The 144,179-nt window shown below is 42.7% G+C and overlaps 4 long non-coding RNA genes across 10 annotated transcripts; 1 reads left to right on the forward strand and 3 right to left on the reverse strand.

The window, feature by feature from the left end:
- Positions 1–3,733: 3,733 nt before the first annotated feature.
- Positions 3,734–18,385, reverse strand: LOC142039578 (uncharacterized). Its single transcript, XR_012652950.1, has 3 exons — positions 18,218–18,385; positions 11,157–11,247; positions 3,734–4,372 (listed from the first exon to the last, which is right to left on the reverse strand). It is a non-coding gene; the product is annotated as an uncharacterized LOC142039578 (long non-coding RNA).
- Positions 18,386–18,819: 434 nt separating this feature from the next.
- LOC142039576 (uncharacterized) lies at positions 18,820–105,165 on the forward strand. 6 transcript variants are annotated; one of them, XR_012652945.1, is made up of 12 exons: positions 18,820–18,952; positions 20,414–20,536; positions 23,767–23,841; positions 26,485–26,555; positions 29,326–29,552; positions 29,667–29,748; positions 47,668–47,759; positions 52,283–52,434; positions 63,911–64,000; positions 68,015–68,042; positions 99,496–99,657; positions 104,122–105,165. It is a non-coding gene; the product is annotated as an uncharacterized LOC142039576 (long non-coding RNA). The 6 variants fall into 6 exon arrangements; XR_012652943.1 differs by lacking the exon at positions 47,668–47,759; XR_012652946.1 differs by lacking the exons at positions 47,668–47,759; positions 68,015–68,042.
- LOC142039577 (uncharacterized) lies at positions 21,626–69,465 on the reverse strand. 2 transcript variants are annotated; one of them, XR_012652948.1, is made up of 3 exons: positions 69,141–69,465; positions 41,921–41,970; positions 21,626–27,171 (listed from the first exon to the last, which is right to left on the reverse strand). It is a non-coding gene; the product is annotated as an uncharacterized LOC142039577 (long non-coding RNA). The 2 variants fall into 2 exon arrangements; XR_012652949.1 differs by lacking the exon at positions 69,141–69,465 and adding an exon at positions 47,870–48,897.
- LOC142039579 (uncharacterized) lies at positions 74,999–76,434 on the reverse strand. Its single transcript, XR_012652951.1, has 2 exons — positions 75,876–76,434; positions 74,999–75,545 (listed from the first exon to the last, which is right to left on the reverse strand). It is a non-coding gene; the product is annotated as an uncharacterized LOC142039579 (long non-coding RNA).
- Positions 105,166–144,179: the final 39,014 nt, after the last annotated feature.

The raw sequence follows: 144,179 nt of genomic DNA on the forward strand, positions 1-144,179 counted from the left end.
TTTTTTCCTCCTATTGCAGTCATGAAAACAAACCAAAGCCAAGCCAGTTATTTGGTACTGCAATATTGATGCTTCTATTGGAGCGATGAATAGCAACCAAAATGCAGCAGATTTATGTGGAAGGCAAGAAACTAAAGGTAGTCAGTTCTGACTTGAACAAGTACAGGATGTCAAACAGTCAACAGTTTTTATAGCCTGCTAGCTAAAAAAGCAGAACTAAGGGAAGCTGATACAGCACACAAATATTATCAATGTATATTTTAGTATATTATCAGTATATCTTAGTATCAACTCTAGCTTAAAAATAAAATTGAATAACTCCTCCCACCTCTTTTCCCAGCTTCTAAAGAGTGTTTTGTCAGATGTTGATGCATTAACTAGACTGCTATATGAAATACTTTACAGGGAACTTGTAAAGTGTAACAAGCTCTGGGTTCTAACAGAGTTTGTAAAAGTTGTATTTCAGAAAAGCTTTCCAGATCCCTCTTGATTGCACTGGTATAGCTTGCACATAACTTTAAAAAATCTGTCTTCCCTGCACCTTTGGCATGCACACAGGAAGAAAACTGTGTGAACACTTTCAATCTGTACCAGCATTCTTTCTGCTTGAAAGGACACATACAAAATTAAGAAAAACGAAGAAGCTATTTTTCTAAGTTCTACAAAGTAAGTTTTATATTTCATCATAGTGGTCATTAAAATGTTCCTTTTCCCCTGATTTTATCACAAAAAATATTAACAGTCAGTCTAGTGAATCTACCAAAAAGAAAGCCAGGTCTGTCTTAAAGTACAACTTGTTTCTATATTAGTATTTTAAAAAAAATTTCATAACACCTTTTCAGATTAAAAAAAATTAATAATAATAATAATAATATTATTATTATTAATAATAATACTAATAAAAAAATCAAGACTCCCCCCCCAAGTTCTCCAATAAACATATCCTTAGATTATTACACTATTACCTTCAGAAAAGATTATCCTATGGTTATAGTTCAAGTTTACACAACCTAAAGTACATAGAATCATTGCTGCTAAAAGAGAAAATGGAACAATCCTTCTTTGAATAACAATACCCATAGAATAATAACTTTCCATTAGATAGCTGGTTTGTAAGATAGGGAAACAGGTTCTCCTCTTAAATATATTAGATTGCCGCCCCCCTGATGAAAATTAAAAACATAACAAAAAGGACAGAAAACTAATAGCTGATAATTTCTAGCTTTCTTAAAGAATAAAAATTAAAAAAAAAAAAAAAAAAAAAGTTAATTTTATTAAATTCTCAGAATTTAGCCCAGGAAGCAGTCACAGGCCTAATGTAAAATTTTGTGCTCTCCTAAGCTGGCACCCAGTCTTTCATGAAAGCAAGCCATGCAGGTGTTGCTGTTTAAATTTTCTAACCCCATAATGTACAGCAAAGCATTTCTTGTCCTCAACACAATACTTAATACTCAAGCAGCATTTTGTAGGAACCCTGGTGGTCTCTGCACAGGATCAGTTTCCAAAGTATTGCTGGGAAAGTGGAAAATACATTAGTCAGTGTTAACCAGACTGCCTTCCTAGTTGCTATCTTATCTGAAATTGGCAAATAATAATAAATAATAGGACAGTAATATAGCAATATATAATATAGCAATATATATATATATAAAAAACCCTTGGCCCAATATGTAAGTAATACTACTTGCACTACACAAAACCACAAATCTTAAATTTTTATTTTGTTACATCTCAGCATTGTATGGAACCACAATGCCTAAAGACAAAACCCAGGCCCATAGCTCAGAATGCAACCCTACTTGTAAAGGGCTAAATTTGCTGCATGTCTGCTTCCAAAGATTTAGGGTCAGAGTGACAATGCTATAAAATAAGGGTCAAAGCACAAAAAGACCAAGGCCACAGAACAAAGAGCTTTTCGTGTCCTGAAAGAAGTTGCTTTTTGTAAGCCTGCCTTCTGGCTTAGACAGTAAATTTGTCTTTTTCTTGACATCATCCCTACATGACTTCTATAAAATGCCAGACAACTGTATGACTTACAAAAGGTGAGACTGAACTGTTAGAAGAAATCAACTCAACTGTTAAGGGAATCCACTAGTTAACAGCAGAGGAACACCTCCTAGTAATTGCTACAGCTTTTCCAACCCTTAGCTGTATTTCTACAACTTCATTATTTAATTAGTCACTTCAGCAGATGTTTCAAGTGTCCTTAACACCTTTGGGGTGCAGATTACTAGTCATATTATCTACTTAGATTATTGTTTATTCAATGGTAGCTGAGGAAATATGCAGAAGCAGCAACTCAGAAGACTGTTTTAATCTTCTCCTCACCCCTCTGTGAAATATTCATAGAAGAGATACCATCTAATACACAGATGTGTATACTCCCTTTCAAAAACATTTATAGGTTGGTTCCCCACTTCCCCATCAGTGGGACCCACTACTCACAGAACTGAGCTAATGCAAAATAAAATGGTGCTTTCCAAGGCTGACACAGATTGCTAAGCAGTGAAGTTCATTTTTCTAGCTGCAAAATGAACTTCACTTACGATATGCTTTTTCAAAACAACAACAACAATAGTTTTGCCAAATGAAAATAACTTTATCCACTGAGAAAAAAAAAAAAGAAAAGAGATAAGGATGCTGGGTGCCTCTTATGGCTTTATATTAAGCTAGATTTTCAATATTTCACTAACAAGCTTAAAGTAAAACCATGCTGAATTAACTAGAAGTTAATATATTAAGAAAAAGATTTATAATCCAATACCTAAAGCTCACTAGTAGTAAAAAAAAAGAAATCAGAATTGTACTCAGCCCTATCAAACTGTCTAGTAAATATCCACAAACCAAATAGAAGGCATTAATCTCTGAACAATTAGCATGACTATTTTTTTTTAAATAAAAGACTAGTTGACAGGACGTTCTTTGAGCAAATATCAGTATTGCAAGAAGTCTCTCTCCATCATAACTCAAACCTATATGAAAGAATCAGAATTATTACTAAGTTGCGTACTATCTTCTTCAGCAGGTCTAAAGCATGACATTTTGAAAATCAGGTCTTCCTTACTTCAAGTAATTATTTTCCCCTTCAAAACAGATGGCTTCTGCCCTCAAAGTTACTATATTTAATCTTTTTTCAGTGCTACTAACTTAAAAGTTGGAACTGGAGATTCAGATATATGGAATTAGGTTAAAAAAAAATAATAAAAAAACTTACCTTTTGACTGTGGAGATTTACAATGGTTTTTGAGTTTCAGTGCCAGCAAAACAGAAGTTTTATGTTTTCAAAAGGAAGCAGATACCTTTGCTTTTACTCTGCATTAAGCTATAATATGTCTGATTCCTATTTTAAACATTAAATGTAGCATTTAAGAACATTATTTGGTTTTTTTCTTCCTAGAAATTTAATACAATCAAAAAATATCTTATTATAGGAGAAGCCTAGTGTAACATATGAAAGGCCTACTCCAATCATCCTACACTTTCTGAAGGAAACGATTACTCCTCATCTCTCAAGAAGCACTGGTACGAGTATACCGATTTTCCTTGTGGTGAATAGCAGCCCACAAGTTAAGGAACTGATGCAAACTGGCAGATTTCCCCTTCTAATTCTGAGTCATATGCGTCATCTTTTTGTCAAAAGCTGGGAAGAAAAAGAGTCTCTCTTCCAGCCTGCCACATGAAACCACCTGCTTAAAGACAGAACAGAGCAATACTGCAATATTGGTCTGCACATTGCTGGTACTTACACATTTGTTCTTGCTTTGTTCAAATAAACAAAATTCTGAAGACAACCTTAACATTAACTTAACAACAGAACTTATTTCTTTGATTCAAGGCCAAAAATCAAGCTGGTAAATGGAAAAAAAAGATGAGTCATGTTGGCATGAAAAGGCTTATTCTTAAAATTGGTAGTGTCTTACCTGCAAAAAACTAAGGATTCAATTCTGTAAAAGCTTACATGTATTACTAGAGTATTCAGCTAGATTTCATATAAATATTCACATTCTCAAAATCAAGAGTTCATCTGTGTGATTAAGACTTCTTTATCGCTGTACATGATTATCAACTAATTCCTCAACACGCACACCCCAACAAAATCAAAAACATCCCCTAAGCCCCAGAGCATCTAACAACTTCAGTGGGTTAAATTCCACATGTTCCTTTTTTTTTTTTTCTTTTGCGCACTTTGCAAATTAAGAAGCAAGAAAACTATTTTCTTCTTTCACAGATTCATCAACGTCAGTCATTGTTGGACTATATACAGTGTGGTGACACAACCTCTCTTCCAAAGGCTCCAGCACCGATTAAGGTTGGGCACATCATTGCCAGCAGATTACATATTTTCAAATTGCACTGGAGTTGCTGATCAGACCTGCAGAAAACAGGTGTAAATGTTTACTGTAACAATGCATTGTAGTACTTCTATTGATTTGTGGCACTGCCAGAGTGATTGTAAGTAACTATTCTTTATAAAAAAAACCCCTTGAGAGCAGTTAAAGCAAGAATAAGTTTTAGACATTTATAGTAAACTGTGCAAAAGAATGCAAAGATAATTCTACTTGATAAACTGGTACAGAGTGTTGGAATGATCATGCCATTTTAATCTTAGATTAGCTTTTTTATATGTAAGTACACATAAAATTTATAATAATATAGGATACATGTATATATAAAATTAGATAGAAAGATAGGTATAAAGACAGATACACACACTTATAGAATGCCCTTGTGTTGAAATTTGTACTGTGGCACAAGTATTTACGTGGCTGGGTGCATGTATTTCAATATAATGAGAGAATTTGCATTGCTAAAATAATAATTCTTGAGTGCTTTTCAAGAACCATGACATCACCATTTGCATTACAGGTTATTATTTACAAGCATTCAGGATGTTCTGTAAATCTATAATGAACATTGCAACTGTGAAAACTGTAATTTATTATATAATGCACTTAGATAAATTGTTTAAATTGTGCACAATATATAGGGATGATCTCTCCTCCTCAGTTTAATATTAAGTATAGCACCTGATTGCTCATCTTACTTCAACCACATATTTTTTTTTTTACATTCAATATATTATATTTTCCTTGATAAAATTATGAACAGAAAGTACTTGTCTGATATCTTATCCTGTTTGTGGTGTGTTTTTTTTTTTTTTTTAATGAAATGAATTATTTATACTATCTTATTAATTTGCATAACTTTGCAGTATTTTGTAAGAAATTTGTAAGAATATATTTTACTCACCATATATCCAATTTTCCTTGATACTTAACAAAAGGCATTTAAGTTTCAGTGCAATGTTACTTTACCTCCCAACCCCAGTTATCTTTCAGACAAAGGGTTCAATGTAGCACATGAGCAAATTAAAAACGAACAGAAAACACCACTGAATAAGCTATGCCTTTTTGACAGTGGCAAGAGCGAGTGAGGTAAGACACTGTGGAAGATGTTTCTTAACTTCTAATTCAGCAAAGCATAAGAACTGGCTTAACTTGCTCCTCATTCAGTGGAGCACTCAAGGATATGAGAAGCGAGTTAAATAAATGATTTAGGAGGGTAATCACAAAGACCAGCTTTTGCCTGGGGGAGACCCTGGGAAAGTCTCCATAGGCTCCCTCTTTTTCAACACAGGGCCACAGGCACCCGTAACTGTTCTGGGGTAAACTGCTGCTTTGAATTGCCCTCTAGTGTTAGCCTTCATGAATTCCTACCTCAATGACAAATTCTGTTCAGGTTTTACATAATGGAAAGTGGGTCAGCAACATAAGTTAATTAATCTAAAAATAAAACAAACACAAAAATTTGAGCAGCATTTGGAATGATCATTTTCAGGTCAGAAGACTGCGAGGTTGACAAATTAGGTATTACACACCAAAAATGCAAGAAGACATCCGTGTATCTAAATAGCAGCAACCCCCGCCCCAAACAACCAAGGGCAATAAATTTAAGAAATAACTGATGAACATTCCTGTATTTTACATTTCTGTTAGTTTCTTATGCAGTTTCACAAAAATATCAGTTTCTGAAACAAACACTCACTATTCACAGCCAAATTCACTGTAATTACAGCGACAGAGCTGGGATCAAAACCTTAATGAAAGTTGAGGAGTTGCTGGTGTAAAAACAGAACACAGTCTAGCAGTACTAATACCCTGGAAGAAATTATTCTCTCTCTGCTAATTCAAGTCTCCTAGTTACACTCTAAACCTGGATGCAAAACAGACACCATGCAAATGAAGATCCAAATTTTAAACCTGGTGATTCCAGAAAGAAAAGTGCAAGCATTTTCCTCTGAGTTTATTTCAAACCATATTTTATCTACTCTTGAATTGATTAGAAAGGCCATGAATTTAGGACTTACAGAAGCATGGAGAACATATTAGTAACACTTGGATATCATACGGGCTATGGATTTCCATATACATAGTATTAAAGATGAACATATGACCCTTTGTTTAAAAAACTACTGTGGTCATACAGAACTACAATCCCTAACTAATATTCACTCTGCTTGAGAGCTGAAACTTATTGTTAGACTTAGGTGATAAAACAGATGAAGAAAAATACACATCTGCTGCTTGTATAACCCCTGTGCTTGGCATTAAAAGCATCATTCTCCCTTCTCCTGAGAACCTGGGAAAAAAATCTTTTGGTTTTGGGGAACATGGGGACAGGGTAACCAGTACATAACCATTCTTTTTGATAAGGAGTTTTTTTGCCTGTGCAAGATACTGACATAAGTGTGACAGTATCAACAGAGAACTCTGTTCTGCAGTAGACTTTTGAATACATAATTTGATTTAGAGATAGACTTTCTCATAAGAGCCATTACAACATTTCACAACAGATGGAGCATCCTCCTTTTCTAATTCTTGATCTTGACTAAAATATGGACTAGCTTGTAACAGGAAGAAGTAAAGTGTTTTCAGAATTACTAAAGTGATAACACGCTTAAGACCACAGTATCTACTCATTCTACCAAGAGAAAATTTTGCTCCAGAAGAATACAGAAATTCTGATGCAAATGTTTTGATTTATCAGATCCACTGGAAATCCTGTCTAAATCTAAAGCTGACTCATATTATGCTATACCCACTTTGAAGAAAGAAATTATCAGTTAAAGTTGGGACTATAATAATCATGTTCATAATTACAATACTTTTGAAATGTTTATGTTAACTTTCATATTAATACTTAAATCCATTTCTTTCTGTGGGGAGAGGGGGGAATTAAAAAAAAAAAAAAAATCACTCTTCATATCAACTAAGAAGCAGATGGATAAAATAATGAAAATCTTTGCCCTGAAGGCTTAAGAAAACCCCACAAAACCCACTAGACAAAAAAACCCATAGGACACTCACAGGAAATAAAGAACAAGCTCTTAAAATTTAGTGGGTTAATGGAAAGGTATAAATATTTTAGAGATATTTGCACATTACTAAGATTTTTAAGTACTGCACAAATTAAAAAAATAGATATTGCTGATTTCTTGCTTTGAATACATTATCTTAGGCTAAAAAGCACTAAAAAAGTCTCTCAAAATATTGCTGTAAAATTTGAGAATAACATAACAGAAAAATCTTGTTCTCTGAAAAAAGAAGTCCTGCCCCCAACAAACTCAGAAAAAAATTTACTGTGAATATCCATGTATATAAAATAAATTCAAAATTAACAAAGCTAGAAACAGTGGTTTATTCAAACACACTACTCGATTAGCAATTGCATCTTCATACATGCCCCTTTCCATGTTAGTGTGCGAACAGCAGTCTAAAAAAAGGTGGATTAACGAGCCATCAATACAGTAGTTGAACATTTAAGAACTCTGATTACATTTCTCATTCCCCCACCCACAGCTTAAATGTATTGGTTTACATAAATTTCTACTTAGGTTTTTGCTGAAATAACTAAATAAACATATAAAATAAAAAATAATTTAAAAAGGGGCAATACCTTACTTTCATATATTTGCATTTGAGAAGAATAAGCATTTAAATATCCCAATTAGCATGTTTTAAGTATTTTTCCTGAAGAATTTGTATGTCATTTGTTTTACTTTTACTATTGCCTTGCAAGACGATTTTATCAACAGACAAGGAAAAATGAGGTGTAAGTACACCAGTCCTAAATCCTTCCTATATACATGTTTCATTAAATGCCTAATCTAATAATAAAAGTTAATGTCTATTTAAATCTAATAGTATACAAAACTCCATTTTAAAATAATGTTAGGGCCAGATCTAGTTTAAACTAACAAAATCCAGAAAATTCAGTTGTTTCAGATTTCAAAACTTAGAACAGCCATGCCTAAGATATCATAGGGTTTCAAACAATGGCTGATTTTACACGTGTTGTAATAACTAGGCATGGATTGCATTTATAGCTACATATCCCCTTCAGGAAAATTATTTAAGTTGCCTTTGGAAAGCAAGTGAAGTCCTTAAAGAAAGCATAGATGAGTTGACAAAGTAATCTGCAACAGTTCTGTTAGATGAGCAATAAGCATGCATTGTCAGCTTTCAAATTATGATTCGGTCAACAAGGTCTGTAGAGCCTCAAGTGTATACCTACAGTACGAATAGTAAAACTGGCCATGAAAAATTACATGAGAAGCACTTCAGCAAAGAAGTCTGTACATTTTTATCTTTCCAGCTTCATTACAATTAGATATTGCAAAATAGTTTACAAAGTCAAGCGTACAATTTGCAATAGCCACACTAACAATTTTTAAGGGGCCAGCACTGCAGCCCTTATTTCAGGCTCAACTTCCAACAACAACAACAAAAGGTAGTTTTGCTAAATAAGAACTACAATGCACAGGCTAAGAGTAAGAAAATAAAACAAACACACCCCACATCTTTCTTGAAAGTTTCACCTACTCTTTGGGTCATGAAACAGCCATGCTGACTACCAAATACAAAACAGTTCTAGGAAAAAAAAAAAAAGGGCCAAATTTCAGCATAAAAATGTTCTAGAGCCAATCAGCACTTAGAATCAACACTTAGAAAGTGGATTCTAATGATAACTGACAACTGCAGCACTCTTGAAAGATATTTGAGCTTGTAAATGAGTAAGACTCAATTACTGCATTACTGCAAAACTCTTCTCTTTGGACTTTATGAAAATTATTTAGACTTGTCTCAAAGTTCAACATACTTTAATATCTTTTTTTCATTAAAGGAAGTAAAGCTTGCATATAATGAGAACATGATTCTGCAAATCCTTATTCATGGTAGCGAGTCATTAGGGCTACTTGTGTATTTAAAAGTTTGCAGGATTAGCCCCTAAATTTAAAATCCCTTTGATTTACAGTTGTGAACCAGAAACCATATTTTGTTGCTGAATAAGATTCTATGAGAAATACTCTGAACTGGTGTCAGACCAAGGAACACTCCATCAAACTTTCACCTTTTAAATATGTCACAAGGGAGCCTTAGATACCTTTGCCTTGCAATATAATCCTGATTTTCATTAACAAGAATGTAATTTCTTTTGTACAGAAAAAAAAGAAAAAGAATGAACAAATTCAAAGTAGTGTTCTGCGAAATCCTTACATTCCTAAGAAAACTAGAAGAAAAAAGGAAAAAAAAAACCAACCCGAAAACAACCACCCACCCAACAGAAATGCAGTACATTCAGAGCACAGTTTCTGGACAGACTGTGAAATATTTATTTATTTGGGAGCATGTTAGGCATGTTACCCAAACACTGTTACAGCATTAATAAAAATACTTTCACTGTGATTTTTAATCACAGAAAGAAAAGATTAAAAATTAAAAGAATTACATACTCACTAATCACAAACTGCAAAGCTTATATAAAAGTTATGTTTCAGTCCCTATACTTTCTGTATTCAAAGTTTTGTTTCTCAACTGATAATTTTCCATAGGAGGTCTTAACTACCCTAAAATCATAGTATTATATGAAAAATATATTCAGAACATGTCTGCCTCAAATACTTCTATAACAGGAGGTGTATTACTGGTAAAAGCCAGCAATTCTTCAGTTACACTAGCCATTAGTTACAACAACGAGGAAATATGAAATTTACACCTCACTGGATTTGCTTGGTATAAATTAGCAGTTACTGGGATAATCTAAAATTTTGCTTTTTAAAACTTCTCTTATTTTATGGTACAATTACTTCCTACAAAAAAAAAGTGCTCTTGAAGACAGACAGATTTGATTAAGGATAAAAACTGGATTCCAGCTGAAAGCTGGAATTGCTAAAGTCACGACATGTTCATAAAATTTGTTGTACTGTAATATATTTTGCTGACGATAAAGTCTTACAGTTTTTACTACTCCATTTAGTATTTAAACAAATTTACTCAATTCAAGAGCAGTTACTATTTTAATTTCAATTGTTTATGTAAATGGTTAGTTAAGATTATTCATATACAACTAGATAGGTTATGATTACTCTGAATAGATTTCTCAGTTTCAGCCAAATTAGTACTTTTAGTGCAAACCAGGACTTGCAATATGAGTGTAGCATAGTCCATATCAATTATTTTTAAATGTTCACCGTTTTACTATGTAGTACCTATTTACCCACAGATAAAATAAGTAAAATTTCTGACTATTCTGGTACAGGTGAAGGGCTTTGAAGACCATTTTTTCCTGTTTTCTGCTTCTTTGCTTGTCAGGTAGCTAGTTTATTAATGCCTTTAAAAACAAATTTTACACAGTACATTGAAATGCACTCAGTTACCTCTCTGTTCTATTCTTTAACACACCCTCCCAACAAAAAAATACAGTTATTTAAAAATAAACACCATATCATCCATACTTTGCTTTTGGATTAGCAACATTTCAGTTGGAGTAATTCCCAAGACAAGAATATGAGAACAATACTATATGGAGAATTTATATAACTCCAATGATCAAGGCTGCTGCAAACTCAGCTTTTTATGCATATTTTTGGCCACTTCATTTCCTTCTGAGCACAGCTTGTGCAAATACTTTTACTTAGTCTTTTATAATTTTACAGAAGGAGTGTAAAGAAGAATTATTTTAACAAATAAAAAAAAATCTTGAACAAACCAAGCAGAACTGGCCTATTTTGAATAATCTGAATAAGTTATACTAGCATATACATTTTTTGAAATAAAGAACATATGTAATAAGAGAAATGTTAATATAATATATACCATGCTCATGCTCCATCAACCTTCCAGAGAGTTTTTCAATCACAGGAGTAAGCCGTTCTCCAAAATCAGCTCTCTATTGAAAGGTCGAAACCTGCAATAAAAATGTCATGTATTATAACATATTTCCAACACCCACAGTTTCATGGTTGATCCCCAAACATAGATGTAGGTCATCAACTTGACCCTTGCATTGTCTATGTTACAGGAAATCCTAATTTTAAAAATACTTATTTTTTTTAAGCAAACTGACTTGATTAGGAACACCTGTGATATGCCTCTTTATTATCAGAAGCCTCCTGAAACAAATCAGATTAGCATGTTTCTGCTTTCATTCTTCCCACAGCATTTTAAGCTGAAAGTAAGAGGAAGAAAAAAAAAGGGGGGGGGGAGTGGGGGGTGTTGTTCTCCCTCCCCCTCCCCCCCAATCTCTCCCTTCACCCTCAAGCAAACAAACAGGTAAGTGTAAACTACTTAATGGATGTGTGATTACTACTGTCATATTTCCTAAAATATGCTATTGACTGTTAAGTAACTTCTAGTGTTTTTGTTTAAGGAGCTTTAATTTTTTTTTGCTCTTCAAGCAGTACCATTATTCGCTTTATTCAAGTGTAGCCTACAAATACTAGCTACTTAAAAACATATAATGGAAATATTACAGTCATAATACACTCTGAGAGATTAAGTAAAATTTTAAAACCTTAAAAAAAAAAAAGCCATGAGACTAATTAGCCATGATCAGGTAAGAACAGAGTATAACTTGATAGAGGTAGTAACTATAGTCAAATATCTACTGGAGGAAACTATGCATTCACACAGGCAAATTCTTAAATTTATTTTGACTTTATTTTGACTTTTTCACTGTAGATGCCATGACGAGACACATCCTATGCCTAAGGAATGAGTAGCAGATGCCTAGATCAGGTCACCTGTTTACAAATATTTCCACAAGTTTGTTCTTTATTCTTTAAGTGTATTCCAGAAAATGCTAAACCCCCCCCTCACAGCTATGGAACTACAATAAGCATCCTGCTTTAACAAGGAAAAGGAATTTGTCTTTATTTTCATGTATTCCACACATCTTCTATTTCACCTTTTTAAAAAAAGTTTCTGTTCTTAACCCAGAAACACGAACGTTCTTCTGAAAATTCCGCCCCCACCCCCCGCTATGCTTATATTGAGACTTAACATACTTAATACTGAAACTGGACTTATAGAAAACCATCTAAAATGAAAATACAAGCTGAAGCCCTATTCGATGTGTAATTATCTTTTTCTCAGACCAAATCTTCAAGTGAATTTGAGTTAATCTGAAATAAAATAATCAGTTGCAACTAGATTCAAGGTTGAAAAGTTTATTAATAATCTATTTACTGTGGATACTCTCATTGCAGTGTCTGAAAACAAACTAAATAGTCACGGGGTGGGGGGGCCCTATTTCTAACAGTGGTTTCCTTTAGACATTAATAACGATCACTGAAAGTCACTGCTATTTTTCACTTTTAAGCAATATAACAATATCATCTTCAGTTTTAGAAGACATATCAGGAAGCTTCTAACAAAATGAAAGCTAAATGTACATAATTTGCATTTTCTACTGTTGTGTATATGTGGTAACAAATTTGTGTGCGTGAGGTCATCTTTATACACTAGCAACTGTTCATTACTGAGATATGGAAAAGTGTTTAGAATTATATAAAGTTAAAAAACATAATATTTTCTGTAAAGAGAACCTGTTTTTATTAACGATACACTAAAATATTATTAGATGCAAATATTAAAGTAAAAAATTGCCAAACTTTAAGTGTTAGCTGCACTAGAGCTCAAGTTCTACTACCCTCCTCTAATATTCATGCAAGCCTGCTGGAGTTCTCACACAACAACATACGAAGCTGAGATCAAAACTATTTCTCAGCTGTGGTACTATCAACTGCCTAGTGAATAGATATAGCCCAAAGTTTCTTTATTAGAATTAGAGTGTTTTAAAAACCTACAATAAAGGGTTAAAAAAATAATCAGCACAGACATTGCTTTACACCCTCTTAAACATGGGTAAATTTTTATACCTAGCTCATTCTAACCATTTCTGAAATTGTCCAGTATCCAAAATTAAGATATTTTTCAATAAAGAAATTCCTTTTGAAACCTAACTTATCTAGCTTGTTATGTACTAACACATCAGTTACCTAAAAATTCTACGTAACTCCTGCCAATAGTGCACAAACCAAAAATAAAATTGCAAAGCAACATTTTCACTGAGTGAAAAAAAAGTTGCTGGAAATCTGTGGCTACACATGTCCACTCTGTCTGATGTCCCCTTCGTCTTTGGGGGCATATCAATTTTTTTGTTTCCTATCTTCAAAATACATTACTGGTTCTATTAAAAAAATAGATGACTGTGAGAGGAGTCACAGAGGACTATGTACAAGAGTAATTTGGGCAGCCTGTTCAAACAAAATTTTCCAAGTATTACTGATAATAGAAGAGATCATAATTTTTGAGATCAGGTTCCAGTGTTAGATGTTAAGTGTTTAGAACTTGTAATAATATATATATATGGTAAAAAAAAATTTAAAATCTGTGGAGAACACTTATTGGTGTACATAAAGTTATTTTTAGTTTTAAAAACTTTATCATAAAAATACTTTTCTGTTTGTACACAAAAGCCTACAATTTCATTCCCTATTTCTTTCACAGAGACAAAACTAGTCCAAGATGCGCTCCACCTTTGACAGTTTGTAATGATGCAAATTGCTGGAATGACTTGCAATGGGCCTTTGGGTGTGGGTGGATGACTGTATCTACAAAACAGAATACCTGCAACATATTCGTAGAATAGAGTAAGCTTCTCAGTTCTCCCTTATATATTCAGTAGTTAATTGCTTCCCAATGCAAATAACAAAAACCAATAAGGACCTATAAAAGAAATGCTAACAGTTACATGGCTACTTTTTATGTAAAGAAAGGTCGTGTGCTTGTACACATGTAAAAGTGTTACAGAAAAGCATTGATACACCTGTTAGGATGGCTTTTGACATTCAAGATGGATGAGATGTGCACCTTCCCTACAGTGTTCGCAGGCAGGGTGTACATAGACAGGTAGTGTGTATGCAGTCCCAGTTGCACTTCACTACAGAATCTGACTTACTATTCATAAGGATAATTAAAGGAAATAAAGACTACAATTTAGCAGCAAAATTCTTTCCATGACATTACATTTTGGATGGAATAGTAAGAAGTTCAGAATTCCAGAAGCTAAGCAAAAAACCCAACCAAACAGAAAAAGAACCCCATGACACCTTGTTATCGTATATATAGTCTGCTTTTAAAATGTTACTACAGTAAGCTTCCTATATAATACTACCCTAACACATGAAAAAGTCACATAGATATGTAGTCACACTTTTAAATTACTGTTATTTCAGAAAATTAAAAAACTCCAGAGTTCCTCCAAGCTTCAGTAGATTTATATCTATAAAATGAAAGGGTACCTCTCAGAAACTTTCAGTATAACTTAATGGGCTTAAAAAAAAAAAAAAAAAAAAGACAACTGAAGCTTATTTGGATGTTTTTCCTAAGAATCAAGATAAAGGATTAGCCTGAAAAGAACAAATTAAAAAAAAAAATTAAAAAAAAATACACAAACACTCTGCTACATGGTATATCTAAGCAATATTCTATTAAGCATAGAACTTTAACTTTCACTTGTCGATATAATATAAATAAATATATATGTTTAGATCTTTAAGTTCATTTGATATTTCCTCCCAATGTAACTTTTCCAGGGCCAAGTAATCCCAGTTAATGTTTGACATTTTAACTAAGGTGAAAAATGCAAGCAGTTCTACAAGGGTCTATTTAAGCTACATGATTTTTTCCCCCCAAATATCTCAAAATAAGGAGTACATAAAATATTAGAAAGGAAAACCTACTTAACATACACTATATATTGGTATTAGATTGCTTACTGCTTTCATTTTAGCCACACCCACCTTTATGTAATTGTAAAATATGGGAATGGTGCAGCTGAGAAATAAAAAAGCTGAAAAGAGCAGTTTTATGTAGTCAAATAGGTGCTAAGCACAGATTTTAATTAAAATGAAAAATAGGTATAAATTGCATGCTGTTGAACATGACTGTCGAATAGTGGGGAAAAAAATGCATACGCACCTGTACAATACTGAATTATAGATTTTTTTTTTCCTAAATTAGCTATGAGTCAGGACAGTTATTTCCTTGAAAGTGAAAGTCAGTGTCTGTGAGTGCACTTCCACTGTTGAATAGTGTAAATCTCTTCAAATCCTGCTATTTCGAAGTATACCCAGCTACAATGAAACAGCTTTGTGCACATTCCCATACTAACTGTTAAAAACGTTTCTGAAAACACTCTGAAAGTAATGATGTAAATCTAAAGAAACAAGGGCTAAATTTCAACAGGGTCTTGCTGGTATCACAATTTGAGAGATTAAACTGAATTTTCTAGCTATCAGGGCATAAAGGTATAAATTGCAGAGGCAAACGAGGCAGCTATTCCCAGGAAAAAAGGTCCGAAAAAGTGTAATTTGTGTACTGGATTAAGAGGCTCCAGGGAAACTAAGGACTCGAGGCAGAAAAGCCTCCTTGAACTATTGTATTTCTGCGTTACACAGAAAATACCTTGAATCACAATCCAGTTGCCATGCTGGAAACGCTAAGTTTTGCATTTCACTTTAAGACTACACGCTCTCAGCCATGTACACAGAAATCTTTTGTACAGCACTTCTGCACCCCAACTCTTCTCTACGTCCCTCCTACGTTCTTCGGTTAACTCGTTATTTTCGGTGGCGAGGGTGCTAAGCGCAAGGCGGCCGGTTCTGGCTTTGAAAGCCGCGGAGGGATGTGCGGGGGGGTGGGTGGGGGGGTTGGAGGGGTGGGTGGGGGTGAAGAGGAGCGGGGAAAGGCTGTGACCCGGTCCAACCTCCCAGCCCCAGCACCGCGTCCCCGCAGGCAACCAGGGGGGGCAGCAGCCGGTCCAGTCTCCGCTGAACGGGCGCCTTAACGGGGGCCCGATGCTGCTGCATTCGCTGCGCATCCTGCGCGCCCCGCCAGCTCGACGGCAGCCCCCAGCGCCCGCCGATCCCACGGCACGGGGGAAAATATCCATACGCCTTCCTGCCTCCGGGAAAAAAAAAATAAAAAACAAAAATAAAAAACCCCAACAACAAAGCACCCCCGGCAACGAAAAACGGCCGGGCGGCCGAAAGTGAAGAGGGAAGTAGGAAGAGGAATAAAAAGTAACGCTAGAAATTGTAGCTGGGAAGGAGCCCGCTGGCCTGCCAGCGCCTGAGCTCACCGCGCTGCTGTGGAGCTGCCTGCCCCGCCGCACGGTGCTATCCCCGCCCGCCCTCCCACCGAGGAACCGCCGCAACAACAACAACAACAACAATCAGAAAAAAAAAAAAAAAAAAAGAAAAAAAAAAAAAGAAAAGACGTCTTGGGTGCGTGCAACTCCGAAACGCGAGCGCCCACGCCAAAGCCAGCCCCGAGAGGGTTAAACGGCGTCGTGGAGGAAAAGGCACCGTGTCACATATTCTGTGTGTGCGGCTGGGGGGGGGGGATCGCTCGGCAGATACGACTGCGAGAGCGATCTCGGCGCCTATCACAATAAGCACGATCGCCCTTATACAGCGACGTTTGACCGAGAGCTGCTGGCCACCGAGAAATGACATAGAAACAGCCACCAAAAAATAGCTAAGCCAATGACAAATAGCGACCCGGGTGACAGAGACGGAGAATTTTGTAGGCGGAGAAGAGGAGGTGAATGGCCAGCTCTGATCACAGTATTAGGCTGGGCTATCTACGGGGAGGGTATTTACTCGTTTTTGGGGTGTGTAGGAGGGGAGGAAAAACACCTACAAATAGCTGGCACGATTCAAATGGCCTCGGATTATGTTCCCCCCCCCTCTAGTTCAGGAAGGAAACTCGCGTTTTAACGCTAAGAGGGGGGAAAAAATAGCCCTGTGCAATACGCGATGAACAGCACTTTGGTCCTCCGTTAATACCCAAAGGGACAGAGATGATAAATGTGATAGCATGTGGCAGCATAACCGTCACCCAGGTTTCTGCTAAAGGCGGCTCCGATATCGTGACACGGGAAATTAAGCGCTTAAGTGGGAGGTGGAGAAAGCGCTTAAACGGAGAAGTTAATCTGCTAACATGGAAAGGAAACAAACGGAGAAAAAAAGCGAAGGTTGTCCTCTTATTTGGGGGGGTGGGGGGGGTGGGAGAAGGGAGGGGGAAGAGAAAGAGCGAAGGGGCATTAATCCGGGTTACGAAAACACGGGGAGAGAGGAAGGAGGAGGCGCGGGGGGGGGGGGGGGGGGGGGCTGGTGGCGAGAAAAGGGAGATGTGCATGGAAGTGGGGAAGTCATCCTGGCTGCTGCTGCTGCTGCAGAGCCGGGAAGCAGGAGCCGCCGTGTCCCGAGCGCTGCCCCGAAATTTCCACGGCGGAGAGGCGGGGGAGAAGGCGGGAGGGAGGGATCGGCGTGGGGGGGGTGGTGGTGGTGGTAAGGAGCGGGGGGGGGGGGTAGATCAGAGGAGAGCCTGTCATGTCATGTCACGGGGGAGCGGGGCGCACACCGGGGCCGCGGCGCGACCCCTCCGCTCCGGCTGTCCCGCGTCTTCCCCCCCACCCTTCCCCTCCTCCCCACCGCCTTCCCCGCCCGCCCCCGCTCCCCTCTCCCCGGGGCGGACCGCCGGGGGTGTAAGCGGGGCTGCCGGGATCCCCGCCCGGGCGAGATGCTGCCCGCCGCCGCCGCCCCGGGGAAGCGGGGTTACCTGCCGGAGGAAGGCAGCCGCTCCCACCCTCTGAGGCTGAGGGAAGCGAGTGACAGATCCGCCTCAGGAGCCAGCGGCGAGACCTGCCGCCGCCCCCGGGAGCGCTCCCTCCCTCCCGCCCGCCGGGCTCCTGAGGAGACTTTTCCCGGCGGGGTACAGCTCGCCCCCCCCGTTTTCCGAAGACGGGCTTTCCCCCGCCCGCCCGCTTCCCTCTGCCCCAGCCGCGCCCGGTCCCTCCCGGCTCTTACCGCCTAATGCCGGTGAGCGGCACCCGCTCCGAAGCGCGGCGCTGGTAGCGGCGGCGAGGGGGAGAGGAGGGGAGGGAGATGACTTTTAGCGGCAGCCGGGCGGGCGAGCGAGCGAGCGAACGGGCGGGCGGCCCGCCTGAGCCGCTGTGCTCCCCCGCGGCAGCGATGCGATCGGGCATCACTCGAAAATGGCGCCGAAAGAGCAGGGCTCTTCATTCAAATTCGTTAGAGCCAGCCCCGCTGCCCTGGGGCATGCCGGGAAGGGAAGGGGGGGTGGCGTGCGGGGGGGGGGGTGGCGGTGGTGGAGCGGGGAAAGGCGGAGGGGGGGGGGGGGGAGAGCGAGCGCGAGCCGCTCGGGCTGAGGCAGCGCTACGGACACGGCGCTCGCTGTCAATGCCGCCCCTCCCCCCCCCTCCCTCTTCCCCCCCCCCCCTTTCCCTCCCTCCCTCCCTCCCTCCCGCTCGCAGGCAGCGCGCGCTCCACGCCCTCCCCGCTAGCGCGCGCTCCCGCGCTGCCGACCCAACCGCCACTCACGGAGGGGGGGGGGGGAGGAGGAGGAGAAGAAGAAGAAGAAGAAGAAGAAGAAGAAGAAGAAGAAGAAGGGGGGGGGGAGAGAGAGAGAGAGAGAAATGTCACCCGGACTCCCGGCCCGTGGGGGGAGAGGTGGCGCGTTAGAGATTGGGGGGGGGGGAAGAGGGAGAGAGAGGGGAGCGAGACCTCCGCCGACTTGTCAAGGTAAAGCCGCCGGGGGGGGGCGGTGTGTGTGTGGAGGGGGGGTTGGGGGGGGGTGTGTGTGGAAGGGGGGGGGGGCAGCGCGTTTTGGGAAGGTAGGGAAAGGAAGCCGGCGGGGGGAGGGGGGGGGATGTGCGCCAGAGGACCTGAGGAAAATATGAAGAGAGCCTCCCCCCCCCCTCACCACACAGCCCCCCCCCGGCGCCTCCGAGGACCCCCGCGGCTCCCGCAGCGCTCAGGTTGCAGCCCCCCGTGTCCCCCCCGTCCCCCCCGGGGCCGAAGCCGGCGGGTTTTGAAGCGCTCGGCGCTTGCCCACACGGCGCGGAGGCGAGCCCGCGGGCCCGATCCCGCCTTGGCAGCCACCGATTCCCCCCCCCCCCGCCTCACCGGCAGCGGCCCGGCTCCCGCCCGCCGCGGCGGCGGCACAGACACCCCCCCCCCCCATAAGCCCCCCTCACACACACACACACACACCCCGTTGCCCGCCAACACCCCCCCCGCCGCCGCTCCCCGCCCCCGCCCGGGTTTGCGAACAGCCTGTGCGGTGCTGTGTGGGCGCATCTCGGGTCAGATTTGGGCCCGGAGTGCCGTACGCTGGTCATTTGAAAAAAAAAAAAAAAAAATTAAAAAAAAAAAATCTATCTCTGGGAGGAACTTGAGGGAGCGAGGTTCAACTCTTGAGAGCGCTCCCGCCTCGGCTGCTCGCAGCGCTTCGGGGCGGGGAGGCGGGGGGGGGGGGGGGAACGGTGAACTTTCATTTTCACGCCGCACACCCCAAATCCGCCGCCCTCCCCGCGTCCCAAATTGTGACTGACCGTCAGGTACCTGGCGGTGGGGTCAGCGCTCCTGTGTACCCCCCCCTTGCCCCCCCCGCAGGCGGGGAAGGCGAGGCGGAGGTGGCGAGCGGCTGAAAAGCGGCGGAGGGGGAAGGCGGGCGACCGTGCCGCCCGAAGCGCTAGCCTGCACTTGACTTTGTGACTGCTGAAGGATCCCGTCCCGGGAGCTCTCCTCGGGCTGTGCGGACCCCTGCCTTCGCGGAGAGACCCGAGGCATCGCTGCCAGCGGCTCCTCAGGATTTTTGACTTCAGTGGGGTGTGTTTTTTTCGTGTTTTTTTTTTTTTTTTCATCCGATACACTTTTAAAGAGGGAAAAGGAAAGCAGAGGCCTCAGACCTGCAAGCTCTTGTTCCCATGACTTTGGGGAGGATTTTCAAAAGTACATAATGAGAGTTTGGGAGCTCTGTTCCCACTGACTTTCAAAATCTTCACGTCTGTGAGCTAGTCCTCTTACACTCAGCTGGACTGCTTGCAGACGAAATGTTAGCAGGCTCAGGGCCTAATGCTTCTCATGATTCCACTGCTCCCTTCTAGAGCTGCACTGACAAAAATAAAAGCAGAACAAGTTTTGAAGGGAGAGGTAATTTCTCTCTCTCTTTTTTTTTTTTTTTTTAACCAACTGACACAGTTGAAAACAGCAAGCTTTTGGGCTCGAAAAGCTTAGACCATCATGGCTACGAAAACTACTGCTGCTGCTCAGAAAATATGTAATTCTGGAGCTCCTTAGTGAAAAAGTAGCACAAAGCAACATGTAAGTAAGCACACAGCTAATATTATGCATTTATGCTATTATATTTTCCTCAGATTTGAAGTTTCGTGTTGCTAAAGAAACCGATTCCCAAATTTTTAAACCAAGCTCTCACTGAAAATTAGCCAGATGAAAAAACTTCAGTTCGTAAAACATTTCTGTTAAAAAGGAGGAAATATAAATGATTTGTGGTGTATTTACATTTTTGCTCTTATTTTATTAAAATTTACTGTGAGTGAAATTTTCGAAAAGTGTGCCTTTCAGCTGAAAAGAATGATAGTAAATGTCTTATAATTTTTTTTTCTGAAGGTTATTTGCCTGTGGAAAGAGGACTTTGCAGTAGAAATAGCAATGAAAGCAGTAAAGAAAAATTTAAAAAATATGATGTTGCCGATACCACTTCCCTGTACTTAGGTTATGTATAGTTTTGCCCTAAAATAATTCCAGTTATTATTTTTCATCCATTCTTCCAGCCGTAATATAAGTTATAAAAGATAGCAGGTCGTTCTGCTTAACAGGACATGATACTCTCTTACGTGAATCGCAGTATTGTCCTTTCAGATGTCATTCCTAAGGTTTCATTAAGATTGTTGATAAAAGTGAAATTTTTACATCCCCTAATATATCTAATATTTGCTCTCAGTTTCCATACTTGATGCACACAGGCCCAGATCCTGTACAGACGGAGATGTGTAGTATTATGTGTAAGCACACTGAGTAGTTCTCTTCGTTATTATGCCCTTGTAGTTCAGACCTAAGAAGCTAATAGTGATATTACACAACCATTATTCTCAGTACTACTTAGGACTGCATGAAACATAAACCTAACGTAATAGGCTTCATTTACATCTGCCATTCATATCTCTTAAGTTAAATAATGCACAATTATAATAATTTAAGGATCAGAACGGGTAAATATTCAACTGAGTATCAGAACAAGTGAGAAAGGCAACTGCTATAGTCTAAAAATCCATGTCATATGAGGTGGGTATTGCATTCTCTGGCTGTAGCATCTGGGGGAGGATCATCAGTTTGTTTCCTCAGTGACTAGTGAAGCCAAAAAGTCACAGCAGGAACACAGCTGAGGACAGAAGGGAGAGAAAAGGATTTTGAGCCTCACCAAAAGTGATGTCAATTCTTCAGAGCGAATTTCCATCCCAAGCAACTTGGGCTCATCAGAGTGGTGGAAGTCTTATCTGCTGTGGTAGCAAGTGTGAGGTTAAGCTGCAGTGTCTATAATGGACTCCTTGCCTCCTACAGTTCTCATTACAGCACTACCTGAACACCTTCTAGTAGTGCCTGTTCTCTGTTACAGATTCCTCTCCTCAGAGAGTGTCATTATACTGTCAGAGACTCCCCTCACACTGTAGTAAGTGACATGACCAGCATTTGTCATATTATCTGTTCTTTTGCTACCAGGGGAAGGAGCATGTGCAGCTGAATGTTTTTGGTTTACTTTATCTGTCTTTTCTTCCATATACGTGTTATGTATTTACATTAGTGAGGCAAGGTCAAAGTAATGTGTTTTGTTCTTCAAGCAAAATGCAGTTAGGTTTCTGATGGCCCTTAGCTCCTAGGCACATTCATTCCATAGACTTGCACCAGCCCCGAGAAAGTTCTGTCTCTAGAAATGATAGCTTTCCCCGTCTTGTTGCACAAGTTCTTTTATGTCAGAAGAGGGAAACTGTTGGCAACTGGATCCAGTCTGGAGACCTAGTAGGCATTTCTTTAGGAATCCTGGATTTAGGCCCTGGAGGATCTTGACACTCTGAATTTGTAATTTAAAATTCTAGAGAAAATCAGTATAGAGCGGAAGAGAGGGACTTAACAATAACCCACATCCCCTCAGCTTCCTGTACTTGGAGTTTCCTATATGCAGCAGACTTTGTGCTTGGATATACTGAATTGCCTAGGTCCAGTTGAGAGGTGGCAAAACCAAAGCAAGGTACTTATCTGCCAAAATGGCACAGAAGCTCACAGCTAGTCAGGGGTGGTTAGAAAGCTGGAGGCTGTCTTCTGACTCAGGCACACATTACTTTACAAATTACCTAGCTATGTGTTTCTAAGATTTATTTTACAACTATGAGGATTAGAGGAACTTGTTGTAATGAAAACTGGCACCGTGTCATTACCGTGTAACTTTTTAGTTAGATTCTTTGGCTTGCCTGAGTACTTGCGTGTTTTTCCATTACCTTCATCTGGTCCAGTTCCTAGGTAAGTTAGACCAGTTGGAGGGCACCAAGGTACACCCACATCTAGTAACTGAAGTAATCTTTTCAGTAATTGCACATCTACATATTATTTTGGTATCCTGTGCTTGTATGACATATGGACATACAGCCAGTGGGAATTCCAAATTTTTTTCTGTTTATTTTTCAAATTCGAGCCCTGCCTTGCCCCCCATCCTCATCCAGCCTTCTAGATCCCTGTTATAGATACATCTAAGCCTCCCTTCAGACCTCTTCTGTAAATTCGATATCAGTTGGAGTTTAAAGTTTCAGTTTAATAACCTAGTAACTGTAGTTGAACGTCCTCTTCCACGTATGAGTTTTCTACTCCCTTCTGTAGCCATTCACTCTGTGATTTACCCTGACAAATACAGGATTTGGAATTCATTACTTTTGCAATTTCAGTCTGCTAGCAATGATAGAGGTTGTAATCTAGAAAGGATTGAAGTGGACAGCATTTACTATTGTACAGTGAAAACAGAGTTCTGAATTTGCCAGTATAGACCTGATCTAGGGATGCTTCTGTAGGCAGTAAGGACTGCCAGAAGTATGTGCTGGCTTAGGGCTTGCATCTGCTTTATTAGATTTCCTATAAACTTCCAGATGAAAAAAAAAAACAACCTAGCATTTTTTTTTACTGTAGACTACCTCCTGAGCGTTCAATAGCCGACTTTCAATTTAAGATTTTTTTTCAGCCTCTAAAATGCTCAACGTAGCATAAAGACTAATGGTGTAGTTGAAAGGTTGGACTCACTATATTTCATTCAGATCTTATAATACCCACTCTAACGTAGCTATAGGCCTGACTCATAATAATGAACATATCCCTGAGGATTTAAGAAAGATTTGTTATTAAACTTAGGTTCTGTGGTAAAGTTTTGCTAAAACGGCCTAACTGTAACTTCTGAATGTTTTAATATTTTTGTGGATTTAATGGTTGTGAAAAGTGCTGGCTTGGTATCTGTGAAAACTGAAGCTCATTCTTTATTCGTGGATTAATTACAGCAGAGCAGTTGCCAAGTGATCTTCTCCACAGCACCCATGAACTTCAGCCTTGAACTGAAGAGGACTCATCAAATGGTGAGAAAATAGAGTGGTTGTCATGACTATTAAGTTATTGAGGGGGATGACGTATTATTTTTTTCTTCTTAGCATTGGTTCTGTTATTTAACAGGTATTGAAGTTAGATTTTCATAGGGTAGTTGCTGGGACCATAACCTAACTTCTCCCCCTCCCCCAGTATTTCAGCTCTTAATTTCTCAAGCTTTGCTATCTTCTTAGCTGTCCTTGACTTTTCAAAAACAATTGTCAGCGATGCACTGAATTCATTAGCTAATTTCTTTATTGCTTGCTTTAGCCTTAGTCCTGTGCGTGTGCTTAACTCTGTTCACATGAGTAGTTTTGTCAGTAGCACTACTTAGAGGAGTGAAGTTCAGATACGTGGAACTGTTTGAAAGATGGAAGCTTAAACTTTGCAGATACTTATGCCTGCATTTAAATGAAACGCTACTGAAATGAATGCAGGCGTGAGGGATCTAGAAATCTGGCTTTAGCTGGTACTAATTTGTTTGCTTTTATGCTGCTCAATTTATTTCTTTTAAGACAGCTTGATGTAAGTTGTTCATTTGCTTCTCTAGTTTCCCAATTTCTGTGAAATTTTGAAATCTGAGCTTCAAAACATTTACAAAATTTTAGTAATGCTTCTAATTCTCCTGAGAAGAACAAAACAGTATTTTATTTAACCATTTTATGACAAGGTGACTGAATCTATAGAGGAACTAATTCTATCTCTAACTCGCTGCCTTAATCAGGTCTTTAATCTTACTCTAGCGCCCTACCTTCATTAAGTAATGATTCTTATATGTATGGATTTATTAAGCATACATCTTAAAAACAGCTATGGATAAAGGATGGAATATTGGTAGCAGGGGGTTATGTGTGTAAGAATATAGTTGTAGAGTGTTGATATTGGTTTCCTGGTCATCTAGATAGGGGACAGCTTAAAATAATGGTGCACAGAGTGATCCATAGTTCAGGAGACAGATCACAATGATCATAAGTTCACAGAATGCTGAGAGGTGCCCCAGACCTTTTTTTGGTATCTCAAGAAGCGAGTGGCTCAATTTCTGTTTTCCTTTAGTAACTGTATTGTAGAGTAAGGAGTAAAAGGGACAGAACCCTACTAGCAGCTTATGATTTCCACATTTTCTCCTATCTCTATGGTTGTTACCATAGAGATTGGAATACGGGATATTAACCCTCTCCCAGCTATTTACCAAATTGGGTTTGGAAGTGTAAGTGTGTTTAAATAGACAGGAGAGATGGCGAGCCCTTTATACCAATAACTGATCTACACCCTGTGTTAAGAATTACTTTAGCACTGTTATTAACCACTGAACTAATTTAACCTTTGCTAGGGTTATTTACCATTTCATGTATTAAAAATAAGATTTAATACTTAAGCCAGAAAGAAGCAGTAGTTTTGAGGCAGAGTGCGTTGAGATATAGCCCAGAGGTCATTTATTTTTAATACAGATCCAACAATCTGTTTCTTTTTTTTCTTTCTCAGCCACTTTTTCTTTAGTTTTCTTTTTGAGACCTGATTCTTGAATTAACTTTAAGCACTTAACTATTTACATTCTGCTTCATCAAACAATTAATCTTGTACTTAAGTCACAATACTTCCATGAGTATGGCTTTTGAGAGAAGAGTTTGAATCCACATTAGTCCTTTGCGTCTTGTACTTAACTTTGCCTATCTGATAACCAGTAGGCTGGATCCAGACTAGTGCCAAGGTGTGAGTCTGCATGTTAGCAGGGTAAGGAGTTGGGGCTCAGGTTTGGATGTGTGCTCGATACTACAGACATAGTGAATGATTACAAGAAGATTTAAATTTATTTTTTAATTTAAGCACTTTTTTAGTTGTTTAGCTGAGCAGAGTTTAGATACTCCATATGTTTAAAGTTAAATGGTTCAAGTTAACTGTCTTAAAGGTTTTCCTGAAGCGTTTTTGGAATTGATGTGATTCTTTTGCTTCAATAAAAGAAGAGCTAGGCCAGCGTCAAACAGTTTTGAAAAGCCCATTCTCATTGCTCTGCTAAGAAGATGATTTTGTTTCTTTTATTCCATCCACTTTTTGGTTAAATCACTTTCACTTCCCTGACTCTTCTTTATACCCACTGTTTCCTGCTAATCTTTCCTCTGATGTTCAGTTTTCTATTAACTTTTCCACACTGACTATTCTTTGTCTCTTCTTTTTACTGGAGTTTTGGAGAGGTCATTGTACTTTTTCAGTTTCTTTCCTTCTTTAATCAGTTCCTGGAATCCAATAACAAATAAAACCCTCTGATTTCAACTATGCCTTTTTGGTCAGAAACACACAAGTCAAAATTTAGTGCTGGATCGATAGAAAGCGTAAGCAGAGTACTGTGGATGCCATTTATAAAAAAGGGAACTGGGACTTGCATATTATTAAAAATTATTCCCTAGATTGGGATATCAGGATCTGGATCCAGGCAGTAGGATCAGGCTTTTAAGGTGATTCTTTAAAAATCACTATGCTTGTTCTTAAAAAAAAAACCAAAGCAACAAAACCAAAAAAAAACAAAAAACCAAACCAACCAAAAACCCCACAAAAGAAAAGTCCAGGTATACTGAATAGATTAATTAGACTTGATGTCAGTGTTCTTTTATTGAGCTACATATCACTGAACCTCTCTTAAGCCTTAGGAGAGACAGCACGGAATTGGAACAGAAGCAGGGGTCTCCATGAAGGGCAGTCAACTACAGCCTTGGTAAGTTCAAAAAATATGTATAAAATTTTATTTCTGTTAAATTTTCACCTTTATGAAGCAACATATATTTAGGGTCCTGTTCACAGTGGCAAAACAAAGCCAGTTTTATTGAAACAGTCTCTACGTTCTCTGGATTCATTTATGCCATCACCACGTAAAAATCTGTGTTTTATTATAGCTGAGTTTGTGGTGTAACTCCTGAATGAAAACAATAAGTGACATAAAATTCATTAGTTATTTTCACAGTGATTATGCTACAGTGTTTTCATGCCCAGTTTGTGAACAAAACAAGATATATAGGATTGTGTTGTCTCCTAATAACTTTTGCATCCACCGCTTAGTTTCAGCTGCATTTGATATAGAGAGAGAGGTCACAAAGTCAAGTTTCTACAATTTGAGTGAAACTTAGCAGCTGGGAGTAGAGAAAGGACTCAAATTAGTGCCCCCCGGGGTAGAAAAAGCTGCAGCATGGACTCGGAAATTTTCTGTTCTGTTCCACCTGTTGACTTGCCAGTCAGCGTGCTTGGTTGGTCTGGCAGTCAGTGCATGCGTAGCTCAGACCTAGCCACAATGTGAGCTGCCTCTTTTTCTCCTAGAAGTTAGAAGCTGGTGTTTTCTGTGGGAATTTAAGGAAATCTGTTTAGAAGGGAATGGGAAACCAGCCAGCGTAGTGCCAGCTTGGGATTACTGCACAAGTGCGTTGGTGGCACGCGCAAGCACGCTGATAGGTAACTAGACTTCATTACTTCTGCTAGTCATGAAAAAACTCTTGGTTTTGCCAGGGCCTTCTAGTCTCCCAAACCACTTGTGAATCATTCCATTTTATGGTAGTTTCTATACCTGGATTAGATGCATGTTGTTCCTGTCCACGTCAGAGAAGGGAACTGTTGAGACAGCTTCAGTATCTCATTTCTTTGACTGTTTGGATGTCAGCTCTGAGCTATTCCTTAGGCTGTCAAAATTGTAAACCTGTGTTTTCAGCTTTCCCCAGAAACTGACTGTAATTTAGACTGCAGCTATGTGTCCCTGACCCATCCTACAACCTACACTCTTGGAGCAGTGCAGGAAACATGCATTGTATTCCAATTAACTTCCTTTGTGAAGAAAGATGTGGAGCTAGGCACAGGGACAGAAAGCAATATTAGGATCTGGCTGTATCAAGTTGCCACATTACATTGCAACTTGGGAAATGCTAAATCTGTAGCTGCATGATTAAGGGCACCATGATTGTCCTGAAAGGTGTGGTCTGTCCATGCCTCTCAGTCAGTGAGAAATGCGCAGATCACACTTGCCAGAGGTACTGGTTCACTTGTTTTGCAGGCTCAGGTAGGCAGCGCTAATTTGGCAGATGTCTAATATTTTTAAATTTTCTGTGTAATGTCAGACGGGGGTCAAGATACCTTATATACTTTTTAAACAGAACTTAGCACTGTAGCACTGTTCCTTAGAAACAGTTGCATTTCTCAGAATAACAGAAGCCTAAGAGTCATGCATATGAAACATAAAATTTAAAAGCAGTAACATGAGAAGAAGCACTTCTAATTCAATATTGTAAGACAACTGCCTTGAAATTTTTCATAAAGTCTGAAATGTGTATTTTTAAATTTTTTTGTTTGTCCTCCTGCCCAGTTGAAAACCATCAACCTGGCAGCAAGGACTGAAAAACTGTGATACTCTTCTCCATTTTCTGCTTATTTTCACGTCTGTTGTTTCACAAAGTCAAAGCCAGTGAGAGAACAACTGGTCATTTGAAAAAAAAAAAAAAAAAGACTGCATTCTATTTTTATGGAACTTTTGGTTCTTCTGTTAGATTCTCAAATCCTTTCATTTGGTCCCAGCTTTTTCTTTAGAAAACTATCATTGTTTCCCTAATGCTACCTGTATTAAAGGAATGAAGAATTGTCTTCTGCATGTTTCTAGGATCTAGTGGTTGTTCTTATAACCTTTACCACCAGTACTCTTGCATAGTGTCACCAGTTAAATATTATTTCATTGAACCTATGGCTAACCTGTTTTTAAATGGTTTATAATATATAAAAACATTGTGACTTACAATATTTTCCTTTTAAAGATCAACATAGATGTGTTTTTAATAAGAACAGTAAGGTCAGATCATGAATATTAAGTTTTGTGTGAATAGCAAAGTGGTGGTATATTCTTGTTTAACATTATGTTGTGTGTTTCCAGTGCTTTAAATGATGTTCACTAAGAGCTTAAACTTAGCAAATAATTAATTATAGTTGATTTTCATAAGGATTTTTTTGTTTTAAAAAGCTGTCCCTTTTTAGTCTAAAAATGTCTAATACTAAACTACTTTTTATCATGTATTTTCGCCTTGGTCTTGGATGTTGCCATACGTGGTCAGATACTTTCACGATCATGAAGACCTCAATAAATTCACAGGCCTATGCTGTGTGCCCAAAATGGGTGGGACAGATTTTAAGAAGGCTTAAGCATTAGAAAGTGGCTTGCATCATAGACCAAAAGAAACTAGGGTAATTAATTTTTAGAAAATAATAATTAAAAAATTATATTTCAAATACGTATCAGTAAAAGCTCTCATACTGTGCTCTCACTACATGTAAAATCCAGAAGCAATTTTAAGCCAACTTTATTTAAAGAAGGAGCTGCGAATCCCTATAAATAATATGCAACTTAAAGATGTATAGAACTCCTTTATTATGTGCTAAATGCTGTAATAAAACAGGCTATCAGTAGCTTTTGCTGCATGTTACTAATTTAATTTTTTTTTATCCTGATATTTTTGCAGGTGTGTGGAGGAACAGGTTCTGTTCTCGCCGTTGCTACTCCCACATACGCGGACTCTGTTACTGATTATGTGTGGGTAGGGCCCTATTGAAATTCAGGAGATTCTGCAATAGTGCAGGGTTCTTTTTGTGAAAGTTCAGTTGCAAGATCAGGACCCTACTGTGACTCCTTACTGTGAATTCTGTCAGTGTATCATTGATTGTGCTGGAACCTGCCTTTTGGGATAATGTAAGTCCTGCTCTTCCCCCAAATGTACTTTAGACATGAAATAATCATAAAACATTTCTAATTAGAAAATTAGTATCATTTACATGCATTCTTTTAATTATGTTTTTTTGGCAGTACCAAATAATATATTCCTCAAAACTTCTTAATGGCACTGAGGCTTTGTGGATAGTTGGTCACATGATGAGAAAATTCAGCTGTAAGTACATTGAAATGATTGAATTTTTCAATAGTTAGTCTTTACTGATGTTGACAAACTAATAATGATAAAAAGGTGTATCAAGTGGTTTGACTTATGTCAATTGACTTCAGTTCTTTTTAGAAAATATATAAAATATATCCATTCAGGATTTCGTTACTCTTGGGTAATTCACCATGTGAACGTGGAGTCCTTCCGTACTGCTGTTAGGCAGGGAATTTTAATTTATTTGTTTTCTTTATTTTCAGAATAGTGTGTCTCTGACTTGCTCTGTATTTTCAGCCATAAACTTTCTGAAATTTATAGATCTATAAAAACTGTTTATACCACCAATATTTGTGTAGATATTGCACACTGATTTACTAACATAATTGTCTTGCTGAGTTGAACATTGAAATGTTAATAAATATACGCTTGCACTTGTGTCAATGTAACTTGGTTAAATTAAACTAAACTGAGCTGGCATTATGAGTGAATTTGATGATGCATGCTGATTAGCTATAGTCTTAGGCAGGAACTACATACTTTATTGTATCTAAGTACTTTGTGCTTAATCAATAATAATTACCCATATCATATGTCAGTGGATTCACCCAAAATAACTATAAATATCTATGCTTGGATTAAGAAGGAAGCTCTTTTCCTGTAGCTATGGGTACAGTCATTGCTATGAGTCCTATTTTTATATACAAATGAGCAAAAACTACACGTAGGTGTTTACCCTGTATAACAAAAGGGGTATTATAAACTCCATGCCCTTTTTTGTGATGCCATATTTCCTTTCTGGTATTCAAATACACAAGTGTTTTCAATGGGGTCTTAGTATCTGAAAAACGGAAGAACTGGAAATGTTATTGAATTTGTGAATAATTATTAAGGGGCTGTAGAGGTCTAGACGAGTTGTATGTAAGGACAATTAGACATTCTTTCCCATGGAGCAAGGACACAGATGATAATTGGTGAGTAAAGATTAAGGAGGATAGGATTTTTTTATTTTTTTTTTTTTGCTTGGCACAAGAGCAGCATGAAGTTTGAAGAAAGAGCAAGACCAAAGAAGAAATCATAAACTCAGATCAAAAGCAGACTAGAGAGTCCAGATAAAAAAAAACCAAACCAACACAAACAAACAAACAAAAAACAAAACAAGGAAAACCAAAAACCAGAAAATGGATGGCAAAAATATGGCCCAAAGGAGAACTAAATGCATACCTACTGGTATTTCTCATTGCACTGAATATGTGATAGATTTAAGTTTAAAACTTTCAGTAAGTGTTTTTCTATAATTTTTTTTTTCTGCTGGAGAGGAGTATATGGGCTTTGAAGAAGACTCAGTGACTAGTTGTAAATTACCTGTATAAATTGGAGACTTGAGATGACAGTTACAGCTAAGAACAGAGGACAATGCGTTATGTATGCTAAACTATGATTAGTGCTAAGCAGAAGCCATAATTTCTTCTTCAAACACAGAACTTAATGATTTTGAAATGTATCATCTTCAACAGAGCTCAAGACATAATTTCATTATGTTCATTACAGGATGGGAACTTTCGAAGTTCTAGTTTAAAAACAGTGACTCTTTTGAGATTTTGCAATATAAAATGAAATTGAGATTTTTCAATATAAAATGAAATCAAGATTTGAGAACATTGGATGTTTCATTTTGCATTAAAAAAAAAATCTCAATCAGCATATTTTGTATTTAGAATGTTTAGACCTAATGGTTTACTATTTTCATCTTTTAATCCTATGGGCCATATTTATTCTTACTTGCACTAAGTTGGGTAAAAGAACGAAAAGGAGAGGGAGATTAATGTGACTGCAAAAAAACCCCAAACACAGCCCTCTAGCTATGCCCGCCCTGCCCCAAACCAGATCAAAAGAAGTGCCTCAGAATAGATCTAGTTTCAGAGGAGAAAAGTGACATGCTAGTGAGTGGGGTATGAGGAATCCCCTGGGTGTTTCATAGGTATCCACGTTTTTCACTCATCACCACTGAGAGACAGATCACCTAGGTGTGACTGCTTCTCCTTCCTGTGATGGCAACTTCTCAGTACTTTTGAGGGAGATAACGTCAGGGCATAGCTCTGTCCCGCGTGCGGTAGCGCTGCTACAAATACTATTTGGAAGAAAAGGAACTCTGAATTGTCTCCTGCTGTAACCAGCTCTCCACTACTCACTGCTGCTAACGCCCATTGCTGAGCACCTGATCTGATTGTTTCTTTGGTTTAACTCATGCCGTGATGCCGTAAATGACTGAAGCTAGGAGAACAGCAAGAAAGCAGATACCAAGAGAAGGAGCTGATGTTGTGGAATGTAGGGAGTGGGCATTTGCTACACAGCTACACATTGTGTGGGCTTGGGAATACTTCAAGAGCTGGAATACCAAACTACAGCAACAGAAAGTAAGTTTCCTTTAGTGGCAGACTGAGGCGATAGCCCTGGTTCTATGTATTAAGAAGGAAGAGCCAAAGAATGTGCATTGAACATTCAGCATGTTGTAAGTTTAAGTTGTGAGATCTTCTCTGCTGCTGTTTGCACTTGGCTTGTACCTTGACTGTCCTGTCTTCAAGCTGGATGTAGCATGGTTTTTTTAATGTTGAATGAGGCACCCATCATATTATAACGTCACGAACATTGTTTTTCTTCAACCCTTGAAAGTCAAAACATGGTAACCTAGATAGCTGTAATAAGTTAGTAATAAACGTGACATGAAAGAATTTTCTCATTTCACAGTATTTATAGGAAAAACAATGTTTTACGTGTTTCATATACGTCCTCCCATCTTATTTTCCACTCCTAAGCAGATCTAATGCATGAAAATTTTCTTCAGTAGTGCCCTCAGTTCTTTATTTCCAATTACAACTATTGGTCTTTTGTTGGTAGTTTTTTTTCATAATTAGGTTAGGGCCCTCACAAAACCTCTCTGCATCCTCTATGAATGACACCATCATGCTGTCATTTGTTTTAAGCCATCAAATCTAGGCTAAATCTGAGTTTTGGGAATCTCTTTCCAACCCCTTAAGGATGGTCTTTCTTCTCTGTCAGATGATAATATTTTTCATCCAGGTTTTCTGTGGATCATGTCTTTATTAGAAAGTCTTTTTCTTTTGCCCTGACAAATGCAGTCTTGCCATGCTTGTTATCTAGTCAAAAAGTGCTACTCTGCTGTAAATACCAGTTTCCAAACTTACTCCTTTGGTATTTTCAATTTCCTCCTTCAGTTTAAAGCAATAAAGATAAGTTATCTGTCTTTATTTTCAAGGCCCATCAAGACTACTTCTACCTGATACCTCTCCTTCAGTATCAAGAGGTTGACTCTGGTTTTGATCAACATATGATGCCAGGTTCCGTCATTCGGTCGTTAACTTTTTAGACCACATTGGATGTTTTCTCCTCAGCTGCCTCTCATGTGTTGGTTGACTTCTTCATAAACAGAACCGTTTACTGTCTTCCTTTAAGTATCTTCTTAAAAGTTTTATGTACTGTGAAGCTTAAAACAATCCAACTAGGCAACAGTTACATTGCAGGTATATTAATACCAACGCCTATCACAGTAGTACTGTTTCACTGTGTTTGTACTCTGCCATAATTTCTCTGCTCTCTCTTTACGTAGAATTCCAGCACATCTACTTTTTGTTTTGTGTTTATTCATGGCCCAGCATAATGAGAAATGGTCCAGGGTGAGCACTCCCAAGATTTATGGTAATTCAAATAAATGATAATGAATACCCACTGGATACTGCAGTGTAGCTGCTGGATTCTGCTGTGCCTAATGTCACATCATATTTAACGCAGAAAGAAGGTGCTCCAGCTAGAGGCCTTACAAAAGGGAAGAAGAAGTGAGTTGCAGCCAACAGATAAAATGCTAGCCCTAGAGGCCTTCTCAACTGTCAAACCCAAGTCAATAGCTACTGGCATTGTGTCCTGAAAACATCCCTCTCTTCCCTTCTCCACAGCAGTAAGAACAGACTCTCCCTTCTCATAGAAGGAAGTAAATGCAAATATTACAAAGTTCTGTAGTGTGTGCAAAAGGTTAAAGGACTTTTTATACTTCTGTAGTATCCTTCTGCTCCTTAGTGCATTCCCTTCCTGACACAGCATCTCTTGGTACAGAAATCTTGAATAACCACAAGCAGTTGTTCCAGCCATACCGTTGGTCAGTACTTTTTCACATCTGATCTCTGCTGAGAAGGAACCTACACTAGTTTTGATTTGGGATCTCGGTACACTGCTATCTTGTAGTGCTCCATTTCCATTGTGCCTTGAAGCTAATGATTCTTCAGAAGAGTGGTAAGCATGAATTCTATCAGGAATTCCCCAGGTATGTCACCCTCTTTCTGGATGTGGGTCTGTATGTATCCCTTTTCTTTCTTTCAAAGGGACACTGAAATGTCAGAGTACAGATTATACAGAGCTGATAGAATGTTTAGTGCCTAGCTGATACAGGGATGGTAGACTGGACTATGCAGACAAATGATGCTGTATATACCGAAGAAAATATAGTCAAATAAGTTAATTTTATCAGAACAAACCACAAAACATAATTACAAATGGTTCTATATCTGAATAGGAGAAGTCTATAGGAACTCTGGACTAGTTGATGGAACGGAGACAGTGACTGTGAAATACTGTGGGAGACTGGAAAGGCTATGCAACGCGAAAGCTTGATTGTAATAAGAGTTCTTGGTTGTCTATATATAGACTGGATAAACTTAACAGTAGGCCACATTAGGCCACCATGCACAGGCTGTATTTTAGGTATCATCAAGAACTACTTTTTGAACAAACCAGTTGGAGAATCCAGAAGAAGGGGGACAGCCCTTGATTTAGTGTAGATTAGCACACAAGAAGTGACTATAGAAGAGCCATTCAGTAGCAATATCTCGTATCATACTCAAGTTTCCCGTACTTGTGGGAGAGAAAAAGATAAAAAAATGTCCAGTATTGTTTAAAAAAGAATTGCATGCAAATGAAGATACAGTTTAAATAAATCTTAAAAGAGACACTTTGCTTTCTGATTCTAACCCAAGTGAATAAGAATTGTCCAACACAACTGAACAGTAAAGGAAGTTACTAGAAATAAATAGAGGTTTTTCAAAAAGTGAAATCCAAACAAGCAAAGCAGAGAAGAGCACAATTCTGGCAAGTTAAATGTAGATCTATTGTAAGGCAGAACAAAAAGATTTTGAAATGCAACAGGCTAAAATCCTAGAAGCCAAACCCCATTTTTTTCAAGTGTAAATTTTGCTAGTGGGGAGGTGAGTTCAGTAGATAATTGCAGATAAAGAGAATATTTAAAGACAAAGCCATCGCAAAAAGAAACAAACGAACTCTTTGCATTGGCAAGGTTTATTACGGGGAGATTAGGGGCATCCCCGCATAGAAGTTATTCTTTATAGGGAATATTTCAGATTTGAAATACCAATAAAAGATTTTTTAACAAATTGATTGAATAAACAGTAACAGATTGTCGGGTAGCATGTTGTTCATTCAGTAGTCTGAGGGAAATTCAGAAATGAAGTTGGTAAGCCATGAACTGTGTTGTATAATCTATCACTTAAATTAGCCTTGGTAACAGAGGAATGGAAAGTAAGAAGTGTGACACTTGTTTTAAAAAGGATTCTAGGGATGATCATGGACTAATAATTCTGACTACCATGACGCACAAAATGCCAGTGAATATGATAAAGAACATAATTAATAGGAATGTGGATAGGTGTAGTAGGCAGCCATCATCTTGGCTTTTGTACCAGGTACGTCTTAGAGCTTTGCTAGTTATTTGGAGGAGTCGACAGATACACAAGAAAGGGTGACCCAGAAGTTTGAAAAAAAAGCTCCATAACCAAAGACTGTTAACAAAATGAAGTGATGAGTTATTTAAAATTCTTTGTGTATTAGTAAAGGGTTACAAGATAAGGAACCATATAGCAACTAATGGGCAGTTTTAACAGTGCCACCTCACAAAGATTTGTACTGGCATCTTTGCTGGTCCACCTGTTCCTAAGTGGTTTGAAAAAGTGCAGTGATAAAGATTGCAGATGATAAAAGGAAAATACTCAGCTGGAGTCAGACCTAATGTTGACCCTGAAGAGATGAGAAGGATCTCACAGCAGGACCTGTGGGGATCCAGGAGCCATGGCTGTCACAGAGGCCAGGTACCGCTGACCCTGCTGTTCAACTGTATCTATCAATCAGCAGAGAGAGGCAGTGACTGTGGGCTTACAGCAGCCATCACCCCGTAAGCTGTGAGCTCAGTGGGCTGTGGCCAGTCCTGCCGCTCAGGAAGGCAGGGACTTCTGGCTGTTCTTTCTAACCACAGCAGGGGCTGTGAAGCTTAAGTTGAAGAGAAGATTCTTTCTCCCTATTTCTCAGGGTTTTACAGCCCCGACGAGCTTAAAGTACAGGTTTTGGTCCTGGAGTTCCTGCCTGTTACAGGGGTGGAATACCACCGTTAAACTGATAGGTAGTATCTTGCTGCTGTGAGAAGCCAGGGCTCTCAAGCCATTTTACTGGTGTTTGCATGGATTTTTAGCAGCTCCTGCTAATTTTCTAGAATCATTCTGGACGGACTGGATGCTAGGAAAAAGTGGCAAAATGGTACTTGAAACAGAGAAGTGGCACTGGCATGCTGGTCGGTTTTGAGCATTGGTGAGAACTGTGTATGATATAGTAAAGGATGACTAAGAGGTATGGCATAGCTCTTCTGCAGGGACAGTAAATGGATCAGGATTCCTCAGTTTGGAATAATGTTGGCTGAGGACTAGGTAATGTGAGAAAGGTCTCTAAAACCATGAGTACATGGAAGTGTTTAATAGGGGACTATAGCTCCCTGTTTCTCAAAACAGAAGAACAAGGGGCCTTTGGTCACTATTCTGTTTAATTTAAGTGACCTTTAAGATGGCAAAAGGCTGCTTAGCACCAGTTTTATCTGCCATAGTTTTGTGGATACATCTTTTCAAGTGCACAAAACCCAACTGTTTACTGGTCTTGAAAACTCCACTTGTCCTGAACCAGCTGTGGCCAAAATCCAACCTGTGCAGAATTACGGCTTTCCTGTCAATAGAAGTTTGTAGTCCTAATTGATTGATGATAAATTTTGAAACATGAATCAAATGTAAACGGCTCCCATTTTCCTAAATTTGCAGATATTTTTTATCTTCTGTTCCTGTTTGTTCCTTTGTCTGGCAGTAGCAATATTATGGATGGGCAGATCAGTTTTACTTCCGTTGTTTACAAACCTGTGGGCAATGGAGAGTGCCAGTTTGCTGCTACTTCAGTAGCAGGCCCTAAAATTAATCCCACGGGAAATTAGATAAAGAAGCAGAAATATCTCACCAAGCAACCAGAACGTCTGGAGGGAGGGATGGAGTAGAAGACATCATTGTACCTTTGAAACAGCTGGAATGGTTTCCAAGCTGTGGTCCACAAACCTCTGGTGGACTACAAGGCTATGGTAAGTTGAACAGCTGTTTAGCTAAACCATAGTTAACAGTGTTTTAAATAGTGTTTCCAATTAAAAGTTTGATCAGATGGGGGTGTGGTGGGTTTTGAAAAATATTAAGGGCTGATAACGATCTGTTGTTCCAAAAATATGGGAACCACTGTTTTGGAGTGTTGGAAAAGGTAGAGAGCACTCCCCACTCTCTCAGCTTTAGACAGGTTGCGTGCCTCTCCTCCAGAAGCAAGAGGGAGAGGTTCCCAGAAAGGAGCCAGGCAGAGCAGCCTGGTAGCGTTAACCCTTCTGTCCCCACCACGCTCTCCCCAGTAACAGAATTGTGGGGTTCTTAATCTTTGTGTTGTCCTTGAGTATCACTAAAAGTCTTCGCTACACCTACTTTTCATATATACTCATGACTAATAGATTTAGTTTTCTGAGAAGTCATTATAATTTTTCAAGTCTTAGGTCCTCATCAGACAAAGATAAAACTTGTCAACTCCACTAGGTTAACATATATATCCATCTTTGAATTAATACCTGGTTTCTCATTGCCAGAAAAACAGATTTTAAAATTTTCTATTCTGTCATCATTTAACAGAGGTAAACTTTCGTCACAAGTATTAGTGTGTCTTACTACAATACCTGTTTATTACTTTTTAAAAAATTCCAATTCTATTTGACCAACTTCTTTTAATTTATGTCAGCTCCCTGAATGGTAATATTACATTGTAAAAATCTTCTTTGTCCTCATCTTGGGTCTCTTCCTACTTTTTTCTTCCTACTGAAAATTTTCCAGAATCATAAAATATTTGTATTATCAGTGCTTTTAGTTGCCCTTGACATATGTTACTTCCCATTGTCCTGAGTACCACACAAGCACATCCGTAAGTAATTTGTAGAGATGTTGTCTTTTCCAACATACAGTGCTTCTTTATGTTAGAAATTATGGTGGTGTCAAATCTGAGAAATGCCATATTATAAGCCTTATTCAAATGGTATAAATATGTTTATCCTGAAGAAATCAGTTGTCTAATCTAAAATTACTGTAGTGTACTTTATGAATTTTAAACAAAATACTGGAAACAAATGTTATTGACAATAGTGTTTTAAAACGAACTAAAGAAAGTCAGCAGGCGAGCGTGCTCTGTGTAACCTTTTTTTGTTCTGTATTTCTTAGTCGTGTGTTCTGATACATATATGGAAAATGAAGGGGTTTGTGCATGTTTCTGTATTGCCTTGCTAAATGCCTGTTGCTAACTTACGTGATTCTGAAGTTGTCTTTGCTCAGGCTTAAGCTACTAGCTGAATATGAGATCGAGGGGAATCTTTGCCTTGTATCAGAAAGGAATGTGTAAGGGAAGAGAGAGTGACTTCTGCTGTAGTGCGGATAAAGGTTATTTCCTGGTGTCATCTGTGAGTGACAGGAGAGAGGGATTCATGAGCCTAGGCAAGGCATGTGGGTACAGAAGCAGTGATGGGGTGTATGGGCAGGACTGGGGATGAGCGTTATGTGAACACAGAATTTGGAATAGGGATCGGAACAGGGTTTCTGTAAGAGTTGGAGAGATCACAGTTGGATCAATATATTGGGGTCAGCTGGAAGTCACTTTACCACAGAACATGGCTACAGCGCTCTGTCTGAATCTAGCTCACTCCACACTTGCCCTAGCTACTCCCTTCCCTCTGTTTTCTGGAACCCCAGCTTCTTCTCCAGTTCCTGCACATGACCCTTTTAAGTGGAAAACCTACTTTCCTGCTTACTCCAGGAACAGTTACACGCAAAGGTACAAATGGTCCCACAAATGCCTCCCATCTAAAGCTTCTCTTCTGTCCCACTAGACTTTTTTCTGCCTCCTGCCTATGGGGTTCTGCACTGGAGGTATAGACAGACAAATGAACCATAGAATAGAATCATAGAATCATTTAAGTTGGAAAAGATCCTTAAGATCACCAAGTCCAACTGTAAACCTAATACTACCAAGTCCACCACTAAACCACATCCCTAAGCGCCACATCTACATGTCTTTTAAATACCTTGGGCAGCCTGTTCCAGTGCTTGACAACCCTTTTGGTGAAGAAATTTTTTCTAATATCCAGTCTAAACCTCCCCTGCCACAACTTGAGGCCATTTCCTCTCGTCTTATCACTAGTTACTTGATAGAAGGGACCAGGACCCACCTCACTACAACCTCCTTTCAGGTAGTTGTAGAGAGCAGTAAGGTCTCCCCTCAGCCTCCTTTTCTCCAGACTAAATCCCAGTTCCCTCAGCCGCTCCTCATAGGACTTGTGCTCCAGACCCTCCACCAGCTTCGTTGCCCTTCTCTGGACATGCTCCAGTGCCTCAGTGTCTTTCCTGTAGTGAGGGACCCAAAACTGAACACAGTATTTGAGATGCGGTCTCGCCAGTGCCGAGTAAGAAGGGACTCAAACGAGATGCTGTGGAAGTGCTGGGTGCAAAATAATAACGCCTCTCCTTTCCAACATACAGTTTGCATCTTCTCCAAGTGGGACATCTCCCATCACTTGAAATCTGCTGATCACAGATGAATTCTTTTGTTCTTTTTTCCCCTCTTCATGTAGTACTCATGAGAATGTTTTTTTTCCACGTGATGAATTGTGATTTTTTAGATAGTGTTTGTCTTACTAAACGGCAGGAAAAAGTCTCATATGTCTAAAGCCTGGTCCCTTTAATTTGCATTCTTCTGTCATCTATGAGCTTCCTAAAATAAATAATTAATCCAGTGGATGGTTGCACCTATTGGTGATAAGTTGGAGCTTACTGACAGGATGATTGCTTTTCTTAATTATTATTTTGCAGATCCCTTAAAAGTTTTCAGGAAGACTAAAGAGTCTGCAGAAAGATTGAAAGCCGATGCCTTAGGGCATCCCCCTAAATGCAAGGGTTTTTTTTTAAATGCAGGGGTTTTTTTTGACACAGATCTTTTCGTAAGTCTTAAGGTTTTATTTAACAGTTTTCCTTCTTAATATATGATTGCATACTTATGTCTATGACTAAACTTTGCTAGCCAGAAGCATCAGTTCTGTAAACATTTCAAATTCAGTAAGGAGTAAGCCTTTCAGCACCTGACAATACAAATAGATGAGGTAGCAAGATCACCATAGCAATAATAAAATAAAGCATACTTTTTTGTTGTTGTTAGAGGGTACATTTTAATGGAAAACTATTTTGGTGTTTCTTTCTTGGGCAGATTTTTATATGGATATAGAGATCACACTTTTCCTTAGTCAATCAATGTTGGTCCCTAAAAATTGGCTCTACTCTTGTTGCTTGTCATACGTCATTTTATCTTTAAAGACTGCAGGAATTCATGATTACTGAGAGGTAACACCTTGAAGTTTTGGCACTATCTTCTACAAAGTAACTTATACTGAGCTGACTTTCTGTTATCATGTCAGTGAAACATCAAATGTTGGTACTATGTGTGAAACAACATTTGATATAATGAAATAAATCATGCAAAGATGGATTGTGTGTTTAGAAGAGCTGGCATCTAAAAATGTATGTCATGGGTACAGGTAATAAATGTTCTTTGTGAATTGCTACAGGAGAAGAAAGAATATTTACATGTGTGTACAGTATGCTAGTCTTAACTCTAGCTATTTTTATCTCCTAAATATCTTATCATAAGCTGGTTATAAAGTATTTAAAGACATGAATCATTTAATTTGTTGAAGCATTCAGTGCATGATTTAAAATGGCTACTAAAGGAGAGCAGTGGACGTGCGCTTCTCATAACAGCTAAGCATAAAAATAAGGTATCAGAGATAATAATACAGTTCCAAATCAGTAAGAATTGTTGTTATGTTTTGCTGTATGAGCCGAGCTCTTCACAGAATGGTGATCTCATTCTAAGATTACAGTTATCTAAATAGATTTTCATTGCTAAACTTTATTCTAGTGATTTTATATTTTTGTTGGAAATGAGAGAACACAAACACCTAAATTTTAAGTCATTTATCTTCAGCCATGCTAAAAGCTTTCAGGACATGGTATTTCACCCCAGGATGGGATCCATAGCCCTTTTAAATTTTGGAATTTCAGAAATTGTGCAGGTGAGTAGGAAAAAGCAAATGTGAAAGGAAGAAACTGAAACAGAGAGGAGGAAATTATTTTCCTTTACAGAAGGAAGGGAAAGATGAAAAACAATGTAATGAGTATAGGAGAAATAATAGGGTGAAAAGGGAGGAGTCAGGTAAGTATTTACACTAATATTTTGTATTTAGTGCTCAGACATGTTAAGCTTTATGCATGCATGGAAAACAGATTTGAGACTTCAGCTTTCTGACTAACTGCTGTGCTGAGCTGTACTTTACTCTCTGTGCATTTTTGCTTTAGCACAGTTGCTTCTAAGGAAGGCTTTAAATTGACTTTCAGAGCCAACCTGAATCACAAAATGCATTATCCTACTAGAAAGTGATGACTACCTCAACATTCTGTCTTCCCAAGTTAGCGCTTAAACCCCTCCCCCCCATTAGACATCAAAAAATCAAAGCCAGTTTTCTATATATCTTTCTTTTGTTAATTCTAGTCACCAGCATTTGGGGCACGGCACGGGCAGGCAGTAACACTTAAGAGTGGCAAAATTTTTGTGCAAAACCTAATTGTAATAATGCTGAAACTGAAAATCAAAACTGCTAATTAATCATTATTCAACAGGACTAGGCAAAGTCAATTCATAACCAAATGTAGCTGTAGAACAACGGATTACTTACATTGGCTTTCATTGCAGGTTAGACATCAGTGTGTGGATTTCACCCATAAGCTGTAATAAAGTAAAATAAATCAGGAAATTGGCAAAAAAAAGTTTAATTCAGTGATTTGTTCATTTATGTGCTTACTTACTGCATGATTCCCCTGAGTCTATATGGTATTATAGCAGGGAAATGATAAATGATGCACTTTTTAAACTGAGCACTACTTTTTTAACTAGTATTTGCATAGTGACTATAACTGGTCTTCATGAATTACTGTGCTAAAAACTTGTTTATTTTTAAATACAGAGATGGGGACCTCCCATTTTCTTACATTCACTTGGTGGTATGCATAAAACACTTTAACTGTCCACCTGAGCAACACTTCAGTGTCACTGAGCCCTGAGCTGATTGTACAGCAGAGTACCATCCCTTCCCAAACTGCCCCATTGCTGACTGGGGACAGAAAGAGTGGAAATGGGTGTAGCAGGGAGAGGCCTTATGGTGCCAATTCACAAATAATTTTGGAGTGGTAACATCTACTTTTTGGAAGGTAGTGTATTAATTTCCGCAGAGAGAGAGAGAGAGAGAGGAGAGAGAGGTCTGCATAAGAATTACACTATAAATTTCTGTGTGATAGGGTTCCCTTTCCTGTGCGGTGTCTGTGTCACTGGGCAGCGGTTTTTAAGGGTACCCAGTGAAGATACAAATGTTGAAAAACTGAGATAGCTGTACTCTTCATGTTCATTCTAAGAGGAAAACTAAATTAAATGCAGATACAACTTTTAGAAGTTCTAAATATGAGACTTCATGCTGTATTTTATAATTAGCCCTTACTGTTAACATTGTTTTGCATTAGTGTTACAGTATTTTGTGTTACATGACTCCATAATTGTTTAGATCATATAAATTCTTCAGTGCAAAATCGCATTTCAAGTGGACCAATATTTAGATTTTAAAGATATCTTTTTAATTACATTGTAACTGACAACTCTGTGTTGTCCTCATGTAATAGGCAGTATCAGGATGACTGTATTCTGAAGTAGTCATTAGTGGCAGACCATTGTATGCATAGGTTTCCAAGGAAGTATGAACTGCACAGTCCCAGGATTATGTCTCTCAGACTTTCTGTACTCGTAAGAAAGTGCAGACGGTGAACTGTCTCTTTGGTCTATATCCCAGCCCCCCGATCAGTGCCCGTTCCCATCCTCTTCTCTGGTTGTTTAGACTTTGGTCCTGCAGTTCTGTAAGAGAGGAGTCTTCTTTTTGCATCTGGGCTGGCAAGCTGGTGAAGGTGGTATGAACGAGGCTGTCCCCGCAGACCTGCTCCACACTGAAGCTTCCTGCACAGAGACTGGGCTGTACACCAACTTTAAAACCCGCCCTTCACCCATGACTCTTGTGTTTAATTACAGTTCTTTTAAAATAACCATTACAATGTAAGCGTCCGTGACTATGAGATAGGATTTCAGCATTTTTTTACAACAGTATTTACTGTATTGAGTAACAAATTACTAAACTATCAGCAGTGCCATTTTAAGCATCAGTTAAATGTGATATTTCCTGAATCAGGTCTTAATGTTGGCAATATAGAATCCCAGTGATGTCAAGCTTTTATTTTTACTTACAGCAGATAAACTTAAAGCCCCAGTAGTACATAATTAGTCCTACTAGAAAAGCAAACTTTCTTTTATTTGGGTCAGACTTCATTTTTGTTCTCAGTATAGTGAACACGAGTAATGTTCAGTAATAAAAATTATGCGGCACAAAGCTAATACATGTTCTGTACAGATGAAAGTCATTAGTTAATTTTCTTTGTTCAGAGTAAAGGAAGTTGAAAATGTGCTGTTTCTCGTATTATTTTAATCCAAACGTTGTTATCCGTAAGTATTCATCTTAAAGATAGGCTGCTAGGTTCACAAATACCTAGTGAACTTGACCAAATGAATTACATCTCGAGTAGGTGATTCAGAGTCTCAGATTCAGACCTTAGGACGGGATGAATCGCCCTCTGGAGGTGCCCGTTTCAGTCTGCTGACTTCACGGGAAGCCTGCTTTGAACTGACTAGCTCAAACTAAAAGTTCAGTGAGTGGCCTGTCACCTTAAGAGAGGAATAACTGAGCATTTCATACCATACTAGGTCTTTTCTGTAGACATCTCTCTTTTTCAGAATGGCTGCCTTATTCCTCACCTTTTCTGTCAGTGTTCTTGTACTGTTTCTAAAATGAATAAGCACAACTGTTACTGTTGCTGTTGCCTGTGTATTTTTTCTTGTCCTTTTCGATCTTGTTATCTTATCTTTCCCTGTTGTTTTTCTTTCTTTTTTTCCTGACTTTTTTTAGCTACCATCTCTTCTTCTGAAGCTTTTCACTTGCTACCTCTCTGACCATCCTACCTTCCATGTTGAGAGTATTGCCCTAACTTCTGATGTGGAAGATTGCTGACCCTGATACCATTTGATTTGATGCTGATACCAGTATTTTCTGTGAGAGATAGTACTGTAGTGAAGACAGAAAAAGAAGAATATGGCACCCATGGATTTTTTTATGGTTTTTAAAAGTCAAGAAGTATTGTTCTTCTGCCTTGATAGAAAATGTGCTGGCTTCCCAATGTACTTGTAATTTAAAGATGTTTGTAGAAATGTAAAATCAAATGTGAAAAACATAAAATCCATATTAAAGACATTTAAATTTAACAAAATATAGCATTAGTCTTTATTTTTAAAATTGAGTCCTACATGGCTCACTTGCAAAAAGTGGGAGAGATTTAAAAAGTTGTATACTGGTAAAGTCTGACTTCTTAAAAGGTGATATTATTTTCTTCTCCCCTATGGTAATATTTTCTTGATTTATACCTATTAAAGATCTCCCCTTCTCTTGAGTTATCTGTCTTCTCCCTTTTTTTGTTCCTTTTGTTAACCTAAGTTTCCTGTTCCTTTCTGCACTGGACTGTCCTAACTCTTTTGGTTCAATACCAATCCATTTTTCTTTCATGTGTGCATCCATTTGCCTAAAATGTTGCCTTAAGCATGATCATATATATTCAAGAATATATTTGCTTCTAAACACTGGATGGATCTGCTATTTTAGGAGTTCCAGTAAACCAGATGAGAAACGTAACAATTCAGTGACAGCATTTTAAGTTTTTTATGACATATGTGCCTTTATAGGATCAAAGTACCTTGCCTCCTACATCAATGGAATAATAATTATGGACAGAGATAAACATTCCTGTACAAATACAGACTTGTGGTACTTGTTCAGTATAGGAATGCTAACTTAAAAAGAGCATCTGAATTAAAGCAAACATCCTGCATTTGTAAATGGTATGGCAAAAGTTAACAGATTTCATTTGCAGATGAAGAGAAATGGTAATGGGAAGAGTGCTTTGTATTGATAGTAACAGAAGCAGTTAAAGTTTAAAAAAAAGAAAAGACATCTAGAAGACATACATCCATAAAGTCAGGAGAGTTTTTGCAATTCATGTTTTGTTATAGCAGAAATAGTAAATAAAATTTTCAGGGGGGTAGATACCTACATATTTTATTATCTATACTAAATGTTCTTTAGATAATCTGAATTCTTTGGATTGCAATAAAAGGAATGAATGCCAAGTACATGAGAAAACATAAATAGTGAAGTTCAGAACTTTTCGGTTTAGATGTGTAAAGTATGATTCTGAAACCTCTTCTGATACTTAGAGTAATTTGCAATAACAGTAATAATAGCAACTTATTAGAAAATGCTTGGAGGTGCGGCTGAGAATGTAATTTATGGTGCCTAAAAGTTTTTAACTAGAGTAGTTATAAGCAAGACTTTGTATAATTTTGAGCCCATTAAAAAAGCACCACCTTTGCCAGATTCATTTACTGAGCATGAGGATGACATTACAGACAGGGATTAGAAAGCAGAGGAAATTGGGAATCTCTAAACCAGTTACACTGATGATGATTTTTGGTGTTGTACAGTAGTAGCAGTAAGTATTTTGTTAGAATGAATCAACTGTAACTAATTTTGTAAAAATGAACTATATGAAAATTATCCACAGAAAAAGAAAGAAAGAAAGAATATTAGAAAGTATGTAAAACCCGTTAGGATTTTCTGGGGTATATCCTCAAATGGCATAAATTGGCATGCATAAAGTGAAGTCACCACTGCTTATTGAAGAGTTGTCCTTTCTATTGACTATATAATACAATACAGATCCTGAAATAGTCCCTTACTTAATACTTGTATTCATTTTACAGTAGAGTGGTTATGGAATAAGGTCTTACTCATCATGAGAAATAATACAATTCTAACAATGGCATATTATTGTTAGAAGGAAGTACATCAAACTGACTTGCATTAGCATAGTTTTAGAAAATGACTTTGGTTTTGAGAGTACTGTATTGATATCGCTTGTTAAGTTACAAAACTATCGCTTTTTTAATAATACTACTAATCTAAAATTTTGAGTTGTAGTTTGAAGTTAAAATTATTTTTACACTCAAGTTTATGTATTTTTGATTTGCAATTTTTGGGTGATAATGTCTCAGTAAAAAAAAAAACAGTTAAAATGTCTCTCTTTTTAATGTATGAAGAACAGTGAGGAAAGCATAGCTGAAAATACTAACAAAACAGGAAAGATTTTTCAGCAAATGAGTAAGTGTAACCATAGGGAAACACTTGCAAGAGGAGAATAAAGTTGAGTGAATATTGCTACATTGAGATGTGAAAACATACTTCATCTATAAAGTCCTGCAGGAAATAATAATGAAAAAATAGGTCTTTCTGTTCATAAACACAGCTTAGGTACACATGGTCTTATGAGGTGCAGTACCACTACAAATTCCATGAAATGTTCTTTGATCGCATTACAAACAAGTCTGGCTAAGACATAAATAGAATGTAACTATCTGTTGCTATATAAGGAAGATAAGGTGAGGGAAGCATAATTTATAAAACAACCACCCAGCTTGCAGATCCTGCAATTCACGTGGCTGGCAGACACAGAAATAATTTCACAAATGAAAATGGAAGAAGCAAAATCCATGAAGATTGTGTTGAAGGTTTGTTTCATTTGACTTTTCTAGGATTATGAGGATCTCTACGATTATGAGAGATATATACACACACACATATTATATGTATATTATACATACATATATTGATACATATGGAAATAAATGTGTGAAAAGCTGTGAAAGAGGAATTTGAGTTACGTGCAAGAAATGTTTCAAAATAAGCTACAGGAGGATATTATTTTTATAGTATTTAAAACAACTGGAAGAAGTAAGGAGAGTTAATTCAGTCCTGGATCTGATAGCGATCAGAAAAAAGAAAAGATACTAGATCTAAAATGAAGACCTTATGAATGTACAATACTTCTGGTTTAGTAAAGAGACCAGAAAAAGGGTAAACATATTGTGAAAATCACTGACAGAAATTTAAAGAGTTTGAAGAGTAATAGCAGAAAGCTGGTTCAGAAACAACATTGCAATAAACTAAGAGCAAGATTCTGCTGTAAATAAATGTTTAGTGAAGTATAAAGTAGGGGAAAAGAAAACGGAACTGGAAATGGGAACTTTAAGCTTGCCATCACGCAACGATACAATAAAAAGGAAAGCAAGCTCAGGCCATGTGACGCTATCTGAGAAAGCCTAATTATCCGCTTAGTATAGTTTTGCTAATATGATCTGAAAGTATGTGAAACTTTTAAAGTAACACTAGAAAGCAGATTTTTTCAAATTTCTTCAACTTTTCATTTTTCTCTTTGTTTCCAATAGAGTAATACTGAATAAAAGGAAATCGGAGACCACTGTCTACCAATCAGATCATTTATTTGAAAAGATAGTTGAAGAGACAGCAAACAAAAATGGTAATTGAAAATATAGAAAAGTATCTGAAAATATGAAGCGGTCCAGATTCTGCACCCCTGTTCTGCCCACTGGAGGTAGCCCAAGGTACCCAAAATCCATTCCTACTCACAGGCTGAGAATTCGTCCGCCGTGGGGAAGTCACGGTCAGCCTAACGCTGGTCTGTCCCTCTCCCATGCCAACAGCTCTCCTCCATTGCACGGGTTTGGTCATGGGAGCGTAAGAAGCTATGCCCGCCCTCCACCAATTTTCAGCTGCACTTAATTTCTTAGATGACATCTGTACTAGAAAACAGAATGGACCACAGCCCAGTCAAGGGTCGGTAGCAAATTACAGCTCGCATTCACCTGGCTAACCCGTCTGCTCTCCCGAAGCAGGGTAGCCTCGTTCCTATCGCCCGCTAAGAATAGTCCCTAACCCATGCTGTTCCCCAAACCTTGCCCTGTCTTACCTGAGTGCTTGTTGGCCTGACCAAAAGCATGCCAAAGAGCATGCTAACGGTTAAATGGCACGGATTATCGCACGGTAGAGCTCAAGCACGTGCCTGGGCCCTCCCTCTTCAGCTCAGTTACACGGATGTAACCTTATGAACGACATCCAGTTGGCAATAATTACAGCTGTCCTAGCCTGTTCTAAATTAAAATCACAATGGCATGAAAACCAATAATCTATAGGTATCTTTCAGACTACCGTTTTGTGAACAGAAATGTCAATGAATGTATAAACTTGGATGTAATGTGTGATTTAATGAAAAGGAAAGAAAGTGTAGAACATCTGATAAATCAGTAAATGAAGAAAGTCAGAGGAGGACAATAAAAGACAAAACAGTACTTATCTGATGTGGAAGTATTTTTAAATGGAAACTGGAAAGGCAGTTTGACAAGTGAATATTCTTTTCGAAATAAGCAAGGTTAGAATAAAGAAGTTGGTATATGACCATTTGGGTAAACAGATTTAGTTCATTACTAAAATGCAGTTTGGGTCCCACCTATGTGGACCTCCTTGCAGGATAAAAGCCTGAAATACAATGCATTTGCTTATGGTGTTTTATTCTGAGACTTTTGAGAAGGACCTGATGCTGAAGTGGGCACACTTCAATATAAAATAGTGACCTCATCGTGCACATGATGGCATAAGTGCTTTACTGAATATTTATACAGATGTCAAAAAGGGATTTGCAATAATATCTTGGGATTAACATAATCTCTGTATTACTTGGACAGTTTTCCAGTATGTGATGTAATTACTATGAGGTTCCAGGTCATATTTTGACCTAGTGAGGTCACTGGTTATTTTCATGATCATTTCTAATTTTACAGGTTGTAGAAAACTATGTGCAGGATGCACAAAAAGGGGAAATATAATTACATTCGTAGACTACTTTGTGACCTGTGATTAACTGCTTAAGTCTGAAGATAGAAAATAAAAAGGGAAGGGAAAATGTGGCAAGTCAGACACTGTTAGAACATAATGCGTGAGCATTCAGTTGAATACTGCCCTTTAAGTTACTCAGAGGTAAAGAGAGGCAATAAACTGCTCAAATAAAAACTATATGCAGATTCTGAAAGGGGGTCAGCTCCTCTGGTGAGTGCTGAGGACAGAAAGAACATAAATAAATTGAACAAAATTTTAGGATGCTATAGATCAAAGGAAGACGGCCAGAAGTTGAGAAGGAAGGTTGGGAGTAGGTGTTTGGAAACAATTCTTAGTAGGAAATTATTCTTAATGGAACACTGGGAAGCAAATAGACCATCATAACAACTATTCAGCAATAAATTTGCCTGTAGATTAAGTACTTGGAGAAGCAGTCCTGCAGAAGTGCAGGCAGCTTTTCTGGAGGAACTAACTGGCTATTCTGGCTTTACTGTATTGCCATCAACCGTATGTGCAACACAGTGGGGAACTACATTGGGAAAAATCCCTTCTGTAGTAGGAATGTACGATTCTGTACCTTCAGCTTGCTTTGGCTGCAGTAGAGTTATGTTCTTGCAAATAACAGAAATGTATTCTTGCAAATTATAGAAACTATGTTAAAAAAGGCAAGATAATATAAATGAAAAATATAAGAAGGTAGAATTATATACACATAGATGGAGAAAAACATAAAGCAAATCTGTCACATATATTACATATCTAGCTGAAAAAAAAAGTGTTCATTCTTATAATGACCTTGTAATTTTGAAATGCAAATGCATTATATAAAATTATAATATTAGGATCCCCTTGAGCATAGTTTTAGAAAATGACATGAAACAACCAAACAAAATATTTGAAGTTGTCCAGTTCTCTCTGAATACATTACATATTCTAAACCTCACGCCTGAACTGCCGGAACTGGTAGTTCCCGTTTTGAGGAAAAAAGTCATTTTAAGGCCTCTATGAAAAGAGATTCTGAAAAATGTTATGGCAGATAATGCAGGTACGACTGTCTGCTAGAGAAGTGTTCATAAACTGCTTCTCTCTTCATTGCGAATACATTCTGTGCCCATTGCCCCTGCTTAACGAATCACTTGTTGGGGATTTGCCTCTCTGTGTTTCCCGAGGAAGTCGGGGGACGTAGTTTTTAGGAGCTGCTGGATGCTAAGTTGGAGTATGGCAAGGAGGAGATGACTACATCAGGATTTTGGCTGAAGGGTAGAGGAATTGTAAAAAGGCTTTTCCGGCGATGGGGAATGGGTGGCTCTGAGCAGGAGTGTAATGCTGCTGGGAGCCCTTAAGCCTAATTACTCATTTAGTATATTGAGAGCACACCTAGCTATCGTGAGATTTGGGTGTTTTGCAGATGGATAGATTAACTAGATTACAAAGAACAACTACTAAATTTCAGGAATTCATTATGAAAGTACCCTATGAATAAACTGTATGAATATTAAAAAGCAAAACCAAACCGTAGAAACCACTTCTTAGAAGAACTTTCATATGCGACTGTGGTATAGTTACATAGTCTGTGCAAGTGAAGTAGAGCAAAGAGGCAGAAAATCTGGGCTAGATGTCATAAACCACTGCCCAGTTTTTACACTTTTGCTTTTTTTATTTTCCTCTTTCCAAGGAAATAATTTGGAGATTCCTGGGGTAAATGATCTCTGGTTAAAAAAAAGGTAAAGAGACTAGATTCTCTAAAGGCAGGCATTTGGAAATAAATGTGAAGACAGCCAGCCACTGCAGCATTTAGAGCACTTCTTTGATCTGCTGTTCTCTTACATCTTTTGTTTTACTTCTCTTGGTCCAGAATAGTTCTGCTTTATTCAGACAAAACTCACTGAAAACAATGCAGAACATGACATACTTTGACCACAAACTAATAACTGTGTAATCATCAAAAAGAGACTCCATAGTATACTTCAACTAGCACTGTCCTTCTACCTCCATTTCAGCAGACATTCTCTATTTTGAGACAACAGAGAGAGATAAAGGCTTTGAGTCAGATGTTCATTCTATTATGCTTGATTCTCAAAGAAAACTAGATTTATGCCTGCCTGCCCATCCATCTATCTGTCTACTTATTTATTAAGAATATTATACTTCTTATTTTAGCTGTTAAATGTAAAAGTTGTAGTATTCCTAAGTAGAAGGTATACAAAATCCCTGTTTTATCCAGTTCTTTGAAGAAAAGGAAAAAAATAAGAACAAGTGACTTAGTCTACATTCAAAGAAAATTAAGTGGTGTTACTGATTTCCAAAAAAGTCACTGAAGAGATGGACAGATGTATTTTGTTTCAAGGGTCTGTGGGGCCTGCTGCCCACGAATTCCAAATAACATTGATACTACCTAGTCTGACAGATGAAGCAAAATCAAAGAATGCTCATGCAAAATGGCCAGAATAAAAGTTATGAATAAAACTGTTGTATCTCTGTGTTAAAATAAAGTCTGGAAAAGGAAAATTATTTTGATTTCCAGGTAAAGGAGAATCCATAGGAGAGCACATGAGTGAAAAGGTTTTTGGAATGCAAGATGTATAAGCATGTTTCAAAAGAGTTGCATTTGTTTAATCTAGAGAAGACTGGGGAAAATAATCTGACATCTGAAGATTATTGTGAAGAAGATGGTCATCAATTGTCTTTTGTACCCAGTTGGGGAAGGACAAGAAAAAATTATCTTAGTTTACAGTAAAGAAGAACAGGCTACATATTTGGAAAATCCTTCTAAGTACAAGAAGTTAAAGTTATGTTAAATACAGTTAAAGACTGGAACCAGGTTACCTGGCGATGCTGGAGCATCTTCCTCACAGGCAATTTAGAACAGATTAGACAAAAAGTTTCTGTCATCACAATGCTCTTACATCTATCTTCTTTCATAATTGTTGGCCCCACTCAATAAATAATGTGGACTATAAAGAAGTAATTTGAAAAATAAATTCAGAATGTGGAGATGAAATTGGATAGTCTGAACATGATAAATCATCAGAAATGCAGGTATCTTTTTTTTGTCAATAGGTGTATGGTTGTATTTTGTATGCCTTTTTGTATTTCAATTTTCACATCTTTTAATTTTAAAGTTCATATACATATAATTTCTCTTTACAGATCATCGATAAGGATAAAGCATTTTAGCTGTTCATGCAAGCAGTACTATTACTCTGCTTCCGCTACTCGATCCTCCGGGCAGGAATCTGGTATCAGCATTGTCAAGACCCTTTTTCCTTGGCTTCTAATTCTATCTAGCACATGCTCTTCAGGTATGTATAGCTTTGTAAATATTACGGGGAAATAGTGTGCATTCAAAACACATGTAGTTTCTTTTAAGTCACATACAGATAACTAGAGTTTATTGTTTGACAGAATAGCTGAAAAAGTCTGATTCCTAAACAAAACCAGAACTTTGGTGATGAATTTTACTTTCCGTGGTTAACAGTCTATTTTTACTGTGATAAGTAAAGCCTGTTAGTAATAAAAATGCAACCTAGTATCTATGCTGTGATAATGGAACCCTAAAGTGAAATTAGTTGGTGATATTAGAAAGTATCACTTCTATTTCTGCTCCAAACCTCAAGATATTTTATTTTCTTGTACTCAAAAACAACATTAGAGGAAGTGTATGGTTCATGTTACCGACATTCATGGCCTTGATTATAATGTGAATCATTTGTGTATATGCTTTTGTTAGAGCATAAAATATGTAACATAAGAGAGCAAGGATATTGAAGGCATGAGGATCATTTGCCTATTCAGAATACGAACAGAATTCAGTCTATTCAGAATACTGGCTAGCATGTCTGTTCTTTCTAAGAAATTCAATTTGCAGGCTGATGAGAAAACCATTTATATTTATTACTGTGATAATCTGTTAGCTGCTTAAGGACTTACGTGTTCATATCAAACAATAATTAAAGTCTTCAAATTAAAGTGTTTATCTTCCAGTGGTTTTTCTTTTATTGGGTCTGTGACAGGAAGGGCTGTGAACATTTGGAAATGGACATTTTATTGTACCTTCTTCCCTCAAATTGTGTTAGAAACGTTTCAATTATTAGAAGCAGCTGTATTAAAAATGTGAATAGTGTACAGAGAATCAAGTGGCTTTCACTCAGTTAACCTCCCAGAGAGGAAGATTTAAGTAAGAGAAGTAGCACCCCTTCACTTCTGTAGCTTGCTCTGTCTTGTTGTTGTGATATGGAACCAAGGGGTTTCAGTATAACGTTTCTGTTCCGTACTGCACTTGAATCATCTAGATTTACCTGGCTTTGGTTTATGTTAGTTTTTTTTTTAAAGTAGGAGAATCTACTTGTGCTATTTGAGAATTAACTTAGAAAGAGACCACCAAAGTCTTAAAACCTTTATAATACAAGCCAGTCTGGAGAAAGATTGTTGTCAACTTGAATGGAATTATTCAGGAATATGAATCACATACCACTGCACCTTTATATTAATACAGTTTATAGAGAAGAAAAACAGTATAGGTCAGAGCAGCTTTTGGAGGAACATGTCTAGGAAATAACTTTAGAATGTTTAACTCACACTTTTTTACAAGGATAGGAAAATATAATTCCTGGATAGAAGTGAAATACTGCTTTAAAAAGGCCTCTGAAAGTTGAGTGACTTGACTTTTCATGAAACTCAAAGAAGTAGCTTATGATCCAAGATGTTTTGTGAAGAGCGAATCATAGTTCTAAATTGTGAGATGCCTTAATGACTTGAACAAATTGAGAAAAATGAAAGCACTCCTAAGGCTCCTTTTACTTACAATTGAAATCTAAGGTTGACTGGTTTTACTTTTCAGAACTTGCTTTTCAACACATATATTAATTTAATAATTTTTGTAATTGAACATTCACATTTATATTTATAGTTTGAAGTTATAAAATGCAAACTATATTTTCAGCTTTCCCATTTAATATTTTATCTAACAGTTTAGAAATAATTTTTGCTGACTAAAGAAAATATTTACTTAAGCAGAGGGGATTTATTATGATGAGAAATTTAGTTTTCCTGCATCTCTTCAGAGGCCCAATGCAGCTACTACAGAAATCAGCCCCCAGCAAGGTGCCTGTGTCTATTTTGGGTAGTATGATACTCAGAAAAATGTAGAGCTAATAATATAGAAGGACCTACCCCCATTTTCAAAGGTGCCAGTGAATTTATCATTTAATAATTTTGAAAATATTACTTACAGATTAAATAAGGACATTTGGAAACAGTAAGAATAGTGAAAGGGTGGTTAGGAAGAAAAAGAGTATATGCAGTTTGATTAAGTGAGGTAAACAACCATGTACGAGGAAACTGGAATGATATTTATTTAAGTTGGCAGGAGAATGTATAATTGGAGGTGGAATTGGGAAAACATGGTGTGCAGTTATTCTGAGTTATTCTATTTTAGCAGATGTAATAATGTTTTAAAGTGGTGGTAATCCCCTTATTTAACATAGCTGCAACTGGACTGGACAAAGTAGTAGAAACTGTACTTCAGAAACACAATCTTATGGTTGGATATAGGTTGGAAAGTGTGTTAGCCTTTAAGAGTGCAGAAGTTTTCTGGCCTATTTTGAGAAACAAGTAAGAAAATGTCAGAATTCAGAAAATATTCTCTGTGGAGTGCTAGAAAGTGTATTTGCATGTAGTTTTGGGCTCTCCAAACTAGTATTGTGATGTGCAGTGACAGTATAAAGAGATGGCTGCTTTCTTAATGCAGTTTGTGTGTGTGTTAATTCATATAGCCCAGTTTGCCATCTACGTTGGCCAAAGCACAGAGAGTTAACTCATCTGGGATGCTTTTGGCTGCTGCTTTGAGTGGTTGTGTAGTTGGATTTTGTTGCTGGTGTGTATGTGTCCCATGAGTGCAAGGACAAAATATATGGACAATTTGAGGAGTCCATTAGATAGTATCAGCAGACTACTACTTGAAGCACCCTCATGTCCACTCTCCTCAGGGCGTTAAATAGCAATGTGAGTACAAACATTCATCAGTTCATTATTTCCATCGTACCACAGAGATGGAAATAATGCAGTGTATGGACTGTGTGATTCATTTAACATTATATGTAATAGTATAATTAATTTCATGCAGTAAATTAAGTCTCCTTATGACCATTAGCAAAATACAGTTTGAGTTAACGTACTAGATATATCTCTTCATATATGGATAAAGGAGTCCTAAGTTACTGGGGTTTAAGATTTTCTCTAGGGTGATTCTTCAGAGAGCAACACATCCCATAGTAACATTTCTTTTTTCCAAGAGGAAACATACAGCAGGGGAGGGAGGGAGAAGACTTCCCTTGCACAGAAATCTATTTATTTCTGAATTCCACAAGTAAAGCTATAGTTATGATTTAAGACAGTGTCTGTTATTCAGTGACCTAAAAGCTGTGATTCTGAGCTTCTGGGACATATCCGTTACCAGGGTCCGCTTGTATTGGCAGGGAAGGCTGATGGAGCCAAGAGGAGCATGATTCCCCACACAGGTTGCTGCCCAAGCACCCAGCAAGGGATCAAAGATTCATCAGCAATATGGCGTGTCTTTGATTCGTGTATTTTAAAGTCCAGGGCCTGAAAAGACCTATTTATTACTTGCATGCTCCCTGCAGGGACCTTGATAGTGACTGGCTTTGTGTTGAATGCCTTCTGTATTTATAGCCCCGATAGCAGTGACTGTATTTTCAGTACTGTGTTGTACATAGCACTGCGTGACTTGCTGGTCTTATGGCTCTTCTCTCTCTTACTCTCTAGCAAGCTATCTGGCTTATTAGAAACAATAAACACCAGAAATAGATTCCCTTCTACAACTGACTGCAGAAGCAACTGTACCATTACAAATCGGTGACAGAGCCTTCTGTATCTACAACTTCACAGAAAGGGTGAGGGGGCTAGCGGTTCAGTGTCAACTATCAGTGCCTCAGCACTTTCATTTGCTATTTCAAATTCAGACTGGAGTAGTATCTGTAATCTCCTAACCAATCACTAATCCTCAGGGATTTTGAACTGCCAGTCTGCAAGATGTCTATTTTTACACAGGGGTCTGTGCAGCAGAGAAAAGATATTAGATTCCTCATAGGAACACTGGACTACATTAGAGTGCTGCCCTTCAGTCTTTCTCCTGAACCAAGCAGGAATTTCCTATCGGTTTTCTGTTCCCCCTGCCTCCTCCCTGAAAAAGTAGCCGTCATCACAGCCTGTCTCTGAAGATGAAGGACTGAAGAGTAGTACCGCGACAGGTGATGGATTCAGTTCACACAGGTCTAAAACTATGTGATCAATAGTGCTCAGAGTTCCAAAAACAGCAACGTGGATTTGAAACACTTGGTTATGGTTTTGCTGCTACACATTGTAGTAGCAACAGCTTTTTACTTCCTGGAGGAGAGATCCTAGACAGTAACAGGTCAATTAAATCAGCTTCTAGGTCATCTTTTAAGATGAGTGAAAACATCTCGGCATTTATAGTCTCTCAGAAAACATTCTGTACTTTATCTGTGTTGTGCACAAAGTTGACTGAAACCACCCCCTTGCAACTACCTGGTACATGCTGCATCAGATGTCTACGGTACACAGAGAAGTTCTCTCCTCATAAAACTCCAAACAAACGATACTTGGTACAGTGTCATCTTCATACTTTAATGTACCAAGGGTCTGGGTGACAGACAGGTCTGTTCAGAGAGAGGGATTTGCTCACATTCAAAATCTCTGTGATGCTCAGGGGATGCTTTGTCTCCGTGTAAACATCTCAGAGTCAGGACCCTCTGCCTTGAATAAAAAGTACATTCGGTTTTGTTTTTCAGGGACATACCAAGCAAGTGCCGATAGTCAATGTGATAATTAATTGTATGTTTTGTCAACAAGCCAGTGAGGGGCAAGACCATCTTCAGGAACTTCTGTGTGACATATGGCTCTGCATTAAGCCAGTCAGAACCAGGCAACGCTTGGGGTTAGAGCTGGTCACGTTAGAGGCTCTGAGCCTTTCTCCTTCAGCATATCTCACCGTCGTAGCGGGGAGTCAACAGCAATGACCTGTCTTCCAGAGTTACGTTTGTCAAATGGGGACTCCTAAACGTGTGCTTGTCCACAACAGACATGAATAGGTGTCCTGTTCTAACTACAGGGATGCTGAGAGCTCTTGAAATAATGTTTTGTTTACCTCTTTAGTAACATGGGGTTTGTATGCCTTTTTTTTTTTAACCTTTCTTTGTGTCTTGTGAAACTTTCAGTACAGTCTTTTTACCTGCTTAGCCAAACATGCTCTTCCGAAATAATAACCAGATCCTGCAGCCAAACCCAGTATGATTATAGCAGATTGACTGGGCGTTGCCTAGGTGAAATCTGCTGACAGAAACTATTTTGCAACAGATCATTTTGTGTCAAATAGAGTCACTTTAACTAGAGTTACTCACAAACCTAAATGAAAAGACTTTCTGTTTGAGTATCCTAGCATCGTCAGTCTCCCTTAACCTCTTCTACTTCAGTAGTACGGGACTGTTTAATAGCTTTGACACTAACTGGAGTTGACATAATTTCTCTAGAAGTGCATTTTGCTGCAATAGCTGCTTATCTTCGTCTGTACAGGGATACAGTGTACCTTACCTTGTAGTAAGGTTTTTGAAAGGCCTTTGTTTATATTTTTACCTAAGAACGGAGACCTGTCTTACCTATTTGTACAACTTTTTACTAATAGAAACTGGGCTTTCCTGTCTGTCTGAGAAATATTCCTGTGCCTTGTAAAACACATAGCAGGGAAAATGGGAGCATACTGCATGGGTTATGAATCTCCTGCTGAAATAATAGGAAAGTCTCACAAGCTTCTGCTGTTTTAGTTATGATGTTAACTGTGCCCACTTACGGTCTACTGCCAAACTCTAGAAACAATGCCCTCCTCCTTTAGAGGAAGCTTGAACTACTTCATCTTTGGTTTTCTACTTCAGTTTTTAGATAAAGTTTACATTGGTTCCTTGAGCTTTAGTTCTTAGCAAGTAATTTTCTTAGAACGGGGCTGATTTCTGTGGGTTGGCAAATTCTCTTCTCTTCATTTCCACTCCCTACTATTCTTTTAGATTCTGCTTGCAGAAAGACCAGCAGGGTTTTAAGAGCACAATATGCATGACTGCATCTTTTCCTCTAATGCATCTTCCCTAACAGTGGGAAAGAATGGCTCTCTCAGAATGTGCTCATCTAAGCTTCCAGTTCCCCAGGATCTTGGAAGGACTTCTGTGCAATAGCAGCTTCAGCATCTGCCACAGATAGCAGGCAAACTGGTGGTTGATTGGCAGAGCTAAGAAGAAATAGATTTCCAGCACAGGGGCAATGGACTCTTCTTCAGAGACTTTAATTACAGCACCCCTCTAACACTTCAAAACAGCAATAAATGTTTTAAAATCACCCATGAAAAGGATGGAGAGGGATCGACTTTTCACCTTCTCCATCAGTAAAAAAGGAGGGTGCATCAGATGAAGCTGGCAGTAGGCAGGCTCAAAGCAAATAATACCATAAATTATATTGTTTTATATGTTCATGGGTAATATACTCATGCCATTCTTTGCCTAAAGACAGTATGGATGAAAGAAGTTCACATGGATCTCAGGAGAGACTGCACAAGACCTTGGAAGAGAGATGTAGTAAAGGTCACTGACTAGACAAACCACATCAGGCTCAGGAAACCCCCCCGAGCTAAAACAAAGTTGGATGCTGGAACCCATGGGCATTATCAGATGTGCTTGTCCTGGTCCTGCTGTTCTCCGAGAGAGTACCTGGGTAAGAATTGGCTCATGCCTGCTGTTGGAGATAGGTAAATGGGCCAAGTGCATGACTGGCCTGAACCAGTCTAACCTCTCTTGTATTCTTAAAATAAGGTTTATTTATGAATCTTGGCCTACTCGCAGTCTTGGCAAAAATGAAACAAAAATAATTTCAGGACCTTCCCCTCTTTAAATTCAACCAACTAGAGCCAACCTTAGTCAGTCATTCTCATTCTTTTTACTGCACTGTCAGCTTTGCTAACTACATAGTCTGTGGTATGTCAAAGATTTTATGACATATGTTAATGAAATGCCTCCACCTAACCTCTTTTCCCTCACTTCATCATGCCCTTACGTAAACCAAAATTCATTAATCTTTATCTTTTTAGAAACTTGTTGTTACCACTGTAATTTTGAGCAGTGACTTTTCTTGTTCCTTATGCTGGCATTCAGATTCTCTCTACTACAGAGAGGAAATCTTTGAGCCCACCAAAGAAAAGCACAAGAAAATTAATAGAAAATCCATGGGATAGTGTTGTTTACATCACAGTAATTTGGGAGGAGGAATTTCATTCCGATCCTTGTTAAGTGAATAAGTCAAATCCACAAATCTGTAATGCCAAATCTATAAGTCATGTTCCAAAATTCAGCAAGCCAGGATCACAACCTTTGGACATTCTCAGAAATAACTTTCCTTCTCCTTCTTTCAACCTGGGGAGTTATCCTGACAGTAGGTTTATCCTCCTAAGTCACTTAGCAAGGACAAGGAAATTCAATGGGAAGTCTCTATATTTAGCAGAGATTAAGGTGGTCAATGCTTACGTTCAGTTCCCTGGTTAGCTTAGAGTCTTTCCAATTTTCAGTACATAGGCATAGATGAACGCAGCTAGAGCTTGAGGAGGAGGGGAATAGGAAGGGATGGAGGTACACGGGAGGATCTAGAGCCTTTCATAGCACCCTTTCACCCTCTGCCTCCTGCTGCTGGTAAATCTGCACCTGAAGAGCCAGTGCTTAAAAAAAAAAAAAAGCCTCTCCTGTTTGGCTTTTTACTTTTAACACCTCAGGTGTTGAGCAAATGAAGGCAAACCTCTGTGCCAGGGCTCTGTCTCTTTAACTTTGTATGTACACCAGCAGGCACAGTAGGAACCCGTTCTGTTTTGAACATACTATAGCATAAATGGCTGATAAATCAGAAAGGAAGGAATCCACATTTTCTATTACTCCTGTGGCCTCCTGGAGTGATTAATATGTTTAATGAGTTCTATATGGATGCTTTATTTAAATTAAATGTTTCTTTTTTAACAAGACCACTTAAAATTAAGTATGGAAGTAGGGCAGCTGGTATTAAGGTTAAATTTACTATAGTATTTTAAAATAACACAATAAAAATACTATGCAACACATTTTTTGATGCCAGAGTTTTAGAGAAAGTCAAACCACTGAAGGGGTGGAAGTCACTGGCAGAGCAGTTGGACCTATAACCTACAGAATGCTGAACCTGCTTCCAATAGCTTTTTTTTTTCTCTTTTAATGTACTCATCTACTTTATAATAATGACTAGTATGTTCAAAATTGAAAAAATCCACTGGGAGATGAAAAAGCAGGCAATTCCATTTTTTCTCATCGGGTCCATGAATAAAAACTGTTACGAGGATGAGATGTACTTGTACTAAAGTCTTGATGGTGGTGCTGACCAGAAACAATCACTTCAGTTCACCAACTAGCAGTGATTAGTCCTTGTTGAATAAATCAGCTTTCAGTGCAGTATGTTCTGATAATTTTTTTTTCTTACATGTTATGTACATCTACGGTTATTTAATTTAACTGATGAAAAATGAAGTGCTCTTTTGCTACATTTTAATTGAATTCCATTTTCCATCTACACACAGTTTACGAACTGTAATTGGAAGGCTGAATCATGTGGTAAAGAAAAGCCATTAAATTTTCTATCGTAAAATGTAAAACTTGAAGAATCAGAGGTTAGTTATATAGATGATTAAATAAAGATTGTACAGGCATGAAATAACAATCTGGATAGCAAAAAGAACCATTATTTTGTAAAGAGAGTATATTTTGTTGAATAAGGGCCTTTAAAATGAAAAAAAAAAAAAAAAAAGCAAATGTAAAACCAGATCAAAATAGACCGCGTAAGACAAGGTCTTTCTCTTTTCTGTTTTCAAAGGTAGCTAGAATTGATAATTGGACTCAGAGACGCAAACCAAGCCACCCAGCCAGCCGGTAACACACGCTTGTAGTTCTGGGTCCTAAACAAACACAATATGGGCCTTGCAAGTGCTTTAGAAAGCCCTGGCTAATAATCAGTTGTCCAGGAGTCCCCTCTGACCTGCGCCGGCCCTCCTTCGCCTTGGAACAAAACCCCGGCAGCCGCTGCTGGTACGAGCCATGGTGGTGCAGAAGCCGCAGCCCTCGCCGCTGCCTCTGCCTCCCCTGGTCGCTCCCTGCGCGCAGCGAGGGAAACCTGCCTCCGCAACCTGGGGTCAGAGCAAATTAAAGCAAGCTGGGCAGCTGAGTTACCGGGACCTGCCTCAGAATAAGGTAGAAGGAGATGACCTGGGGTTAGAGGACCCTGACTATCAAGTGTGTTGCCTTGACAGATAGTAATTGCTTGACAATTGCTCTAGGCTTGGAAAACATATGTTATCGTGTTCATGCTGTATCCACTGATAGAGATTGTTTTCATTACACATACTGGATATTTCTAACTCCACGGAACCTACTGATGTGTGAAAACATAGATAAGTTCAAACCAGAGGTCTCCAACTTGAAAGTCTGGAACTTGAGAGTCTCTCCTTTGTTCGAGTTACTCCTTTTGGCTAGCGGATGTCTGTCTTTAACTCGAGAATCGGTCTATGTCCAGCATCTACAGTGGTCTTTGAAATGCCTTTTTTTTTTTTTTTTTGAATGGTGTCTTTGTTAGGGCTGGAGAAGTTTCAATGAAAGAATATCTCGGTTTTGTGCTTGCTGAAGGCTATCGTATTAATTATCTCCTTGTACAGGTTTCAGCATTAAGGTTGTTGGACACATTAAAGAGCAGTCCCCCCTCACAGCTCGGTGTTTAAGGCGCGTGCAGAAGTTCAGCATTGATTACATGTTTTATACTCTGTAAGAACTTAAATTTTTTGGTCTGTACTGTAACAGAACTTCCTTTTGACCTACTGTCTACAGTTACTGTTTCTTCCCCATTCAGCAAAAGTTTTAGTGATAATATAAGCATAAGCCTCTTTCAGTTGAAAAAGATTTTATTTTCTTTGAAAAAAGTACTCCTTTTTCTGAAAAGCTGCTGAGTCTCTCCCTGAAATAATCTTATCTTTTTATGGTTTTCCTTATACCTTAACACGTGTCTGCTTAAGCACTGAGAAACTTCTCAGTGCAAGAAAGGCTGTAGAAAGATGTAAAAGATGATAGGAAATTTTGGCGGGGGGGGATATAGATTGCTAAAATAAAAAAAGGGAATGGGAGGCAGCATGCGATGTATAGCACTTGTATGGGCTCAAGTGTTTCAAGAGGTGTATGCTTGCTGTATTAAAGCAAAGGGGGCAGGAGTCTGTCAGGGGTCAGTACATGGTCACTCATGACCTCAGGGCCATAGAGAGGTAGAGTCCTTCTGACATGATTTGCAAGAGAATGTGTGGGCTTTGATTCATTCATTTACACAGCATCAGAAATTAAATAGGATGCTGCTTTCTTACTTGGTGAAGACTTCAGTCATCCAGCTCAGCATCTTCCATTAAACTTCTTATCTTTCCCTCCATTTTCGTGTGCCTCTTGCGTACTTCCAGCAGGCTCTCCCTCTAGAATGATGAATCTTAACGCATGTGAAAAGGGCAGTTTTGCTACTACTTGTGAATTTGTTGTCATATGACACAACCTGTCATTATTTTAATTCTTGCTTTCAAATGAAATGTCTGCCAGTCTGTATGCTGAAATTGTGTATTACTAACAACAACGACAGTAATACCTAGATGTAATACACAGCTTTTTATCTATAGATCTCAACCTGGAATGAGACTTTGTTCCTTTTAAAACTCACAGCACTGAGGTAGAAGCGGCTGAGGCAAGATTAAACCCCATTTATAGCTTCTCACCACTGGGTCGCTTGACTGATGATACCATAATGCTAGAGCTCTTCCAGCACCAGCGTGCTCCTGACTCACAGCCCAGCATCTGTGCAGAGCTTTGTGCAAATTCTCCCACCGCACCCAAAACTTCCCCTTTTCCAACAGGAGGAGGCTTGTGGCTTCCTTCCACAATTCCTACAGAAGGATCCTTCCCTGGGGTGAGATACGAGGCTTTCAGGGCCCTTTCCCAGTCAGGTCTTCGTATCTCATTTGAAGAGTGTGGGAGACTGGTGAGGATTTTGATCACTGTCATTTTTGGTTCTTTTATGTGGAGGTAGGATACAACATAAGAACTCCTTTAAGGGAGATCTTCCTAGCTGGATTAGGTTTTTGACATTCAGGAGGCACTGCTGAATTCTGGAGGCACCTTGCCTCTGGAACTATGACTTCTGTATTTTGAGAAGACAAATACACGGGTGAGCAAAATGTTGCTGAACACGTACTTCAGACCTTGGGTTGGTTTAGACTTTTTATAACCTTACTATATGTAGCCTTGGGACATCCTGTAAGCATTATTTTGTCTCTTAGATTCAGGGAGAGGGAGGACAGTTTTAATTGTCCCCCTCTTAGAATCGAAAAGCCATTGGCGAAATTCTGAGTTGGGGACAGGATTACGGCCCTTGTTTGAACTCCCACTCCAAACCTTGGCCAAAACACCATCCATCTTCCACCTCGATACGGATTTAACATCGGCTGTATGATTAAACTTGAAATGTCTGTAGGAACAGTAACTAGCAGTCTGCGCTCAGATGGTGGGATGAAAGAGAGAGCAATTATATTCTTTAAGGTGTTAATCCAGTTTATTTAAGCATGTTCAGGAAATGATGGCAAGTCACCTGATCTCTTGTGTCATTTATTTACAGGTCTACTTTACCTGTAGTGCTGAGCTATCGCGATAGTTTGTTTTTTACGACTTGCGGCAAGCATGAAGCTTTCAAAACCCTGTGTCAAAGGTAAGTTAGTTCAATAATACTCTTATTTGTATATGCCCCTGAAAACACCGTACATTTACAGGGGAAGTTTTCATCACTTAATTGAAGGCTCAGCTCTGGCGATAAGTCACAGTCCTGAGTGAAGGATGTTGAGAAGCAGTGTGTGCTCCCGCAGGGAGCTCAGAGAGAGATTTTCTCCCCGTGCTCCCCAATACACTGAGGAAGCGTGTGTCCTGCACCAGCTCTTAAAATAGTGCAGCCTCATCCTTTCCTTACAGCTCGCAGGGCAGGGGTGGGGAGCAAAGGTGAAAGGATAGTAGCCCAGATCCTCCTTCCCATTTTGGGTCTGGTTTTCCCTGCTGAGTGAAGAGAGCATTAATTGTGCATGACCATTATGGGAAAGGACCCTTTGCTCTCAGCCTTCGCGGTTCTTCTGACATAGGCCAGGTTTAATCTAGTCTGTGTGAGGAGAAACTAAGTACCCTTACAGGGTTATAATGAGCTTCTCCCTCATTTTAATTTTCCCTCAGTGGTATGTAAATCATTGCTTGTAAGGGATAAAAATCCAAAGGAGTTACGAAACTGAAGTGATTGCACTAATGTGGAGCTCCTTCTAGTTAGTCTACAGTGTTCTTTGCATTGTTTAGTGTTGTAAAACTAAAATGAAATAAACTCTGGATCGAAGGAGACTATCTAATATTTCTCTAACCAACTAATAAAACTGACAAAATGAAGTAGATTACTAAAGAAATCTTTACAGGCAAGGATAGACAATGTGCAAGTCAGGAAATGGGTTTGTTGGAGTTTCACATGTGGGTAGGGATTTAAAAGTTATCCAGATATAGTAGTTCACAGATTTAACTTGGAAAGACTACCAAAATTAATATTTAGTCAGTAGTTGTGACAGCCAATCAGTACACTGTCATACAGTGGAATCTTTGTGAAATTTATTATTTTATAAGAAAGGATGTTCATGCACATACCACGTTCAGGCAGAAGCAAGGATACTGAGAGTCCTGAAAAGTTACAGTGGTTTCGATATTCTGTTTTGCCAGCTAGTGTTGCCTAGTTTCCGGTGTATTTATTTTTTACTTCTTTGTGCAGTCTAAAGAGCATATTTCTCATCTGATGAACAACTACTGATTTCCTGATTTCCATTCTTCTTTTACAAAAGATCTATTTGTAGCTGTAATCCACGCTGAGAGCACTTTTAGTCGGTGCGAGGTGTATCTTGTGTACACCTTCGGTACACATTTTAAAGTAATGCCCTGATGAGCTAATATCATCTATACATATGTAGTATTCAGACTGTTAAGTGTACACGCAGAAAATATTCATGACAACTACTACAGTACTTTAAAATATTCTGGAAGATATATTACTTTTTATGAAGCATTAATGCCAAACTTGGAAAACAATACTTCTCATTTCCAGACACTAGAAATGAAACCTACGTAAAGGTTTCTCCAAGAACGCTATCTCTCTTCAGTTAGAGGGGTCATGCCATCACTGGCTAGCTGCTGGAAGGAAGAGAGAGTTTTCTTTTCTTTCCCACTTTCCATAAAACACCAGTTACTATAAAAGGATAGCTGGAGCTGTGCTGCTTTCTTCCTGTGCCTCGGGCTCCATTTTTAAAAACTTTTTTTCTCCCCCTGTGTCTTATCTATTGTGAATAACTACTGCACTTTCCTGCTGTTAATAGTTTTGTCATACGGCTGCAACAATATAAAATGGACATTTTGGATAACTTAAGAGCTGGGTACAGGCTTCGAAAAAGCAGTAACTGGACTTGCAGTCTTGTTAGTTATGCATGGCTGCTGCTTGTTAAAGTGCTACTGTGCAAAAGCTGAAACACTGGAACTGCTTGCTTGCAGAACCAGGAAGACTATGCCGTCTGTATTGGTTGAATTTCCAAACCCAAGTTAGTGAGAAACTTTGCAACTGAAAAGATAGAAATGAGTTTAGAGTTTTAAATGAAAGCTGTAGAAATTCATAGCACAGGCCTTTATGGTCACTGGAGAAAACGGCTTGTTATCATTAGGAATTACGAGGCTGCATTTTTTTAAACAAGCTGGGGGGTGAAGTACAGAATTACGGTACAAAAAAATGAGAAAGTATCAGACACCAAATGGTACAGTCAGAATGGTCACAGATACAATACTACAGCAGAAGTTGACTGATAATCTTTTTCAAGTGTGAAAAGGGAAAGGAGTGGTCATTCAGATAATCGTATGCTAAATTACTCATGTATGTAATTCGGGTAATCAAAGGAAAAGCAGGCTTAGATAAATTAATAATAAACAAGCCTTATTTTTATAAAACCGAGAAAAATATTATCTTGATCTTGCAGACCTAAAAAGTCTTTGTACTGTAACATAAAATTAAGTAAAAACTGCATTCTGTATGTATTAGAATGCAGGTTTCAGCCTCCCAGTGAGTTAATACAGTTTCACTTTTCTTTGTACTCTAGTAACCCAACTCTAGTCTCCAGTGCTTTTTGATAGTTAAACCCAAAGGGGCTATTAATGTGAGGAGATGTGTATGCCTCTGCGCATATATATATATATATATATATATGTATGTACCTCCCTTCCTTAATGGATTAATTCAAGACATAGAGGTAATACAGAGAAAGTATGCTCCTATTTTATTTGCTGAACACTAGCATCTTTGCATGTGGGATATTGAACTGACATTTGTTTATCATCTCTGGGAGTGTGGCAGGTCTGCAGAATGACTAATACCAATCCCAAGGCCAGAAATTGAGAGCAAAGCGGGTCCGAGGTACACAGAAACTTAGCTCACGGTGACGGGAGCTGGCTGCAGTTCCTGTGCCTCAATCTACAAACCACCTCCCTACCCAAGCTGCTTTTCCAGTAACACATCTATTTTCCACCTCATGCCTCTGCCCAACTTTTGTTTTCAGAAGACGGACTGTGTTGGGGTTTGCTTTATACCGTTGCCGCTTTGATGTCTCTCTGTGACAAGCTCCAGAGCCGCAGAAGCAGCCTGGCAGCAGCGCTCGAGCCCCAAGAGCCGCGGAACTTGGGGAGCCCTCGAGCCGGTTACGGCTCTCGGTCACTGGCCAAGCCGTTGCTCGCAGAAGTTAGCATGCTCAAGTTGACATTGATCCCTCAAGGGACGAGCTACCAGCTAAACAAAACTGGAGCACAGGGCTAGCCAAGCATAGATTCCCTGTGACCCCGTGTCAGGACCTGTGATCCTGTTGTAAAAGCCAGCTATGTTACCTCCTTGCCCTCGGAGACTCCCAGGGAATCCCTGAGGACATGGCGGGGGCTGGCGGGGGGGGTATTTACATCTCCTTCGTGTCTCCGTCCCAATCTTCTTTTTTGGTTTGGGGGGTTTTTTTGGTAAAAACAAGAGGCGATGGCATACTTTAAAAAGGAACATTTGTTCCCTTACGAAGGCTTACTGCAACAAAGCAAGAATAATTTGCCCCATTAATTATAGATAATGGAAAACGTGTAAGTATCTACGTGGTTAAAGAAGCGAGCGTGCTGTCATTGACAGTATCACGACTGTTGTATACAGCCTGGAAAGGCAGATGCGCTTGAATTTTACTGGTAGGTTGGAATACATAGAAGCCAGGAGACCTGTAAAGCCCAACTATCCTATATACTGAGGGTAGAAAAGCTCATTTGCTCATGCAGAGGAAATAGAGCAAAGATACACCGCAGCAGAGAAAGCTAGCAGGACAAAGGAGATACTATTGACTCATTCCAGACTGCCGACTTCGCAGCTCAACTCCGTTTCCTTTTAACTTTTGTAACAGTAGGAGCTCAAAGCTTCTCCCTCTATTTTCTGCACAAATACAGAAACACCCAGACTTCAAAAAGTAATACGCTTTGAAGAAACCCAAACCATTAACGCATTCAAACCTGCGCGTACTGCTAAACGGGGGCTCGCGGTTGCAGGGAGTAAGTGCTGATGTTTTAGTAATTATTTACGCGGCTGCGTTCTGGCACACCGTTCTCGACAAGCATCAGTTTGTAAAACGCTTTTTGTTGTTTTTAGTGATACGGATGTACTGACTGTGCCGTGGGTAAGTACTACTTCAGTATTTTCACAGACCCAAGTAAAAACCACCCACTTTTTCCCCCCCCAGCAGCACGCTGCAACAAGTTCCTAACCCTGTAACATCACACTTGTAACACCGGGGGAAGCGTACCATGGGTGAAATTTAGATTTTTGTCCTCGCTGCTTCGATTTCCCATTTGAAAAAAAAAAAAAATTAAAAAAAAATTTTAAAAATCAGATTTTTATTGTCCACTTCGGACAATTCGGGGTTCGAGCCCCCCCCCCCCCCATCGAAGGAGACCGGCCCCTCGCCTCCCACCTTGCCCCCCCCCCCCCAACGAAGCGGGCGGGGCGCATCGGGCTGTCACTCAAGCGACGTCACAATACGCCTGTAAACACGCGGGCGGGCGGGGGCGCCTTTTCCCACCCCCCCCCACCCTCCCACCCCCCCCCCCGGCCCCGGACGGGGCCGGGGGGGGGTGGTGGGAGGGTGGGGGGGGGTGGGAAAAGGCGCGCCCCCTCTTGCTTCTTTACGCGCATGGTAGCGGCACGAAAGGTAGCATCACTGGGGCAGGGGATGACGTCATTCTCCCTCCGGCCACTTACTGCCTGCGCTCGCACCGATCCGACTGGGAAGGCTTTGGGGGGGGGGGGGGGGTGGTGTTTGTTTTACGCGTGATCGTATCAACATCTCCCCCCCCCCCTTTAAATCCCGCTCCGATCATCACCCCCCCCCCCCCGCAGCGGGGTGCGGAGGAGGGAAGCATTTTGGGGTTTGTTTTGGGTTTTTTTTTTTTGGGGGGGGGGAGCCCCGCGTTGCGCTGGGCCGAGCGGTAAACAAGTCTAACTTGCTTGGGGGGGGGTGTGTGTGTGACACCCCCCCCACACACTTCCCCCTAACAAAACCCCGTTTCATAGCAGCTTTTGTTCGGCGGGCAGCGGCCACCGTGTCGCGTCCCCCCCCCCTCCAAATCCGCTGACCCCCCCCCCCAGCACTAAGCACCTCCAAACCAACCCCCCCCCCCCCCGAGTGCCTGCCCGCTCTCCGGGGCAGCAGGCAGGTAGGCAAGCAGGCAGCCCCCCCCCCCCCCCGTAGAAAAGGCAGTAGGTAAATGACACTTACTGTCAGAAGAGGGGGGGGGGGAGCCCTTCTCTCGGTGCAAAAGCGAAATAACCACTCGCAGGACGTTGCCAGTATAGGAGACAGCGAGGAAAAAAAAAATAATATAAATAATCTTCCAGTAGCGTAGGGCGGAGGGGGGGGGGGGAAGGAGGGAGGCTTCGCCTCTTCACCGGAGAAAAATAAAATAAAAAAAAAAAAATTAACCGTGCTCTCCTCCGCCCGCCCCCCCCCCCTCCGGGTTGCCTTTTTTTGTGCAGTTTCAGCAAAGCTGCGAGGAAGTTGGTCCTTTTGTTCCACTATTTATAGATTGCGTCAACATTGCGAAAAGGAGAAGGCGGAGCGGTGGCACTTACTCCTCGTCGGGGGGGGGGGGGCGGTGGAAGATATCGGGGTGGAGGGGCGGGGCGGGGGGGGGGACACACAAACCGGGCGAGGAGCGCCCAACCGAGAGGCGGGGACCCCCCCCGGTGGGGGGGGTCCCCGCCTCTCGGTTGGGCGCTCCTCGCCCCCCCCCCCCGGGGACCCTGTTGCGGGACCCCTCGTTTGGGTGCTGGGAGGGCAGGTGCACGCACCGTCCAGCCCCCTTTATATTATTGTTTTTTTTCTTTGCGAGGTGACAGAAGGGTTAATTTAGGGAAAGGGGAAGGGCGGGGGGGGCGAAGCGTGAAACTTAGTCTCATCGGCAGCCGAGCAAAGAATTTTATTTTTTTTTTGGGGGGGGGGGGGTAGCACTTTTCTGGCCGCTGGCCAATGTTTCTAAAGTGAATGTAAACAAAGAAAACTGCAAACACGGGAGGAAGGCCTTCCACTGCCGCCGAGGTGGGGGAATGCCGTTCCCAGGCGGGTGCTGAGCTTTGCTCACCCCCCCCCCCCAGACCCCCCCAGCCCTCCCCCTCGAGTCCTGAGCGCCCACGGTCACCCCTCCGGTGGGGACGGCGCAGGGTAGCAAGCCTCAAAAAAAACCACCCCACCCCAAAACCCCACCCCGAAAAGCGTCGTCTTGGTTTTTTTTTCTTTTTTTTTTCCTTTTCTTTCAACTCGGTGTTTTTGTTTGTTTGTTGGTTTACTTTTTTTTTTTTTTAGTTTTTTTTTGTTTCTTGGAGAGCGAAGGTTCGCCCCTCCCGTCCCGGGAAGGCCGGGCCGCCGTGCCCCGGGCGGGCGGAGGCCGGGAGCGGGCTTGTCCGAGCCTGCCGGGGCCGCTCCCGGCTCCGGCCTCGGCGGAGCTGCCGGGGTGTGGGGTGCGGGGGGGGGAGATTTCAGGGGACTCCCCCTCCCCGGAGAAAAAAAAAACCTCCTCTGTTTAGACGGGGAAATCCCGGTTTGCCAGCCCCGGGGCCGGCGGGGCGGCACTGCGGGGTGAGAGGAGCTGGAGGGGAGGAGGAGGGCTGGAAGCGTGCGTGACCGTGGCCAAAACACCCGTGACGGACACGGGGGCGATGCCCGCGCCCCGCAGAAGTACCGCCGTCGGACCGGGCGAGGTTCGGGTCTTTTTTTTTTTTTCCCCTTTTCTCTTTTTTTTTTTTTCTTTCCCCCCGCTCCTTGCTTTCGTGAAATCTCTGCCCGGATAATTTCCCTCGTAGTAACGCTTCGTGACAACGGCCGCCTTCCCCACGATGATTTTTTTCTTGGGGGGGGCTGAGGGGGGACTGCGAGCCCTTCGGAGATCTCCTCCCTCCCTGCCGCTCGGCCGCGGGGCTCAGGTACTGCCGGGAGCGATACCCCCAATTCCTTAGCCTGGTTCCCGGCGGGAAGCGGCCCCCGAGCCGGGGGTTTCCTCTCCGCGACAAACTCTGCTCCCCGTCCCACCTCGCTGCTCTTGGGACAGAACTCGACGCTTGCTCATCCTCCGGTGAGGAGTTCTCCGCCGGGACTGCTCTGCTATGGTTAAAAAAAATACTATAATAATAATAAAGAAAGAAAAAATAAATAACGAAAATTACCTAGTTCGAAGACGGACGTGTTCGGTGTCGCTCAAAAGACGGTTCGTCTTTTGCGTACAAACCCCGTGGTAAAAGTGAATTCTTTTCATAACCCTTGCAGTGACGGTGTAAAAATTGAGGGGCGGTGGGAAGTAGTAAGTAGTGGTACTGAAGAATAGATCCAAACTGGGAACCGTGAATAAGCCTTCCTGGAGGGACCCGAACTGAACGGAGGGTAGGTAGGCAATTCCCTTGCTGCTGCTCTGAAAATTGAGGGGAAAATGGGAGTGTGACGCGCTGGCACAATTTTTTTTTTTTTTTTTTTTAACACGCCTCTGAGACAAAAGATAAAAAAAAAAAAAGTAGCGTTGCGATGGAAATGGGCGAGGGAAGAGGTGGAACGTGTAAGTACCAACGAGCGGGCACGCCTGCCCCCCCCCCACCCCCCCTTCCAGCAACCCGGAGCCGGGGGCTGAACCTCGGCAAAAGCCAGGGCGTTCGGAAATGTTGCAACAGCGCTGGGGAAGTCTCTAAAGAAAAGCTGAATTGTTCGAACTTAGGTAACTTAAGGAAACTCGGGATGACCTACATTGCTTTTCTGAGTCAGCAGCTGCAGCCCCAAACCCGGCGGGTCCGTCCGCGCTCCCGCCGCCACCCCCCACCCCCCCGGGGGAGCCGACCCCCCCCGGCTCCCTTCTTCTTCCCGGGTTTACAAATAAACTCGCTTGGATCGAGACGGTTTCACTTCTGCCGTCAGGAATGCCTCCGCGTTTTGGGTTGGTTTGGGGTTTTTTTGGGGGTGGGTGGGTTTGGGGTTTTTTTTAAATTTTTTTTGCAGGTTTGCGGACAGAGCAGCGTGCCTGCTTCGGTGGTGGTTTACCGGCTGGTTTGTGAGGGGGAAAGAGAATTTAAGCGGAGGACAAGGTTGTTTTGGGGTTGTTTTTTCTTTTTTCTCCCAAGTTTTTAAGAGCTGTACTTTATTTTCCGGAGGGGTACGGATTGTTTCCTGCACCGGGCGGTGGATGCCTTGCAGGGAAAAATCACTACGTGTTGCACGCCGCTTCGCTCTTTAGATAGAGAAGGAAATTCTGAAGTTCCTATCAAAAGCTTACCCAACAGCTTTCCACATTCCTCCTCTAGTGTAATATAAAATTAGCAACGATTAAGCTCCGAATGTCCACACTCTCAAGACTCGTGGTTTAATCCAGTCCGCAGCGAGCTGGGACAGTCGCACCGACCTTTTTTTATTAAACGCACGGGCGGCATCAGGGGAAGAACCAAAAATGTTCTAACATCTTGATTAAAGTAATCTCTGCGCGAAGTTACCGCATCACTCCGGCAAATCGGGCAGTCAGCTTGCTTTTCTAATCAAAATGACGAAAAGAGCAGAGATGAAATGACCTCAGAACCCCTCCGCCTTTTGGAAAGAAGCGCTTGCTGCCTCTCCCTTGGGGTCGCCCCCCCCCCTCCCGCCGCTCCCCCTCAATTCTCACTTCTTATTTAGCGACACGCCGTTGACATCAGCAAACTGAAACGCCAAAATTCAGCTCCAAATGCCTGGGTTTCCCGGCCAGGTTTGCGCTCCGCTCCGAGCGCTGCTTTTGGTGGTGGTGTCGGTATTCCTGGTACCTTTTGTTTTGCAAACTTTGAGGATTTTATTGGCCAAGTACGGCAACTCGCCCCATTTCGAAATGGGACGGAGAAATCAAATCCCATTTCCTGTCCTTTATTTCTTAAAAAAAAATAATAAAGAAACTGTCCACGGCGGTGGTGGGGAGTTGATTTGATGCTCCTCACCACCCGCAGAACTGCAGCAGCTGCGTTTCCTGCAGCAGGGGTATTTCTGAAGAAACCAGCGAAATTCGGAGATAGCGATCGAAAGCAGCTCCCCGTGCCCCTAAGCACGGGGGGGGGAGTTCTGGTTTGGGGGGCTCGGGGAAGGCTTGTTTCTCGGTAGGGAGGTGGCACCTCTCCAAGCCCCGTTTCCCTTCCAGGTGGGTTTGCAGCTGGACACGGGGGGGATGTTCCCGCTGCCTCACCCTGGGGACGAGCCAGGGTCGCGCAGCCACCGCCGGCTCTGCGCCAAGTAAAGCCAACGCCTTCGCCTGCCTGGCTTTTTTTTTTTCCCCTGTTTATTCTTTTTTTTTTTTTTTTTTTTTTTTGAAATAACCCCTAAAATTCCCCCGTGGTGTCACGGAAAGAGAGCGGTGGTAACCGTCACTGGCAGAGCTCTCCCCGCTCACAAGCCCCAAATGTCAAAGGCGGGGGAGAAGGCGTTTGTGCTCAGGGAGGGGGGAAAAAAAAGAAAAAAAGGAAAAAAAGCAAAGTCAGATCTAGCTGGGGAGGAGAGGGGTGTGAGGAAGGGGAGGGGGTGAGAAGGGGCTGACACGGTCCCTCTCCGCTTCCAGCGAAGCGGGAGCGGCTCTTCTTCATCCCACCCTCTTCCTCGCCGCTTTGCTGGGACCCCCCCCGGCTCCCCCTGCCCCGCACCCCCCCGCACCCTGCGGGGCAGCCCCGGGACCTGCCGGCCTCCCCCTGCCCCTCGCTCACCCCCCAGGGCTCGGACAGCCCCCCCGGGGGGGTGGGTGCCGAGGACGGGTGGCGGAGCCCCCTCCGTTCCCAAAAATGGCTCTCCGCGTGGGCAAGCCCACAGAAATGGGCTCGAAAAGCCCGATTTGGGGGAAACCTGTGGAGGGAACGGACGTGACCTGCGCCTGAGAGCGGAGCTGAAGGATCAGCAGCCGCAGTTAACACCAGTCACTTCCACCGAGATTTTGGGGCTTTTATTTATTTTTTTTATTTTTTTTTTCGGGCTGGAAACTTTTTTGGGTGTGCCTAGAGCTGCGTAATTTCGTAATTATTTTTTCAGACACCGTTGTCTATATCCAGCCTGTGCGACCAGGTTGTTAAAGACTGGATGATTTTTTGCTCATTACCAACTGGATCTCTGCAAGGTTTAATTAAGCCCCGTCCGCCTCGTCACGTTTCTTTTCCCGAACAAACTAAGTTCTCTGCTCGGGACTGCTCTGTATTGCGGGACCGAAAAGGTACGATGCGATGTACGCAAAATGATTGTAGCCTTTCGGGATGTTATCGAGGTTAAACGAAAGTCCCGGGACGGTAAGGGCAAAACGCTGGTAGCTGTCCAAGAAGAAAAATCGTTATTTTTAATTGAGTCGAGTTTTGGTTTTGGTTTTGGGGTTTTTTTGGTTTTTTCTTTCCTAGCGTAGCTGGAAAGTGTCTTTGTTCTGGGTAAATTAGTGGAGGCTTTAAAACGTGCTCGTCACGATTGACTGCCGGGGGGGTCTGTACAGCGAATAATGACAACCCTTAGCACAGAAGCCAGTAACCTGGGTTGGGATAGCGGGGTCCCAGCGACGACTCGGCTTTTCCTGGGTTTGTTTTTTTTTTTTTTTTCTTTCTTTCTTTTTTTTTTAACCTTTCATTATTTCAAAGCTGTGGCCAGGAGCAGGGGGTGTAATTTCAGAAATGCCCCCCCGCCGCCGTGGGCCCCCGAGCCGCTTCTCTCCAGCCGCACATATGAAGTTTCTCTCCCCTTTTCGTTCCCCGGTCCAAAGATTTGACTGATAATAACTAAATCTCTGTGTGACGGCTCGCTTTCGTCCCAGGCTCAACATCCAGCTCATCCCCTCGACGTCAGGTTTCTCAGCGTCCCGTTTTCGGACACCTTTTCCCTCGGAGATGTCCCCCAGACCCTATTTTTTTGTGTCCCCCCCCGTCCCCCGTCCCTCTCCCGCCCCAGTGGCACCGGGCGAGCGGTTTCGTCTCTTGTCAGACTTCGCGTAGATTTGGGCGTAAATTCAGGTACTTGGAGCTCTGCAGTCGACCGTGTTGTCTTCCTCTTTGGCATAATTAAATTCAGCGATTTTAAATCTCGTCGTTAAAAATACCAAATGCAAATACTCGGCACCCTGGGTGTCTGCTGGTACTTTTATTTCTCCCGGCACATACGGAATTATTTGACATATAGAAAGAAGCGAAGAATCGCCTCCTTTTAGCAGAAGGTCAAACGGTGCATTTAAGCAAAAAAGTTCAGAGCTAGGAAAAGCTGGGATATCGCTGTAAAAAAGCAGCAGCAACCGGGGCTTTTGGTGTTTTGTTGTTGTTGTTTTTTTCCAAATGTAACCGCCTTTTGGACTTGAGGTCGCTCGGCTATTTATTCGTCCGGGGGAGATATCGAGCTCCCGAGGGGCCCGATTCTGCTCCCAGGGCACTTCCCGGTGAGGTTGGGGGGGTCCCGGCACTGAAACCGTGCCGCCCCTCCGCTTCGGTCGGGCGAAGCGGGGTGCGGAGCAGATCTGCTCCCCAGGCTTCGTTTGGGCTTCCGGGAAAACGAGTGGTTACGGTAAAATATTCAAATTTTCATAAAATATTATAAGCTCGGGTGAGAAACTTTCCGGTGGGTTGGAAATCCGTAAGGACAGAACCGAGAGTGAGACCACCCCGACGAGTCACTTCTGACTCCCTGCAAAAAAAAAAAGCCAGAGGAACTTTCAGGACCGGGTAGTTAACGACAGTCATTGCCACCCCGCTCCGCTCAACCCAAAATGTGCCCCTTCGGGGCAATTTCAGACTCGCCTATTTTTGCCCACCCCTCCTTTAACCTCTCCCCCCCACCCCCCCGGTGCGTCCTACCCCCGGTAGCGGGCTCTCCCAGCGGCCGGGGTTCGTTTTTTCCCCGCTGCCCCCCGGCCCCCCCCGGCCCCCCAGTGCTGGGCAGAGTGACCGGGGACCCCCCGTCATCTGCCCTGCGCTCCCCGGACCGGGACGAGCCGTTCTGCAGGGCTGCAACTACCTTCAAGTCATTAGTGCTTCTTAGTTTTTTTGGTTTTTCTTTTCTTCTCTTTTTTTTTTTTAATAGTTTCTCTGCACCAGCCTCTTATCTTTTTCTCGCAGACACTCGAGCCAGTGAAACCAGTGGGCGTGCAGGCAGTTGCGGAGATCTCGCTTTTCTCCTTCTCTCCTCTAAAGGCTGCGGTTAAAAAGCTGGCAGCGCGGGGATCCCGCTCCAGCTGCTGCTGCTGGTCAGTACTCACCACCCGACGGTCCTTTATCTCCCGGGTTCAGCTTATTATTATTATTATTATTATTATTATTATTATTTTTTCCCCGGGAGGAAAATGCAAAAGAAATTTGTGTTCGGCCATTTTCTGCAAGCTTGACCCCCCCCAGCTGCGGATTTATCCGTGCTCGGACTTCCCCGGGGGGGGGGGCTGAAGCGTTGCTGGCGTTTCCCTGCGCACCGTAATTCTGCAAACAAGCGGTACAGCCGGGCTGCAAAGCGACCTGTGGGTCCCATCGGCAGAGCCCCCGGCTCCTTTCCCCCTCTGTGTCCCCGCGGCAGTGGCCGTGGGCTGTCGCGGGCCACGATTAACCCTTCCCGTGGCCCTGGGACTGTCACCGAGGGCTGCGCTCGCCGAGTCCCGCCTGGCTGGGACACGGGGCGAGGGGGGGGGAACGCGTGGGGGGAAGATGGGCACCCGCGGAGGAGCTGGGACAGTGCTGGTACTGTGCTGGGACAGTCCTCGGCTCTGCTGGGAAAGTCTGGGACAGCGCTGGGACAGTCTGGGACTGTGCTCCGGCAGTGCTGGGACAGTCTGGGACTGCCCCGGAACAATTAGGATAGTGCTGGGGCCGTGCTGGGACAGTGCTGGGACAGTTAGGGTAATGCTGGGACATCGTGGGATGGTGCTGGGACGAAGCTGGGGCAGGCTGGGACTGCCCTGGCACAGTCTGGGACAGTGCTGGGACAGTTAGGACAGCACTGGGACAGTCTGGGATTGTCCTGGGACAGTTAGGATAGTGCTGGGACATCCTGGGATGGTGCTGGGCTTGTCCTGGGACAGGCTGGGATAGCCTGGGATTGTCCTGGGACAGTTAGGATAGTGCTGGGACACATCCTGGGATGGTGCTGGGATTGTCCTGGGACAGGCTGGGACAGTCTGGGATTGTACTGGGACAGTTGGGATAGTGGTGGGACTGTCCTGGGACAGTTAGGATAGTGCTGGGACATCCTGGGACGGTGCTGGGATTGTTCTGGGACGGCCTGGGACAGTGCTGGGACACTTAGGATAGTGGTGGGACTGTCCTGGGACTGTCCTAGGAGACTTCGGATAGTGCTGGGACACCCTGGGACGGTGCTGGGATTGTTCTGGGACAGCCTGGGACAGTGCTGGGACAGTTAGGATAGTGGTGGGACCGTCCTGGGACTGTCCTAGGAGACTTCGGATAGTGCTGGGACACCCTGGGACGGTGCTGGGAGAGGGCAGCGCCAGGAGGAGCGAGCGGCCGAGCCGGGTCGGGGGCAGGCAGGGCAGGGAGCGGGGGAGCTCGGCTTCCCCCGTTGCAGCGGAGAGCTCGCCGGGGACACCCCCGGCCCCGGCCGCCCCTCCCCGCGCCCTCCGGTACGAGGGGCTGCCGTGCTGCCGCGGTCCGTGCCCGCAGCCCGGGTCTCCTCCAGGCGAACGCCGGTGGCGAGCCCCCGAGCTCGGAAAGGCGGCTGGGACCACCGGCCCCTTCTGGCCCCTCCGCTGCTGCCCCACTACCCCTGGCCGTCTCCTCCCTCCTTTGGTTGGGGTTTTTGGGGGTTTTGGGGGTTTGGGTTTTTTAATTTTCCCTCCCGGACACCCCCGGCTGCTGCCCCCCCCCCCCTCACCGGCTCCGGTCTGTCCGTGCGGCTGCCCCGGAGCGGCACCCCGAAATGCTCCGGCTGACAGAGCTCCTCCTGCCCCTGCCTTTGCGGTGGCGGAATCGGGCCCCTTAGCTGGAAGGGAAAGGGCAAACGGCAAAGATAAAAAACTGCCATACACTTTTTTTTTTTTGAACTTATCTTTTCAACGTAGAGTTCTGTTTGCATCTCAGCCGTGGCCTTCTAGAGCTCCCGAGCAAGCTGAAAGCTGCTGGAGTACCTTCTGTATCTGCGAGTGTGGGACAACGGTTCTAGCAGTATATTTATTATTTAGAGCCTTATTTATTATCTACATTTATTATATAGAGCTATATCAAAGATGTCAACACTCATCTATTGAACTTGAGAATTATTTGCACTCTGAAATGCCGGTGGCTCTGAAAAGATGTTTTCTTCATTACTTTAATTGCTTAGATATCGATACAAAATGCAGGTCTTTCTTGGCCATGTGCATTTAGCGGACCAAATTAATTAAAGATGTGTTTCGTACAATCTCACAGGACAACTTTAGTCACCAGTGAAATTTTATTTGACTTGGCAATGTAACAGTGGGGATTTGACTCATCAAGATGTAAATTAAGAGTAAACAGAGAAAAAAATGCTTCTCTGCATATATCTGAATGTATATTTCCTCATTTTAATAGATAAATATTACTTCTCAGTCATAAATTAATAAGTGCTCTAGAGGGAATTCAGGGAAGAGTAACCAAATGATTAGTGTACTAAAGGGCTAATGTGTGGAGAAACTTTGTTCAATATCTGTAACGTACATCTGCATAGCTAAAAATGAAAGTAGTTTGGGCAATGAAATGTATGTGTTTGTGGCCAGGGAGATTTGCAATGTGCAAAGGTAATAGTACTGCTCCTGCTGAAGTGCTCATGCGTACTAGCCGTGCTCAGGGCTTTAGGATGGCCCTAGGTTCCAGCCTAGAATTCAAACTGGTTTTGAGTTGTTGCTTCAAGGTATGCCAACTCGAGAGAGAAATGAGATTTCTGAAGCTTCACATGCCTGGCCTGTTGTATCACCTAACCCTACGTGACTTAATGTGCAACTACATATTTGTCACTCTTCTGAGAGTCCAGATTTTCTCACATATTTCACAGCAATTGAAGCACTTGATCTGGGACTTTGTATCCTACCTCAGAGGCTAGGTCCCCAAAGTCTGGATATGGTAGCATCTAGCGTATTGGTACTGTACCAGTTATGTCTCTTTGAGCTTATATTGCAGTCATTCTTCCCCACAAAGAAACAAAAGGGCGTTGGGGAAAACATCCGAAGGAGAAGAATGTGTCCTCAGGATTAGCATTTCTTCACTTTAATAAGTATTTTAAAAATTATTTTTATCATCAGCTTGTACGTCCTGTTCTTGTTTGTATGTTGCCTCCTTGGCTTACTTGGGTAAGATCACTTTTGGGGAGTCCAGAAACCATCTAACTCATGAGAGCAATTCTGTATACTAACTTACAGTGATTATGGAGAGTTGTAGTGTGCTTATAAAATATAAGTCATGCCATAGCCACGATGGCTTAAGGATGTAAGCAAGACAGATAAAAATTATAAAATATTATATGAAAAGGAAGTCTTGTTAGTTATTAAAAGCATATCAGTGTAAAATGATGTTCAGAAGCTATTTCCCCATCGCAAAATCATTACCTTATTTTAGTAAATGCAACTTGCCTTTCATTACAGCTCAAGGAGTGGCTCAACTCTGTGTGACGCTAGAAAAGCTCTAAGTTAACACAATCAGCACATCTTTGTATAGACCCTTGCTTTCCACATGTAACACACAACTGTTTCTAGTACACCTTGGCTATCTCTGGTACAGATCTCAGGAAAGAGACCAGCAACACCTGATTTACTGCCCAGAAGTATGCTTTGTTTGGAAACTTAGGCAAAGTTTTCCACGTGAGACTCTCACCCATCTGAGAGCATCTTGAATTATTTGGTGCTTGGGTAGCTCGGATGGGACCATAGGCCTGGATCCCCAAATGTCATCTGGGATACTTGGGCATCTGACTCCTGTTTAAGCATTTCTTGTCAGGGAGTAGGAGGTAAGTATCTGAGTAGCTTTAGATTTTGAGCCTTGTTTTTTTTCTTAGGCATTATATCAAAGATCTCTCATTGCACCTGTAAATGTACATTTACTAGAAAGTAACCTTGGACAGGAATATCCTGCTTCTAATGAAGGGGTTTCAGCTGCTCCGGTCTAGTGTCCTGCACTGCACAGTTAGAGAACTGAGCCTCATTTTGTAATTGGCAGGAGGTGAGACTATTGTAGAAGTAAATCTCTTTGCTCCCGAGAACAGCAGAGAAGCATCAGTCTGTTGAAAAGACACTTAGAGCCTCCAATGTTAAGCCCATACAACTTCATTTGGAAGGAAAAAGAAGAAATCTCAGAAAGGGTGGAAGAAAGTATGGATGGGGGAAAGTGAAAAAAAGTGGGGTGGGGTGGCACGACAAGAATGAGAAGAGGGAGGTGTGCGTCTGAGATATCCAGGGTCATATATAAATCAATATATAACTGGGCAACTTACATAATGCTCTCAAAACTCGTATTGTAAATAATATGCCAATAGAAAGAATCGTAGCTGGGGGATATTTTCTTGAGTATGGGGAGGTGGAAGTTTTGTGCTTCTCTTCAGTAGAAACTAGTTTCAGCTGCACTGGAGCCATTCACTAATGCAGTGCCACTCAGGAGGCCTTATGTGAGAGCAATTATTACGTCTTCATAATAATTTTGAGGAAGAAAAGACTTTTCATTGTTGTCATAATTAAAATAGTTATTTTCATTACATTTTTTTGTTTATTTCTAAATTTGGATGGCTACTGCAGGAGCAGGTGCAGGATATAACATCAATCTAAGCGACTGGCCTATCTCAGCGTCCCAGGAAAATCAGCTGCTTGCCCACCTCATGCCAAGTTTGAGTGAAGAAATGGCCCTTGCGTGGTCTCCCAAAGCTCAACAGGTTGAGGGTCAATCAAGGGCTTCCTATCAGGCAAGAAGCAATCTGCACTGGGGCCTTCCTGTAACAACAAATGCCTTCCCAGAAGCTCTCGCTGAGGAATTAGAATTCATAGTACTCTGCCTGAATGTGTTTTATCATGCAGAAGGCAATTATATGGAACCAGTTTAAAATACATAGGTTATTGATATCACATAGGTATGCATGCTAATTGTATCAGCTGATTGAAGAAATGAGACAAGGCTAATTAGCAGAATTAGGTTTTTTTAACAGTAGCTCTGAACGTTCTCCTGCCAGAATTGCTGCCCTCAAAGAGCTTTCTAGAATACATACGTGCTCTTGCCACCTTACTACAAAAGTCATCTACTGGGAAAATCTGTGATTGTCTCTACTCCTTCCCTTTGGAGCCCTAGATCTCCGAGGAAGGAAAATGAGCATGTCATGTGAAAACCCCCTAAAGTTTGTACTTGATATTTTAACTTCCCTTTGCAAGGCAGCTGCTGCATTTGCACGTGTGGGAATCTGGTGAGCCATACAATCTTAGGCTGAGGATTTCTATTCACTAGGGATTAGCTGAACTGTTTTCCTAAATCAGTCACCAGATCTGGATTCCAAATTAACAAAGTGGTGCTGAGCAATAATGTAGACTCTAGGTAGCAGCTTTGCAAACTTATTCAATGAAAGCATTATAAAAGCAGGCTGTCTAACTGCCTTAGCTTTAGTGCAGTGAACTCTGAGAACTAGCGGACTTACTGAATTTATAACAAGTAAAAAGCTCAGGTTCATTCAGCTCCAAGGATGCTGAATGAGAAATGCTGGTCTTTGCACAATTACTGTGAACGCAACTACACACAACAGAAAGTTTAGAAGATGCAGAATGACTGTATCCTAGAAAATAGCGTTAGAAGGGACCTCAGAGATCAGTGAACCTCTCCCTATGCCTTGATGACCCGCTCTCCCTCTGTCTTTCCCATTTGTCTAGCCTGTTCCTAAAGACATCCAGGGGTGGAGGTTTCACACACCCCTCAGGCAATCTGCGCCAGTGTTTAACCATCCTTCAGGCAGGTAGTCTTTTCTTGGCATGTTTTCTGTAGTCACCTGTAGACTAAACCATGCCAGTCCTCTTGCTTTTTCCTAATAGGTGTCTTTTTTTTTTTTGACCTCTGGCAATTGTTCTCTCTCTTTTCTGAACTGTCCAACTTCTCTTTTGCCGTATCTCAAACTAGACTCGGTATTTGAGGGAAGAGCTTGCTGCTGCTGAGGGAGCGGACAACTCAAGTCTCCTAAAGGCTGTCTTACTCTTTATGTATCCCACTACGGAGTTTGCTTTTTTTTTTTTTTAATTGCAGCAGAGCCCAGCTGTGCTCCCCTAGCTCCTTTCTACAAGGCTGCAGTCTTACAATTCTTGCCTAGCCTGTATTTGTGCAGTGTGAAAGTGCAGGACTTCGCATAGGTCCTTATTGGTTTGCCACCTATTTTTAAGACTATTTCTCCAATTTGTCAAGGTAATCTGAATTTCAGTTTTATCTTCCAGTGAGCTGGCAGCCTCTATTAGCATGAGGTTATCTTCAGTGATGAATAAGCACATTTTATCTTCCCCCATTCAGGTTGTTAATGGAAATACTGAGAAGCCCCAAATTTAGCACAGACTCCTGGGGAATCCCACTCTATACATCCTACTATTTCAATAACTAACCATTGATAAATGCTTCTAGTGAATGACTTCCCAGGCAGTTTGTACTCATCCTATACTAGTTTCCTCTAAACTATGTTTCTTTGCCTTAGGTAGAAGAATAATCCATGTCAGTGTCAAAAACAGTCAAGATATGACACCTCCTGCTTCTCCCATCTGTTACCCTGTTGCAGAAGGAAACTAGATTAGTATGTCACCACCTAGTCTTATCCCCAAAAAGACTATATATGCTTAATTCAAGCCTTTATGCGGTGTGGAGCAGCAGTTCCCAAACTACGGCCTCAAGTGAAGGCACTGCCTCTGAAGGGAGGCACCAACCTGGCTGAAATCAGAGCGGAGAAGTGGGGCTCACGAGCTGAACTTCAGCTGTCAGCGTTAATGTGGGGTCACAGCCTGGGCAGTGGGGCTGCTAGAGCAATCTGATGCGAGACGCTGCCCTACAGCCTTTTTCCATCCATCTTTTCTGCAGGTGAGTATGATGTCTTGAGGCACTAGTGTTTGAGCCAAGTCACTTTCAGATGCTATTTGTAGCAAAAGAAAAAGAAACCAGGTGGATCTCTGGAACACACCAAAAGAAAAAGAAACCATTAAAATACGACTTTTGTGCAGATACATAATGAAAATGCGCAGAAGATGTCCTGCAGAGGGACAGGGGAAGTACAACATGCAGCCAGAGATCTGAAACCTCCAGTCATTAACTTGATCATCCTCAGTAGCGCATGCCAAGATGGAATAACTCTTAGGGACAACTTGATGCATGTAGATATCATTTATCTTTAGAGGTGTACAACATACATCATGTCACATCACACTTCTTTATAGTCAGAAGAGAGAATTAGGTACTTTGAGTATAATATATATAATATATATATTTTATATATATATAAAATTCCTCTAGTTTGTTTTATAGAGGAGGTGCACCCCTAAATATCCGTTTGTGCAGAGCATGATCTGACCTGTCAGCTGTAGACATCCATATTTTATATGTCTAATGTTAAGTTATGCATTTTTTGCTTTTTGTGTCAGATGCATAACAAATCACTTCTGGTCTCTTAATTCTTATGAAAAGAGGGGCAATATCTCCACATTGGGAATGCCCTGTTAATTTGAATTTTAGGAAAGCTTGATACTAGCAGGGCACTATTTACATGTGCAATATCTAAATGCCTCCAATTATAACTCCAAATATAAGCATAAGCTTCTAATCTGCTGGATATATCACTTCTCTCATAACTGCCATCATTCCTCTTGTTGTCTGGTTAAGAACTGCAGGTTTAGATGGAAAATCTTAAGAAAGAGGAAGGCTTTATGGCTCGCATTAGGGAGTTCCTATTAAGAAACTGCCAGTCACAGAGCACAAAAACCTCTTATCTGTGAGACATGGAAGTTAATCTCAATAGATTTCTAATGCAGATATACTAAATAGTATTAAACACCTGCGCAGATACTTATTCAGAGTGTAAATCCAATATTGTATAATTCACTTCACTTGGTTGATCCAGATTAATTTTCTCAAAGCGCCTTGTCTAGACAAATCCTGAGCATGTCTTTGGCCTGATAACAGAGCTAAACCATCTGTGCTACGGTATCTGTGGATCCGGATGGCGAGTGTCACTGACGGAGAGTCCCAGAGCCACTGGCTTCTACATTGCTACTCGAGGGGGTATAGAAGCAAAAAATGGCATGGGAATTTTATTGTAATCTGATAGATCTGATGACCTTGTTAATTCATACAGTCACAAATATTGAAGTCTGGTAGCATGTGTGACTACTCTTTTAGGCTTGGCATATAAAAGCCCAACATGCTGAACAACAATTTTGAAGGGGGTTTTCCCACGGCACAGAGAAGAGCCATTGTACGTATCCAGTTATAGCAGCGTGCAGAGCATGAGACACCCCGTTTATGCTAGACTTTTTCCCCAGACTTCTATGATGCAGATAAGAATGTCTGTCCTGAAACTGAATTGGGAAATTCAATTGAATCCTAAAACTTGGTAAAAACTCCTAAGAAATAGATAACAGTAACATGATAATTCATTGCAGAAGGGAAGAAGCATTAGCAGGTGAAGCCCATGCAGATGTAAAAAACCACTTGGCTTTAAAATGTTAATTGCCGTGTTTATACTTCTCCTCCTGAACGTTGCTTTGCTGGAGGGCTTTGTAGTATTGCCGTAGGACCCCACAGAAGTAGTGAGTATATGCTCGGGCCATCTAGAACAAATTACAAAGTATTTTTTTCGACCCTGGGCACCAGGTCATTGAAACATGCCAGAAAATTGTCTTAATTCAGTTCAAATGATTGGCATCGTTTCTGAGAAGGTACATGGCTTCAACAGTTAGAAGATTATGAAGCTGCAGTTTTCATGGTGATCCCCCAACCCATCTGTTTTGAAAAGGTCAGAATGAGATCATACTTCTGGGTCTGTGTTAGCATTATGCTGCAGGGAAGTCACTGAAGAAAATGAAAGCGATCTTTACATGTGACAGAGAGAATACTGCTGCATTCTTTCAAGTTTTCTTTGGTATCTGTTTCAGGGAGTTTAGAGGCAACTTAAAAAGATACAAAAATACTGCATGAAATTGCACACACAGTTTTGTATCACTTTGCTACGTAATCTATTTACTATGCTAAGTAATTGATGTGGCTGTAAATGCGAGTCTGATTTTTACACATTAAAATGATGAAATTGCTCAGTTTGTATTTACAGATTCAACAATAATGTAGTTATGCACTTTTTTCAATTTGCAAGTGGTACTCTCCCCCCGCCCCCCCAATAAATAAGACAGGAAGACTAGTGACAAGTGACATGGAGAAGGCTGAGGTACTCATCAATTTTTTTGGCTCAGTTTTCAATGGTAATCTCCCTTCCCACATCTCTCAAGCCCCTGAACTTCAAGATGGGGACTGGGAGAGCAAAGTCCCTCCCGCTGTAAGACAAGACCAGGTTTGTGACCACCTGAGGAACCTGAACATACATAAGTCTGTGGGACCTGACAAGATCCATCCCAGAGTCCTGCAGGAATTGGCTGATGTAGCTGCCAAGCCACTCTCCATGGTATTTGAAAAGTTATGGCAGTCAGGTGAAGACCCCGGTAACTGGAAAGAGGGAAACATTGCACCCATTTTTAAAAAGGGTGGAACTACTGACCTGTCAGCCTCCCCTCTGTGCCTGGGAAGGTCATGGAACAAGGAGAAGGGGCAATGGTTTTAAACTGAAGGAGGGTAGGTTTAGATTAGACATAAGGAAGAAATTTGTTGTGATGGGGGTGGTGAGGCACTGGCACAGGTTGCCCGGAGAAGCTGTGGATGCCCCATCCCTGAAAGTGTTCGCGACCAGGTTGGACGGGGCTTTGAGCAACCTGGTCTGGTGAAAGATGGCCCTGTCTGTAGCAGGGGTGTTGGAACTAGATGATCTTTAAAGGTCCCTTCTGACCCAAACTATTCTATGATTCTATTACCTATTTTTAAAATGTGGCTATTTAAAAGAGATTTTTTTTTTTCTTAAGACTAGGTCAATATTACTGGCTGGTATTATTTAAAAGAGTGAGATAAGTCAGAGTGTCCTAATTCTGGATATGCCGCATTGTTGTAGTGAAAGGCAAGTCATATTTTTGCTTCTGCATCTCTAAAATGGGATGTTATCACAGAATTATAGAAAGCAGTGCTAAAGCAGATCTGAGGTCACCTACTCCTTCCCTCTGATCAAGGCAGAATTAAAAATACCTGTGTTCTCCTTAACAGGTATTTGACTAACCTGCTTCCCAAGACCTCCAAGAATAGAGATTTCAGAACCTCTCAAGGTGGTTCATTCCAGTGTTTAATCATTTTAGAAAAGTGTCCTTTATGACATGTGCAAGTTATATGTACAATCCTGACCTGTAACCTGAATCTCTTTTGCTGCAAGTTAAGCCCATTGCTACCTCTTCTGGGTTTTGACTTGAACTGGCTTGAGAAGAACTTATTTTTCTTGACCTCCAGCCATTCTTGCAGCTTTACTTTTATTTTCCATCTTTCCTGATGTGCAGTGCCCCAAGCTGGATGCAATGTAACCTGTGCCAAACAGAATGGAAGGATTCCTTCATATGGCTTGTCAAGTGTACATCCCATCATATTATGATGGCTTTTTTTCATAACCAGATGACACTGTTGATTAATCTTCAGTTTATTCATTTTTTTCTCAGAACTGCTCCTTAGCCTATGATACACCATCCTGCATGTGCTGCCTAAGTGTAGAGCTTTATTCTTGTCTCAGTAGAATTGCCTCCTATTGTTTTCAGACCATTTCTCCATTTTGTTAAGATCATTTCGTTCATTACTAAGCTAGTCTGGAATATCCACCTATCTGCCAGAGAGAGTTGTGAGGCCTGGGAGAGATTTTAGACGCTTACCTTTGGGGTAAATATAGGTGTTCACACGTGAGTTGGGTGTCTAAATACCCTGTGTAGTCAAACTAGTCAATACAATCAATTGAGCTTAGAGACAATTCATCTCACTCTTACGTAGACATCTACATTTGGTCAGCTGAACAGATTATTCATGGTACCCTTCATCATTAATTAATGTTAATTCAGTGTAAACATATCAAAGTTGGTCTGCAGGCCTCCTCTAGCTTGGATGACAGTATGAAATAACATAATAAAGCTCTCTGAGAAAGACATTACAGCAATTTTATAGGTTGTGCAGTAGGAACTGGAAGTAGGAGCCCCAATTACGCCTTTCTTTCTCATCTCTTTGTTCACATGGAACAGCTCTGCCTCTCACCTGCCTACTCCTAGTTTTTAATTATGAAAATATTATGGAGGAATCTTGTTACAAAGCAAGACAAAAAGCTTATTTTTCTCCAAGTCTGTTAAATCACAGAACATATACTTTCTCTGCACAGGACTCCATCTAAGGGTGAAAAGCAGCCCCAAACTCTGCAAATCTCTACCTTTGGATTCCTTGGCAAACAAGTAGATAGCCCTAGTGTTTGCTTGCATATATTAGTTAGGGATAGTTTGTTACTACCGTACTTTTTGTTGCTGTATTTTTTGTTATGGTAGGTGTTTCTCTGTGTTTGTTGGCAAATAAATAAAATAATAGTTAATATAAGTGCGATTTCTTTTAATGGTCAGCTTTATGAAATTGCCAGGCTTTAAGCCATACGTAAAAGAATTATGGCATGGTGGCTATAATCTATGTTCTGCTCTTGAGAAATAGGCCACATTCCTTCCAAATGTGCAGTTTGACATTCGTTGTGAATGCCCAGAGAAGACTTGGGAGTCAAAATTGTTGGTCTTTGTAGTGTGGAAGACCATGATGTTAGTATCACCTCCTAGATGCATCTGTGCCATAAGGCACCAATGTTTTCACTGAAATGCAGATGTCTAGGGTGGGATTCTTCTAATCTAAATGTAGATGTCTGCAATATGGATGTTCGTATCTAAGCATGTCACCTTAGGTAACGTTTATGGTTAATGGAGAGGAGCAGGTAATTCTGGGGGATTATTCATCTGACCCATTTTTGACATTTTTGACATGAGAAGAGCCACATGTTAGAAGTGTCCGTTTCTCTCCTCTAGTGTCCTGTTAACAAGAGGGCTGAGGCCACCCACTGCCACCAGCTGCACCCGAGACCAGTGTTTCCAGAAGACTAGTCCAGTAACAGCAGTCAGTTGCCACTGAGGCCCACAGAGAAAGGGAGGACAGCTCTTGGCTAGCCTTTTGGTCACCCTCATTGATACCAAACAAGAAAAGGACACAAAACAGTGAGGCCGACTGAGCCAGTGCATCGCAACTGGCACTCCAACAGGCAGCGGAGGTTGAACTCTCAGAAGCAAAAGCATAACTAATTTTAGTTTTTAGATCTTTAGTATCTTCCCAGTCACTGATAAAACTGTCATCTTCAAGGAACACAATGTCCCAGTATTTTTGTCTGATACTACAACTACATCTCCTCCTTCTGCCCCTGATAGTATTGATGTTCTCAGATGATATCTCTGGACTAGATTCACTCTAGAAGGGCGAAAACCCATATTTCTAGAGAGAAAGTCCTCTCCTTGGCTTTCCATTTGGCTACAGGAATTATTTTTCATCATAGGTTGCAGTGAGGAGCTACAATCCAGCCAATCCTTCTGGTGTCTTTGTTGTCAGGAAAAAATGATCTATCAAAGCTCATTTAGTGGGAGCTTCAGCCAGACACTTATGAGTGCTGATTCTTTGTTATTTTCTCATTATGTGGTTCCTAGGTTTCTAAAGGTCTTGACATACATTCTCTACCAATAAGAAAAAATCCTTCTTCATGAGATTTAAGCATGTTGCTTTTATCTTTAACGGAGCCACGTTTGAGCGTCTGTCATCATGTTCACTAAATCATCTGTCAATGAAATCCACATTTTTCGTAGCCATTACCTCAGCTCAGGGATAAATAAAGTTCTAGCTTTTATGTCTAATCCTCCATATTATTTTCAGGTGGATAGGGTAACACTGAGGCCACATCTTAAATTTATTCTAAAGGTGGTTTCAGACTTCTTATTAATCAGTATATCCACTTACCGATATTTTTTCCCAGGAGCCAGCTCACCGGTAGAAGGATCAAAATGTTGATCCTTCTCGAACACACTGCCTTAGCCAGACAAAGCTCTTCTGCAAATCTGTGATGCTCTTTGGTCTCAAACAGCCTTTGTTGTTCAGGATCAAATCTAAAAAGACTTAACCTCAACTTCAAACTCACTCGAAGTGAGTTAGCAGACTTTATCAGAGCCACATTTGATGTTATCAGAGCAGATCCACCAACCCATCTCAAGGCATACACAGCCAGAGCACAAGGTACTGCCACAGCATCTGCTGGCAGGGTTCCAGTAGCTGAGGGCTGTAGAGGCACCATGCGATCGCTGGTACTCACATTTGCGAAGCAGTACTTGTGCTGGTAGCACAAAGGCTTGAAGGACACTGATTCTTCGGTCCTCGTTCCAATGGATAGCGTGCATTCACTGGTGTGACTGCACTCCCAACGAAACACCCAGGAGGAGTTTCACCGGTGCCAGAACTTGAAGAGAGAAGAGTGGTTGCCTTCGTCACTGTAATTCTTCAATATGTTCTTTGTGTATAGCTCCCACAACCGGCCCTTCTGTTCCCCGGGTGCAAGGCTTGTCGTGGGGACTGAAGAAGTGGGTGGTGATCTGTTTACATGCTTGTGGGATGAAAAGCAGAGGTGAGCAGGTTATGCACACACCTTGTTGTGGGCACATAGCAATATTAGAAACATTTGAATTCTTATGCAGAAGAGACATACCATTTAGAGTGGGTTTTGCCTGCACAAAGCATCCTGAAGTATCATAGCTACTACAAGGTCAGTGACCCTCTGTATTATTCCTTGTAAAACACTTGATGGGAAACGCAGTGCTATATCTTTGCAGAGTATTCTCATTGTTATTATTATTAGCAGCAAAGAACCTATGGTTGCTGACACTATTACTAAGAGTCATGAGTTTTTTCATAAGAATTAGACCTCATCAGAAATCAGAAGCAGGATTTGTTTTGTGTGCTGCTAAATTTTCTTTATTAAACCCAGTGATATATAGCAAGATTACATGCCAGCCCACAGAAGTCCTTCAGAGTTGTTATTTTAAACCTGTATCAATGAACAATTTATTCTGAAGCCTTTCAAATGTGTATGCATATGCATTATATACATATATACTCTCTCTATATATATATATGTAGTGACAAAGCAAGTAGTTTAATACATTTTATGGGTCCAGCCTGCAGTTCTGCATACATGAACTTGTGTGTGGTCAAGGAGGCTTGCATATTTTTGAACTCTAAGTTGGCCTAATAAAAGATATCAGACTACAGTGCTTGCTTTGTCAACCCTGTTTTGCTGCTTCAGAATGACTTGCAAGCTTAATTTTCAATTTTTAACGTAAAAACCAAGAAAAAGAAGTGTTTACTTACTGCAAGGAGTTGATTCCGTGTTAATGACCCTGACGGAGGCTTGTACACAAGGTACAGATTGTTGCCAATTTGATGTATATTCATGTTACAGAATATGAAAATGTGAAGTTATACCATCTTGAGGATTTTGTTTTTATAAGTAGGATTGGTTAAAAAAACCTTTAAGTAATCATACCGTGTGTTTGATGGTGGAAATTAGTATGAATGTTTCTGGCAGTGGAATGATGTGATGTGGTTATGCGTTTCTGTTTTCACTGCCTGCTCAATATTGGTCTTTTACAAATACAGATTACCATGTCGATGGAAGGAATTTACAGCTTTGGCCCCCTTGTCTCACTCTGTGTTACAGCACCTTTTTTGTACTTTATGTTACATATCCTCCCAACTGTATTTTTCTGACAGAAAAAGGAAATGTCTGTGGACTGAGATCCTGAAAACGTGTGAGCTTTACTATTTAATAGGATGAAATGAGTATTATTTCCCACTTACCTTGATTTCCTGTGGGGTGAAAATCTTGCTCCTCTGAAACCAGTAGCAAACTTTCTGCTGAGTACGACAGGATGGAGGGTTCATCAGTGATCCCTTACCAGCTAGTGACATTCCATACTGGAAGCTCAGAAAAAAACCAACCCCTTAATAATGACGACGGTAGAAAGAATACTTTTAAAAAATCAGGAGTTAGAACTGTCAAATAAAATACACAAATAAAATCCAAGCTGAATGCAAAAGCTATATGTATGATAGGTTCGGTATTGTTAGTTTTGGGGCCTCACGGCACAGATAGTTAGAGCTGCAAGATCCGTTTGGGTTATGTGGGCTGTTACACTACATCCCTTACTTACCTCATCTTGTGGGCAAGGAGCTGCTTGCTCTGACTTCATGGAATTGCAGCTGTATTTGTGGAGTGCTCTCGTCCTTTGGCACTCCCTCCCCTGTACATTAATAAGGTTTGAGTGCACCAGCATTTTCTCTGGAAGCAAACTTCAAAATTTGTCTTTAATCCTGATGCAATGCATATTCAGAATTTTTTCTTTTCCTGCAGTTTAGTTCCAGAGGAAAACATACTTGACTGGTGCTCCCACCAGCCAGCTGCAGTTTGTAACAATAATTAACAGTAAGATACTGCAGCAGAAATGGGGAGCAGAGAAATGCAGTCCAGCAGCTTCAGTTATGCAGTTCTGTTCACTTCTAAGGATTCCAAAGTGCTTAACAAACAATATTACAGGCAGGACGGGCAGCTCTGCCCATGGTGAAGGTTTCCTAATGCTTCCTGTTATAAGATTCTGGTTTTGTTTTTTTCAGAGCTTTGCTGAACTTTATGTGTTTAGGCTAAATTTATTTTTATCCAATGTCGGTCTCTAGGTGTTTTGTTTTGTTTTGTTTTAATTTTTGAATTGAAAAGTGGTTGAGCTATTTATAAGAAGGCAGCTAGCAAAAAATATGTTTTTCTGCTTTCTGCTGTAAAAAAAATACAAATCTGACCCCTGTATTTTAAAAGGTTTTGCAGCAAAGACAGACCTTTCTCTGCCTTTGAATCAGGTATGTGCCTTTTGCCATCCTCACAAAGCCTTTCAAATTTGGTCGACTGTTTCAAGATGTGGAAAAAAACACAGTTACCAAATATTCCATAGAGATTTACTAAAGCCTAACAGCAAATATTTCCAGAGATTTCATCTTCTCCGCCTTGCACAGCTCCTTCCCGTGATCAGACTTTCCAGACGCCGTCCTCGCAGAATGACTGAGCAGTCACTAGCTGGGTGCACCAGAGGCCAAACCGGGGACAACCCCCGTAGTGCTGTCCCTGGGCATTGCTGTGAGCTGCAGCGATTCCACGAGAGTAGGGATCCTGTCCCTCCGGAGCTGGAACGCTACTCAGGGCTCCCAAATTTTATCCTTCGTGTGCTGTTGGCAAGCCTCCAGCATAGTTTCGCTTTGCCGTTAGCCTCAATGCACGTAGAGGGTTGGACAACCTCAACAAGGCGCTGAGCAACCACATCTAATGTTGGGATTAGTCTCCTGCTTTGAGCGGGGAGTGGGACCACATGAGCTCCTGAGGTCCTTCCACCCTGAGTTACTCCACGGTCCTGTGATTCTTTGCTGTCCGTTTCCCTATTAGTCTTTGAGGGCCTGAAGGCACCATCCTAGCTGAAGGATCTCTGTGGGTATGATGAACATAGTGGGAATAGTCTTCATTAGTTTGTTTTTAAAAACAAGTGTATGCAAAATGCCTCGTTGAGATAATAGTCAAGCTACGTGGATGAGTATCCTAAAATGAAGAATGACAGAATGATCTCTGCAGCCTCAGTATGCTTCCAACATATGTTTGCGTTGGAACACTGACTCTAGTTTGGGGACTGCACTGTGTTTTTTCCCATACGGCTTCATCCCTGGATCCAGCACGGCTCTGCTCTGGAGCTGAAGCAGCACCGAGGAGAATTAGTGGATGGTAACTGCAGAACTCCAGCTCAGTTGTTGAGAAGGTGCAAGGTATTTTCTGAATGAAGCAGGGCATGGTGGAAAAAAGAAAACAAGGTCTCTGGGTTAAGGGAGTGGAATTCTGCTCTGGAGAGCTGGACAGTATCCTTGCCTCTTCTACCATGCTCCTGTGTGGTAATGGGCAAACATTTCCCAAGTGGTTATTAATTGCCAGAAGAGCCTTTCTGCTTGCGCCAGTAGTATCTGGAACAAGATGATTGTGCAAATGTCATCCATCAATCACAACTCTTTCTTTGGTAACGTCATATATGACATTCCATTTAATAAAGCCTTCATCAAGTCAGGTTAGGTAATTGTTAGTTCCTTATATCTGTTTATCATCTAATGTTCACCTTCTATTTATATTTACACATTATACTTATAATTATTTATAAATGATTATTTGGCAGCAAATCAGGCAAACTATCTCGAAAATCTCTGAAATTCATGGAAATGTTCAGGCAGCATATGAGATTGTTTTTCAAACCTCAGCAGGCTTAATTAGATCCTGCAGTTCATTCATTTGCACTGAAGTCAATTGGAGTTTTGCATGTGGAAAGTCTGCGAGATCAAAAATTATGCCCAATGGGCACATAGCTCTATAGAAGAAAATGTCAGCTCCGGATGGTAGTATTTTTGACTTCTCATCAGTTAGACTCTTTCTCCCCCCTCACTTTTTCTCTCTTTCTCAATTAGCTTTTCTTGCATTTTTATGTGAGTGGTTTTGAAAGGGTTCCTGGAAAAAAAAAACTTGCTGCTTATACTGTACATGTTTTCATTTACAGATCACTGAAATGGATAGGCAGATAAATAAATAGATAGGGTTTTCTGATCTTGTGAAATATGTTGCATAGTATAAACCCCTCTTCTAAGTCTGTTTTGTCAAATATGTCAAATGATATTTTTGGAATTATATTTCTGGGATATATTTTTGGAGTTCCTTATTGCTGTTCTTGATCTATGCACTCTTGTTTGACAGTCCCTTAATCTCTCCGATATAAACTGAATGAATAGCAGCATTTAAAAACATGGCTTCAGGGACTCCTTAGGAGGTTTCTTTGTAAGTGTACATTTACTAGTTCATCTGTAAATTTATTTTATGAGGTGTTTAAACCTCAAGAAAACTGAAAAGCATAATATTAATGCCTGGTTTACATCTACTGAAGTCAATGGGAACTTTGCAATTGATTTTAATGGTAGCCTACGTCCTCTAATTATGAAAGTGGCAAGGATGATATACACAAAACCACAAGGAGAGTTTTCTGTTTCATCATATCCTATTCTGTTTGCAGATGCACAAGCAAACTATAATGCGGTTTGTTCTTGAATTAAACAATTCGGTGTTTGGACCTAATCCTGAACCACATTGCTACTTTAGGTGGTGTTTTGCTTCTCAAAAGGTCACAGACTGCTCATTCTCTGTGTGGCTCACGAAGGTGACATGGTAGGAAATCCAGCCAAATTTTCAAAAGGCATTTGAGAATTAAGCTTTTCGTTTTGATCTTCCATCTGCCCCATGGTATGAGTAACGGAAGAAGTTGATGAAGCAGTTTTCTTCCTAATTGTCTCAGTTTTTTTCATGTGATCAATTTTGACAAGGTTCCTGGAAAGGCACATAATATCTGTAGTGCATATGTAAATGTTTTCCCTTAAGGTTCGCTGAAGTGTAGTAGAAAGTTTCCATCACACTATCGTAATCCCAGGCATCATTTTTGTATCATGCTAGTGAAAGTGAGTGAGAGTGCACCATGACAAAAAAAGACTCCCCAAATTCAACTTTTTTTCTGTTAGTGTAACAAGAGCAGCAGTCTGAACAGGCTAGATCTGGTAAGTAATTTGTAGTAGTAAATAATGCTAGACAAAAATTCCCGCAAGCTTCTTGTTGCATCTGCTTCAGAGGTATTACTCATTTGGTGGCTGAAATGCTGGTCTTGCTTCACATTTTGAATGCTTGTGAAAGATTTAAATATTTTGTTGGTAACTGGAGCCGGTAGCGCGCTGCGCACAAGAGCTCATCAAAAGTTTTCGGATGGGGCCATGCTCAGCTGGAAAATGCCATTTGTGCGGGGTGAAAATGCCGTCCCTGGGCTGCATCAGCTCCACTGAAGCCCCCGAGGGATCCGAGCTGGGGGGCTGCTGCCCCGTCCCCACCGCCCGCGCCAGCCACCCCTCGGGCCTCCGCTGGGCTGACCAGACCACCGGCGTGGCGATAAATAACAAAGTGGGTAAAGTCACCTCTTAAGGTGGACAAAAGCTACACCGCCAAAATTAAAAGGGAATAAATTCTGGTTGTTCCACCCCCTTTCCCAAGTCTCCCCCTGCCCCAGCACCTCCAGCTCCCACCTTGTCCGTGCCACCGGTGGGCTGGCAGCTCTCTGGCTTTCTCCCCTCGCCTCCTGCCAGGCTGGTGGGGGATCAGACCTTTCTGGTCCCCCCCTCCCCAAGCCTCCCGGGTCCTCAGGCTGCAGCCCCTCCAGGCTACCCAGCCCCGAGGCTTCCCAATTCACAAGCAGCTGCTTTTTTTGAGGTATCCCAGTGTTAGGGCAGCTGGGAGCGCAGCAGCCCTGGGGTTTGTTCTGTCCAGTGATGCAATTCTTTGGGAGGGAGCTGGAAATATCGTATACTGGCTTGCTCAAAAAAACCCAGTGTGTCATAAATTCTCCCTCAGGAAAAAAGTGGTTATTAGTATTTATTGCTGGCCTAACACAAAATTTGTCTGTGTCAAAATTACTTTGGGAAAAGTTAGTTGAAAGAGAACACGTAGAGATCATTTCGGACAGCTGCTGTAGCCCTTAGTTCATCTTTATCATCTAGACGTGAACAGAGATCTCTGTAGTATAATTAGAGAAATAAATAATGACTGGAAATTATGTCTTTATGGGAGACTTAGACTCCTAGATGTAGGTTGGAGGAAGGCGTGCAGAAGTAGGGACCTATCTCTCAAGGTACCCATTAACATGGTACATGAAATACTTCTTCACAAAATGACTTCTCAACCAATCCTATTTAGACTTTGTTGTGATGAGCACCATGGCTTCTGTGGAAGGATAAAAATAGAAGAAGCTTTGAAACAAGTACTCACAAGTCTACTGTGTTTACACTAAATAGAAAAATAAATAGAAGCAGGACTGTAGTTAAGGTTCCTGATTTTGAAAAGGAAAATTTTGATAAACTATGTGAATTAATTACTGCAGTCATCTGGGTTGAGGAGCCAAGGGGTTGAAATGTGGAGGAGGTGTAGAGTGTTTAAAGTTTCAGATGTGAAACTACCTAGAACTTACATCCCAAACAAAAGAAAAAAAATAGTCGGAAAAGACACTGTATCTAATTTGATGGGTAATCATCACAGAAAATACGTTGGTAGGCAAGGCAGGGGCAGAGGAGAAAGAGGGATCAGCAAAGAAAGTCATGTCTCAGAAGGCAGGATATGTGGGAATAAAGTAAAAACAAATGAAAGGAGCTTGAGAGAAATACCAAAGAGTGCTTCATCTAGAAGAAATGTGGGAAAGAGAAAGGGTCCTGTGCTGTGAAGATGAACTATAAGCTGTGTTGGATAAACTGATGGTGATCTAGCAACAGGGCAAAGTCTGGAGGCTTACTGAGGGTATGGAAATGGCAGTTAACCAACCAACCGACCAACCAACGGGGGAACAAAGCTCAGGACAATTAATGGGCTCCAGTCGGGGGAGTGGGATAACTGGTGTTCCAGAATTCAGGCAGAACAGGTACATGAAACCACATGTGCGAATGTCTCATAAGGCGAAAAGGGACCATGTGTCAGAAGGGTGTAGAGAGTTGCGTGGATAAGAGCAGGCCTATTAATCTGACCTCACGGGTGCAAAGCATTAAAACCGATCTTGAAGGAAAGAAATTTCTATATAGCAAATAGGAAAAAAAAAAAATGGGAAAAAACCTCCCTTGAGCGTGGTATGCAAATCTGATTTGCTGGAAAAGTGACATCTTGCAAAACCTAACCTTTCTGGATCTTGGTGGAGAATTTGCTATGGTACAGCAACATATTTGATATGTCCCCAGGAAATATTTTTCTCTGAGGAAGAGGAGACAAGTAGGGAAGTAGGGGGGGCAGGTGAGGAGGAGAAGGGTAGTGAAGTAGCAATTCTCTAATCAAGTTTACCTGCTAGTTTGGGTCAGGTAGTTATGCTTTTTTTCCCCCAGGGACTGACATTACATCCTGTGCAGTCTGCAGTGCTTAGCAGTCCTGTGCAGACGCAGAAGGCACACACGGTGTGGATTCTCTCTTGTTTTGCTCTTACCAGAGTTTAAAATGTATGACATTTTGGCTGAAAGTGTATATTTTTAGATGGAAAACCATAACTGGTTCTGGTGTTTGGTGGTAGGATTGTAAAATGACAAACAACTTGGAGAATGTGAAACAGTAGAAGGGAAAAAAAAGCAATGCAAAAAGTAGAAATACAAAAATATGCAACACTCGGGAACCTTCTTACTTACTCTGTGCAGGGGGAACTGTTGCAGTTCTGGATCTGTATCGTGTTTGGGGCTCAAACTCACGCATAGCACCAACCCTTCCTAAAGGGAAGGAAGGAGCGGTGTACACCTCCTCTGCTGCCCCGTGGTCTGGGCAGGGAGACTGCCCAGGACAGAGCACAGCAAGCTTTCCTCAAATGCCGTGAAGGTAGGACATACTCGTGGCTGCCTTCACATTTGTCCCACAAGCAGAAGTGCAGACGGATGGGTTGGTTCAGGTTTCCCAGAGCTCTGGTTCCCTACACAGCATTTCATTTCCCCGCTTGCAAACCTGAGCCTCCCGGACCTCTTTGGGCCGATATAGGGTAAGTGGCCTTCAGAAAACAGAAGTTACGTTGGTATTCATCCTTGTGGGACAAGTACTTGGCCACTGAGAAGGGGCTGCAGCAGCCCAAAGGAGTTACTGTGCCCTAGAGATAAGCAGTTCCCTCCGACTTGGCTGCAAAGGGCTGCGGTGGGAAGGAGAGGAATTTCTCTGAGAGAGGCAACAAAAAGGTACGTGCTGATAAAGTCCCTTCCAAATACAGAAATTATGTGGGTAAGACAAAGAAAGGTGGAGACAAAAGAGAGAAAGGTAAGGACATATTTACATATTTTGAGGGGGGGAAGAAAGTACTCTTTGAAGTACAGAATCAACCAAAGCTGGAGGAAGCTGGTTACAGGAGGAAGAAAAGCACGTCCATCAGGCAGAGAAAAAGCTACACATGCAAAACTAGTGAGAAAATTAAACCACAGCAGGATATATTGTTATTTCTTGTTCTGTTCGGATCAGTTTGAAGTAATGCTTAACTTTGTTGTTAAGAGATCACTTCTGCAGAGCCCATGGCCGTCCCCAAGGAGGTCAGCTGAAGCCAGAATGCCTTCGAGGAGGAGCTTTTTGGTCATAGCGTGGTTTAGCAGCTAAGGGAGTTTGGATGAGCTGGGACTCATCATAGGGCATGTGCTGTTCTGTGGGGGAAGGGATGGGAGGACTTCTGTGGGAAATGACGCTGGTAACACATTACCAGAAGTGATGAGAACGCTTAAAAGCATTGTAGCTGGTGTGCTGGGATCCAAACCAGTTTCCTCGTAGCTGCCTAGTAAGAAGTGGGACGGGTCTATGGCAATCACATGTATCTCATGATTCAGTGAGCAAGGCTTAAAAGGTTGATGTTGAGAATGTCCTAGATGAAATAAAAATAACGGGACATGAAAGTAATCCCAACGCCAGTGTTATTCCATGCCATGTGATTTCAATAAGTAGAGTTGAGAGAGCAGAAAAATTTGGCCAGATTCAGAGCTCTCATCCTTCTGCAGAGGCTTATTTGAATCCCAGGCTGTTTCTATCCCATGTATGCATTTCATTTGCCATGTGTAGCATTAAAAACTGGAAAGACTGCTTAAGGGTGAGCAGTAACCTGAGCTCAAGACTCAAGCTGACCTCTAATCTGACAAGAAAAGCAGTGCTATCGCTTTAGGATGAAAAGTGTCTTTTTGCTGGATTCTAGCACAGAACTGAGACGGTCACGGTCAATTGTCGATAATGATGTGCTCAAGGAGACACTCCTTGAGCTAAGTGGAAGCAGCTAGAAAACCCGTTTCAGTAAAGCTCCTCAGGCTCCGGCAGTAAAAAGTAGGAACATATTTGCACAAGCATCTCTTCTGCAATTTCCTCTCTGCTTTTCAGCTAGCTCAAACCTTGTGGGGATGGCCAGGCTATCACAGGTTTGGGGATTATATCGGTCTTTCTGTTCTCAGCAAAGTGCTTACCCTGGGCTGAGGTCCCACTCTGAAGGCACAGGGACGTAGCTGGGCTCTTCATGAAGTCATCGCTTTGTTAAGGAGCTTAAGGAGGATAAACCGAAGTTATGATGAGGTTCCAGCTTTTGATTGTCACAATTATATGTGTAACAAACAAGGACTCTATAAACAGAAGTAGGTACAACCATGGGTAGGACTGAAGCTTTGAACAACTCTGCAAGAAATATGTTTAAAGAAAGTCTCCAGATCTCAAATATCTGTTGAAACAAACAGTCTCATGTGTCTTACATTTACCAGTGAGTTTACAGCAATGTACCCCCTTTTCATGTGTTTGTATTTACCAAAATAAAAACAGTCTTTGGAAAGCGGTCATTTAACTGTCACAATAAAGCAATGTTATCTTCTTTTCACAGATGGGAGAACTGAAGGAACAGAGTTGTGAAGTAATCTGCTCAAAGCCATGAAGGAGGCCAGTGACAAATCCAGGAGTAGAAGCCAAGTCTCTTTAAGTTGCAGCCTGATGCCATCTAATACTGTAATCAACAAGAAAGTTTGCCTTCTGATGTTACAATGAGGTATGCCATAGCAATACCTGTATATTAATAATTTACCCAAGGGGAACACATTTGAATGTGTGTGTTTGCCTATGCTCTTGTAAATAATTCAAAAGAATTCTTTGAATTCTAATTCTGAATTGAATTTCTAATACTCTTTTCTTTATAACTGGGCAATTTTTTCATAAATATTTCTTTGTAAGTCGTGTTTAAAACATACAGTTCTCAAAATCTGATTTATTAAATTACCACAAGCTACTGTCCAAAAATATCCCAGAGTAGCTTCAATAATTCACATTTCTAGATATTTTAGAGTCCAACTTCAGAGTTTTCTTCAGGGTGCTGAGCACCTATGCTTCAGCTTGCCTTTATAGGAGACAGTGGATAGTTGACATCTCAGAAGAAGGAAATAAAGTTGTGTATTCCTAATAAGGTTGTTCTTAGCATTGGAAATCACGTGTGGAAATATTGCTGTAAATGTGTTGGAAGCATCAAAAGCTCAAGCCTGGCTCCAGTTTAGCTGGAGGGGAGGCTACGCCAATAGACCCACGCAACAGAGGTGCTATGAATATGGAAGCCCATTACAGAGCCTAATGCTGCCTGGTGTATCGAGAAGTATTTGTCCCCGTTTCGGGAAAGGTACCGCTTGCTTTCTGTCTCTCCTAGCTATGTCCTCCTGTACCGAGTCAGGAACATGTGCGCAATACTTCTCTTTGAGATACTAATCTTTTGGAGTGTTAAGCACCAATAGTTGCGTTAGCAGCTGGTTTTACTTGCACTCGAGGGTTTGAAGTAGCGCAGCAGCTTTTTGCGTAGGATAGGGAGGGTTTCCTTCTGGCTTTCATCTCAACCTGACATGTTAATGCTGTGGGCTTTCCAAAATAGCGCTATCATCCAACACTGAGACACCACTGAAGCATCATCTTAGTAGCAGGTAGCTCGGTGATTTATCAAGAGCAAATATTAAATCAGATTGGAAAACTATATTACTTCTACAACATACTCCTTATAGCACCTTTACAGTTTCCAAATCTTTATTTTCAACAGTTTGCCTGGACACAGGTGATAAGCATGCTCAGAGAATATGTCAGGTTAGCTGCAATCAAACCTATAAAGTATCTGCAATTCATCCATGCTTCTCCCACCAGCAGGTGTCATTCTGGAAAAAGGAAAATATTGTAAATTCCTGAACTGGAGAATTTGGCTGTGACAAAGAAGGAAAAAAATATGTTTGCTTAAAATATAGCTTTTGAAGGATACTTCATTCCAAATAAAAACCAAGAGAAAAGTTGGCTGGTCTGCATTTTTTAATAATCTTTGTGCAGCATGTAATATAACCTGACATATAACCAACAAAGGGCAGATGATGGGTAAGGCAAACCAATGTCTAGTTAAATGTCTGCTTTTTACTGTTCTCTGTGACATCTTCACCACTGCTTACTCACCCCCCATGACTATAAAATCAGTGATATTCATCAGTCTTTATGATGGGCTTTCGGCTTTAGTTCCCCCAAAGGAAACAGAATTAAGGTGTTGAATTCAGATCTCATTTACTTCAAGGTGAACTTGAAGTAATCTCATTGAAGCTAACTGAAGTCAGTAGAATTGCTTGGGATTTAGTCTGAAGTGACCAAAAGTAGTATTTCACTTTCTACTCCATAAATGAGCCTCAAGCAGAAAATAATCACATAACCATTTTAATGTCTATTATAATATTTATGTTTTCCTTTAAGTGCTTATCTGGGTATTAGCTGCAGCCTCCTTTGATACGAAGAGGTTCTTTTTGATTTCTCGTAATCACAGTGAGAAAGCTATGGCTGAGTTGTAAAGAACTAAGACCCTGCTGGTTCATTGCTGAGGGGTCCTGGTCTACCGCACCTAGTCTTCTGGCTGTTAAAAACAAACTTGTGATGAAATCCATGCGGAAGGTGTCTTACCCACCCTATATCCTACTGGAAGTTTGTTCCAACCCATCACAGCTCTGATGATTATAAATATTTTGCTATCTTTCAGACTAAATTTATCCAGGGCCCTCGTGCCTATATTGTCCTTTTACATGAAATAGTTTTTTCCCCTCTAGTGAGGTTTTCTCTGTGCTGATGTGTTTAGGAAAATCAATGACACTCCCTTTCAGGCTCGATTTTAGTAAGCCAGAGGTGCTAGGCTGTGGTCCACCGTGCCATGCACAGCGTGGCAGGATGGATCCTCACCCAACGCTGACCTTCCCTGAGAGCAGACTGTGGGCTGGGGGGGTGTGGGGGCCCCTTCCCCTGCCATTTGCATCAGCACGTAGCTGGGAAGTTTGGGCCTGAGCATCCCAGACCAAACTAATAACGTTTGCATAGATCTCTTTCAGAAGCTTAGTCTTCCATCCCCTGGCATTACTTTAAGATAAATTGATCTTTTTTAAAGAAAGGCAAGCAGAAGTGTGCATCCTTCGTTATCGCCTTGCATGCAACATCAAAGCAACGGCTTCCACACCCTACTAGAAATGCTTCACCTGATCCATCTTAGCGCTGTATCTGCCTTTCTTGTATCTTCGTCGTGGTCATCTTCCAGTTGACAAGTCCAGCCAGGTTCGTCTTCTCCTCAGCCATTTCTAGAAGTGCTACTACAAAGGACTGTTTGCTTACTGTGATATGATGCTCCACCAAAACTTTTCTGGGATTCAAAGGGAAATTTGCTTGAAGAAAAACAGGAGGACAAGCTCCAAGGCTTGGCTGTGAGGAGCACATTAAAGTGGGAATTCCTTTTATGTTTTTAGAATTTATAACTACAACGAAGTGATGTAAAATAATCGTACTGTAGGCAGCCATATCTTTTTCAAGACGTTATTTAACTACAAATGTCACAATGCTTTTCTCGTGAACAGTTTCAGCACTCGGTTACCGAATGAGAAAAAATAGTATATAAATTTAGAATTAAAAACTTAACTCTAAAATAGCTAAAAGCTGTAATCTTGGGTTTGCATGAAGCCTGTATTAGTGTTTTCTGACTTTTTCAGTATTTAACTTTGAAAATGTAGTGGTTAGAAAGTATGAAAGTATTGTGAATGTGACTAGTTCATTGTGCCCTTTATTTTTGTAGAACCTAGATAACAGGCGGTGATGATGTCCCACAGGTTTTTATACAGTAAAGTATGAGATTTAGGCAAAATTATTTCTCTGGAGTTTTTACGGTTTTTTTTTCATGGTTTTAGTTAAGTGAAATCATATAAAATTTTGTTTAGTCTTTTTTGTTTTTTAATTCTAGTGTTTTATTTTATTAATTTTAGAAGAAATGCATGTGCCCAAACATAGACCTCCCGGGTCATTTTAGAGCCCCTGGGGATCCCACCTGGCCTCTCACTGCCAGTTCAAAGGCGCGGGTCTCCTGTAGGTCCCACACCGTATCTGCCAGCCCTGCACAGATATCCTGGATACTCCAGGGTATTCCAGCAGGCACTAGGTACCTTCTTTTAGGCATCTGACTTTCTCCTTTAGATAAATGCTGTAAAAGGTAGCATGCCTCTACAAATGCTTAACAAAATTAAAGATAGCACAGCTGTGAAGGTAATTCCACCTAAGGTGTTTTATTTAAGTTTAACAAGACATAGAGGCAGGAAAGTAATTTCGTATCTAACAAGTATGGAGTTATTGTGTTTAACGGGATGCTATCAAGAGTCTGTTTTGAATTATGGTGGCTGAGCCGAACCTGTGCGTGAGCTGGGAGCTGCTCTTGCTGAGGTTACGCACCACGAAAGGTCCTGGCCAGAAATCTGGGGCTTCTCATCAGGAAAGGAGCGGTCTGAGGTTCGGGACTTTTGGGAGTCTGGCAAAAGTAAGCTTAATTCCTCAGTTTTGGGCATGATGCAGCAAACTAATTTCACTGAAGAAAGCGGTAATTTCAGGTACCAGGGCACTCAGAGGGAATTAGAGAAATACTTGCATTAATTTCATAGGCAATTAGAAACCTATGTTAATCAGGTCCATTTTTGATGGTCTACTGAATCAGAGGGAAGTTAAAAACCTTGAATATATTAGTTAGTGTAGTTATATATGAATTGTACAATGTGGGGTTAAGCGTTGCTGAATTTTCTTTTATAACAAGAACAATTCGTTGTATGTAATATATAAAAATTTATAGTGTTTATGTATAAAATAAATATATAACTCATCCTAAAATAAAATTAAAGCAAGGTAGCAAATTCTAGATAAAATTAACCACAGGCATTAATTAGGATTGTATAGACAGAGAACACTTTCCCATGAGCTCTTTTAAATCAGTCACTAGCATTATGCTCAGTAGGAATTTGGACTACTTTTGCTGAAGTTTAAAAAATGAAATCATTACAGGAAAAAGGCATGATGTAGGGTGACTTACAAAGCACTCGTAAAATCTGATTTAGTAGTGTACAATATTAATTTTATAGTTTGCAAATGAAGCAGAAGAACTGTTTTCATGTACTCTTTTTTTTTTTTTTATGTCTTTATCAATCTTTTTCAGGATGAACCCCCAAGGCATGGCTGCAATGGTTGTTTGAAACAAGAAACAGATACCCTCTTGGTGTCATTCATTTCACTGATCACTGGGAATCTGAGCCTGCACAAAGGTGGAGGAAGACTCCTACAGAGAACTGGGAACGGTTTGTCCCTTAAGAAGGGTATAATGGCATTTTTAATGTTTTTACCAAATACCAGGGCATGTGATAAAAGTTTATGGATCAGGAATTAATTGAAAGATTGTGAAATGGGAAAGAATGCGCATTGCGGGAAGCCTTGGAGAGCTACAACCTAAGCACCCTGAAATTTGCAACCAAGCCCACAGAATATCTCTGAAGTTATTGGAACCATCTCAGATGACTGTTATTTTTGATATAATTTACCAGCCCCAGTAAGCTCTCCCAGCCAGATTGGGAAAAGACGTTCCTTTTATTAATGTTCGTCCAGGGAACTAAAGTGTATTCTGGGTAGTGAAACATCTAGTTTATGGAATTAGCTACAGAACTCAGATTTTTTTTTAAAAAAAGGCAGCATGAATTTGTACCTGGGAGGTGGTACATATTTTAAAAAATGCTGTTCAAAAGACAATGTGCTTATATCTAAAGTTTGTTATCTGCAACATCAAAGTTTACAATTTTATATGTATGAAATAACACAACTGTATGATGAAACGTGAAATGTATAATTAAAATAATGTCTATAAGTATAGAACTATGTAAATATTATCTAAATCATATGTGTAAGCATTAAATAAACTATTTCATTTCTAGAGGTTACTGAAAACACTTCAAAATTTTATACAGTCCTTCCACCCCCCCTAATTTTGAATATAATTGCAGTTTTAAAGCTAATCTGTCTATTCATTTTTTAATATTTGCAGTCACGTTAAATTTTACCGAGGAACAATTTAGTTTGGGGAAACGGTTACACTTTATCCCAACTGTGGTTTGTGTTGTTTGAACAAGAAGTCCCTGAGTATTTGTCCCAAATACCAGTATTTTTACTCCACTGGCAGCTGTGTATTTGTGGTCACCCTACAGCAATGTATGCAAAGAATGTACACAGTGGCAGTGCCTCTTCCAGAGTACCAGGAGGAAAACTGGATGTGGTCAACCCGCACATAATTTGCTTTTCTTAGTGGAGGTCGCACGTAGACAGCACTTAAACGACACTTTTAGTTTCTGGATAAGATGAAGGTAAGGGGTAGAAACCATTCGAAAGCCATTGCTTATGTTCCCTGAAATGGGCTGAAAAGAACAGCTCTTCTGAGACACAGCTTTATACTGAACATACGCAGAGCTGTGTCATTATTAATTCTGAAAATGTGTTTACAATGGTTAGGTAAAATATTTGGTTACTATTTAAATATTTTGATGTATTATAGCTCATACACGGATTTTAGATGTCTACTGCACTTAACAGTTCCAATTTAAATAACTGGTTTCGTTAAGATTTTTAGTGATACAAATTAATAACAAAAGGCAGTTAATACAGAGTGCAGTTATGAGACCAAAATACATGTGGTTTAAATTTAAAGAATTAAATGTTAGCATTTCCCTATAGAGAAAGGTTATTTGGGCAGTGGTGTACTGACATTATCACCACCCACGGAGAAGGGGACCTGTTGATCCTATTGGTTAAGCAGAAATTCAAAAAAGGAAAAAATGTAGGTCTAGAGGGTTTGCTTGGTGTAAGTGAATCACACAGGAAAAATGCTGATACCCAGAGTCGTCGTAGTGACCTTCTTTGATGGTTAGAAAGAGAAATAAGCCTGCGATATTTTTGTCAAGTTAGAGGGTTTAGGTTGCTTGCTAGGTAAAATCGGTCTTGGTTATTAATATAGTGGAAAGTTAAATGATGACCATGGAAATATGATAATAAGTGCTCTTGTAAATTAGAGAGGAATGATTTTCTGTGGCCATTAAGAATGGTAATCCAATGTGCTAACTGTTGGGCTGAAGGGCTGCTAAGAAAATAAATGTGGCAAGAGGATAAAATAAAAGTATGTTTAAGTAGGTGTTTCTTCAAAGCTTCCTTCGGGAAGGTGTTTCTGGACACTACCATACTGCTTCTGACAAATCGTGTCTGTTAAGATAAAGGTAAGCAAACAGCATTGATTTAGCAGTAAATAGTGCTATCTGTACCTCTGGATTCCTGTTTTAGCGAACCTTTATAATAATTTTATTGGACCTAGCTAGAAACATATCTACTAAAAATAACAATTACTAATTTGCCACTATTTAATGTTAGTTTAATCTGACAACTCTGGGATGGCTTTGCGTGTTATTCCTGGAAGAAACTACATAAAATTGGGTGGCTTTGAGTAGTTTTATCCAGACGTGGGACTGCACAGAAAAGTCAGGTCTCAACATCGCTGCACGTAGGGAAAGCTTGTCTCTGACCCTCGCTCTGACAGCTCGAACACGGGCTGAGCTACACCCCAGGCTACCGGTACTCTGCACTTTGGCTTTTGAAATTTTCTGGGTGAGATATAGTTTCAACATGAAAAGTCAAAATATGGTGGTTTACAATCAGTTTTGCTTTGTTTGAAGCTAAAACTCAAAGCAAAACTCCCGGGGCATAGATCTGTACAAAGCAAAACATCAGAAAGTTAACACAAAAACACTGCAAACTGAACAAGCTAGTTTCACTCAGCTCTTGAAATAACCCCTTTTTGCAAGTTCACTTTTCAATTGCAGATGTGCGAGATGTCAAAAATGAGTTGGTTTCACTACCCCGTGGCACAGATGAATGCCGCAGCTCTAAAGCATCACCCTCCGTCTGAGCAAGGTCTCCCTCTCTGTCTCGGCTGATACTTTAGATATCTGCCAAGGGACGCAATTTTCTCAACCCCAGGCTAGTAACATTTACCTTTCATTAATCTGTAAAACAGGGGATTTGGGGTAAGAGCCAAATCCCAGCCCGTATGTTTTTTATAGTTGTATCCAGCTCTGAACTCATTTCCCAAATCTCTAACAATGCTCTAAATAGCACCCAGTCCCAAAATGGCAGGAGTCACTTCACCTCTGGGAGGTCATCTGAGGATTCATGTGTTTCAAGTTTTCTTGATTTTCTGGTATTTTCAGGACGCTGAACACCTGCTGCTGCTCCTCGCTGGTGTGGGAGCTGCAGGTGCTCATGTCCCTGTGAAGATCAGACCCCTCCTCCCCAGGCACTCTTATTTATGGTGAAGCAACAAGCAATCCTCTGCTCTGTTTTTTGTAAAATTTTAGTGCAACTGGCTTGAAACAAACCTATGAACTGCACCGAGACAGAGATACTTTTAGTTGGTGAGTGTGTCTGAGTTCAGACTGGTCAGGGCTCCTTTGTTTGCTGGGCAGCCGATCCCTTTTCTTTCCCCCCAAAATACTGAGGGATTGAAATCTTGAGCTTCCAAACTTATTACTGATGGAGAAGCAAGGCGTCAGCAGCGGTGGGGTTAAGTGAGTCAACTTCTAGATGTAGATCTCAGACTTTGGCAACTTTGTCGAGAAGAACTAGAGTGATGTTCAGAATAATAAAAAAAAAGGGTATGAGACAATCAGTGATCTTGTGTGCATATAGTTTGCTTATTCATATGTCAAATTTTCATGGTGAAATGGTACCTAGGAAAGTGCAGAGTGCAAGGGGAATGGTTGACTTTGAAGGTTTAAGGATGTCTTGAAATACAGCTCACAGACTGAGTTACATGAGGATTATTATGAATTTACAATATAATGGCTCACCTCTGCACAAGAGTGAATTTTATGCGGTGTGAGCCTATGTTAGAAAAATACCATTGGGCTACTGGTGGAGTGCAAATATTATGTGACTCTGAATCTCAATTGGTATTTTAAACCATGAAAGTTTCAGATTTGAGTCATAGTAACTTGTAAGTAGGGCATGTATATGCATATAGAGTGCACAAGCTGTAAGTAAGACTTCTGCCTTGGCGTTATTTTCTCCTCAAATTGCAGATTTGGTTCTCTGTTATTGCAAATCATTATAGCCTCAATGAAAAGTCAGAAGTCAGGTTAGGTGCTTCCCAATTTTTAAAAGAAACACAAACTAGAAACCTTTACAGTCTTCTATTTTCTTCTCTGTTTGGCACTTTGATTTTCAGAACCCTTGGTCCAAGAAATCATGTTACACCTTTCTTACACCTCTGCTTCTCCACGGTGCTTCCTGCATGGAGCTGGCATCAGAATTTGTCCAATCTCTAATTTACCCCATCAGAGCACTCAGCAGCATCTAATCTTTCATTAGAGGCAGAAACTTGGCTGGCACTGCTCAAAGAGCACCTTTAACCCAAGATCTTCACTGGAGAACTCCTCTAGTCAGAGCAAGAGCTGGAGAAGACAGCACACGAGTGCCTGCTAGCAGCCCCAGAGGCATGTGTGGGAAAAACTTCTTTTTCTTCTCTTTTTTTTTTTACTTTTAATTCAGCACTTTGACTTAAAACATGCATCTAGGCAAGCTATGCAAAGAGTGACTTGCTGAACAGAAGACTGTAAGGTAGGATTAGAGGCGCTGCTTAAGAGAAACTCTGCTTCAGCCTAGAGAACAATCCCACCACAAAATAAAATTAACTTTAAAAGTAATGAGATTTTCCACTGTTAACTTAATAGCAGCAAACCACATGTTCTAAACAATGTTTTAATTTTTTTTTTTGTATAAGGACTCATTTTTAGTAACAAACCCCAGACTATTAGCCCTGCCATTTTTCCACTGCTGGAAGAAAACGTGGACTCTTGCTGAGTCGTACGGTGAGTATCTCAGAGATATTTGAATCTGCCACCAATAAAAAGGCCTCTAAAATGCTAGCGTAGAGGAACCAGCTCAAGGTAGAGGAAATGGAAAAAATGGGAAAAAGAAGAAACATCTCTTTGGATCTTTAGCTCTGTTATTTTTTTAGATTATATTTCTTCTGGGCTCCCAAAATCTTCAGTAACAAACAAGTTTTCTTTTAAAAAGTATTAAGTTATCAAAACATTTGCCAGGTCCTAATATTAAATCCTAGCAGTCAGCAATGTTTAAGTTCAGCCATATCATTTTGCTGAGTAAGTCATGCTAAAACTTAAAGTTTTCCCCTCGAAATGATCTTTCCAAATGAGATTGATATTGTGAGAAAAAAAGAAAAAAGAGAAGGACGCCTTCATCATGAGGAATTATGGAATTAATTTTCTTTATACACTCTGTTTGCACAAGACATTTTTGTTAACTCTTAATAAAAATACCATTCAGCTGCTACTTTCATTGTTTTTATCCTGGGACCAATACAACATTGTCATTATTGGATATAAAGTGCTGTAAAAACAAATCTAATTTGTTAAGTTTATTTTGATAAGAAATAAATATAAAGGTAGTGCATAGTTTGTACAGTGCTGCTATCATAGGACTCCTGGGTATAATTTATATAAAGAAAATAAAAAAGCATACATAACTTTCTAGTTGATTTCCTTTAACAGGGCTAATTGAAAACAGTTTCTGTTATTTAAAAGTAATTTATTTTAAATATACTTTTTAAAACAAAGTTCTTATTGATATCCATTTTAAGTATAATATTATCTCAGTGTGGGATACAAGTAAAAGGTCAAATCTTGTAGGAGTATTTTCTGTATGACTCAGTTCTGATCATAGATAAACTTATCGGGGAAACCAAATTAGTTAACCTTTTCTGTACCAAAACCTTGTTTTAACAGGCCACGACGGTTTCTTTCACAAATACAGAACTTCAAAGCTCGCTCTTTTGTTCTGAAACATGAAAAAGAGAGTGCTAATTTCCGTTTTCTCTATCTGATGAAAGGCAAAGGCTAGTGATTTTAATGTGAAATTAGACTTGTTGAGATTCAGTATATAGGCACGGTAAGCAATACGTTATTAATTTTTGGTTGAGAGCTGTTGTGCATAGTGGTACAGCAACAAGGAGATGCAATTTTTTTACTTTGATTATGCCTCTAATTTACGGACATTGTTAGAGGATATATTTTTTCTTGTCCAGTAGCGTAACCCTTATGTATGGCTCTGATTACTGGAGCACTGAAAGACGCTGCATGGACAAAATGGCTGTATGCGGCATATCTCTAGGAACCAGCCTCTTTCCATATTGCTTGTTGTTCAATTCCTGGCCGGTTAACTGGTTTGCGACATTTCTCCGAAGTCCCTTCAGCTGTTCTTCCTTCGTTGGTCCCACCACAGCAGGGCCAACGCCACAATGACTCGTTTTTTTTTCAATACCTGCAGTCCAACCCAACGCTGGAAACTGCCCTTCCTTCCTAAAGCCAAATCCGGAGGGATTGGAAGGCTTTAATGGACTTCAGATCTGGGACCGCACTCACGTCTGAGAAACACGCTCTCGGATGTTGAGGAGCCGAAGCCCTTCGTGACGTTTGCGCAATCTCACCTCTCTCAGCGTGATTTCGTGTGGTGGCTGGGGGACGGTTTGACTCGTGGCGGGGTTTTGCCTGGAAACTCACTCCTGCCACCTTCGCTCATTTTGCACAGTATTTGCTCTCACCGACCTGCGTGAAGAAGTTGTGCTGCAAGGGATTAAGAGTGGTGAAGTCTTTCTCCAAATAGCTCCCAGAGAGCTACGTTTCAGACGTGATCCGGTGGAGAACTCTCGAGAGGCAGATATTAATGATATTTCTCGTATTCAGTGAAGCAAATGCATTAAAAATAGCCAAGGGTGAAGATATCTAGAAATCTGGTTTTGAAGGTCAAAGCATGCGCAGTGCTAGCTGAAGCTGTAGGAGTATAGTGGTCTGCACAGCAAAAAGTAAAAGCAGAAGTCTGTAAGGCATGTCCCAAGCTGAACTCAAATGGGCTTGGAGTGGAAATTTTGTCAGCCCTGGTCAAATGCAGTGAAACATTTGTCTCCTGCTGGCAGTGGCAATGAACTTTTTTTTCTTCCATAATTTACAAAATATGAGCAAGTAGGTACTTAAAGCATTTCAATTCTTCCATGAATGGAAGAATTTTACATGGTATTTTCTAAGCAGAAAAATAACTGGTGCTTGGGGAATTACTTTGTCACTCTCACAAAATGTAATTTCATCCAAACAGGCAAAATAATGCAATTATCTGGGCAGATAATGCAGCACACTCTGCATACATGGGCAGTGAAGATGATAGCCTTTTATTCCATGAACAAGAGATGATTGCTCTGGAAAACTCGCCAGGTCACTTTTAATTATTAAAAGAGCAAATGCATGATTTCTTCGTGGACTAGTCACACTGTATAGTATTTTCCTTTTTGTTCTATTTAAATTTAGATTGGTTATTCATACTTCCTGTCAGTGGCCATAAGAGGAGGATGACTGAGAATTTGGTAGGTGAGTTAATCTCATTTTTACTGTCTCTCTAGAGCCACCCACTTTCCCTTCATATGACTCGACACCAAAAAGTCCTTACAAGTTTTGCAGAGTGAGACCAAAGTACTGATCTCCTGCATTGCTCCATCTTCTCTTCTGCCCTGTTTTTGCTGGTCCCCTTTTTCCCTGTGCACATTTCTCATTTCTTAGCCCCTCTCGCCAGCCGGACACTCGGGTCACCTCCACACGTGTCTCCTGCCCACAGGTGTCATCTGCGGCCAGGGAGTCAGTAGAGGGACTCAGTGGGGTGAAGCCCTGAAGCCCCCAGCAAAACCCCAACTCCAGCCCCGTACCCTGAAAATGAGCACGCTTTTAATGTCAGCAAGGAACAGCTCTAACGTGGGGACTGCTGGATGTGTGTAATGCGTGAGCACAAACTGGTGTGGAAGCCGTTCTCCCTGTTGAAGTGTTGTAGCTCCTTCCCCCTGCAGTGTGTGTTGGGGGACATAATAACACACAGGTTCATACCACAGCCCCACTTTCAGTCCAAGTGCTTATAGAGGTTGTGTACGGGTCTCCTTTCTTTTATTTGGCCAATTATTTTCATGTGGCTTTTAGAAATGCTGGTAACTTTGAGATATTTGTTGCATTTGGCTCCTTTGGCCAAGGAGTTCGGCCACTTTTCAAAGGGGAAAGGCACAGACGTGCACACGCCGACGCTGAAACAGCCTCACAAAACGGGGCTAAGTTATAGACAACAGAGAAACCTTTTTGGTGTTCTTGCACTAGTGGTTACACTAGCCTTTGGTGAGGATTTTCAGCGGGGATTTTGCCCCAGATGTGCTGTCTCTACATCTTTCTCTTTCTGACATAACACTGAAAGAGGATTGAAGCAGACCTGGGATACGCTACCGGTCTCCTTATCTGAGATAACGAGAATAAGGGAGATTGCAGATGGCTCAATGCATCTTATAAGAGATATATTAAACAATTGTCCTGTGCTAAATCTTCCCGGTGCACCTCAGCTTCTGGATTTTGCTGTACACTCTCCAACACTTCTGCTCCTAAAAAAAAATCTCATCAGTCCAGGCCTTTTAAATAAAGCACTGCCCAAACGTAGCCTCTCTAAAGTCGCCATTTAGCGAGCGGCTGGGGAGGCCTTACCTCTCCCTGCTGCCGCCCCGGGTCGTGGGTTTCGGGATGCCCAGGGCTCCTCTGGTCCTGCAGCGACGGCACAGCCCCGCGCTTTGCTCAGCAGCTCCTGACGCGCTCGTGTGCTGCTGCAAGCCGACGGCGAGCACGACCGTCACGCTGGCGGGGTCTCATCCTGCTTGGGGAAACAGTTTCCAGGTTTTAGTAGTCAGAGTTGGAGAACTTCAAAGCCTAGCAGCGATAGTTTTGAGCTAGAAGGTTATTTATTTTTCCCCCAAATGTATCTGTTGGTCTCTGGAAAGATATTACCTCTTTCCACAAACCTCACCTCACTTACAGCCCTAGACTATCCTGGCTGCAACAACAGTAAAAGTACCTTTGGCTTTTTATTTTCTTTTCTATTTCAAGCCCTCTAAATTCTATGTTGACACTCTCACTGCTAGCTGAAGAGCAGTGTATCTCACAATATTCCTGACTTCTTCATGCGGGACACGTGGCGTGACGTTGATGAGGATGGCCAGAGCAGTGTCATGCAGATTTCACCTGCAGCCAGGTATGAGGAGTGATAGTTGCAGCAGCTGCCAAAGGACGGGTTCATAAAGGAGTTGGACACTTTGGATCAAAAACAGGGAGCTGTGAGTGTTTTGAAGGATCAGGGCTTGGAGATTTCTTTTGGCTTCAGCTTCATGCAAAGCTGGAGCATCTCTCACTGACAAAGAAATCAGCCTTTTTGGCTGAAGTGATCAACAATGATTGAGGGTTTCTGCTTCCCAGTGCCTCGCGTTCCTGAGTACGGATGTCCGTCGTTGGTGATTATGGACCTGAAACCTTTCCACAATTACTGTGGTTGCAGTTCTGCAAATCAGAAGCAATGGAGAGATACGATCACCGAGCGTGGTCCTGTCGTGACTGTGGGTTGTGTGCTCTTCTCTAAACGTCGACTAAATGCAGTGTCCCACCACAGCTGATTTTTCCCTGCAATATTTTATCTTTAATAAAGCTGAAGCCATACAATTTGGCCATTGCCCTCCCACTGCATTTTTATGTTCTGAGGACGAAAAAATCAACTTTTGGTTTTTTTCAACCGGGGGAGACAATATATACACTTTTAATGTGCTCTTCGACTTACTACCCAGCTGCAGAAACTGCTCCAGTATGCAAGCACAGGAGATGTGTTTATGTGTCTGGTCAGCTCTGGAATGTGTAGCCACGGAGTGAAAGGCTGGGAAACTTTTGCGGGACGGCTGTGACAGCGATGACCGGCCAGCACCGACAGCCTGAGCTCTGACGGTGGAGAGGGAACACGGACGCCTCCGCAGCGCCGAGGGTCTCTGGCACGCGTGGAGCGCGTAAGCTGGAAGGATGCTCCGTACGTCTCCCGGCGTTTGCTTGAGTCCCTTAGCGCCTTACAACCGGCACTCAGCAGTTTGTAGGATTGGGCTTCTGCTGGCTGAAGCGAAAAAAAAACCTCGTTTGCGCAGGATTTCTGTCTGTGCTAAAGGCCTACTAGAAAACTGTCAAAATTAAAATGATCACACATGTCCTTCAGCTTAGGAAAAGAGAGCTCTAAGTGAGAGCATGTGTGCTCCGGCTCTCGGGCTGAGAAAATGTCAGTCTGATGTGCTTGGGAAGTTCATATTGATACAAACAGGGAGGCTCCCTGCTGCCCACAGATTTCCCACATAAAAGTCCTACTGGTAGCCGTGGGAACTTAGCAGCAGCCACGCTGTGGCTAAAGTCACCACTCTAAAAATGTAGTGAAATTAGTGTTCATAAAAGTGAAAAACATGCCACAAGAATGAAGATGTTCTGATTCACAGCCATGAAAATTACATGAGTTCTGGCATAAAAAAAAAAAAAAGCTAAATTTTGCAGTTACTCTGGCTTTGGAAAGGGATTGCTGGTGAATTTTTAAAAAGTTCCTTTGAGCAAAAATCTTGGCTTTTTGCAAATCAATTTGTTGCACCAGAACATAAGCCCCCTCACCCCCCCGCCCCGAGTCGTGCCCGTGACGTGACGCTGGTCCTTCTCACCAGCCCTGTGGAAAGGGCCGATCCTGTGCTGCACAGTGGCCCCTAGTGAAACTGAGTAGTTTGTTCCAGAGCCTGCGAAATAATTTCCAGCAGCTGGGTTGTTACTAATTTCAGTTCTGCCTTCCCATCTGACCCTCACCTCACTCAAACCATGCCACTCGCTTTGTATATTTTTAAGACAAATGAAAAAACCACGGGAGGGTATGATGGACCAACAGACGTGTCCCAGTGTAAATCGAACGTGAACCTGGGACCTAGGGGCAAAGGTAATACTGGCAATAATGCAGCTGTTGTAGCTTAACGCTGTCATTTAGCAGCATTTTCAGCCTGAAGTTCCCTTTTTTGACTTTTTCTGCTATGCCTACCAGAAGGAGAGGGGACAGCTACGCCGGCTGTGATCTTGCTGCTAGAATTCGGATTTGTATGTCGTATCTCTGTTCCAATTACAGAGGCTCATCCTCAAACAGGTACCCTTGTCCCTTGCAGCTTTTTTCGCCTTGCACCACAAGGATCTGAAACATCACCTCCGCAGTCAAAGCACCGGATGAGGCCCTCTCCCCGCGTCCTCGTGTTTTCCTTGATTTTTTTTTTTTTTTCCAGGAGAGATGCTACGAAGTGATGAGCATCACCCTTCCCGTCCTCCTCACGGCTTTCCCTCCGCCACCACGCCGTCCGGCAGAGCCGCCGCCGCCGCGCTGACCCCTTCGTCCAGCCGGTTATTGTTCTCGCCGGGCCGGCACCACCTTCCCACCCCCACGCCGGCAAGAGCTCATGACAGCAGCAATCTCAAAAATAAAACAGGAAACGATTTCAATAGGGGATGTGGTGGCTGACAGCGGAGAGTGGAGCGCAGCTCTTCTTTCATGTGAGCGCCAGCGCCCCGCAGAAACGTTGCAGGGGGATGGATGTTTGCGCAGCCTTTCATGTGGCGGAGGGACCCGCACTTGTTTTTTTATTCGTTGCCGCTGCCCAGACCTATTGTGGTGGTTGTCCCCGTGAGCTGGGTCTGGACGCTGCCGGTTGCAGCGCAGCAGCATTTTGTGGGGCTGCGTGGCCCCGGGGCACCATCGGCGCATCCTCGCTAGTACGTGGGCATTGCCCGATGGCCGGTGTTCGGGCCACCGTGATGACCCCTTGGCTTCAACACCGCAACTGCTTCCTTGCCTTAACTGCAGCTGGGATGATAGCTGTGCTCTGGCCAGAAAATAATTCGCTTGCCCACCACGTTTCAGTATGAGATACCGTCTTGGTCTGATGCCTGAAGGAAACACCTACCCAACCCTCTCTTTCTTGAGAAGAACCTTTAGCATCTGGTTGAGTTATTGAATGGGAAGGCTTCGAATGCCCCGGTCCTACGTGTTGCTGAGAGCTCTTCATCCTCCTCGTTTTCTCCTGGGGGATAAGCTGGAAGGAGAAAGGGGTCTGGGTGAGAACTGCCCCAGGAACGCCGAGCCTCTAAGGCTAAAAGATTCTTCTTGGCCTCAGAAAGCTGAGTGTTTTCTTGGAGGTAATGTCTTGGGTCTGGAAATGCACTTTTGGTCTGCTTCCACCAGCTTTGTATTTATAGTGAACATTTATTTCTCTCACCAGCTGGGTTAAGTGTTTTTTTTTCCTGTAGCATTCAAATGCTTGGAAGAGAGGTTCAAATCCTTCTCTGCCTCCAAACACAAACATACCGTATCTAGGTCAGGAAGTCCCCGACCTCCAAATCACTGGAGGTTGACAGAGTATATCACGGTCGTTTTATTATAGGCTTGCCCCAGTCTCGTACTCTTCCCTAGGCATCTGCTATTGCCAGCATTAGAGATGGGATATTGGGCTAGAGGGACCTTTGGTCTGACCTCCTATGGATGTTTTTATGGTCTTTTGTCTTTATCTGGGGCCTCCAGAGGCTAATAAAGATTCTGTAAATGTAAAGAATTCATTGTGATCCAAGAAAAAGTTGTGAGCATAGGAGGGCTCTCCCAGCCCCGCGCTCCCTGGGAGCAAAGGTCTGATAAGAGAAGTGGGTGTCTGGCAAGTGCTGATGAAACAACTTCCAAAGTCTATCAGTGGCTAGATAGATGGTCCTCAGTGGGTAACGAAAATAACTTTGTCTCGACACTTCTTAACATATACTTCTTCATACAGTGTAGGATTTAATAATTTCATGCAGTATGTGATTTATCATTTAGGTTTGCTTCTAGCGTTGGCCCGCAGCCTCACTGGAAACAGCAGGTCTACCTGTCTCCTTTGGCTTCTTAGCTGGTTTCTTCAAAGGATAAAGATGTCCTCAGAGAGGTCCTGGGTCCCCCTTGCCGAGCCCTGAAGGTGTGCTGAGAATCACGGGTACCGGTGCTTGCTGTTCGCTGTTATCTAAGTGGAGCAACTCCAATATCACGAAGCTGTGCACGGGCGTCAGGCTCGCTGAGACACATGGTGTTTGTGCTGCCACTGGAGATGAGCTCTGAGATATCTCCACTGCACCAGGAAATGCCAAGGGGGGGTTGAGACAGCAGAAAAGCATCTGCCGAGGCTCCTCTGAGCTCGTTTTCTCTTCTGCCGGCCTCTCCCCTCTGCTTGGTCCAAGGGAGCAAGCGGGACAGAAAACCTCTGTGTAACTCAGTTTTCCTTTCCCCTTTTCAGTTTGGTTTTACAAGGCGTTTCTGCACATGTAGAGCAGCCTCACGGCTGAGAAAGGACCTCAGCCGGGCGATGAGGAAGGCTCGCCCAGCCGGCCCCCATACCTAGCCTGTGCCTGCCCCTCTTTGGGGCAACAGATCTGCTTTGCCAGACACGGGGAGAGGAAAGAAGCAGGGTGATTTTTTTGATGTGACCTCCCCCCCCCAGAAAAAAAAATCAGACAAAGATTTTTAAAAAGCCTGTTCATTTTTCCACCTTCCCTTGCTCTTCCAAGCCTAGAAAAATCCCCTTCAATATGACATTAAACCTGTAGGAAGTCCTATTCCCTTTTTAGTCAGGTGTTGCTGAAGGGTTTAGAGTGATGGTTTCCAGGTCCTGCGCTGAAGCTGCTTAACCTTCACTGGCTTCATTGCAATCCCTCTGTCCTGAGCAGGAGCTTCAGTCTTGACAGTTGTAAAGAAGATGCTATTTTTAAAACCAGGCTCTACATTCATGTTTTGCGTACTCCCAAAATAGTCCTGAGGATTCAGACCTCTGTGTGCCCATCCCTGCCACCCCCTGCGCCCAAAGGGGTCCCAGCCCTGCCCCTGCAGCCAGCGCGCATCACCAGCACGGAAAATTCAGTACAGCTCATCCAGTTACCCTGGGAAGGAAAAAGAAGGTTTCGCTTGCACAGTTGGTGCTTTCCTGCATATTGGCCAGCTTTAAAAAAATCCAGTATTTTAATCAGAATGAGCGAAGAAAGTGTATGGTCCTGCTTAAAAGCTTTAAGTGACGCATTACCGCTTAAGAAGAGCCGACAGTTTGCTTAATGTTGTTCAAGTGTCAATGCAATATACAGCCTGAAAAAACCACTTCACACTGAAAAATACTCCCTTCTCACAGGAGCGCTTGAAACGGCTGGTGGGGATTTTCTGCTACGAAACTGGAAAACACCCCAGAAGCAAACCCGTGACGACTCACGGAGAGTGTCAGCCTCTTCTAGAAAAGTTAAAAATATCTAAACATAAGTAAGCGCTTTTACGAGCGTTATGGCTGTCTGTGCCTGCATCTCACTTGCCTAACGTGTGGGGATCCTTGATACTCATTCGGGGAGGGAGGCGAAGATGACTGAAGTCAATAGAAAGACGCAGAGTGATTTCGGGCGGTTTTAGGTGAGGTCACGCACTTCGTTCCCTCCGACTGCCAGCGTCCTCGGTGCTCGCTGCCATCCAAGCCGTCGGTGGCCTCTACGGCTGCTACAGCAGTTTCTGAATTGCAGCGAGAAGACGCAGTCCTGAAGGTTCGTGTTTTTGGGATGCTGGCCTCCCCCAGCCCCCTCACGCTGCGAGCCGGGGGCTTCTACAAACGTGGCCAAGAGCATCCCTCCACTGATGGAAGTGAAGGCTTCTGAACCCATTTTTGGTAACAAAGACTGAAGGCTGTTTTTCTTACCCAATGGCATAAGTCAAGGAGGTTTATGGAGGGATTCATCGCGCCCTGTGCAAGCGCTGAAGTCACAAACGCGCGCGTGACGTCGGTGCGAGCCGGGTCGACGCGCAGGGTTTGCTGGAGGGCAGCAAACGCGCAGGGTCACCCGAGGGGATGGATTCGACTAAACTTCAGGGCTGGGGAACAAAGAGGGCAAAACTCCAAAGCCGCAGCTTACCGCCTGGTGTTTTTTAACGCAAATATGTCCGCAAAATAGTTGGTATCTGCGGTCATTTTTTTTTTTTGCGAAGCCGGCCGCGGCGGCCGATCGAGTTACCCAGCGGCGACCGCTGCACCCGGGCTGCCGCATCCCCCCCAAAAAAAAACCCCAAACCCCACCGAGGAGGACGGGGTGTGACGAGCGGCACCGTTCTCCCGGGGTGCTCCGACCGTCGTCTCCGGCTGAGCAAAACAAGGGTGCTCTCTCCCCGGGGAGGCCGGCGGCTGGCTGGAGAGCGGCGGCGGGGACAGCTGTTGAGCGCGCAGACAGACGGACGGACAGCCAGCCAGCCACCCACAATGTCTGCAATGCACACAGCTGCTGCCTGGCTGCATTACAAAGGTGCCTCCGCGGCAGCACATGGGCCGCCGGCGATGGCTGCGCCCGGGCTGTGTTTTCCGAGCGCGTTTCGCTCCGGCGCTGCAAGCGCAGGCACGCTTTTATGGCATCTAGAGCATTTCGCTGGATGATTTGGTAGTACGCTACTGACCAGACAGCACATTTCCAGATTTAGATTATAAGAGGAAAACAGCAAGTGGTGGGTTCAAGTGCAGGTCAGTGGATATGTTATACCAGAGCTCCTCCGCCGAGCACTGGAGTTCTCGCGCTCCCCCGGGACCAATACTGTAAGCTGCGCTCGATAGAGATGGCCTAAGGTGTTTGCTTTTATGATTACCAGTACCATTCACACTGGGAAAACGCTGTTATCACATTGTAAACATAATTTTTAATATCGCGGAATCTTTTCAGTTGGTATTTGGGCTTCGAACGCGAACGGACAATTTTCTCCTGTTCTCTAGATGTAGTAAGCAACGTGTTAGCTGGAGGTTTTGGGGAAGGAAAAGAAGGGTACAGAGGTGAGAGAATATTGTGAATCTGCTGATGGGCTTGATTTTATATAGCCACTAGTACCATCGAGCACAGTTTGGAGGAGGAAAGCAAAGAAAAGCTGTAACCCAGACCATGAAAACCAAAATTGGTGCCGATGGCCACACTACGGATACACGTGGAAAAACAAATAGCGCAACACAATGTCATCAGCATTCAGCATGAACAAGCAGCATTTAAATGTCTCACCTGTAATAAAACCTGAGTTTACAGACAGCATAAAGCAGCTTACTGACCCGGCTCATATCCACCACCTGAAAGTCAGTGGGAGAGTATCTCCTGATGGTCTGAAGAGCAAAGAGGATCCCGATAGTGATGTTTAGTAATTGCAAACTGGCTTTGGCTGCTGCAAGGTTTTTTTTTAAGATTAAATTCTGCTCAGTTAAACTTCAGATCACCTTTTGCAGGGCAAAATTCCCTCTCAAGACAGGCGTGGGGCTGCACGAGCCCCCTCTCCCTGCTCTCCCAGCGTAAATGGCGATTGCCGAAAGCACGGCGGGTGCAATATCACCAGAGAAAGCTGTTTACCGTTCCATTGCCACAATGAATAAAGCACCCTTTCTCACTCTTGCTGGGCTGAACTGCGTGTGAAAGTGCAGCCTGGGCCCCCGTCCCCTGTTTGCTGAGTAAGATCTGGCCCGTGTAGGAGTCAGTCATGAATAACCTGCCCGGAGTTACGGTTCAGGTCGCTCACGGCTCTCCCACATCTTTTAACGCAATGGTATTTTTAACGTCGTGGCGTGTCCCTGGGGGTCGTTAACTGTGGCTTTTGGGAAGGTGGCCCCTGTCCCTGGGCAGAAAGGGGATGCGAGAGCCGCCGCTGCCCCGGGGAGGTGGGGGGCGAGGGATGGGGACGGTGCCCACACCGGCAGCGGGGTGGGGGGAATCACCAGCCCCCAGCACAATGTGCTAACTTGGGCTTTATCTGAAATATTTATTTTTGGGACAGGGAGACTCGGAGCGGTTGGAAAGGTGAGGTATGGGCAGCTTTACCGCTTGAGGCTCTGACGCATCCTTTGGGAAGGCTGGTTTCGGTGTGGCAGCTAAAAACACAATAAACCGCACGCACAGTAGAACTTTTAGGCTGATAAGGCTTATTTTCCAGGATAGTGTCTTTTTTCCTCACAGCAGCCCAAATCCCAAATTCCTGCCTTAGCTCACACTCAGACAAACCTCCTGCAGACCTACTCCTGTCTGGACCAGAACTGACCAAAACCTTCGGGTCTTGACCCAGAAGGTAGGAAACAACGCTGAAACAAAGGTTCACCAAGCTACACCCCTTTCATTTAACCTAGTTTCCGTATGACACAGGCACATCTGACGGCTCAACAGTGCGGTGCAAGTAGGGCAGGTGCTCTTCATTGAGAAGACATTTGTGTCGTGCCCGTGCTTCTTGCAGCACGTCCCACCGCACGGGACCCCTCCTCACCCTCGCTCTGAGGATGGGGCTGTGCCGCGGTGGGGGAGAAAGGGGAAAAGGAAATGTTTAGATCTGCCTTTCTGAAATAAATGGCCTTTTTTTCTTCTTTTTTTTGGCTTTTTCATCCCGATTCAGACTTTTTGCGCAGGCAAAGCGTGCCAGGCGATGCAACAGGCTCGGGTGGCAGGAGGACGGTGGGTATTCCATGTGCCGGCCGGCTCCGTGGCCAGCTCCTAGCCCAGGGGGTCCTGCACTATTGCCCAGCTCCGGCGCAGTGCGTGCGGGAGAGCAGTGCTTTGCATTGGGATCTTGGATGCTGCGAGCAGATGTGGAAAAAAACCTCAGTGCGTGTAACCAGACAACTCCCTACTGACGGCACAGCTTGTGTTCCCGAGCAGCGCTAATTATCTGAAGCCAAGCTGGCAAAAAATTCAAACTCCCAAACCTTTCCTGGGAGATGCTCTTTCCCTTTCCACATCGTGCTCCTCCGGCAGATCTGGTCGGCCTCCGTGCCTGAACCTGCCCGTGGTGGGATGCTCCCGGCCGGAGCGTGCCATGGGACGCGGCAACCTGCTGGCACACATGGGCTGCAGCCATGGGGCACGCGGGCGGTTTTGTGCCTGCGTCTGTTAACGAAGAATTAAATGAATCCTAAAAAAGGCTAGAACAGAGGGCAAGAACCAAGGCTCAACCGTATGTTGCTCAACTGTTTTGCTTGCTGTAATTGCTCAGGTTTTAGAGCAAAACAGAAAGCCGGGTGTAATGAATTGCACTACCTTAATGTGTCCCACGGTTAGCAAAGGGGGACAATAGATACCGGGGGGGGGGGGCATAAATGGGGTGTAGGGCTTTGCAGAAGGCCACCCAAAGGACAGAAAGCAAAGGGCTGGCACTGCTGGGAGCAGGTGTCCTGGTGACCGCAGATGCAGCTGCGACTGCAAGCAGCCTTATTTTGAACATGAAAACTTCGAGCTGGGAGGCACAAGGGCTGGCTAAAAGGGGGAAGGAAGAGGAGGAGGAAGGCCCGCACGAGGCGTGCTCAAAGCGGCGGCGCTGAGTTAGTGTCTCGCGGGCTGAGCACGGCTTTGGCTACGCCGAGCAGCCAAACAGCCTCCCCGCGACCTTCCCGGCTGCAGTGCTTCAGATGTTGCTTTAAAAAACATATTGCTCTCGCTGCAAGAGATTAGAAGGACCACACTTCCAGGAGAGCCCAAGGAAAAGTAACACGAAAAAGCCTCCCGCTATAAGTGAATGCATTTGAACAAATGCCTCCTGTCCCAGAGATAGAGCTGGTTGTCCATATTTCTGCAGATTCTGGGCTTTCCATGCCCCCTATTTGCTGCTCATGAATCAGTGACCATTTTATCCTGCTATTCGTCAAGAGCGTGCTATTCCGTAAGGTCCTCCATCTCAACTTATCATAAAGCAACTCTTATTTCATAAAAACACTTGGTAAATTGAGTATCTTGCTTTGCTTGGTTGTTTTAGGTCAATTGTTGGATTATTAAATAAGAATTGAATCCAAGACTGACAGAATTCCCAACTCTTTGCAGACCTCGGCAGTAATGGGCTAGTGGAAAACAAAAAATTGGCTCTAAACACCTAGGAACATAGGCTTCTTTCAGTCAGGACTTTGTCTTCTTACGTCTTTGTAAATTATTCTTCATCTCTGTGCTGTTAGAGAATTTTCAGCCTTCCTCACAATATGCAGGACTTATTCATAGATGTAGATCTGTTGTCTTTAAGAGGGTGACATGTCTGAAAGTGGCTGTCCAAAAATACATATCTGTCCAAAAATGCGTATCAATGATAATTACTATTAGTGCTAAATATGTGCAAGTAACTTAAATTATGTATTTGAGCCTCATTATAAAAATACTAGAATTATTTCCATTTTACTTAAATACTCTATTACATTAATACATAATAAATGTATGCAATAAATAGTAAATCTGTTGTTTACTGCTGCTCCCTATTACTATGAGTTTTATGTCTGGTTCTGTTATTAGTATTAGGTCTATTTTCGGTGAAAATTCTTCAAATGTCAAAACATGACTAAAACGCAGTAAACTGCAAGTAAAACAACCACATTTGAAAGAATGCAAAAAGCACTTTGGCAAATTGTTATCTTTACAGTGGTATCTTTGCTCTATATATTTACACAAATACACAGAAAGATATTATATATTAATTACACAGGAAAATCTTACTCATCTCTGTAGAAAAACAGGATAGAGATTTCACATGTGGCTCAGCTCTAGGACGACGTGATATTAGTGTCTGTGCTGTTTTCAAGATGCAATTTATCTGACACTGGAAAAGGGTATGGTTTGGCTGACTAAACTCTGGAGTGATGCTGAATGATAAAAGTGCTAAGGGGAATTTTTGGGGCGTCTAAAAGACAACGTATAAGACTCTGTAGGTGTAAAAAAAACCAAAAAGGCTTTTTCTGGTGGTTGTTTAAAAAGCTTACTGACATTTTATGACACAGACTAACCTCCCCCCATACCTTTAACCCCCTGTTGCAAAACGTAGCTGCCTTAAAACCGAATGCAAGCTCGCTCGCACAGGGGTGTTATTTCGGCACTTGGGCTCGTCTCGCCCCTCTTTGAGCGTTTTGTTGTACATTTAGTGTCCCGAACCGGAGCGGGCTGTAGCGCACATAGGCACGACCGGTGAGAAGGGCACGCGGACAAACCCAGCAGCTTCTCTGGGATTTGCACCGCCGGCGATCTGCAAAACGCTTGGCATCGCAGACATCGGAGAGCTGCAAACCCCGCGCTGCTTTCACGCGCTGGGGAGGGAGAGCTCTGCCAAACCACCCTGCCGTGGGGTCTGCCCGGGGGGAGGCACGGCCCCTTGGCTGCAGGAATGTGCTGAGCCAAGCGGTTTTGGGGAAAAGACCTGCCAAAGGAGGGCTGCCTGAGCTGAGAAAGCCCCGGTGCTCGGCGGCATGGGGTGGAAATGAAGGTCAGGGGGCCGGTGGGGATGCTGGCGACAGCAGCGCGCTGCAGGACGGATTTGCGTAGCGGTGACGGATGGGTCTTGATGGTGATGGGTGGTCTTCTCCAGCGTCGGCCTCTCCAGGTGGGCCAGCAGTCAAGCTGGGGTATGGTGGCAGCGTCGTTAATGCAGAGGTCTGACCTAGCCCTCGGACCCGGGATTCCCAGAAGCCCCCCAGCCTGTCTCATCTGCCTGCTGGAGGTCTCCACGAAGCCCAGGGGGGACCTGGACTTCTTCCTGGGCTGCCCAGGCACAGCCAGGGGTGGCAAACTGGCCCTTGCAGGGTCCTGCACGGTGGGCAGGCTCTGGGCAGGATTCGTCCCAGCCGGCTCATGGGCCAGTTGGTGGGGAGAAGGACGTGTCCATGGAGGTAGATCTGGGTCTTCAAGGGGCTATTGAAGTTATTCTTCACGAGGACCTTTTGGTTTTGGCTGGAGAGGGAGCCTGACATGAGCAGGGCTTGCTCTCCTTACCTGCCCAAAGTCACGCAGCTGGAAATGCCCACTTCGACCCAAGGTGCCGCTCGCTATGGGTGTGCAGACGGACGGTGGCCATAGGTCTCGGTGGAGGCAAGCGTACCCCTAGGTCTGCTCCTTCTCTTGCAGCGTAGTCCCAGATCTTTGGACATCAGCCCTTTCCCATCTCTACCTACCACTCTGTCAGGGCCTTTTTTCATGGGGAATGGGGAAATCCAGGTCCCCATCGGGTTAAGGAGCACAAAGGGATCTTGTTTTTTGTGGTACAAGGTCTGGGCTTCCTGCTCTCCGATGCTGGACCTTCCTTTCAGGTCACCAGAGCAAAGACGTGATTGCTGCTGACCGTCGTGGTGTCCCAGGTCTGTGCTGATGACTTTTGCAGAAATGCTTTGCTGCTTTCTCTTGTAGTCCTAGCCCCTGACTACGCAGCGATCCCAGCTGTGAATATTTTTGGAAAAATAGCTTGGCTCCAGCACACTAAATAAAAGCTTGAAAAGCCAGCGGACCTCTTTCCACCCCCCACCCCGGGTTCATATAAAGCACTTCGGGAACCAAAAAAGAGCACAATTATAGTTGAATCTTGGGATTTCTTTAGCAAGAGGACTTCAGGAGTCCAACAAACACCAACCTAGATGCAGCGGGCTTAGTGGTTTTTCTCCTTTACATTAAAACCTCATTGAACCAGGAAGGTTGTCTGCCAGGTGTGGGTGGCAAAGCTCTCAGATATTGATTTTCAGTCTGTCGGTCTTGAAAGCAAAAACATATCTTTCATGTCGCCAGGCACTGTATCAGAGCCCACAGTGGCTTTGCAGGGTATTTCTGCGCATCGTGGCAGTGAAGACAATAGAACATCCTGTGAAGTAACAGCCTTAGCAAAACACCACAAGAGAAAATTGTGAAAAACACACTTCTCTGGTCCTTCTTCTACACAGACTTTGGGTTAGAAACACAGACATACTGGATCTGAAATTGCTTTCTCTTGTGATTTGGCTTCTTTTTAAGCCTCAAACCATTTAAAGCTCCCCTCCCCTCCCTCAAACCCTGTTGAAGCTTGATGTGGGAGAACGTAGGCTTTTTTTTCCTACTGCTTTCAGTCACTGTCTGACATATTCTGAATGCGCCTTGATGTGTCCGCTGCTTTTAATATTGCTGGCTAACACAAAGCACTCAGTTTGTTCCCTCCTACTGACACACACAGTTTGTATTTCCATAGAGAAATATTGCTGTATTTTTCAGGGAGATTACATGGGAGAGCAATGTAACAACCTCCATAAAGTCACTGCTTGGTGCCAACTTAGTCAATCGGTTTTACTACGGTGTTACATACTTATAGACTGGGGCATCTTGCAGGCTAAGTATGGCATTAGTAGACCTTGGCACTTGCAAGAAGAAGTCTTGTTCTTGCAGTTGCTGCTTTGAAGTTGATGGAAACTTTATTTATTCTCTTAAATTTATTAGTGCCTGTCTTCAGTGCTCTTTGGGACATTGCACTGTTGGAAGCGTAAGCTCAGGAATGGGACTTGGTATTGAGGTTCTGCAGCCTGCAGGAACGAAATAGCATTTTTTGCCATTTTTTGTGAGAGGCATCGTGCCTACGCCAGGCTGGGAAAAGACTTTCTACCAACATACACCTCCCCTGTGTTTTCAGGCACATGCAACATCCTTTGCTATTCCCTGGCCTAGGTCCACGTCCAGCCTTGCTATATTTAAAGTTTATTGCATCTCCCTCAAAGCTGGCTGAACTCTGTGGGTGGGTGAAATGATTCCTTTAATGCCTACTAAGTTTATGGCTGCAGAAACATCTTTTTAATATCTTTTGGGATGGATGATGCTCTGTGAAGAGGATGATCTGCCAGCAGTTCAGGGTAGGTATTGACCAGCTACGTTGCTCTCTCATGCAGATCTGTGCCGGGGCATCAGAATGAAAACAGGAAACGATGTGGGAAATGTTAATAAAACTTGACAACAACAGCTCAAAAGGTGTTTGATCCACCGTTTAAGTGTACATAACTATTACAGGATGAGGAAACAGGAAATACGCTGAGGGGGAGGAGACGAGAACAGTGAAGTGTAAAAAGAATAAAAAGACTGAATGCGAAAAATTCCAAGTCACCCTTTCTAAGTCAGCTGGCGTGCACGAGGCGCTCGTCACAGCACACACAGCTCCTCACTTAGGTGTTACACATGTAAAACCCAAGGAGATGGGATTGAGATCCTTCAGCATTAAATTCCATCACAGCACTGAATATGAGACCAAGTTAATGCCAAAAAGAAAAACTCCAAATGAAAAAAAAAAAGAAGTTATTTCCAGGCAAGGAGTTTAACATTTTCAAAACCAAATCAGCTCTCTGTCATTCCTGCTTCTTCAGAATCTGCATTTGCCCACAGCCTCAAATAACTGAAATGCCATAGTGCTCCTCCTGTTCAGAAGGAGTATTACTATTTCATGATCACTTTTTTCTCTCCGCAGACCCCCGCACACCACCCCACGTTCTTCCATAAGTAACTGAGTCAGGAAAAAAAAAATAAAGCACACCCTCTTTTTCCTGCTGCGTTTATTGCAGTGAGTTCTCTGCCTTCTTCTCATTGAGGTTTGCATGATGAGTTCCCTAGTAACCCACTCTAAAGTGTTGCTGAATTAAGTCTAGCAAATGTGTTAATTTGAAAGAAGTGTTCAGGGGGAAAAAGAACGTATTGGTTTGGATGTAAGAACAGCAAATGCTTCCCTTATGTCACCTTTCATTAACAGCATTCAAAGCATTTTAAACACTTGAAGTCATGATTCACAGTTTATAGACAATGAAACTGGGCTCCAGTTTGATAATTAGTAGACTAATCGTGGAGTTCAAGTCAGCTGATTTTTAGCCTCTGGCCCGTCGCCATTGGATGATTCCGCTCCCTGTGACAAATACACTGAAGGGAACCATTTTCTAATGTGCAGGACACCCGTTATCCTCCTTAAAATGTCCTTTGGACCTTGGAAAACAGGGAGCAGTAGTTACCGGTCGCACACTTCCTTCTAGCCATGGGCCTCCACAAACCGATGGGGCTTTGTGTCTTCGAGAGGGGGTGGAAAGGAGATGCCCCTGTGTGAGGAAGGCAAGGAAAGAAGGACTGTCCTGGGTGCCAAGAACAAGAGATTCCAAGCTGTGGAAGCAAAGGGGATTGCTAAGTGTCCTCTGGTGCCCGGGGCCGTGCGTAGGATTCATCTGCCCAAGCTTCAATGTTCGTCTCACTGCCAAAGTCACATCTAAGACAAGTCAGATACATCACCCGGTAGCGATATATCAGTTTCTGGGCACCAGCTGCAAAGGATAGCAACCTCGGATTTCAGTGTTCAGCTTCTGGATTTCGGAGGGCAGACTCTGACCCTTAGTCTCTCCCCTTGAGAAGAAGCCTGCTCAGAGAGGAAGAGGATGGAGGCGCGAGGGGGCTTCCCTGCAGGCAGAGCTGCCCTGCGACACAGCAGACCGTTCCTCACTGTTCCTGGTTTAAAATAAGGCTTTGCCTTCTGCTAGTTCGGCAGACACAGCGGGGCTCCGGCAGGAGCTGCCGTTGAGCTCCAACACGGGCTGGACTCTCTTCAGGAAGGTCGGCTGGTGGATGGGGTGTCACTGCTTGGCAACTCAGGCAAGGTGCGTGACCACCACGGCTTGGACACCTCTGTCCACTTGTTTCGTGATTTTCCTCTCTTGGCTTTATGGGCAGTGGCCCTACTTAAGGATCTGACCCCCAGACGGCGCGAGCTCTGCTGTGCTGCTGCAGGGAGACAACCCCTTCTGGTGGCAGCACGTTGCTTGTTGGTACAGCTATGGTGGCCTGACAGGCAAAGATTTAATGAAGCCACATATTAAACCGCTCCCGCAAAACTTGCTAAGTATCATGATGTGCTTGTTTGTTGTTTTTTTGAAACTGTTTTAGTGGAGGTTGGGAGAAACGCAGCGCTACAACTCTCCATGGCTACGTTAAGCTAAGCACATGCTTGTTCCATTGAGTCAGTGTGTGTACGTGTGTACATACATACGCGCACACACACATAATTGTACCTGTCCTTCATCCGATGTTGAAGGTTTGCCCCGTTTAAAGTGCAGAAGTCTATTGTTTTTAGTCTTTGAAATGCCCCTCCCTTGGGGCCATGATATCATTGCCTGGCATCCCATGAACATCCTCCAAAGTGCTTTCATGTCCTCTTATGTTAGACAGAATTATGAATTGCCAAGTTTACTCATAAGTGGAGTGAAATATCACCTGCACATTGGCCTGTCATGCTGGAGACAGTGTGGCTGGTGACGAGTCCCCTTTTCATCATCTCCCAAAGGCAGGAAAGATAATACACAGTCACCTATTATGAAACAGGCTTTTTATAGAGGATGATTTCTCTGTGACGCAGTCTTTATTGCGTATGTGTAACTCTTCTTTGGGTAGTGATATTGAAAGCAAAGTAATCTCTTGGCTGATGTAATGCCATGGTGCCCTGTAAGTGTGAGAGCACTTCCACTAGTCTTTTTTCTGAAAGGCAAAGCAAGCAATATCCAGTTTGACTAGCAGGTCGTCTTTTACCTCCTTGGTCCAGTTCATTGGTCTCCAACTTGCTCCACCATCTTCAGGCTCTTCTGACCGTTTCGCTCACGGTGAACTTGGGCAGCTGGTGTTTGCGGTTGCCTTGGGAAGGCTCTGGGAGCTGAGAAATGTGCCTGACACTGTGTGTCCTCACGGGCTCTTGGAGGGGAAGCCTTGTTTATTGACGTAGGGAAAAAAAAAAACCCGAAAGGTGAAGTGCAGGTGGGTTACATGCCAGCGGTATGGCTGAGGCAGTCCCTGGTGCCGGCAGCAGGAGGAAAAAATTTGGTGTGGAGACCATAACAAGGAGTGAGGGGTGGAGAGGGATGACACACACAGGATGCAGGGTGAGGTAATTCTTTCCAGTTGTCCTTGGTCCTCCTTTTTTGTCTTGGTGCTTTCCCAGCAGCAGCCTCTTCTTTGAAACTCTTTGCCTACTGTTTTCAGATAGAAAACCACAGTGGAGGGCGGCAGTCTCAGGAGTACCGTGTGCTCCTTTATTTGTGGGCAGAGGGACTGGCTACCTTGGATTAATGATTTAATAAACAAACCAACCCAAACCCCACCAAAGCAAGCTGTGAAAAACTCGTAATGTAAATTGGATTTTTTCTGAATGGGAGCAATAATGAACGTTTAGCTAGAGGGACCTTCTGTGAATGCTTTCCTCTTTCTGTTCATCTATTCATTGGAAAATGAGAGTGGATATAAATGAGCCCAACAAGCGCTAGCTGAAGTGAAGGCAGAACGTAGATGGGCAATTGGGAGAGACAACATAAAAATCCTGGGGGAGCTGAACAACCCGCACTTCAAGGGACACAGGCTAGGTTTGTGGAGGTGCAGAAGATGATTCATGTGCACAGCCTATTGCCAGGGTTGGCTCAAGAGATGGCAGTGGAATATGGTTTTCGACAGTGTGCAAGGCCTTACAGGCAGAAAAACCCAACCCTATGGCACGACACAAAGTACAAATGGCTGACTGATGGAGAGCTTGACCTTAACAGTCCCCTTTCTTGTCAAAAACCTCATAGCAATGAACCCTTGGCTGTGCTGGCCTGGTGCAAACCAGCAGAGATCATGCATGGCGCTAGTGAGGTGACACAGGCAGCAGACACCCCGGTATTAAGGCAACCCTTCCCTGCGCTGCTTGCTAGTGTTGAAACACAGAATGCAAAAAGGGGCAAGGTGCAGGATAAGCCTAAGAAAAATCCAATTTAAGTGTGACATTCCTCACGTCAGAGAATAGCGACCGATGCAGTCTTCTCGGAGGCTTTCTTCACTCTTGCAGTTACGCAGGAGCAAGCTGGTGGCACCTGGCAGCGTCTCCTCGGGTCCCCACGCCCTCCCTATACTGCAAATGGTAATTCTTCCTCTCTTCAGAGGTGCTGCTGCCCGGGCTGCGCTGTCTGGGGTGGCAGCGTGTCACCTTGTCGTGGTGGCTGGTGCCCTGGTGTGAGACAGTGGATCCTTGTTCCTCTGCAGAAACAGGTCACCATGGTTAACCGTGCTGCCTCCTTCAGATGCAAACGGTTCTTCCTGAGCTTAGACGTATTGATCTTCTCTGAGACATCAACAGGGCTGTACGTAGGAGGCAAGACATGCTGACTTCAGTCATTTAAACTTCTGACAAAGTCCTGCATAAGGAAGATCTGTGGGTGTAGGTGTGAGAAGTTGCTAGAGGCAGGCATCGACCTGCAGAAATAAATAAATGGCCACTTGACAGCCCAGCAAATGATGGGGCTCGAGAAATGCCCTGTTCTGTGTAGGGAAGGGCTTGAGGTGGAGGCAAAAAAACCTCTGGGCCAAAGAAGGAAATGTTTTTGAGATGGTATTTCACTACCAAACCTTTTCAGGAGCTCCAGGAGGTTCCTGTGCTGCCCCATGCCATGCTGAACCATGTGTTTTAGCCAGAAGAGCCATAACCGAACCGCGCAGTGGTCCTAGGCTCTGTAGACAAACCCGAGCTATACGAGGCATTTCTGCTAACTGTGCTCCAGCAACCTGCGTGCCCCACGGTCGCAGAAAATACCTGGCAATCAGAAGGAGAAGAGGAGGCTCTGGGAGGTGCAACCACCCTGGGGAAGCTCCAGACAGCCAGGAGACAAGGGGAGAGGTGGCAATGAAGTAGGGTATGGTCACCGTGGTCAAGGCATTCCGAGAGGCTCTGTAGTTAATGTGGCCAGTGGCCACGTGGAGATGGGAAAGAAAAGCCTGCGACAGCACTCTGAAGGCTTTCTGCTACAGACCAACGCAGAAATGCCACCGAGGTGAGTGTTAGACCTCGTCGCGCTCAGCAAAAATGTAAAAATGGATGAAGTTGACTTGTTTTATGTAGGCCTTTCTCAGCAGTTATATTAATCTTGCAAAAAACCCATAAAGGTAAGTACTCCCACTATCTACTACTAGAATAAAGGCACTTACAATTTTTGTTTTCATACTTACGAACTGCAAGTTTTATGCCAATAATTAAGTTGTGAAATACTCTAAAGATTTAGGGGATTCTAACAGGAACAAGCACTGTACATTTTGTCCATTTTTAAAGCAAAATATTTTTCCTGTTTTTTCCTGGAATAAAGCACTATTTTGGTTGTTTCCGTATGATGAGTAACTTCCATCTCTGAATCAGGAGTGCAGGTCTCTGGGTCAAGTTGCTGAAATATCATCAATATCTGTGTAAAAACCCATGGACTTGTAAAGTTGGCAACTGGTTAATAACATTCATTGAACTAGTGTTGTGCCTGAGGACTCTGCTGATATGTGGCATATATTATGCTGAAGACTAAGGTATCTGGCAAGATAGCTGCATTTTTTTAATGCTTTCTGGAGACTCTCTGTTCAGCTTGCCTGACTGGGTCTGTGTCGTGCCCTTCCCAGAAGTTGCATCTCTCCCAAACTAGGGACGAGACCTCGTCATTGAAGTTCAGAAATTTTCTGCTGAGTTGGGATATAAGAACCCATCTGACGGATTCTGGTCTGCTCCTGACCACCTTTTTTTAAACCTGTGGTTTTCTCACGCTATTTAATAAATATGATGCTCTACCTCCCTGTGCCAGCGTGTCTTGCAAACAAGCACTCACCCACACGTAGTCAATGGCTTAGTGATGCAGAGCAGAGGTAGCCCACTCGCCTACCCAGTGTTTCACTCATTCCTAGCTCTACAGAGAAACTCTAGGGAGATTAGCCCTCTGATTCTGATAAGGCAAGTTAGGTTTATAAGGTGGGAACAAACCCTCCGCTTCGTTGTGACGGACTGAGGACAGGAGAGCTCAGTGCCTCCGGACCCAGCGCAGCCTCGGTCAGCCAGGCAGCAGTCAGCAATAGGGCTTGCAGGTGTCTGTGGCAGGATATCTGTACAGCGTCAGCTTCACGGTTTATTAGCTTGGGAATATGTAGTTCATCTCGATATGTGCCGTATTGTCTGTAGCTTTATTGTTTAGGTTCCTGTATAACACCCTCCATAGCGATTCTGGAAGAAAAGCAGCGGTGAAATGGTAAAGGAAAAGGTGGGAAACTCACCTTTTTTGATGCGTACAGGGGATGGGTGAAGTCAGCATCGCACAAACGACGAGGGGATGAGCTGCACTCACCTCCATCCATGCTGTGCCACCGAGCAGGGCGTCACCGCGTGGGGGGAAGCGATGAAGGGCCTGGATCTCAGGAGGGAATGAAGAAAAGGCTGCAGAAAACTGGGGGCCAGACCCCTGCCTTCCTCTGTTCCAGCACCAGAGCATCTTTCATGCAGCAGCGCGAGTAACATCTGCCGCGGAGCTGAATCTCACGCCCTCTCCCCAGGGGGAGAAGCGTGTGCGCTGGAGTGTGCTGTTTTTCTGGGGAGGAGGGCAGCTGCTGATGGTCGATGTGCTAAGCGTGTTCATCTCAGAGAGGGAAAGAGCCAAGCGACGGGCTTTGCCAGTGCAGACGGAGGTGATGTGAGCCGCGAGGGTGCCCAGACCCTGGGAAGGTCCTGCCACGGCTGCGGGGAAGTTCAGGACCTGTCACGGCCAACCTTCATCCTCTCCTCTGCTGCACCCTCTGAAGATGCTGAGGCCACCGCCTGCCCGCGAGGAGGTTCCCCCGGCCGCACTTTGGTGCTGTTCCCACCACTGAACCGTCCTTGTGGAGAAGCATAACTCTGTTAGGCCAAGGCACGTCCGCCTGGTGTTCTTCGGTGGGCCAAGTCGTGGGTTGTGGGCATCCCGGGCTTGTATGGAAAGTAGCAAATCCCACCAGAGCCTCCCCTGTCTTATCTGTGTGCAACCTCGCTCCTCTCAAACCCTTAATGGTTTACCTTTTATCCTCGCAAAAGGGTAAAATAAAGTCGTCTGGGGGGCTCATAGGACTTAAAATGCAGGTTTTTTTCAAGTTTTCTGCTTGTAATCAACAGAGGATTTTGCTGTGTAACCATCTCCTATGAAATAGTGGCTGGGCATTTGGTTGTCATATGGCTGTGCTGTATAATTATAGAACATGTTATGGTTTGATGGATGAAGTCATTAAGAGGATAGTAATTAGTACCAGCCTGCTACTTTGAACTGCTGTGTGGTGTCACATATTCCTTACAGTGAATTACATCTGTGCACACACTGAATACAGCTTTCTAACCATCTGATGCCTCAGGCTTACATATTGTTACTCCGTATCCATCCAGAACATTTTTCATTCATTTTTAAAAATACACACACATCAAACCAGACAGCAGTCTGTAGCTTCCTACCTCCTAGAAATGGCACTTCTTTTTTTTTTTTTTTTTTTTTTGAAAGGAAAAACTCCAAAAGGAGAATTTAGAGGCTTGACGTGACGTCTGATATGGGCTTGGCACAGAAAATGAAATCTTGCGGCGGAAAGGTGAAACTTTTCTGCTGCCATGTGTAGGATCTCGAGCCAGAAGTAATCCTGGTTTTCTGCCTTTTGACTCGGCAGAGTGCATTTGCAGCCTCTGAAGGGCGGTGAGCAGCATGCAGCCTTTTACCCTCGAACCGAGCTGCACGTTGGGATTTCAGCGATGGTCTATATGGAAAACCCAACCGGGTGATGGAGGTTTTCACTGGGAGAGCTGGATGCATGCAGGAGCGCTGAGACGATGGGAAAAGCAGCCCTGCAACAGGGAGAAGGCTGATGGCTCGTCCTGGGGGGTTGCTCGCCGGTGGCCACATCCTCACAGTGCGAGGCATCCCATTGCAACCTCCCCCAAACAAGCACCCTGTTTCCCACCCCAAGCCCCTGGAGACGATCTGGGATGATCTCCCCTGTGAGCAGATACATTTCCCTCCCCTCCTCTGCCCCACCACAAATGACCTTCGATAAGCCTGTGCTGTTGGGCACTCGGGTGGGACGAACTCAAATATTGCACTGCGTTACACAGGGCAGGCATGTCCTTGCAGGTGGCTGGTAGAGGGTTGGTGATTTTTTCCCTCCTCTACCTGCATCGTATTCCCCTCTAAAGGACCTCACTAGGCATGAAAAATCAGAATGGGACTATCTTCAGCTGCAAATGACAGCTCTGGTTTGCAGCATAACTTGTTGGTGCCTCCTGGGAATTACAGTGCAGTTAAAGGTACACTGCTGAAGCTATGTGTCTCACTTTTCCATTAAGGGTTGGACATCCCTGCTATGCCACAGCTCCTACGGTACCTTGGTGTCTCCCTGTGTAGACAGTCACCTTACACTGGTGAAGAGGTAGCCTGAAATAGGGTAGTCCGACTCAGAGAGGATAATACTCAAACTACATTGAATTTGAGCTGGATTTGGACCAAAAACGCTAAAATGCTTTGGGTTTAAGGATTTTTTTTTTTTAATGAAAAGTTGAAATTTAGTCTGGGAAACAATCGCTTTTAGAGGAAAACCAGAACTGAACAACCACAACTAAAAATTCCATTTCCTGCTGAAAAAATATCCGGCAAGCATTGCACTTAATCCTGCAAATAAGAAGTCTTCTTTGCTGGCAAAAAAGAGGACATATGAAAGAAGAAAAATGGCTTGCACAAAATACACTGGGGAGTATTGGTTTGACGATCATATATAATGGTTGCGTCAATCTCAGACTTCCATCTTTGCAAGGGGCAGAGCTGCCTGCTTCAGAAATTGCTGCTATTGCTTGCATCAGTTTTAGAGCTCATTTGTGGGGGTGGCAGGAGAAGAAATGGCCTTCGTAAAGTGGCAGTCATTTTGCCTGTCAACCCTTTTCTCAGTTCGATGAGCTATTTCTTCAGCTTTTCCATTCCTTTCGAATGTGGTATCGCTCTGCAGACAGCACTGAACTGTCCTGTACATATAACAGTGCCCTTGGGTCCGATCTGCTCCGCGCTCGTTTCGTTATCATCTGCCAAACTATCTGGTTGCTCGTTGCCACAGGAAGCTTGAGGAGGATAAATGACTTGCTTATAGACGCTGTTCCCACGGGCACGAGCAGGCACGAACAAAATGTTTCCCATTTCATCCTTTTCACACTTTCTTGCCAGATGGGCTGGGATATAACGTGAAATCTGCCCACCGCGTCCAGCACCGCTGCTGAGCTGGAGGAGACCCTCCGCAGAGGTGCCTGTCCGAGCGGAGTGGTGGGTCGAGGTGGATTTTTGGAGCGACCTTTTCACTTCTCATTCAGTTCTGCGGGCTGAGGGATAAGGCAACATTAGGAGTCTCTTTTGTAACGTGGCATGAGATGGTAAAGAGATGTCTTATGTGGGGGACAGGCCTGTGCCACCGGGACTTCAGCCTGTGCAGATGTGGGGTTCTGCTGTGCAGATGTGGGGTTCACCTTGGCCAGATGTAGCGTCCAAATCTGAGGTCCCTTTGCCGTCAGCGGAGGGCAGCTGGCACTTCTGGGACAGCACCTCTCACCCTGCAGTAGCTGTCTAAGGTGGGATTTTAATAGTATCTCAGCGCCTTGTCTTGAGTAAAAGAAGAGCTTTCTCCTGTGAAGCGGCTGGCCTCCCCGCTGGCGAGTGGCTGCGGTCGTCCCTGGAGTCCCTCTCACCACCAGACTGGAGGACTGGCATGCTGGAACTAATTAATTAAGGTGCCTGATTTAAAAGGGAGCTAATCCACATGGTTTCTATCTGGGTGCAGGTTAAAAAGCGACAGCCGACTCCCTTTTTTCCAAAGCGACTGACCGCACCACTCATTTTAGATGTTCCTGTGACGGTCTGCTTTAATTTCTGCTTTGGTTTCTGTGAGCGTTTCCCACCCTCCGAAAGGCGCCGGGTGCCGAACACGGGGCAGCCAGCGAGGCTGGAGCTCTTCCCGCACCCGGCTTTAGGGAGAGCAGCCTGCTTTGAAGCCCTTGCACTGGAGGTCAATTGGAAGAGCAAAGACCTTAATTTGCTTTTTGGAATGCAGTTGTCGCCCGCTAAATTCCGTCCCAGCCTGCGCATTCCATGATACTGAATGAGAGAGGAGTTATACCTTAGGTTTTCTCTTTATCTGCTTGGACGCTCTCTTCGGAGATCACTGGAGCGGCTTTGAGAAGAGCGTGAGCAAGGCAGGCGCATGCGCACGGTTTTCCCGATCCAGAATCAACACCTCGGTCCACTCAACAGCCGTCCTCAAAGCGGAGCCGTGTATAGGTTTGAGCGGCCGCTTGTTTTCTTTTTCCATACTGTGGCCAGCGAACGGATGCCAGGGCAGGAGCTGGCTGCGGGGTGCCGTCTGCGGATGGGCAAAGCAGCTCCGTGGCCGGCTGGGAAAGGGCAGAGCCGCCTCCGGGCTCGCTCCGGCTCGTTTTGGGCTCGGCGGAGGTCTCTGAGCCCGCATCGCTTCCCCACACCTGACCCCCCGCCGGGACCCTCTTCGCAGAGCTTCTGGCCCTACGCACCTACTCTGCTGGATCTGTTATCAGACACAACTTTATAGCTGCGACTTATATAGCTTGTGGCTTAAACCATATGGTCATTCTTTTATGTAGTATTTCTGCTTGCTTATTTTTCGTTTTCCCACACCCACTCCATTTATTGTTGGCTGCTTTCCCAGCACCTTTCCTCCAGAGAGGGAGTTACATAAATAGATCTCTGTAGGCTTTAGAAGGCAGATGCTGATGGATAGATCTTCCCAGAGAGAGCGCACAGCAGCGTGAAACGCGCGTCACCTACGTACCTGCAGACACGCGAGTCGCAGACCGTGGTCCCCCGCGGCGGAGGAGCTTGATCGAGACGACAGTGCCACCGTGTTGACAGTGCCAACGCGGGGCCGGTGACAAACTCTGTGTTTCAGCTGCTGCATCTTATTAAATGGTGTCCTGCTTTGAGTGATTAGTCTGTCTGCAATCACTGGGAATGAATGTAGGGCTCAGGGGGAATTAGGAATAATTGAGGAAATTAAAATCTGCATAATGTTTGCATTTTCCTCTTCATATGCCTTTTATAATGACTTAATATTTATGTACCCAGTATCTGAAAACATGTGGTTGATTTGTTTTCTTCACTTAATTTGCTACTGAAACATTTAATTACATTTAAGACTAAACACACTAATATATTTGCTTTGTATGGTTCAGTAAAACTTAGTAGTCGCACTGCAGCGGTCCCGTCTCGATTCCTCACACACCCAGGACTCCCCTCGGTTTTAAGACAGCCTGTGGTAGGAACGGTTACTGTGCTGCTCTCTCTGCAGGGTTAGCAGCTTGGGTTTAGTGAGGCTTCTTTATACTTAAACGTGTTTTAATCAGAGCTAATAAAACTAAAATCAAGGTAAGGGTCCCTCTAGAGGAAAACTGGGAAAAGATTATCTCTGCAGCTGAACTCTTGGGGAAACAGGCATGTTATCTGGAAAGGGGGAGGGTGCTGGTAATTTGAGGTTTGGGGGGTCATTTATGGGGCTTGCTGGGGCAGGGAGCAGGAGGGAGAATCCCCAAATCAGGTCACTGCTGTAGCAGTCGGAGGGCTGAGCCGTGGGTGCCGTGTCTCTGCCCGGTGAGGGCCAGCTGCCCCGGGAGCGGGATGGGGGGACTCGGTGCCAGCAGGTAGCCCCCCGTCAAGAAGGGAGGACAGCCGGTCTTGTGCCGGGCGATGTGAAAGGAGGGCGCAGCAGGAAAAGCAGTTATTGGGCTTGGGGTGTCTGTAAAGGGGCAAGATAAACTAACACGGCTGATGGCTTTGGATCCCACGCCCTGAAGATCCCTAACGGGGCCGCTGGTGGCTCCAGCTATTCCATCCAATCCTCGGTGGGACAACCCCATGCCAGCAGCCCCCGGGTCCACACCGAAACCACCGCTGAGCCGCTCTGCTGCCCTGTGAGCTGTGCCCACAGCCCTGGGACCTGGCAGGGCAGCCAGCTCATCTCCAAGCCCGTACCACTACAGCCATGGGACGCACGAGCAACTGGAGTCCAACCTACACCCCAGAGCCCCCAGAAGGCTCGGGGAACTTGCAGAAAAGGGCAGATGTCTCTGAAGAACAGAGCAAGCCACCCTGAGCGAGGCCAAAGCACTGTACCTCCTGCCCTCTTCCCCTCCCCATAGGCTGGGGAACTCATCATTGATGTCTCTGGCACTGCAGTCAATGGGACGAGGTTTAGTGGGCATGGGGGTGTTGGGTGGACAGTTGGACCTGATGATCTTGGAGGTCTTTTCCAAACTTAAGGATTTGATTTGGGTCATTAACACTGCCCACAACAGCAACAGTGCTGAGGTGATAGCGGGATGATGCTGATGGGGGGAGAAATACAGAGCCTTGGACTCCAGCTATGAAACGCCCCAGTCCACCTCGAAAATGCTGAATATTGGTGCGGGGGGTGAAGCCAAACTGCCTGCATAAGGTCCTTGCTGAGAGACTGTGCTATTTCACCCATCTGGGAAGGGAGCTGCACCAGCAGTAAAGCCTCTCTCCGTGGTTCAGAGTGGATGTGAGGGGGCTAGAAGCCCGCCCGGGTGTGCATCCTTCCTGCCTGTCTTCATGGCGCAGTCTGGAGACGTGCCACATTCATTAGCTTTTGGCCAAGGGAACGGCTCCATGTGCGAAGAGGAAAATTCCCCAGGGAACCCACTGTGTAAACCACTGTCTGGGAGATAAGACTGGACCTCAAAGAAGAAATTGATCTTCTCAGACCATATTATGTCTACATGTCTGAGAGCAGACAAGCACCGAGACCAGGAAAAGCTGCACGCAGGAGGTTTTCATCAGACGGAGAATTCCGTGGGCAGATAGAGCAAGTTGGCTAACGAGATAAAGGTGCAAGAGTACGAGGAGCCGGAGGAACACAGTAAGGGAGGATGGGAGGCATGAAGCTGGATGAGGGTGCTGAGGCAGCGGGGAATTCTGGTACAGGCTGGCTCTGTGGTGCTAGACCTCCTGAGAGAATACTCCCAGACAACACCCACTTCATGGAAAAAAATGTGGGTTGGGTGCTGGCATGCCACACACAAAAATGTATTATATTTCAGAAAAATGTACCCTCCAAGGGACTGATAGAACTTTAATGGGACCTCTCTTGTGCACAGATTTTTTAGAAAAATGCAAAAATTACTCTGACTGGTCATGGACATTTCCTATTTTGAAGTCTCTTTCTTTTGGATGTGGAAGTAGTCACATTTGATGTAGCAAAGGGAAAGCTTGTGTACCACTAGCCTTTAAGCAGTTAATGTTGGAGAGAATTCTATTGTAACTTACTAAATTCTCTCTCTTTATGGTTCATCCTTCCAACACTTCCTGTGTGTAAAAATTGCTCTGCTTAATCCATTGTGGGATCACAACTTCTGTTTCTCAAGACCCCTCTCCGTTGCGCTCAGCTATAAAAATTCTCATCCTTCCCCACACCTCACTTCCCACAAACACACACTTTTCAAAATCAGTCGTCCATGAAACTCATCCTGAAATTGTAAACCAAGACTGCGAGGCTTTATTTATTTATTTATTTATTTATTCTTTTAACCTTCTTTTATGCCAACTGCTGTATCACGATGAACTGGCTTTGCGTTGGCAGAACTGTGCCACTGCCAGGCTGTGACCTCAGTGACACTCATATAACGCCCGATTCTGCATATGCTAATGCACTGTTTCATCAACACGTTTGAATCTGCTTCAGCCTCTTATTTTCTTTGGCTGTATAGGACTTGGGTTTTAAAAATCAAGTCACCTTCCAATAGTAACATGAAGAGGCTCCAAGGACAGTCATGGAGAAGGTCTGCCAGCTGAGAAGGTGGTGTGATGCTGAGAATAATCTCACTTTAGCCTATTACTTCTTGACCTGCTCTGTTTTCTAACTAGAGAAAAAGGTTGTTTCAAACGCCTTTAAGTAGCACACCCTTTGTAGTTACAAGGGAAACCCAGACCTGGGTTAGAGAAAGGGAAAAGCGTAGGCGGCAAGAAACATCTTTGGATCGTATCCAGACAGATATTCTGCTTTCTTACCGCTTGTCCTTTTCTTTTGGGGTCTTGTCACTGTAAGTCACCAAGAAGCTGCTTTCAGGATTTGAACTTTGCCACTGGCTTTTGGGCAGTGAGATGAGGGGGAAAGGAAATGTCTTTCCCCCCCCCTGCCATAACTCACCTGATGTTCAGAGAGGAGCGAATCAAGGAACGAGCTCAGTTTTCACGGAGCTGGACATAACTCCACGTCAGTGGAAAGAACTGCGCTATCTTATGGCAGAAGAGCCCCTGGGAGCCCTCACGGTAATGGGGGCCTGGAAGGAAAGCTTGAGTCACTCAGACCCGTCTCCTCCTGCTGTCGTCACCACATCATACGGACCTTTCACACAACGATCACGTTCCATCGTAAAAGTAGATAGCGGTTTTGCCCGTTACTTGTATTACGTAGCTGTTTGAAAGCCTTGGTTCTGACAGTGGGGAGAATACAAGTTCCACTGTGCTAGCGCTGGAGAGGGTTTTTTTAAAGGAAAATTCCCATATGCCGTAAATGGATGGCAGCAGCCGTAGGATTTATGACCTACTGGACAGCCCCGTGCACATAAGCAGGGTAGGTGATGTGTGCACACCGCAACATCCAAGGCGATCAGGAAAACAGGGTTAAATTACATTTTATGGATGGCATGGATAAAATTGTGCCCCTCAAACTACTTTCAGGCTTGAAGATGTGGAATCTGAGTTAAGTTACTGAGGCATGACTAAGTTTTGGTCACGCTAGAAATGTTCCACTGTTTGGTAACCACATCAGAGAAAAACGGAGCTCTGAAGGCCCTGATGGGTTGGATCCCAAATGTGAATGCAACCACCTAACAGAGCTTGAATGCAGTCAGACTGTTTTTTTAATGCTATCCCAAGCATTAGTGTGAATGAGACCCTAATTGCAACACTCCAATTCCAGACATATTTTTCTGTTCCTGAAGGCTCTATTTTTATATAAATATGTAACTGAAGATTTGAAAGTGAACTGCTCTGCTTTGCTCTACTGATGTGTTTGCAGTTTGACAGGTATGACCTATCTGATGGGTATGTTGTTTCTGTCTTTGTTCTGGGGCTAAAAAGTGCAATTACATCTATTTAAATGATTGCATTTAAGGCAGGTTAATTTGGAGACAATTGCTGCAGGAAATTTTGCAAAGCAGAGAAGACCACAGGGCTGAACATAAGAAATAAGATGATGCTCCAAAAAAACCTGGAAAGGTGAGGTGCCAAGGTGGTTCCCCCCCAGTACAAATGCCACATTGACACTATTAAGGGGAGTTGGTGCAGTATGTTGCACACCAAGAAGGCACTGCTTACTTTTAGATACAGATTGCATTGGAATTAGTATTAAAACTTTGTGCTTGAGAGGGAGGATATAGATTGAGATAATGGTCGTAACATGATTTCCTACACTGGCAGCAAGTCAACCACAAACTTAAGATTTGTTCTGAGCAACGTTCATTATTAGCTTACCCCAGAAATAATGTGAGAATTCCTCCATAACCAGAGAATAGGCACAGTGCATCATTAACCGTGATGTCAGCCAAAAACCCAAGCACAGTTTTACTGCCTGATATTTAAAGCAAATGGGTAACAGACTGAAACTCCCAGTATGCCTGTCAAATTATTTACTCCTTAGGTAGTTTTAGAATATAGGCAGATAGACAATAATGCAAGATGAATTTACAAAGAAAACAGAGTGCACTGCACTTAGATCAGAGGCCAAACGAACCGCCGGTATAAACGTTGGTGTTGCACCCACTTATCAGCAGGTACACCTCAGAACCGAAACTTGGACACAGATCCTCTGTTTAGAGCTCTTGGTGCGCTCGCTCTTCCTTGTCTTCTCTTCCCCCTGCTCATTTTGCTTTAGTCACCCTTCTTCTCGCCGTGGCCGCTCCCCTGAAGAGGCAAGGTGGATGCCATGCTTCTCCCAGGAACAGGTATCCTGCGCGTAAACTGAGCTAACTTGTGGCTTTGTTTTCCACGGCATGGTGATATTTGGATATTTAGTGCTCTAGACAAGGGCTGCCTGTGGCCCGAGTCCTTTGGGAGACGGAGAGGCGACCTCGGCCGTTCATCTCCTTAGTGACGGCGGAATGCTTTAAGGGAAGGAGGATCCCCTTCTACTCCTTGCCCTTGCAAGCATGATGTTTTGCTGAACTCCTCGTGGTCTCTTTTACTTTTCCACTGGTTTACAGGCTCAGAGACACACAAGTGCACGGGTGTAACCTGTCGTAAGCGGCATCCTTTTCAAACCCCTCAAATTCCTCTTTTTTGACCTGTGGGCAGGGTGCTGTCGGTGCTACGTGCCTGCCCCTTGCATTAGGGGGTAGCAGGTAGCACCAGCAGCATCCTTACCTCTCCGCAGGAGTGCGGTGGCCACACGTCCCCTCTGCGGCTCTGCGGGCTCCCAGCACCACTGAGCACTGGTGCCAGTGGAGGCCAGTCCTCCCAACAGGGACCGGAGGGACCTTGGGAAAGAAGGGACTGAAAAAATTGGGAAAAAGGGCTCCCCCAGGCGTCAAAACCAGCACCAGGGGCTGGCACCCAGGCAGTGCAGGAAGACAGGCATTCCGGCTGGCACACCAGCAGCCTCTGGGGAAGAGGTTGTGTTTGCCCAGTGCAATGGGTTGCTGAAAAATACATAGACAGAAGATTTTCGAATGGGATAGGCTGGTGATTTAGAGAACTTACCCACACCCAAGAGACCATCGTGATACACTTTTTGAATAAAAGGAAATATCCAGCCCTTCTGAAAGCCAGGCCTTTTAAGAGGCTTCATATTTGGAGATGCAAAATGAGTAATTCAGAAACAGTAGTTGCAACAGACTGTGTTGGTTAACCTCCCCTTGCCCTCCAGTTCTGTGGAATTTCTATTTTGGAAAATTGTTGCTATACATACACACATATATATATATTTGTTATTTGCTAATTGGCAAGCAATTGCCACAGTCATTCCCTTAGCAAATTTGTCGATATATTTTCTGGAGAGGAACAGACACCCCCTTGTGTTGCTGAACCAATCCCTGGTCCTAGGTCCAGAACCCCGTGAAGCCTCTGTGTAAGTTAATGAAAGGAGAATATGGCAAAGACAAGTGTCTTTGCTGGCCCTAAAGCTTCAGTGTGGTTATGGACTTGACCCCTGCAGCTTCCTCCCTTAAACCTTTCCATTGTACCTATTAGTTTTTGTAGGATCACCCAAAGTGAGTCCACTGATATCATCACATCAGCTTGCTTCAGAAACTCTTCTTCACTGGCCTTATTTTCCAGCATATCTCATTCACCCCTCTCACCCATGCTTTGAAAATGACATTAAGTCCCACCTTCCCTGTGTAGGCACCAGGTTTATGTTATGTTATGTTATATTCTCTGCATCCCAATGCACTGGAGGCCAGTCTCAGAGCCGCACTGACGCATTTCTGCTACGAGGTTTTTCCCTCATTCCTTACCTCTCGTGGTGTGTCGTGGTGTGTCAAGCAGCACCCCATCCTGTGGCGCAGTGCCCTGGCCTTAGATCCTATAATGCTATCACCTTCTTTCATTGCATCTTCTTTCTTTCCCATACTATTTTCAGAGTTCAGATATTTTTTTGG

The sequence above is a fragment of the Buteo buteo genome, chromosome 14 (genome assembly GCF_964188355.1).
Source record: "Buteo buteo chromosome 14, bButBut1.hap1.1, whole genome shotgun sequence".
Lineage (NCBI taxonomy): Eukaryota > Metazoa > Chordata > Aves > Accipitriformes > Accipitridae > Buteo > Buteo buteo.